At 46.0% G+C, this 144,179-nt stretch overlaps 2 protein-coding genes across 2 annotated transcripts; one reads left to right on the forward strand and one right to left on the reverse strand.

The window, feature by feature from the left end:
- Positions 1-3,305: 3,305 nt before the first annotated feature.
- LOC137432020 (THAP domain-containing protein 2-like) lies at positions 3,306-5,514 on the forward strand. Its single transcript, XM_078782778.1, has 3 exons — positions 3,306-3,565; positions 4,142-4,337; positions 5,196-5,514. The coding sequence occupies exons 1-3, from the start codon at positions 3,498-3,500 to the stop codon at positions 5,508-5,510; spliced, it is 579 nt and encodes a 192-aa protein (XP_078638904.1). The 5' UTR covers positions 3,306-3,497; the 3' UTR covers positions 5,511-5,514.
- Positions 5,515-36,349: 30,835 nt separating this feature from the next.
- TPH1 (tryptophan hydroxylase 1) lies at positions 36,350-110,452 on the reverse strand. The gene is made up of 8 exons (XM_078782954.1): positions 110,420-110,452; positions 110,253-110,320; positions 105,304-105,500; positions 104,092-104,227; positions 97,988-98,114; positions 91,244-91,339; positions 50,373-50,506; positions 36,350-36,660 (listed from the first exon to the last, which is right to left on the reverse strand). The coding sequence occupies exons 1-8, from the start codon at positions 110,450-110,452 to the stop codon at positions 36,486-36,488; spliced, it is 966 nt and encodes a 321-aa protein (XP_078639080.1). The 3' UTR covers positions 36,350-36,485.
- Positions 110,453-144,179: the final 33,727 nt, after the last annotated feature.

A 144,179-nucleotide genomic window follows, 5' to 3' on the forward strand; every position in this document is an offset into this window, starting at 1 on the left:
GAGCCGGCGAAGCCAAAGCCTCTTGCCACTATTTTACCCATCACTATCACTATGGCATCAGTAGGTTAGGTAGTTGGTAGTAGGTAGGTGTAGTACTGTAGTAGGTACCTACCTGGTAAGACTTGGTAAAAGAGAAGAGCAGACAGTCCTCCCCAATACCTACATACAATAAATGTCACAAGAAGCTTAAGGAAGTAACTATACGATGTGCTAGCTTAGGGCCTATTTTAAGAAATTTTAACTGGGCTTAATATACGATTTCACAGTATGTGTGTAGTCTTCTAACTTCAGTCGCTGTCAGGGCTGGTTCTCTCCGGGCACTGCGGCTTCCCCCACCAGAATAAGTTAGCTTGCAGTAAGATCAGTGCCGACAGATCAGACGATAGCGCCGTTTCAACGGCAATGTGTGACTGTCGTTAATCAAGCCGTGTCGATGGCGCTGATTGGCTGACCTAAGCTGATCGCTGATTGGTCAGCTCACAAAATTTCGCAAATTCAGACCTAAAATGACACCATTTGCATTCTGGATGAGATTAAAATTGATAAAATTTACTTCTTGATTAATTCGGTGAATTCCGTCTCAACTTCGGATATTTCCGGCCGTGAAAAACTATACCCTACGGCCGCGAGATTTAAAAAAATTAATTCTTCGTCAATTTTAGAATATTTGATGCCGTTTTCACCCTCCGAAACGCGTAATAAGCTTTTTTGAAATACTTTTTCAAATGCTCGAATCTCATTGGTTCCGGTGTTTGGTGACGATTTTCGTTGAAGATAACGAGGTTGGTCTTAAAGTATTTTAATTACAAATTAGAGGTGCATAAGATTGTGAATCAAAAAAAGACGGGTGAAACAAACACCTATTGAACTTTTTCGCAATTTATTTATGCAAACTTCTGCATCCGGAAGATGGCGGCCTCCATTGAGTGATTTGGTTTTTGAAATATTTTTTCAAATGCTCGAACCTCATTGGTTCCGGTGTTTGGTGACGATTTTCGTTGAAGATAACCAGGCCCGTGCGGGCCGAGGTTGGTCTTAAAGTATTTTAATTACAAATGAGAGGTGCATAATATTGTGAATCAAACAAAGACGGGTGAAACAACCTCCTATTGAACTTTTTTCAATTTGTTATGCATACTTCCGCATCCGCAAGATGGCGGCCTCCATTAAGCGATTTAGTGCGTCAAAGCTTCGAAATTCTCAAGCCAAAGGACGCAGCATAATCTGGTTTTTCAACATAATACTGTACGTACGCGTTCATTGAGAACACCGGCTTCGCCGGCTATTAAAGATTTCACGATTTTATTTCCTCTCGCTTATACACTACTAGTACCCGACTGCAAAGCCGCAATGAGCCGGCGAAGCCAAAGCCCCTTGCCACGATTTTACCCATCACTATGGCATCAGTAGGTTAGGTAGTAGGTAGGTGTAGTAGGTACCGTACCTAGTTCAAAATCACACCATTTGCATTATGGATGAGATTAAAATTTATAAAATTTCCTTCTTGATTAATTCGGTGAATTCCGTCTCAACTTCGGATATTTCCGGCCGTGAAAAACTATCCCCTACGGCCGCGAGATTTCTAAAAAATAATTCTTCGTCAATTTTAGAATATTTGACGCCGTTTTCAGCGTCCGAAACGCGGTAATAAGCTTTTTTGAAATATTTTTTCAAATACTCGAATCTCATTGGTTCCGGTAATTGGTGACGATTTTCGTTGAAGATAACCAGGGCCCGTGTGGGCCCGGGAACGAGGTTGGTCTTAAAGTATTTTAATTACAAATTAGAGGTGCATAAGATTGTGAATCAAAAACAGACGGGTGAAACAAACTCCTATTGAACGTTTTTCAATTTGTTATGCATACTTCTGCATCTGCAAGATGGCGGCCTCCATTGAGCGATTTGGTGCGTCAAAGCTTCGAAATTCTCAAGGGATCCAGCAAAATCGGGCTTTTCAACATAATACGTACGTGTTCATTCACAACACCGGCTTCGCCGGCTACTAGTACCCGACTGCAAAGCCGCAATGAGCCGGCGAAGCCAAAGCCTCTTGCCACTATTTTACCCATCACTATGGCATCAGTAGGTTAGGTACTTGGTAGTAGGTAGGTGTAGTAGGTACCGTCGGTGTAGTAGGTGTAGTCGGTACCATTTGCATTCTGGATGAGATTAAAATTGATAAAATTTACTTCTTGATTAATTCGGTGAATTCCGTCTCAACTTCGGATATTTCCGGCCGTGAAAAACTATCCCCTACGGCCGCGAGATTTCTAAAAAATAATTCTTCGTCAATTTTAGAATATTTTCACCCTCCGAAACGCGTAATAAGCTTTTTAAAAATACTTTTCAAATGCTCGAATCTCATTGGTTCCGGTGTTTGGTGACGATTTTCGTTGAAGATAACGAGGTTGGTCTTAACGTATTTTAATTACAAATTAGAGGTGCATTCGATTGTGAATCAAACAACGATGGGTGAAACAAACTCCTATTGAACTTTTTCGCAATTGTTTTATGCAAACTTCCGCATCCGGTTGATGGCGGCCTCCATTGCGTGATTTGGTTTTAGAAATATTTTTTCAAATGCTCGAATCTCATTGGTTCCGGTGTTTGGTGACGCTTTTCGTTGAAGATAACCAGGCCCGTGCGGGCCGAGGTTGGTCTTAAAGTATTTTAATTATAAATTAGAGGTGCATAAGATTGTGAATCAAACAACGATGGGTGAAAGAAACTCCTATTGAACGTTTTTCAATTTGTTATGCATACTTCCGCATCCGCTAGATGGCAAGATGGCGCAAGCTGGCGGCGCAAGATGGCATCCGCAAGATGGCGGCCTCCATTGCGCTTCGGAATTCTCAAGCCAAGGGATACAGCATAATCTGGTTTTCGACATAATACGTACGCGTTTATTGACAACACCGGCTTCGCCGGCTATGAAAACGCATCTTCTTTGGACGGTGTATAAACGCTCCAAACGAAACAGGCATTACCTGGTTTATTTTGCTTGAGTTGTAATCAAAATGCACCTGTGTTTCTTCAAACAGTAATTTATGATAAAAGACGTGTTGCTTCAGTCTTAAAATGCACATCAGAGGCCTATGGAACCCAGGACTCTTCCTCATTTTTAAACTTGATTGTATCGAAAACTTTTCACTTTACAAAGTAAAAATAGAATAAAACCAAACGTTATTAATAAATATTGTATTCCATAGTTAGTTTATATACATTTTTGAAGTACTATATTGTTTAATTCCATGGTTGGAAAAGAGTTGACTCGCTTTAAACAAACTCTGTATATACCACGGAGGTATATAATAAACCTGGAGAGCCAATGACGGCTGTCGGCTGAAGCTAGCGGAAGTTGCTTGGCGGCCATATTGGGAAGCCGATTGTGTCTGCGTCCGTGTTTGATCTCACAATCAGCTGATCTCACAATTTCTGATTCATTTTGGATGCTTACCGACTGTAAGGAGTCTTATTTGTGAACGCGCTGTTTCAAAATGCCACAGTGTGTTGCATTTGACTGCACAAATACCTCAGGGAAGGCCTCCACATGCACATTTCACAAGTAAGTGACAAACCACGATCGCGGGTGTTCTGCTTTTTCAGTTTTTGGCGTGGTCACGGTGGTGGGGCTAGGTAATTAAGTTTCAATGAAGTTTCAATGAAGTTTGAACACTGTTTGAATTTGATGATGTTAGACCATGCGCAGGGTGTGCAATACGACACAGATCTCAAATATAACTGTATTGTGTATTCACTAGGGCTATGTGAGTATGTCAGACTGATGTCTGATTGACTCATTCATTGATTCAGATTGAAGTATCGAGATTGACTCGTCAGCTCGTGATCATTGTCAAGTGATTTAATTTGTGATGAGCTTAACTTAATTGTCCAGTCTACTACTGTCAGGGTTTCCATGCCCTCCTGTGTCACTCGTGAGCAGAAAGAGCAAATGGGGGTTACTTGTGGAAGGTACGAAAGTCCGACACATGGCAAACATTAGCAGATGAAGTTGTATTTAACTATACATATGAAACTCAAAATATTATTTTGATATGGAGTCGTTTTGACTCGGATGTTTTGACTGCCCTCTGAGGTTTTGACAACCACATTTTGTGAGCACAATGTATTTTGTTTCAAGGTTTCCAAAGGATAAGGACTTGTGCTCTCGATGGACATCTGCCCTGAGAAGGGAGTCCTTCTACCCCACCCCAGGCACCACAGTTCTGTGCAGTGATCACTTCAATGAGAGTGACTTCGACAGGACTGGTCAAACCGTCCGACTGAAGCCGAAGTCCGTCCCCAGCTGTTTCAACTTCCCAGCACATTTAAAGAAGGTAAACTATGCTATGTTGGTATTCCACCTATGTTAGGTTGGTATTCCCCATACAGTGGTGCCCACTTAAAGTCATACCGCTTATTGGAATATCCCGTCTATAGTCCTAGAATAGTGAAATCCAAAACCAGTTCCTATATAAACTGTAGTGAATCTTCCCATGTAATGTCATAGAATAATGTCATATCCCACTTAATTTCATAGTCAAATTGCTCACAATTGATTCCAAGCATAGTTATTTCCCAATTATTATCATACCTTCCTGTGGCCTCGCTCATTAACTCTGCCATCTGGCTAGGCGGCAGTCATGCATGGCTGATTATCACACCTACAAGTCACAAGACACTGAATTCATTCTCTGCATACATTGATCCCACAGAAAACATCGTTTCCATTCTCAGGGCCGCCGCCATTTTGAATCCTGCCCATTGGAATATCCCGGATATTGCCATAATTTCATCCTGCACAGGGGGTATGATAATAAGCGGGCTCCACTGTATTATGTTGGTATTCCACCTATGTTATGATAGTAACCCATCACATGCCATGTCTGCTGCTTCATATGCAGCTCCTAAGACATAGTTTTATGGAGAACAACTCAGTTGCTTTTTAAAAGATTTAGAGCTGAGCCGAATCCCATTTTGTACACTTTCTTGGCATTTCCCCCCCGAAGCTTTGTTGTAATAATATTTAACAAAATGTTTAGTCTTTGAAACAATGTTACAATACGTCCAATGCAGTCACATCAATTTCTAATTAGAACCCCAATCTAATGAACGAAGCTTCTAAGCATTCGGCTCAGCCCTAAAAACAACTTAATGAGTATTAATGGTTCACCTTTTCTTTTCTTTCCAAATAGGTTACAGTTTTGAGGAAAGCGCCAGTGGCCAGGTCTGTCATCCAAGAAGATACACCAGAACCTCAAGCCACTACTCAAGATCCTGAACCTGAGGCGGGACCCTCATTTCAGACCACAGATCACTCCTACTCCGTCACAAGTCCACTGGTATTGAAGCACAAGCTCGATGAAGCAGTCCACAAGCTGGACAACTTTCGAAAAAAAATTAAAAGTGAGTCAGCAACACAACAGAAGGTTAGCCAGAAAAGTGGAGTCCCTGAATACCATCGTGGAAGACCTGAGGGAGAATGGGATGGTCATCGACAATTGTATTGAAATGCTCAGCACAACATTCTCTGGTGTGTCAAAAGTGATTGTGATCAGAATGCTGAAGAACAAAGGCAGCGGCACTTCATTTATTCACTTTCATGAGTTCACCAACACTTCATGTAAATATTTAAACTGTAAAAGATGTGTTGCATGAGATGTCTATATCTCCGCTCCATTATTCATGTAACAATTACCATGTCCTGCTGAACGTTCCATTGCAACATGTAAGTCTTGTATGTTATGAATAGCAAAAACTTCCGAAACCCAAGAATTGTGTGGGTTAACTACATGACAGCGTTTCATGTCATTTATGTGACTGACTCACTGTTGATGTGTTGCTGACCCATGTCAGTGTAGAATAAACTCTGGTTATCATTATATCTGCGTGGTTTCTAACATCTCGGTAATAGAAACATACACATCTTAGTTACAATATAATGACTGAATTAAGTAACATCATATAACATGACAACACATCAGATCTTTATATTGAGGAATATTATTGAACAAGCCAAAGAATGTCAAACGACGATGTACCTCAATTTTATAGATTTCTAGAAAGCTTTCGACTCCTTGCCCAGAGAATGTCTGGGTCATAATGAAGAAATACAGCATACCTGGAAAATTAGTGAACCTTGTAAAAGCCCTTTACCAAGACTTTCAATGTGCGGTCGTCGACCAAGGTGAAACAACAGAATGGTTCAAGGTGAAGACAGGAGTTAAACAGGGGTGTAACATGTCAGGATTCTTATTCCTACTAGTGGGTGATTGGGTCATGAGAAGAATGATAAAGAACACCGAGCGGTAATTTTGGGCACTTTTTTTTCAAACAAGCTCTAAACCATTGGATTCCCCAGGAAAAATGCGTCTAGAATCAACTTCAAACTTAATGAACACCATTTCCTTAAAGAACGGGATTCTGAGCCCGAATATCAGTTCAAATATTAGTATTGAAGGAACTGCGCTCCAACGCGAGTCGAAAGAATTGACGCGACCAAAGACGGAATTCGTCCGAGTTGCTTTATTGAAACAAAACAGCTCAGGTATTCTGAAAAGCCCGTTTATCGGGCAGCAATATATATACACATTTATGTCGGGAAGTTTGCCCGGCAAAAGCTATACCGGGCATGCCCGGGTGTCAAGGGCGAGCCTTGGAAAGGCGAGTCTGGACCTGCCCGGGCGTGTTTGGCTGCGGCCTGGCAAGTCGAGGCTGGGCGTGCCCGGGCGCTCTGGACGAGCCCTGGAAAGGCGATAGCGGGCATGCCCGGACGCTCTGGGCGAGCCCTGGAAAGGCGATAGCGGGCATGCCCGGACGCTCTGGGCGAGCCCTGGAAAGGCGAGAGCGGGCATGCCCGGGAAAGACGAGACCGGGCGTGCCCGGGAGGTTCGGGCGTGCCCGGGAACAGTGAGTCCGGGCATGCCCGGGAGAGGCGCGTCTGGCCGTGTTCTGGCCGGTGCAAGGCGATTGTGTGCATCCAGCGGTAACCGCTACAGTATTCTATATTAATTAAATAGTCGGCGGTCCTAAAATTCGCTCCAGCTGCATCATCAGTGCGCCACGCCTTTGCTTTGACAGGCTTTGTTTACAAAACGATCGGCTTCCCAATATGGCCGCCAGACTATTTCCGGTGGCTTCACGGCGGCTAATGCTGCGAGGTGGCCAATTGGCTCTCCAGGTTTATTATATACCTCCGTGGTATATACACCACAGGAATATGTAAATTGTAACTGTTGTTTAAGCAAATATTATTATTATGACTTCCTTTGGTGGCTGGGCGCTGTATTAGCATTTTGGCACTTCCGCCTTCTTCCCGCCATACCGTTTTGTCCGCGACGAACGAAAGAATTGTTCGGCTCCATTTTTGATGTTTTCTCTTTAATACCCGACCCTTGGATAGAGGTAAGTTGAATCTCAATTTATTGTTGAACCTCTTGAAGTAACTTTAGGCAAATTATTGTATTGTGTGGATGCAAATGTATCATAGTAGGTTTTGTGTAAATCATATAGCAAGTTCGTTGTGCCGCAATGATTAACGGCATGTATTGAATGGCTGTATTTTTCCTTTTCAGTTTTTGCGTGAATTAAAGACACGTTTTTTGAAACCAAGGGCAAGACAAGTCTCATGACCTCTGAGGATTATAGACATAAAATGTGATAACCGCCACAGTAAAAACTCTCCTTGGGATTTGCCATGACTGAGAGGAGCACCTTTGGATCGAAGAGTCGAACTTGAAGAGAACTCAAGCTTACAGAGAAAGGTATGGATTTACTATGAGAAAAAGGCATTGTGTCCATGAACGACTCCATAAAGAACTTTGTCAAAAGATGCCACGGATCATGTGTGTGTGATAGAATCTGGTGGAACTGCCCACCTGGTACACGAAGAGTATAGAGACTGGGTTTTGCAGTATGCTGAGTTTCGGAACGCCGAAGAAGAACTTTTTGGCCTCCTTGATGAAGAAGAGCAATCTCAGCAAACCCAGACCTTTAGCAAGAAAGCCAAGAATCTTAAAGCTTTCAAGGCCACTGTGGAATAATTCTTCACTAAACTGTTGCAGCCCAAGGCCGCAGATGATCTTCAGCTTGGTGACACTGCCTCAGTAGTAAGCAAGATATCTCATAAGTCCAATGCTTCAAGAGCCAGTTCACGCTCTCTACGCTCCAATGCTGAACTTTTACGCCTTGAAGAAGAACAGAAAAGAGCTGAACTCGGTGCTCGCTCTGCTGCTGTCAACCGCATGCATGAACTGGAACTTGACAAAAGAAGACTGATTGAACAGATGGAACTGTCACGTCTCGAGCTTAAAACACAGACGGAACTGCTTAATCTGCAAACTGAGATGGAAGTGAGTAGAGCTAGGATCAATGTGTTGGATCAGTTTTTTACGACAGCAGCACTCAACTGAAGCAGACAGGATTTGATGTTGTTATTGACCGACCCCATGCCACTGATGGGTCTTTATTAGAGTCGAACAATGACGCTTCGACGAATCCTGCCATGAAGACTGCCTCACTGTTAACTATTGCGACTTCCCAAAGGGCAGCTGATAAATGTGAAGCACTGAATACCTCCACTCTGTGTGCTCCAATTGGTGAGAACTCGAATTCATTTTGGTACCAGCCCAATGCTGCATGTTCAGCCCCCTTACTCGGTGTACCCACTCAACCTTTGCCTAGTTCACCGGTTCCCGGTGACACGGCTCAACCTGCTGATCCCAGTGCTCGACCAAATGACTTGTTCAGTGCCATATCTTCTCTAGCTGATGTACTAGCACACAGACAAGAGGAACTACCTAAGAAGGAACCAGAAGTTTTCAAGGACAGTGTGTTTGATTATCCAGTGTGGATAAATTCCTTCATCGTGCTCGTTGAAAAACGCTATCCTTTAGCCTCTGACAGATTCTACTACTTGGGCCGATATACCACTGGTGAGGCTCATCAGTGCATCAAAGGCCTACTTGCTCTCAATACTACAGATGCCTACACCAAAGCAAAGAGACTGTTAGCTGAGCGAAATGGCAACAAGTTTATGGTCGCCAACACCTATCGTGAGAAGATAGATAAATGGCCGATAGTCAAGCAAAGAGATGGCAAAGCACTTTGCAACTTGTCTGACTTCCTCTTCCATTGTGAGACAGCCATGGCCACTCTCAGCCAGTTAAATGTACTTGATGACCCAGCTGAGCACAAGACGATTCTTGTGAAACTCCCAGAGCACATCCAAGAAAAGTGGCTTCGTGCCATCGATCGATGGACACGTGGTCTCGAAAGTACTGATGCTGAGCTTAATACTGACACTCAGTATGTTCACTACCCTCCCTTTTCCGAGCTGTGCAAGTTTATAGGTTGAGAGGCACGCATTGCCTGCAGCCCCTTCAACCTAAATCATGATGACAGCAAAAAGGAGAACATTAAACCCACCATTCATCACAAGTTTGGTCGTGCTCGGAGTTTCGCTTCAAAGACAAATGAGGTTTTATTAAACCCATGTCTCGCAAAGGCAGCGATAAGCCCAGCTTTACAGATTCCGTGCCGAAATGCGTTCTGTGCCAGAGTCACCACAGCCTTGAATCATGTCTCAGTTTCAAGGCCATGAATCTCAGCAATAGACTGAACTATCTCAAGAAAAGAGGCCTGTGTTTTGGATGTATGAGATGGGGTCACAGACGATGTGAATGCAAACATAAGAAGCAGTGCTCCACCTGTGGATGCTCTCACCCGACACTGCTCCATGACGATTCACGGTCAACACCCGAGAAAGAAACAAAGGACATCCGTGATGACAAGTAGACCAAAGTCCAGATCACCACTGCACATCGTATCCAGACTTGCGATGTTGCTCAGAACTGTTTTCATCCTCTCATTGTCCCTGTTTTGCTTCACCATCAAGACAATCCGTAGAACAATGTGATTGTGTATGCCCTACTGAACGAACATGCTGATTCTTGCTTTGTTTCAGACTCTGTTCTGGACAAGCTCGAAGTGGATGGAGAAGCAGTTAAACTAAATTTGTCTGCAATACTGGGCAAAGGTACAGTGTCATCCAAGAAAATACATGGTCTTGTCGTCAAGGGATTGAATGAGAACAAAGAGATACCATTGCCAGGTACCTACTCGAGATAGTCGATTAATGCAAATCATAGCCAGATTCCGAGGTCAGGTACAGTGAGACAGTGGTCGCACTTGAAAGAAGTTGCAAACTTGCTCCCTCCCTATCTAAAGGACACAGAAATTGGACTTCGAATTGGTTGTAACTGTTCACGTGCTATCAGACCCAGAGATGTGGTGCACGGTAATGAAGAAGACCCCCATGCAGTAAGCACTGCACTAGAATAGGGTGTCGTTGGAATGATGCATCGTGAAGATACAAGTGACAACAACCATGCCAGTGGATTTGCAACCTTATCACATGAGAGACATTGTCATTTTGCCTTTCATACCCAAGTGAAGGAGCTAACTCCCATCCAGGTCAGCAAGATGTTTGAGTTGGACTTTAGTGAAAGGGCCACGGATGAGAATGTGTCTGTCGAAGATAGAAGATTTCTCCAAAAAATGCAGGAAGGAATCCACTCAAAGGACGATGGCCATTTTTAAATGCCACTACCTCTCAATCAGATAAGATCCAACTTCCAAACAATAAACTGATGGCAGTGAGACGACTTAACAAGTTGAAGGCAAAAATGATCAGATGCCCTGGATACCGGGATGACTACACTGTCGCCATGAAGGACATGATTGACAAGGGCTATGCTGAGAGGGTCCCTGAGAGTGAGCTTGCTCTCGACAATGGATGTGTGTGGTACATACGACACCATGGTGTATATCACCCAAAGAAGCTTGGGAGGATAAGGATCTCTGGCCATAATTAACGGCTGACATCGGTTGACAAGATCGGCTGACAAGCAAGTTCGCTGTGCCGCCATAATTAACGGCATGTACTGAATGGCTGTATTTTTCCTTTTCAGTTTTTACGTGAATTAAAGACACGCTTTTTGAAACTAAGACAAGTCTCGTGACCTCTGAGGATTATAGCCATAAAGTGTGGTAACCGCCACATAAATATATCTACCATATAAAACTCTCTGTGTGTGTGTGTGTGTGTGTGTGTGTGTGTGTGTGTGTGTGTGTGTGTGTGTGTGTGTGTGTGTGTGTCCCCATGTGTGTGTGTGTGTGTGTGTGTGTCTGCCCCCTTCATAAGGCTAGGTTTTGAAGGCTTTGAGTCATGCTTTAGGAGGGATTTGAGTGGGGGAGTTTAATATCTATGCCCCAAGTACACCTGTAGCTCGGCGAGATTTTTTTAATGACCTTGGGACACACCTAACGTCCCTCGACAGCCAAAACGCCCTAAAAGACCAAGACAATCATGTTTGTATTGGTGGAGATTTTAACTGCACCCTCCAACCCCAACTAGACAGGAACAGTGCAGAGCCCCATCCTGCCTCCACAATCCCTCTCACCAAATTTTAAAAACAAATGAATTTGACAGATATATGGCGGGTACAGCACCCATCAATCAGGCAATACACATGGTGTCGATGCATTCAGGGTAATATTGTACTTGCTCGCTTGGACAAGTTGTATATTAATCCTCCACTTGAACGCCTCGTTCTGTCATCCCAAATGTGCCCATCAGGATTCTCGGACCACAGCGCAACATTTCTCAAAATTTCTGCCCCCTGCCCGAAACACAAGAGTGCTTTTTGGAAATTTAATAACAACTTACTTGATGATAGTGCCTTTAAGGACAATTTTCCGGAAATTTGGAATATTCTGGTTGCCTCCCAAGGGAATTTCTCAAACCTCAGACAATGGTGGGATAATGCCAAAACGCACTCAGACTTTTCTGTCAGGTAATCATGCGTATGGTGTTCAAGACAAAAAAGAAAAACCCCCAACCTTACTTGAAGACAAAATCCTGCAATTACAGGAACAGCTCCATGGAACCACAAGTGTGATCTACCAGGAAATGAGGCAGAAAATTCATGGAAAAACGGCCTTGCTGAATTCCATATCTGAAAGGCGAGCACAAAATGCTTTTTTATGCCTGAAGATGAGATGTATACACGCACGACCTTGATGCCCCAACCAAATTCTTATTCAGCATAAAAAGGGGGGCCTCTTCTTCAGTGATTAAACGCTTGCTGCATGATGGGGAACCCCTTTATGAAGATGGCACATTGGCACAATCAGGGAATGTGCCTGGAATCATTTTAAGCAATGGTTTTTGCGACATGACATTACCAAGAAGCAATATCTGAACTTATTTCTAACCTTCCAACATTGGCGGAGGATCAGAAGTAGCAGTTGGAGGCTCCTCTTAATTTACCCGAGCTCACCGCTGCCTTGAAGGCCTTGGAACCCGATAAAGCCCCTGGACTTGATCGGCTGACAAGCAAATTTTTCCAGTATTTTTGGGACGCCATTGGACCTCACCTACTATAGGTCTTAAATGAATGTTTAGAGGACGGACAACTGCCATGGAGTTGCCGGAGAGCAGTCACCACTTTAGTTCCTAAGAAAGGAGACACTCAACTGTTATTATGGATTGTAAAATTTTAGCCAAAGCATTGTCTAATCGAATGAAACCTTTTATGAATGTACTATTAGGAGAACATCAATCCTTTTGTATTCCTGGACGTACTATTTTTAATAATGTCTTTCTTATCCGTGATACCATTCGGTTTTGTAACAATTTTAACAAGAATGTTGGTCTGTTTTTTATTGACTAAGGAAAAGCCTTTGATTGTATTGACCGCATGTACCTTTTTAGAGTTTTGGAGAATTTTGGTTTTGGACCTATTTTTATCTTAAATATTAAGCTTTTGTATTGTAATATATCCAGTGTTCTTAAAATTAATCAAGTACTGTGTAGCCCCATTGCTGTGCAACGGCGAGTACGGCAAGGTTGCCCGCTATCTGGACTTTTATACTCTCTTGCCATCGAACCTCTTCTGCTCCATTTACGCACGCACATTTCTGGCTTCACTGGATCAATTCTTACCACACCGCAAAAAGTCTTGAATTTTTGTATTTTTGATGTTTGTTTGTATGATGTTTGTATGTTTGTAAAAAAAATAATGCTGATGTCACTACGGTGGCTCAGGCATTAAAGACATATTGTCAGGCTTGTTCAGGCCAGGTGAACTGGAAGAAGAGTGAAGCCCTTTGGGTAGGACCTGGAGCTTGCCCGCCAATTGTCCTGCCAGGAAGAGTGAACTGGCAGCAAAATGGCATCAAATACCTCGGTATTTTCTGAGGAGACAACACCTTTGAGCAGCAGAACTGGTTCGGATTACCGGACAAGGTAATGGCGAAACTGCCCCGTTGGAAAGGACTTCTTTCTCAACTTTCCTACTGCGGAAGAACTCTTGTTATCAACAATCTCGTCGCCTCTATGCTACGGCATCAAATGATATGCCTACAACCGCCTGGGAACCTTCTTATCACACTCCAAAAGAGCATTGTTTTTTTTCTGGATGTGACATGTGCAAGGATGCGACAAGATGCGACAAGATTTCTGGATGTGACAAGCTCTTGTAAGTGCAAGGTGAAAACTAGAGTACCGATTTTTTTAAATGAACAACAATTTAAGATTGTTCAAAGAAAAATGGGTTTGTCATGATGTCATATGTAAACTTGATGATGATTTGTGAACAATTTCTCCTTGAGACCGTTTTCAGATTTTGTGTTTTTTCTCTGTGACTGTACATAACTGCTCCTTTTCACTTTTGTAATAAAAGGAAGAAACAGTCAGTCTTTCTCTCTCTGTCTCTGTCTCTGTCTCTCTCTCTCTATCTATCTCTCTCCTTTTTTTTTTGTATACAAGATCGAGGTTCGTGAAAGAGCTTACATTAATCAAAAAAAAAAGTCAAACCGACACATAAGACACAAAAAAAGGGGAGCGGTAGACAAGATGGGGAGAGAGGGGGAAGGACACAAACACAACATTTGAGAGCAGGGACGTCGAGAGAAATGTGCGAGGGAGAGGGCTTGGGGGGAGGTGGCAGAGGTATAAAACATATGGACACTGCAAGGACTTCCAGGAAAGACGTTGGAATTTCAAAAAAGTGTATCTGGGGTGAATTAGCGGGGGCAGAAAAGATCAAGGTTTTGGATAGGGGAAGATAAGAGATGATGGTCATTAGCTGTTTTAAAGACCTGGAGGAAGGAGTGGGATTGAAGGGACTGGGATTGAAGGGAGTGGGGGAGTTTGTTGCAGAGGTGGGAGAAAAGGGGAATGAAAGAGTGAAGGTGAGCAGAGAGCCTAGATTTTGGCAGTTTAACCATAAGAGGGTTGCTGGCAGAGCTTGTGCAACCTGTAGGAATATTTGGGGGACAGAGCACAGAGAGAGCTGGGGGAGCAAGGCCGGAGAGGAGTCGGTAGAAGAAAGAAAGACCACCAACCTGCCTGCGGTGAGTGAGTGAAAGGCCCTCGGAGTTAGCTTCATCGCAGGAGATTCCAATGATTCTCAAAACTTTGGTTTCAACAGCGTGAAGCCGAGCTAGGGGTGAGGCAGGAGCACCAGCCGAGAGGGGGGAACAGTATTCCATTGAGCTGCAGAAGAAAGCCTTGTATATGCTGAGGAGCTCTGGTGTGCCAAGGAAGGAATTCGCACGACGGAGGAAGCCCAGTCGGCGACTGGCTTTGGAGGCCAGCTTGGAAATGTGGTTTTGCCAAGAAAGATCATGGCAGATAGTGAGACACAAAAGCTTGACCGACAGAACTTCTTGGAGAGGATTGTTGAGAAAGTAGATGGGAGGATTTTCCAGTCGGTCTTTTCGGAGAGACATAGTAAGAATGTGAGATTTGTCAGGATTGAAAGACATGTTCCACTTGTTTGACCAGTTTGTTATATGGTCCAGGTCTGCAGAGAGTGAGGAGGCTGCAGATTGCTGATCTGAGGGATTAGGAATGGAGCGGCAGAGAATGGAGTCATCAGCAAAGAGCTAGAGAGGATTTTCCAGAGAGTTGGAGAGATCATTGATGAAGATCAGAAATAGCACATGGCCCAGAACACTACCTTGGGGAAGTCCAGCCAGAACAGGGAGGGGAGATGAGAGAAATCCATTCAGGGCCACATGTTGACTGCGACCAGAGAGGAAGTCTGCAAGCCATGCGTGGAGATTTCCATGGATACCAAAATAGGAGAGTTTGGTGAGCAGAGCTGGGTGCCAGACCGTATCGAAGGCACGTGATATGTCAAGGGAGATAGCTCTGATTTCCTGTTTAGCATTGAGGACCTCCATCCATTGTTGAGACAGTCGAAGCAACATGTTCAGTGTAGAATGACCTGGTCTAAATCCAAATTGATGATCAGAGATCAAGCCATTGGAGAAGAGGAACGATTTGATATCCGAAGCAATGATGGATTTCATGACTTTGCTGATAATTGGGAGCAGGCTGATTGGTCTGCAGTTGCAAGGATCTGTTTTTGCACCTTTTTGTGCAAAGCGGTAATGTTTGCTGATTTCCAAGATGCTGGCAGATGACCTCGAGCAATAGGGTGAAAAGAACAGACAGAGGGTGAGAAAGAGCGGTAGCGCAGGATTTTAGGACCCGTGGGCTGATGCTGTCTGGTCCAGGAGCAGAATCAGAGTCGAGGTTTGACAAAAACTTCTCCACCTTGTCAGGAGAGAAGGACACAGAGTCCAGGAGCAGTTGGGTTCGATTGGGTAAGGTGGTAACAGAGAGAGATGGGTTTGGGACACAAGGTTTTGAGGCAAACACAGAGTTGAGGCATTCGGCTTTGTCACGTGCATTGTCAACTGTGTAGCCTTTTGAGGTAAGGGAGAGGATGGAGGGGGAACAAACAAAAGAAACGGAATTGTCCAGACGTCACCAGGATTTGGAGGAAGTAGACAGGTTTGAGAGTTCATTCTTGAGTGTGGAGAGATAGTGCTTCCTGGCACTCCTGATGGTAGACACACACTTGCTCCGAGCTTGTTGGAAGGAACTGAGATTGCCTTCAGTTGAATTAGCCTTCCAAGAGGCAAAGGCAAGTTGTTTCAGGGCAACTGCCTCACCACAAGATTCAGTGTACCATGGACGGGAGGAAGGGTAAGACAACTGAAGACGAGATGGGATAAATCTGTGCATGAGAGAGAGCAGTTTGCTTTGGAAGAATTCCCAGGAAGAGTTGATGTCAGAGGCAGGAGAGATGGGAGACCAGTCCAGATGATTGATGGCTGCTTGAAGACCGTGCCAGTCGGCCTGAGTGAAATGCCAGACTCGTCGACGCTGAGGGGGCTCTCTGAGAATGGCCAGAGAGATGTCCACTTTAACAAGCACATGATCAGAAGAACCGATTGGAGCAGAAGAAGAGCAGCAGACATTAGCAGGGAAGTTTGTCATAACCAAGACTAGAAGAGAAGATACTCCCTTGACTGAAATCCGGGTCGGGAAATTGACAGATTGTGTCAATCCCAGTGAGTCACAGAAGTCCTTTGATGAGTTTCCATGACTGGTGAGAGAGGAACCCACACCCAGCCCACACCCACACCCACACCTAACACCTACACCCACACCACACACAACCCACACCCACACCTAACAACTCTGTACCCACCGTACCCAGTCGTACCCAGCTGCTCCTGGACTCTGTGTCCTTTCCTCCTGACAAGGTGGAAAAGTTTCTGTCAACCCTCGACTCTGATTCTGCAACTGGACCTGACGGCATCAGCCCACGGGTCCTAAAATCCTGTTCTTCCGCTCTTTCACTCCCTCTCTCTCTTCTCTTCACCCTCTCTTTTGCTCAAGGTCATCTGCCATCTGCTTGGAAATCTGCCAACATCACCGCTTTGCACAAAAAAGGTGCAAAAACAGATCCCAGCAACAACAGACCAATCAGCCTTCTCCCAATTATCAGCAAAGTCATGGATTCCATCATTGCTTCAGATATGAAATCTTTCCTCTTCTCCAATGGCTTGATCTCTGATCATCAATTTGGTTTCAGACCTGGTCACTCTACTCTGGACATGCTGCTTCTGCTTTCTCAACAATGGATGGAGGTCCTCAATGCCAAACAGGAAATTAGAGCTGTCTCCCTTGACATATCACGTGCCTTCGATACGGTCTGGCACCCCGCTCTGCTCACCAAACGCTCCTATTTTGGTATCCATGGAAATCTCCACGCATGGCTGGCGGACTACCTCTCTAGTCGGTCAACGTGTGGCCCTGAATGGGTTTCTCTCCTCTCCTCTTTCTGTTCAGGCTGGAGTTCCCCAAGGCAGTGTTCTGGGACCTGTGCTTTTTCTGGTCTTCATCAATTATCTCTCTGACTCTCTTGAAAATCCTCTCTATCTCTTTGCTGATGACTCTACTCTCTGTCGCTCCATTCTTCATCCCTCAGGTCGGCAGTCTGCAGCCTCCTCACTCTCTGCAGACCTGGACAAAATCACAGACTGGGCATACAAGTGGAACATGTCTTTCAATCCTGACAAATCTCACACTCTTACGATGTCTCTCCGAAAAGACCGACTGGACAACCCTCCCATCCACTTTCTGAATAATCCTCTCCAAGAAGTTCTGTCACTCAAGCTTTTGGGTCTCACTATCTGCCATGATCTTTCCTGGGAAAACCACATTTCAAATCTGGCCTCCAAAGCCAGTCGCCGACTGGGCATCCTCCGTCGTGCGAAGTCCTTCCTTGGCACACCTGAGCTCCTCACCACATACAAGGCTTTCATCCGCAGCTCAATGGAATACTGCTCTCCCCTCTGGGCTGGTGCACCTGCCGCACACCTAGCTCGTCTTCACGCTGTTGAAACCAAAGCATTCAGAATCATTGGAATCTCCCGCGATGAAGCTAACTCCAAGGGCCTCTCACTCACTCACCGCAGGCAGGTTGGTGGTCTTTCCGTCTTCTACCGACTCTTCTCTGGCCTTGCCCCCCTCAGCTCTCTCTGGGCTCTGTCCAGCAAATATTCCTACAGGTCGCACAAGATCTGCCTGCAACCCTCTTATGGTTAAACTGCCAAAATCAAGACTCTCTGCTCACCTTCACTCCTTCATTCCTCTTTTCTCCCACCTCTGGAACAAACTCCCTTACTCTCTTCAATCCCACTCCACCCTCCAGGTCTTTAAAACAGCTGTTCACCACCATCTCTCATCTTCCCCCATCCAAAACATTGATCTTTTCTTTCCCCGCTAATTTCACCCCAATTCCACTTTTTTGAAATACCAACTTCTGTCCTGGAAGTTCTTGGTGTCCTTGTGTTTGATACTTCTGCCACCCCCTCCCCCCAAGCCCTCTCCCTCCCACACATCTCCCTGCTCTTAAATGTTGTGTGCCCTCAAGTGTTTGTGTGCTTCCCCTTCTCTTGTCTTCCGCTCCCTCTTTTTATATATTTTGTTTGTCTGGTTGATTTGTTTGTGAAATAAATGTCAGCTCTTTCACGAGCCTCGATTCAGTATACAAAAACCCAGCAGGCATAATGACAGTTGAAGTCGCCACATATGAGGAAGAGAGTTGGGATGAGCGGATAGAAGTTGGTCCATGTTGTCAGACAGGGAGATGTAAATGGAGTTATCACTGTTTGGAGTATGGTACAGAACACTTTTTTTTTTTTGTGTACAGAGTCGAGGCTCGTGAAAGAGCTAACAATCCTGAAACAAACAAATCAAACAAACAAGCAAACAAAGTATATAAAAAGGGGAGTGGTCGACAAGATGGGGAGAGAAGGGGAGGAAGCACACAAACACAACATTTAAGAGCAGGGACATCGGGAGATGTTTTTGGAGGGAGAGGGCCTGGGGGGAGGCAGGAGAGGTATAAAACGCAAGGACACCAAGGACTTCCAGGAAAGAAGTCAAAAGTCACCTCAAAAAAGTGGATTTGGGGTGAAATTAGCGGGGGTAGAAAAGATCAAGGTTTTGGATTGGGGAAGATAAGAGATGGTGGTGAACAGCCGTTTTAAAGACCTGGAGGGAGGAGTCGGATTGAAGAGAGTGAGGGAGTTTGTTCCAGAGGCGGGAGAAAAGAGGAATGAAGGAGTGAAGGTGAGCATGGAGTCTTGATTTTGGCAGTTTAACCATAAGAGGGTTGCAGGCAGATCTTCTGCGACCTGCAGGAATATTTGGGGGACAGAGCCTAGAGAGAGCTGGGGGAGCAAGGCCGGAGAGGAGTCAGTAGAAGACGGAAAGACCACCAACCTGCCTGCGGTGATTAAGTGAAAGGCCCTCGGAGATAGCGTCATCGCGGGAGATTCCAATGATTCTGAACGCTTTGGTTTCAACAGCGTGAAGTCGAGCTAGGTGTGAGGCAGGAGCACCAGCCCAGAGGGGAGAGCAGTACTCCATTGAGCTGCGGATGAAAGCCTTGTATGTGGTGAGGAGCTCAGGTGTGCCAAGGAAGGACTTCGCACGACGGAGGATGCCCAGTCGGCGACTGGCTTTGGAGGCCAGCTTGGAAATGTGGTTTTCCCAGGAAAGATCGTGGCAGATAGTGAGGCCCAAAAGCTTGAGTGACAGAACTTCTTGGAGAGGATTATTCAGAAAGTAGATGGGAGGGTTGTCCAGTCGGTCTTTTCGGAGAGACATCGTAAGTGTGAGATTTGTCAGGATTGAAAGACATGTTCCACTTGTTTGTCCAGTCTGTGATTTTGTCCAGGTCTGCAGAGAGTGAGGAGGCTGCAGACTGCCGATCTGAGGGATGAGGAATGGAGCAGCAGAGTGGAGTCATCAGCAAAGCGATAGAGAGGATTTTCAAGAGAGTCAGAGAGATCATTGATGAAGACCCGAAAAAGCACAGGGCCCAGAACATGTGAACATATGAACAAAAGGTGGGAGCAGAGAGGAAGCCGTAGCGAGAGGTACTCCTGGGGGTGAGGTGGAGAGAGGGCAGTATAGGAGAGTGAGGAAGAGAGTTTTTGATAAAGATAGCAACCCCACCACCAGGACGAGGCTCAGGTCTATCATGCCGGAGGAGCGAGTAACCAGGAAGAGATATTAAGGAATCAGAGACATCTTGAAGGAGGAAAGTTTCTGTTAAGCAGATCAAGTCTGGATTGTCAGAAGCAACCTGTATGGCAAGATCAGTCAGGTTTGAGCGAAGGCCCTGGATGTTTGAGGTCCACACCGTTAATGAAGAGAGATGGGGAGCATCGGGTGCAGGACAGGGGAGGGTAGGGGTCGGGTAAGATGAAGTATGAAAGGGGGAGGTAGGGAGAGCAGTTGATTGTGTGTCAGAGATTACAGAAGAGTTACAAGAAAGGGAAGGATGAGGAGGATGAAAGGTTTGATGGTGATGGGATGAGGCACAGTGAGCGGTTGTTTGAGGGGGGGGGGGGGCAGAGGAAATATAAGGTTTGGGTAGGTGGAGGTATGAGATGGAAGGAAGACGAAGTAGGGTGGAGGCAGCTTTGAGGTGGAGGGTGGAGGAGGGAGAATTGGAGAGGAATGGTATGGGGGGAGATTTGAAGGGGAGGGGTGAGGGGGGAGTTTAGGAGGGGAGGGGCCAAGGGGGCGTTTAGGAGTGGAGGGGCAAGGGGGGAGTTTAGGAGTGGAGGGGAAAGGGGGGGATTTGGAGGGGAGGGGCAAGGGGGGAGTTTAGAAGGTGGATGATTAATGAAAGACGAACATTGATAACAAATTGGGTTTATTGTGATTTTCAAGTTAGCGATCCGATTAAGAATGATGGAGGAGGGATGGAATGAATGTGAATTTAGAACATGTAGTGAGGGAGACGTATAAGAGATTGAATTTGAAGTGGAGTGAGGATTGATTTGAATTTGATATTTTTTTGAAGTGGAGTGAGTTGGAGATGAAATTGAAAAAAGCCTTTTAAATAGGAATAAAAACAGCGTGTTGTAATATACCACTGAATAAAACACTGCAGGGGAAAGTGTAAACATAGTTATATAATATTTAAACAGAACCGTGAAGAACAATCTTATATTCACAAAATACCAACGGGGAGAGGGCCGAGAGGGACAACCACGAGTCACGTGAACAGGGCAAAAGGTGGATGGCAAGGAGATAATGGGGGCGGGGTGACAGCGCACGTGGACAGAAGCACCCGAAACAGCACACGTGGAGAAAAGGAAATAAATGTTTTGGGTTTGTTTGTTTTTTTTGGTTTTTTCTTTGGGGGGGGTGGGGGTGCGGATTTAAAACGTTAGACAAAGAGTAGATGTTCGGGGGAGAAGGGAAAAATCTAAGAACCAAGCAAAACACGAAGTAGGGAACTTAAGTTAACAACCACCGATGGGGGTAGCCTCAGGGTACAAGGCCGCACACGCGGAACAAAAATAACACGATTAATTAATTATGAGTTACAGGAAATTCAAACCAAAACTAACTATAAACAAACAATAACGCACAGAGGATAAAATAACGAGTTGAAATTTGACAAACACACAAATGGAAAAATAACTTCACTTTGGGGGCCCGGAGAGAACCAAACCTCAAAGTAGGGAAGCTTCAACAACTAGGATAAATGACAACTCGGATATATGAATATATGACAAGAAAGAGCAGAGATTGCAGACCCTTGCCAGGATTTGTTTTTCAGTGATTTTGAGGCTGTTGTGTCAAAACAATTATGGAGCTTATACCATGTGATCTATGACATCATAAGTATCATTTTAAAAATTGTACAGGTGATGGTGCACCTGTGGTGAAAGTTTCCTGTCATTCGGACCAACGAATGCAGGGAAAATCATATTTGTTCTGGGCAGACAGACAGACAAACGGACTGAAATGTGATACACTCTCTTCTGACAGAAGTAACAAGCAGATAGCGAGGTACATGTCACTTCCAGGTGGGGCCCCCAGGAAGCGGCATTGTGTTTCCTGCTCGCAAAATGAAGAATCACTCTGAATTGAGGAAAATTGGTGTTCTGTTGGATTTTTGGTGTTTTTGAACAACACAATATTGTTCACTCTTTGGAGATTTTGATTTTTTTCATTCTCTTTCAGGCTCATTCTCAAACATACACATACACGTACACTTTCTCATGGACATAAACAAAAGACTTTTGACTCAAGACTACGACAGAGTATTTGGTTGGGACAAATATTATTTTAAAACTATATATACTGTATATAATTTTTCTACTTATATTGAGATATATGATTGGAAGAATGTGGATGTGAAGAGGTGAAGACATAGGGACAGAGATACGGTGTGGTTTGAATTGGTAAATTGTGACAGAAAGCCACTTGAGATGTTGGAGTTTGTCTTGAAGGAGGAGGAAGATGCTTGAGTATGATAAGGGAAACTCTGGAGATCCTGGAGGTCCTGGTGAGCCTGGTCTTCCTGGTGTGAGTGGCGGAACCAGGGCTTCAGGTTCAGAGAGAAAGCCCGGGCCTCTAGATCCAACTGGTGAAGACGGTCGATCTGGACCTCATGGTCCATAAGGTTCTCATGGCCCACCTGGCCTCATTGGCCCTCTACTCTGGAGCCAAGGGCCCAGCAGCATTTATGGCAGTAAAGGAAGCGGATTGTACGTGTAGCCCAGTTGTCCTGAGGTTATGCATCTGAATGATTAGAAATTCCAGGTTTTATATCTGGTGGAGATCTCATGTGGAAGTATAATCGCTTAGTAGATGAAGGGTACTGCATGTAAACAGCAACTTCTATGGCCATAAAGGCCAAACAAATTGGGGAAAAAACTGTAATTGCATACGGAAGTTGCAGATGAGTATGTTGGTAAATAATAATGGGAATTTATTGATCCTTTTATTTGGAAAATATTTCCAAAGGTCTATTAAAATGTTAGTGTGACAGTTGTCAGGTGTGAGAAAAACCCCGTTGGATGAATATAAAGATCTGTATATATATTTTTTGCAAAGCTTAAGAAATTGTAGAATCTGTGAATACAAACAGTAGTCAGGTTCACGATGTCAATAAATTATATTTCGTTCAAAATCAGGGTAGATTAGCAAACCTATACATTTTTGGAAAGGTTATAGCATAAGGAAACTAAAAATCAATGTTTACATTTGGAGAGATACCTGTATGGCGGCCATTTTGGATTTTCAAAATGGCCACTGTAAAATACATATTTTGTTCTATTTCTGCCTCTAATTACCCTAAAAACTTTTTAAAATATACTAAACCTATATTTTCAGGGACAAGGAATCCAATGGAAGTATCAAATTAGTGCTATGGGGAATGGTAAGACACGAATCAAAGGTTTTGAATTGCAAAATACTGTCTTTATATTCGCGATAAGTTGCATAATCAAATACATGTTATCATTTTGTACAGGCAGTTAATAACATCAAAATGTGTCACAATAATTCATATCACCAAACATACACAGACAGTCAGCAAAATCATATATACACATGCGGTCAGTATAACTTCACATCTACACAGGCAGTCAATGACAAAATATACACAGGCAGTCAATGGCATCAAACATACACGATTACAGAATATGCCATTTAGAGTTCGTCATCACTGTCCTGTGTGTCGTATCCGACAATATAGTCCGCATCGTTTTCACAGTCCGTTCCACACAAGCAACCCAGTAGGCACACAGACATTGGATCCACGTTGAATGAACGTCAAGATTCGACGTGGACCCGAGGTTGAAAACGAGTTGGATTTGGAAATTGGATCAACGTCATTTTTCCAACGTCGAAACAACGTCGAATAAACGTTGATACAATGTCACACTTTCAACGTCGATGTAGGGTCGAACAACCAACATTGAAACAATGTCATTTATTCGATGCCAATGGTGAAACCACGTTGAATGACTGTCGGGTTTTGATGTAGGTATTAATGTTGAGTCTCAGGTTGGGTTTTGGTTGTCCGACGTCGCGACCTCATTCCAACCGTTATTCGACGTTGAAACAACGTCGTTTGCCCGCTGGGAAAGGTCGGTCAAATTGATTGGCAAATCGAATTGGTCGAATGGTCGATCGAAGCGATTGGTCGAATGGTCGAATTGGTCGAATGGAATTGGTCGATTGGTCGAATTGGTCGAATCGAATTGGTCGGAATTGGCAAATGTAAACGTTGATTTTCAGATTTTCCATGTAATGTTTCCAAAAATGTATAGGTTTGCTAATCTACCATGATTTTGAACGAAAAAACATAGTGAACCTGACTACAGGTACGATTGTAAATAAAATATTTAAGAGTTAAGGGATAAGGCAGCAAAACTGCATGAATGTACAAATGTTTGCAAGGTTGAAAGGAAATGTATTTGGAGGAGTAGCAGCTAAGATACTCAAATACCTATTTGTTGGATTGGTAATTATATTGGCAATAGTTTTGGTGGTGGCTTGCTTGAAAGTTTTGGTGACGGTGTGTCTGAACAAAATAACTAACCATGAAATGGTGCTGAGAGAGGAACCAAAGGTGAACTCAAATGAGGAAGACCTTTATGGTGACTTGGACAAAGAGATAAAAAGACTGAATCCAGTCATGATACAGATGAGCAGAGTAGATTTAGAGTAATGCCATAAAAATAATGTTAGGTATTGTGTCGGTCTTATAAGGCTGGTGAACCAATATCACCAAAAGTTTGAAACCATGAAAATTGATGTGGTGTAATGCACCATTTTTGAAGATCAAATATTAGTAGTAGAAACTATTGAACTAATTCCTCAAGTTGATACATTTCCTAATTCTCAAAAACTAATTCCTCAAAAAAAAAAGTGAGGAATCTATGATAATGAATACATTATGCACAGTTTGTTTGGGATTAGGTATTCCTGTTTGTGATTTTAGCCATACTTACCTATTACTAATGAACTTATTCCTCTGTGAATTGCATTACAAAGACTGCATGATTAATTTTTTTTCAGACTATGCTAACCTGGAAGCAAATTTAAATGCTATTCCTAGTCTTGTTTTGAAATACATGTCTGATACATTTTGGAAATACATTTTGGATCTTATATCCATGTGAAATATATGAATAAATATAATCTGTTGAATGTTTTAAGGATAACAGCAAACGGTTGAATAAGCTGTTATAAGAGAAACAGGATCAGTAAGAGCATGGTAATTATATATCAAGGTGTACCCTACCTGATCCAGAGTGTGTCGAGAGCAGATTCAGATATGGCTGAATGAAGAAAAACCAGCTAACAGCTAAGAGATGGAGTGATAACTGCTTTGGGAAGAGCTACGAACAGCAAATTTGACCACTAAAGATGAGGTTACCTGTGGCATACACCCCCCTTCGAGGAATGGCAAAGGCACCTTTCTCTGTAAGATTGGAAAAGGATATTCACCGTCACCAAGGAAATTAATGTGACCATTTGCCTGGATCACATTGTGATGCGGGGACGAAAGACGATCACTTGCTTCTGTTCAGTGCTTGGAACATCCATCACGTCACCAATTTATGGATGACAACATGTTATCTGCCAATTCTACTGGATGCTGTGACTTGATTTCATTGCTCCATTAACTGCCAGGGAACCAGTGTGGAGTTGTAAGTGGATGGCCGTGCCTTTTTCTCTAACACTGGGCCTCCATGACTCCGCTGGCTGTTCCTGGCGTGGGCCACGGACAACGTGAACACTATGGTCCTAACGTCGCTATGGATGCACCTGTCATCTCTGGTCCACATCTCGTCGGTCGACCAACATCACATCAACACTTGCCCACTCGCGATGAGTGAGGAGGCAGGTCAACTACGACTAGACGAAGGCCTTGTTCAAGATCTACTACGGCTTATGGCAAGGGTGGCAAGGATGCTACATGCAGAGCAGGGTGAGTTCATGATCTTGCCTATTTATCATGATAGCGGAAACCCTACGCGAAATAGTGTAGGTGCTATGAAGACACCAGAAGAAGATGTTTCATACTTTATTTTCAAACACACAAGTGATCAGTCTCTTTTTCAAACAGAAGTTCAGCATTCACTCAGCAGCAAACGTATTCTGGAATCATAATTGCCAAATATTGCAGATGTTTAACATTTAATTATGCGGACAGTATTACTTAGATAATGGTGAAATTAATAAAGGAAATAACAGTGATAATGTTTATGGTGAACTGAAAATTGTTGTGCATTTGCAAGAGGTGAAGCTTGTTTGCAGAAATACTTATGATGCAAATGCAATGAACTGAACTATCAACAACAGAGAGATTCAATGAACGAGGGAACACTTTTTTTGCAACCAGATTCTTCCAGGAGGACGGTGTATGCCTTAGGTAGGTAATGGGAAAGTGGATATCCAAAATTGGTAAATTTATGACCCTTTTAATTGTCCCATGAGAACGACAAAAAAGGAGGATTGTGTAAGTCCTTTTTCACGGACTTCTTTATTATTGAAAGATTAATAATGTCCCTGTGAGTGAGTTTTTATTCACAGCTAAAATTGTAATCTGTGCTTGGAGCTTTTTCCAATGCAGAGTACTAACAGAAACATGTATATTGTTTTGTAGAATTAACAATGTTGCATAATCTGTAAAAATGATAAATTAAGCTACATTGAAATATGTTCGAGATGTTAAAAGCTAGAAAGACCTGATGATGGATGACAAAGGGAGATGCAGCTCACTCTGGCAAGTACTCTGGGAGAAGCTGTGGAAAATGCAGGGTTGGCGCTCTGGAATTACTGGAAACCTTTCTAGAGAGATAAGTTCCTTGCCTCCCACCTCTTCTCCTCGCTGAGACCTGAAGATAAGAATGACTCCCAGCCTGGATATACAAACATATGCCTTTTGGCGTCGGGCTGGCAGCAATTTCAATGACCTTTTAATTACTATACTGCCCTTGCACGGATTTCAGAGAGCTACAGAAAGTATAAAGGGAGCTGTACCATTGAATAGGGCAAGAAACTCATTCGATGTCTTTTGTGCTGTATATTCAATGAAGTATTTTGTTAAAATGAATTGAGTTTGTTCCAGCAAGTTTGATTAAATCGTTCACAAGAAAGTGATAGTCTCTGTCTCTCCGTTATCTTAATAGAGTAGAGATTTGACCTTCAACAGGAACTATTCCATGAGTTTGGAATGTGAAAAAGGAGACAATAACCACAGTGTCGTGTGTGTGTGTGTGTGTGTGTGTGTGTGTGTGTGTGTGTGTGTGTGTGTTTTACATTATCAGGACTTATTCCATGAGTTTGGAGTGTGAAAAAGGAGACAATAATTACAGCGTCATGTTTGTGTGTGTGTGTTTTACATTATCAGGACTTTTTCCATGAGTTTGGAGTGTGAAAAAGGAGACAATAACCACAGTGTCATGTTTGTTTGTGTGTGTGTGTGTGTGTGTGTGTGTGTGTTTTACATTATCAGGACTTATTCCATGAGTTTGGAGTGTGAAAAAGGAGACAATAATTACAGTGTCATATGCCACAGTGTCTATTCTGTCCTGTAATTTTACACTATGGAATTCAGGAAGTTTTCCATTTGCTGCTGAATCTGGGATCATTGAGCCACTTATGGAAACCAACTTGCAGTCTTGCTTCGTAAATGAAAAAACTTTACTGTGTTTGATTGATCCAGAGGCTCACATAAGTGTTTATTGACAGGTCCTCAAGCCCAGCCATGACATCAAAGACTCATATTCCAAACTACACACTTTTTCTCACACATCCTCATCTCAATCCCATCAGATTTTATTCCCAAATCCTGTTTAACCAACAACAGTTCACATTCCTTGGCTTGCATTCTTAAAGCTTTCACCAATGTGTCTCACATTTGATTTAGGGAATTAATCAATAATACATACCATACCTTACGAGTTACCAGCTAATGGGTATCTTAGAATGCAACACATTTACATGTAATACTCAAATACTCAACACAAAAGGCTTGTGCAAGAATCAGTTTGCCATTTTTATCTGCGACATGTTGCAGGTCTACAAAGCTTTGTGTTGCTGTTGCTGTTGTTGTTGCGGTTCTTGTTGGGGTCGATCTTTGAAATGTGCTTTACATGCGCGTTTCCCAATCGTGCTGTTTATATTTTAATATCGCATGACATGTGCGTTTCCCAATCATGCTGTTTATATTTTAATAACGCTTTAAACGTGTTTCCCAATCATGCTATTCATATTTTAATAGTGCTTTACATGCGAGTTTCCCAATCAGCTGTTTATGTTTTAATAGCGCTTTACATGCGCGTTTCCCAATCGTGCTGGTTATATTTTAATAGCGCTTTAAACGTGTGTTTCCCAATCGTGCTATTCATATTTTAATAGCTGATGAAATGTGTGTTTCCCAATTGTGCTATTCCTATTTAAATAGCGCTTTAAATTCATGTTTCCCAATCGGCCCTTTTAAGGGTTTTATCGCAGATTGTGACCACAGTGCGGTCATTCTTGTTGAATAATGTTCGCAATATTTTTGAAATTATCTTTTGTTGTAAGACTTTTGAAAATGCAATCTATCTAGTACAAGGAGAGCATTACGGAGGGCTGTATAGTGTATATAGTGTTGGAGAGAGGTTGTGTATGAGGCCGAATTAAAAATGAAAATTTCCTTGAAGGAATGTTCACAAACTTCAAATAAAAAATGATGTCGATCTTTTTTATAAATAGTTCAAGAGGTGTGTGTGTGTGTGTGTGTGTGTGTATATATTATATGTGTGTAAAGATATGGCCAAAGGTATGTGGACACCCGAACATCACACCCGTATGTGTTTGTCGAACATCTCATTCCAAAATCATGGGCATCAATATAGACTTCGACCCACCCCCACCCCCCTCCCATTGCTGCTATAACAGCCTCCACTCTTCTGGGAAGGCTTTCCACTCGATGTTGGAACTTTTCTGCAAGCATTTGCTTCCATTCAGCCACAAGACCATTAGTGAAGTCGGGCACTGATGTTGTGTGATTAGGCCTGACTCGCAGTCAGCGTTCCAATTCATCACAAAGGTGTTCGATGGGGTTGAGGTCAGGGCTCTGTGCAGGCCAGTCAAGTTCTTCCACACCGATCTCGACAAACCATTTCTCTATGGACCTCACTTTGTTCACGGGGGCATTGTCATGCTGAAACAGGAAAGGTCCTGACCCAAACTGTTGCCACAAAGTTGAAAGCACACAATCGTCTCGAATGTCATTCTATGCTGTAGCGTGAATATTTCCCTTCACTGCAACTAAGGGGCCAAGCCCAAACCATGAAAAATATACCCAGACCATTATTCCTCCTCCACCAAAGTTTACAGTTGGCACTATGCATTCCGGCAAGTGGCGTTCTCCTGGAATCTGCCAAACCCAGATTCGTCCATTGGACTGCCAGATGGTGAAGCGTGATTCATCCCTCCAGAGAACGCGTTTCCACTGCTCCAGAGTCCAATGGCGGTGAGCTTTACACCACTCCAGCCGATGCTGGGCATTGCCATGGTGATCTTAGGCTTGTGCGTGGCTGCTCCGCCATGGAAACCCATTTCATGAAGCTCCCAATGAACAGTTGTTGTGCTGACGTTGCTTCCACAGGCCGTTTGGAACTCATTAGTGAGTGTTGCAACCGAGGGCATATGATTATTACGCACTACGTGCTTCAGCACTCGGCGGTCCCATTCTGTGAGCTTGTGTGGCCTACCATTTCGCAGCTGAGCTGTTGTTACTCCTAGACTTTTCCACTTAGACTTCACAATAACCGCACTTACAGTTGACCAGGGCAGCTCTAGCAAGGCAGAAATTTGACGAACTTACTTGTTGGAAAGGTGGCATCCTATGACGGTGCCACCTGTAGGCAATGGGTGTGGCTGAAACAGCCGAATCCCCTAATTAGAAGAAGTGTCCGCATATTTTTGGCCATGTGGTGTATATCCGCTGCTGGAAAAGTACATTTGGAGACATCACTGTATGGGTACTGTTTACATTGTGTAACTATATGGTGTTCATTGAATACTTACCCTGCACAGTCAACTTGGTGCGAGCGAACTCTTCTGTTTTTGAAAGGTTTTTTTCTTTGATCCAATATGGCTGCCAGACCAGGTGAGCGATTGCATCCTAAATTTACATTTTCTAATAGTCTAATATAATTGTTGCGTAGATCCATGCTCAATAAATTTCAAACTGATCAGACTAAACGTTGTCCCTGTTGAATTATGATGTCATAATTATGGCACCAATGACATCATCATTAACAACACCTATTCCCCATATGTTCTTTACAATGAGCCATGTTTCAATTTTTCCATAGAGCGGTTTTGGAGATAGAGGTGAAACGTTTTTCGTTTTTTCCAAGATGGCGCCTGTACCATGTGACCTTTGATGTCATAATTATCAGTAAAATATTCTAAAGGAGGAGGCGCTCCTATGGGGAAAATTTCCTGTCCATCAGACCAACAGTTGCAGAGAAAGAAAATTCATACTGATTGGATGAAACTTTATAGTTGTATAATTATGACGTCATAACGAAGGTACCGATAACATCATCATTAACGTATCTTATTCACCATGGGGTGTACTTGACAATGAGCCATGTTTCAATTTTTTTCCATTGAGCGGTTTGGGAGATATAGAGGTGCAACCTTTTTCCAATATGGCTTCCACATCACGTGACCTATGACGTCATGATTATCACTAAAATTATACAGGTGGAGGCATTCCCATGGTGAAAATTTCGTAACAATCAGACCAACGGTTGCCGAGAAAATGGATTTTTAAAATGCAAACACGTACGCACCTGATCACCTAACCCTGCTTTTCGCTTTACGAGCGCAAGGTAATAACGCCCAACTGTAATTAGTGGTAAAAAGCGAATGTGGAATTGACCTGGGACTCATCATGATGATCATCAGCCTTTTGATCTAATGCTCAGATGGGAACAACAAACAGATTTTTCATTTGAGAGAAAGCATACTAATGACAGCAACACGTTTTGATTAAGAGCAACCACGACAATTCCCTGCAGAGCAACGGACGGTCAAATGAATACAACAAATCAAGTGGGAGAATAAGCGGAAAATAGGAAGAGTGAGAAAGTGGGAGAATAAGCGGAAAATAGGAAGAGTGAGAAAGTGGGAGAATAAGGGGAAAAGAGGAAGAGTGAGAAAGTGGGAGAATAAGCGGAAGAGAGGAAGAGTGAGAAAGTGGGAGAATAAGCGGAAAAGAGGAAGAGTGAGAAAGTGGGAGAATAAGGGGAAAAGAGGAAGAGTGAGAAAGTGGGAGAATAAGGGGAAAATAGGAAGAGTGAGAAAGTTGGAGAATAAAGGGAAAAGAGGAAGAGTGAGAAAGTGGGAGAATAAGGGGAAAAGAGGAAGAGTGAGAAAGTGGGAGAATAAGCGGAAAATAGGAAGAGTGAGAAAGTGGGAGAATAAGCGGAAAATAGGAAGAGTGAGAAAGTGGGAGAATAAGGGGAAAATAGGAAGAGTGAGAAAGTGGGAGAATAAGGGGAAAAGAGGCAGAGTGAGAAAGTGGGAGAATAAGGGGAAAATAGGAAAATAGGAAGAGTGAGAAAGTGGGAGAATAAGTGGAAAATAGGAAGAGTGAGAAAGTGGGAGAATAAGGGGAAAAGAGGAAGAGTGAGAAAGTGGGAGAATAAGGGGAAAAGAGGAAGAGTGAGAAAGTGGGAGAATAAGCGGAAAATAGGAAGAGTGAGAAAGTGGGAGAATAAGCGGAAAATAGGAAGAGTGAGAAAGTGGGAGAATAAGGGGAAAATAGGAAGAGTGAGAAAGTGGGAGAATAAGCGGAAAAGAGGAAGAGTGAGAAAGTGGGAGAATAAGCGGAAAATAGGAAGAGTGAGAAAGTGGGAGAATAAAGGGAAAAGAGGAAGAGTAAGAAAGTGGGAGAATAAGGGGAAAAGAGAAAGAGTGAGAAAGTGGGAGAATAAGCGGAAAATAGGAAGAGTGAGAAAGTGCGAGAATAAGCGGAAAAGAGGAAGAGTGAGAAAGTGGGAGAATAAGGGGAAAATAGGAAGAGTGAGAAAGTGGGAGAATAAAGGGAAAAGAGGAAGAGGGAGAATAAGCGGGAAATAGGAAGAGTGAGAAAGTGGGAGAATAAGCGGAAAAGAGGAAGAGTGAGAAAGTGGGAGAATAGGGGGAAAAGAGGAAGAGTGAGAAAGTGGGAGAATAAAGGGAAAAGAGGAAGAGTGAGAAAGTGGGAGAATAAGGGGAAAAGAGGAAGAGTGAGAAAGTGGGAGAATAAGTGGAAAAGAGGAAGAGTGAGAAAGAGGGAGAATAAGGGGAAAAGAGGAAGAGTGAGAAAGTGGGAGAATAAGGGGAAAAGAGGAAGAGTGAGAAAGTGGGAGAATAAGGGGAAAATAGGAAGAGTGAGAAAGTGGGAGAATAAGGGGAAAAGTGGAAGAGTGAGAAAGTGGGAGAATAAGGGGAAAAGAGGAAGAGTGAGAAAGTGGGAGAATAAGGGGAAAAGAGGAAGAGTGAGAAAGTGGGAGAATAAAGGGAAAAGAGGAAGAGTGAGAAAGTGGGAGAATAAGGGGAAAAGAGGAAGAGTGAGAAAGTGGGAGAATAAGTGGAAAAGAGGAAGAGTGAGAAAGTGGGAGAATAAGGGGAAAAGAGGAAGAGTGAGAAAGTGGGAGAATAAGGGGAAAATAGGAAGAGTGAGAAAGTGGGAGAATAAGGGGAAAAGAGGCAGAGGGAGAATAAGGGGAAAAGAGGAAGAGTGAGAAAGTGGGAGAATAAGCGGAAAATAGGAAGAGTGAGAAAGTGGGAGAATAAGGGGAAAAGAGGAGGAGTGAGAAAGAGGGAGAATAAGTGGAAAAGAGGAAGAGTGAGAAAGTGGGAGAATAAGGGGAAAATAGGAAGAGTGAGAAAGTGGGAGAATAAGTGGAAAAGAGGAAGAGTGAGAAAGTGGGAGAATAAGGGGAAAAGAGGAAGAGTGAGAAAGTGGGAGAATAAGCGGAAAATAGGAAAAGGGAGAAAGTGGAAGAATAAGGGGAAAAGAGGAAGAGGGAGAAAGTGGGAGAATAAGCGGAAAAGAGGAAGAGTGAGAAAGTGGGAGAATAAGCGGGAAAGAGGAAGAGGGAGAATAAGGGGAAAAGAGGAAGAGGGAGAATAAGCGGAAAATAGGAAGAGTGAGAAAGTGGGAGAATAAGCGGAAAAGATGAAGAGTGAGAAATTGGGAGAATAAGGGGAAAAGAGGAAGAGTGAGAAAGTGGGAGAATAAAGGGAAAAGAGGAAGAGTGAGAAAGTGGGAGAATAAGGGGAAAAGAGGAAGAGTGAGAAAGTGGGAGAATAAGTGGAAAAGAGGAAGAGTGAGAAAGTGGGAGAATAAGGGGAAAAGAGGAAGAGTGAGAAAGTGGGAGAATAAGGGGAAAATAGGAAGAGTTAGAAAGTGGGAGAATAAGGGGAAAAGAGGAAGAGGGAGAATAAGGGGCAAAGAGGAAGAGTGAGAAAGTGGGAGAATAAGGGGAAAATAGGAAAAGGGAGAAAGTGGGAGAATAAGCGGAAAATAGGAAGAGTGAGAAAGAGGGAGAATAAGCGGAAAAGAGGAAGAGTGAGAAAGTGGGAGAATAAGGGGAAAAGAGGAAGAGTGAGAAAGTGGGAGAATAAGTGGAAAATAGGAAAAGGGAGAAAGTGGGAGAATAAGGGGAAAAGAGGAAGAGGGAGAATAAGCGGAAAATAGGAAGAGGGGGAATAAGGGGAAAAGAGGAAGAGTGAGAAAGTGGGAGAATAAGCGGAAAAGAGGAAGAGTGAGAATAAGGGGGAAAGAGGAAGAATGAGAAAGTGGGAGAATAAGCGGAAAAGAGGAAGAGTGAGAAAGTGGGAGAATAAGCGGAAAAGAGGAAGAGTGAGAAATTTGGAGAATAAGTGGAAAATAGGAAGAGTGAGAAAGTGGGAGAATAAGCGGAAAAGAGGAAGAGTGAAAAAGTGGGAGAATAAGGGGAAAAGAGGAAGAGTGAGAAAGTGGGAGAATAAGCGGAAAATAGGAAGAGTGAGAAAGTGGGAGAATAAGTGGAAAAGAGGAAGAGTGAGAAAGTGGGAGAATAAGGGGAAAAGAGGAAGAGTGAGAAAGTGGGAGAATAAGGGGAAAATAGGAAGAGTGAGGAAGTGGGAGAATAAGGGGAAAAGAGGAAGAGTGAGAAAGTGGGAGAATAAGGGGAAAAGAGGAAGAGTGAGAAAGTGGGAGAATAAGGGGAAAAGAGGAAGAGTGAGAAAGTGGGAGAATAAAGGGAAAAGAGGAAGAGTGAGAAAGTGGGAGAATAAGGGGAAAAGAGGAAGAGTGAGAAAGTGGGAGAATAAGTGGAAAAGAAGAAGAGTGAGAAAGTGGGAGAATAAGGGGAAAGAGGAAGAGTGAGAAAGTGGGAGAATAAGGGGAAAATAGGAAGAGTGAGAAAGTGGGAGAATAAGGGGAAAAGAGGAAGAGGGAGAATAAGGGGAAAAGAGGAAGAGTGAGAAAGTGGGAGAATAAGCGGAAAATAGGAAGAGTGAGAAAGAGGGAGAATAAGCAGAAAAGAGGAAGAGTGAGAAAGTGGGAGAATAAGGGGAAAATAGGAAGAGTGAGAAAGTGGGAGAATAAGGGGAAAAGAGGAAGAGTGAGAAAGTGGGAGAATAAGCGGAAAATAGGAAAAGGGAGAAAGTGGGAGAATAAGGGGAAAAGAGGAAGAGGGAGAAAGTGGGAGAATAAGTGGAAAAGAGGAAGAGTGAGAAAGTGGGAGAATAGGCGGGAAAGGGGAAGAGGGAGAATAAGGGGAAAAGAGGAAGAGGGAGAATAAGCGGAAAATAGGAAGAGTGAGAAAGTGGGAGAATAAGCGGAAAAGAGGAAGAGTGAGAAAGTGGGAGAATAAGGGGAAAAGAGGAAGAGTGAGAAAGTGGGAGAATAAAGGGAAAAGAGGAAGAGTGAGAAAGTGGGAGAATAAGGGGAAAAGAGGAAGAGTTAGAAAGTGGGAGAATAAGTGGAAAAGAGGAAGAGTGAGAAAGTGGGAGAATAAGGGGAAAAGAGGAAGAGTGAGAAAGTGGGAGAATAAGCGGAAAAGAGGAAGAGTGAGAAAGTGGGAGAATAAAGGGAAAAGAGGAAGAGTGAGAAAGTGGGAGAATAAGGGGAAAATAGGAAGAGTGAGAAAGTGGGAGAATAAGGGGAAAAGAGGAAGAGTGAGAAAGTGGGAGAATAAGGGGAAAAGAGGAAGAGTGAGAAAGTGGGAGAATAAAGGGAAAAGAGGAAGAGTGAGAAAGTGGGAGAATAAAGGGAAAAGAGGAAGAGTGAGAAAGTGGGAGAATAAAGGGAAAAGAGGAAGAGTGAGAAAGTGGGAGAATAAGGGGAAAAGAGGAAGAGTGAGAAAGTGGGAGAATAAAGGGAAAAGAGGAAGAGTGAGAAAGTGGGAGAATAAGGGGAAAATAGGAAGAGTGAGAAAGTGGGAGAATAAGGGGAAAAGAGGAAGAGTGAGAAAGTGGGAGAATAAGGGGAAAAGAGGAAGAGTGAGAAAGTGGGAGAATAAGGGGAAAAGAGGAAGCGTGAGAAAGTGGGAGAATAAGGGGAAAAGAGGAAGAGTGAGAAAGTGAATACAACAAAGTCAAATGGGAGAATAAGGGGAAAAGAGGAAGAGTGAGAAAGTGGGAGAATAAGGGGAAAAGAGGAAGAGTAAGAAAGTGGGAGAATAAGGGGAAAAGAGGAAGAGTGAGAAAGTGGGAGAATAAAGGGAAAAGAGGAAGAGGGAGAAAGTGAATACAACAAAGTCAAATGGGAGAATAAGGGGAAAAGAGGAAGAGTGAGAAAGTGGGAGAATAAAGGGAAAAGAGGAAGAGTGAGAAAGTGGGAGAATAAGGGGAAAAGAGGAAGAGTGAGAAAGTGGGAGAATAAGGGTAAAAGAGGAAGAGTGAGAAAGTGAATACAACAAAGTCAAATGGGAGAATAAGGGGAAAAGAGGAAGAGTGAGAAAGTGGGAGAATAAGGGGAAAAGAGGAAGAGTGAGAAAGTGAATACAACAAAGTCAAATGGGAGAATAAGGGGAAAAGAGGAAGAGTGAGAAAGTGGGAGAATAAGGGGAAAAGAGGAAGCATGAGAAAGTGGGAGAATAAGGGGAAAAGAGGAAGAGTGAGAAAGTGGGAGAATAAGGGTAAAAGAGGAAGAGTGAGAAAGTGAATACAACAAAGTCAAATGGGAGAATAAGGGGAAAAGAGGAAGAGTGAGAAAGTGGGAGAATAAGGGGAAAAGAGGAAGAGTGAGAAAGTGGGAGAATAAAGGGAAAAGAGGAAGAGTGAGAAAGTTGGAGAATAAGGGGAAAAGAGGAAGAGTGAGAAAGTGGGAGAATAAGGGTAAAAGAGGAAGAGTGAGAAAGTGGGAGAATAAAGGGAAAAGAGGAAGAGTGAGAAAGTGAATACAACAAAGTCAAATGGGAGAATAAGGGGAAAAGAGGAAGAGTGAGAAAGTGGGAGAATAAAGGGAAAAGAGGAAGAGTGAGAAAGTGGGAGAATAAGGGGAAAAGAGGAAGAGTGAGAAAGTGGGAGAATAAGGGTAAAAGAGGAAGAGTGAGAAAGTGAATACAACAAAGTCAAATGGGAGAATAAGGGGAAAAGAGGAAGAGTGAGAAAGTGAATACAACAAAGTCAAATGGGAGAATAAGGGGAAAAGAGGAAGAGTGAGAAAGTGGGAGAATAAAGGGAAAAGAGGAAGAGTGAGAAAGTGGGAGAATAAGGGGAAAAGAGGAAGAGTGATAAAGTGTTAGGGGCGGGGCTTTGCACTGAGCTGATGAAGAGCTTTGCTTACAACAGTAAGCTCACCACGAAGGTCCGACACCAAGTTGGAGACACTCTGGACATCTGAGAGGACGTCGATCGCCTGGGTGTAAGGATTGTAGCGCAAAACGAATGGTCGCCTGATGGTCTTTGCGAACTCCCTGCGAAACAAGATGGCGGTGTTAGAGAGAGGATGAGATAAAGTTGTCATAGAAAATGTGTACAATGTACAGGTAAATTGTCATTTTTCATCGTTTATTACTCTTACACTGTACAGGTAAACTGTCATAGCTTATTACTTTTACACTACAGTAATAAACTGTCATAGTTTATTACTTTTACACGACAGTAATAAACTGTCATAGTTTATTACTTTTACAGTGTACAGGTAAACTGTCATAGTTTATTACTTTTACACTACAGTAATAAACTGTCATAGTTTATTCCTTTTACAGTGTACAGGTAAACTGTCATAGTTTATTACTTTTACAGTGTACAGGTAAACTGTCATAGTTTATTACTTTTACAGTGTACAGGTAAACTGTCATAGTTTATTACTTTTACAGTGTACAGGTAAACTGTCATAGTTTATTACTTTTACAGTGTACAGGTAAACTGTCATAGTTTATTGCTCTTACACTGTACAGGTAAACTGTCATAGTTTATTGCTTTTACACTGTACAGGTAAACTGTCATAGTTTATTACTTTTACACTGTACAGGTAAACTGTCATAGTTTATTACGTTTACAGTGTACAGGTAAACTGTCATAGTTTATAACTTTTACACTGTACAGGTAAACTGTCATAGTTTATTACGTTTACACTGTACAGGTAAACTGTCATAGTTTATTGCTTTTACACTGTACAGGTAAACTGTCATAGTTTATTGCTCTTACACTGTACAGGTAAACTGTCATAGTTTAGTCCTCTTACACTTTTCAAACGTGCCTTGCCTTGGAAACACAATCTACTTTCAAGGAATAATTAAAGCATAAAATCAAAATCTGGTTTCGGATTTGAGGATTGGATCTTGCTCACCAAACAGATAATGAAATCTGGAGTGATTTTTTTTTTTAACATTTGAAGTCTCCTAAATTGAAGTCTACATTGAAGTTTCCTAAATAGAGGAATTCTGCTTGAGGGTGTTGGGATGTCATGGCCTCATGGCTGGAATTAAGATAGTCAAAGGAAGCTGTGAAGTTTGTAGAATTGGGAAAAAGTGAAACAGAGAAAAATAGTGATGGTCGGGAGACAAATCTTCAGCCAGATGACGTCAACGTTTGGAGATTCGAGGTCCACAAGGTGTACAGCAGGTGTGTTGATGTTGGAGTAGACACACACTCCTCCTTTATCGCGGAATCGTGAGTGAAGGTTGTAGTTTGAAATGTTAAAGGAGTTAAGAAGAACGTCGTGTGATAATTGGGTCTCTGAGAGAAGCAATATATTAGGAGAGTAACTTGCTGGATGATGTTCAACTGAGAAAAGATTCGAAGAAAGACCACGAATGTTGGTGAAGTGAATGGAAAAAGAGTCACGTTCATTCAACAGGCCAGGGTCTTGGGAGGGACCGATACTACTACTACCTGAGCCAGCCCCCCCTTGGCCCCCATTTTCGTTGGTAGCAGAGACAGGCAAGTCACCGGAGATTCTTCGCACCCCATAATGCCGGGAACTAGGGACCATTAACTTTTTAGACATTTTCATATTTAGTTGGGAAATGAGAGGAAAGAGAAGTAAAGAGAGAATGTAAAGGTGAGGAGTGAAAATGAGTAAGAAAAGTGTTTGATGAAAAGTGTGTGATGTTTGTTTGTAATAAAGACATTAGAACTAGGCCGGTAGCTGTAGCTTGAGTGAGACAGAAAGTAAGACCAGCAATCCTGACATGGAGTGTGAGAGATGGTTCCGGGCACCACATTAATGCACCTAAATCCGAACGGTAGTACTAACCTGAGTGGTTGCTGCCTTCAACCTACTACCTAAAAAACAGGTCCAACCGGATTGGTGTTTTTTGGGAGACACCATCTCCTTACTGGATGGCCGCTGGCTCCCCAAGGGAGCTCATCCGCTCTTTAACAGGTATTGTTTTTAGTCCTGCAGTGTCACAGTCACCCTCCCCACTGGCGAGACATTGAGGGTAGTCAGTTTAGGCACCGACTACCCTTACAAAAAGTTTATACTACACTGACTAAAGGTATTTTAAACCAATTTCAATGGTTGCTAGAAGACAGCGCAACATGTATAATCATACGAACATAATCATAAGACTTCAAACAAACAAACAAAAAAATACCTATTTCGAGACGCAACCCCCCCCCCCCCCCCCCCCACCTCCCACTCAATATACTTCCTCAGTACCTCAGTACCAATATACCTCCTCGTGTGTGTAGTTTCAGAGAAAAGAGCAAATATGTGCTTTGGGGGGGGGGGGGGGGGTGGACCTGGAGGGCGTCAAACCTGGAGCCACTTTGACCGCCCCCCCCCCCCCCCATGCAGGACCCTCAGACTTCAATTTTCTTAGTGCCATGAACAAGGTTTGCTACATCACAGGTGATGAAGGTTGTGGTGAAGTTTAATCAAAATAGTGTTTGTAGTTTCAGAGGAAAAAGCAAATTCCTATTTTGGGGGGTCAAACCTGGATCCACTTTGACCCCTAGTAGACCCCCATAAACACTGATTCTTTTTTAATGCCGGGAACAAACTTTAGTCACAACATAACAATTACTCAATAAAGTTACACCTAACAATATAATTTGTGGCAAATTTGGTCATAATCCCATCAGCGGTTTCGGAGAAGAAGTTGCTCATGTTTACAGACTGACCGACGGACGACGCACCATCTCATAATCTGCCCGGAACTACGTTCCAGGTGAGCTAAAAAAGGTGGAATGGAGAGGAAAATTTGGTGATCCGCAGGGGTAAACTCGTAATATTGAGGAACAAAAGCCGAGATAGGAAACAGACCATACAGTACTCACACAGGTATGTGTGTGGTCATCATCCAGTACTTAAGGCAGAAGAAAAAGGAAACTCTTCGAAGCTGAAGTAGTTCAGTTAGGGAAGAAGTCCGGGAGAACAAAACACATAATGGTGTTCCTAGCACGAAAGGAAACAAGCATTCTGAGTATTGCGCTGCAATACATGTCCCCTACCAAAGTTCAAAGTGCCATAACTTTGTCAAAAATGATCGAATATGCAAATTTATGCACGGTTGATGCTGGTTTTCAAACTTGATCTGAGGTATGCTGAGAGACATGTGTGTCATGCCTCGCCTCGTTGATAAGCCCGCAAGGTCGCTCCGTGGAGCAGCCTGCACGTATTGCACTGTGTGAATTATATAATTACCAACTCACGGTCTGAGGTACTAGCGATTCAAGAGATATCCATTTAAAAAATATATATTTTCGTTTAATTAACGATATCTGCCAAACCACGTGCCCTATCACAAATTCCAAAAGGACATTTTAGCAGACTGACACGCTGAACAGATCTGTGAAGTTTCCCCTCGATTGGATAAAAATGAGGGAAGAGCTCTGTTTTAAAGGTTCATGCTTAAAAACGTCATAACTCTGAAACCATGTGATGCATGACGTCATGCTCGCTGGCTTTTTTGTTCGTCGTGGGTATGCGATTCCGCCTGCAAAGTTTCGCCTCGATCCGTTCAGCCGTTGCAGAGAAAAAGGGGTTTTCGTGTTTTCACGAAAAACAATATGGCGGCCGAACCACGTGACCTGTGACGTCATAATTACCATTAAAATATTCTACAGACCGAGTCCCTCCTATGGTGAAAATTTGATCTCAATCGGCCCTATTATTGCAGAGAAAATGTTTGTTAAAGGAAATTAAAACTTAAAATGGCACTGAGTTGAGGATGATCAGAATTATCAGAATTCCCAAAGTTCAAAGTGCCATAACTTTGTCAAAAATGATCGAAACGTCGTGAAGTTCGAACTTGATCTGTAACTTATCATGAGGAAACCATGTGCCAAGTCTGAAATCATTAGCATTAAGAGTTTAGAAAGAAAGTCCGGAAAACTGTTCTTTGCGTGACGGACTGATGGACTGACGGACTGACGGACTGACAGACGGACCTATTTTGGGGGGTCAAACCTGGATCCACTTTGACCCCCAGTAGACCCCCATAAACACTGATTCTTTTTGAATGCCGGGAACAAACCGGGAACAAAGCTGGGGGACAGACGGAGGGACGGCGTGCAAACCTATAGTCCCCTCCGGTGTGCACCGGTAGGGGACTAATTAGGCTTTTGATTGTGTAGGAGCAGTTGGTGGGGCAGTCCACCATGAGCAGTGACAGATGGAAACACAAACGGTATAAAAAAAACTCTGCGTCAACGAAAGATAAAATGTTAAGACTTCTTTACACAAATACCGACTCTTTGCCTAACAAGATGGTGCAGTTGGTAGTTATGAGGTAGTTATGATTGAGCATTTTGACGCAGATGTGATCATGATCACAGAGGCTGAACGAAAGGCGAGGCCCACTGGAATCACGAGAACCTCTCTTTCAATTATATACTTTGATATAATAATATTAATATATAATACGCAAGATGTAATCTTTTTAGCGCTTCGAAGTTTTAGCGTCAAAGCAACACTCGGGGTGTTTTAATAGATGTAAAGACAACGTCGGAGGGGATTGACATGGACATTGAATGGAGTTTCACCGAGTCTGTTTGGTGTTGTGTTTTTTTCGCATGGAAGGGAGAGACTTCTCATGTGATGTGTTTACCGCAGTCCATCGAGGAGTTACTTTAATGGGAAACAGTTAAATAAGCTTTACAGAAGCATCGATCATAAATTGGAGCTTCATATAGTTATGACAGGGGACTTCAACTACCTGGTTAGAGATTGGAGCTCCTGGCATGTGAATGCTTCACCTGATCACCTGGTACCAGGATGTCATTGAAGCACCACAAGAAGCTTTTTATTTGAGCATCTAACATTGCCCACTCGACATCGTCAAGACCAGGAATCCAATGTATTCGACCACTTCATCAACTAGATGGTATTCGTAGAATACTTACCCTGCGCAGTCAACTTGGTGTGAGCCAACTCTTCTGCTTTTGAACGTTGTTTTTTTTGATCCAATATGGCTGCCAGACCACGTGAGCGATGACATCATCAATTTATATTCTGTAAATAATTGTTGCATAGATCATGCTCAATAAATTTCAAACGGATCAGACTAAGCATTGTCCCTGTCGAATAATGACGTCATAATTATGGCACCAATGACGTCATCGTTAACAACACCTATTCCCCATGTGGAGTTCTTTACAATGAGCCTTGTTTAATTTTTTTTCATAGAGCGGTTTTCGAGAAATAAAGGTGCAACGTTTTTAGATTTTTCCAAGATGGCGCCTGTACCACCTGACCTATGACGTCATAGTTATCATTAAAATATTTTACAGGTGGAGGTGCTCCTATGGTGAAAGTTTTATGTCAATCAGACCAAGAATTGCGGAGAATTTTTTTTTAATACTGATAGAATCAAGCATTGTACTTATCGAATTATGACATAATAATAAAACTACCGATGACATCATCATCAACATACCATATTCACCATGGTGAGTACTTGACAATGAGACATGTTTCCATTTTTTCCATTGAGCGGTTTAGAAGATATAGCGGTGTATCGTTTTTCCAAGATGGCGCCTGTACCACGTGACCTATGACGTCATAATATTCACTAAAATATTCTATCGGAGGAATTTCATGTCAGTCGGACCAAAGGTTGCCGAGAAAATGAATTTTTAAAATTCAGACACGTACGCAACCGAATGCCTAATCCTGCTGTTCGTTTCGTGAGCGCAAGGTAAAAATGGAGTGGGAGATGAGAGGGAAGCATAACAACAGTAGAGAACAGGGACGTCGGGAGATCTTTGGAAGGGAGAGGGTTGGGGGTGGGGGGGGGGGGGGGGATACACGGGATAAACAAAGAGACACTACTCGGACTTTCAGTAAAGAAAACAGGGAATTTGAATGAGGTGGGTTTGAGGTATATTAATGGGGGCAGAAAAGATCAAGGTTTTGGATGGGGGAAGATAAGAGATGGTGGTCATTAGCTGTTTTGAACACGTGGAGGGAGGAGAGGGATTGAAGAGAGTGAGGGAGTTTGTTCCAGAGGCGGGAGAAAAGGGGAATGAAGGAGTGAAGGTGAGCACAGAGTCTTGATTTTGGCAGTTTAACCATGAGAGGGTTGATGGCAGATCTTTTGCGACCTGCAGCAATATTTGGGGGACAGAGCACAGATAGAGCTGGGGGAGCAAGGCCAGAGAGGAGTCGGTAGAAGACAGAAAGACCACCAACCTGCCTGCGGTGAGTAAGTGAAGCCCTTGGAGTTAGCTTCATCGTAGGAGATTCCAATGATTCTGAATGCTTTGGTTTCAACAGCGTGAAGCCGAGCTAGGTGTGAGGCAGGAGCACCAGCCCAGAGGGGAGAGCAGTACTCCATTGAGCTGCGGATGAAAGCCTTGTATGTGGTGAGGAGCTCAGGTGTGCCGAGGAAGGACTTCGCACGACGGAGGATGCCCAGTCGGCGACTGGCTTTGAAGTCCAGCTTGGAAATGTGGTTTTCCCAGGAAAGATCGTGGCAGATCGTGAGACCCAAGAGATTTAGTGACAGAACTTATTGGAGAGGATTATTCAGAAAGTGGATGGGAGGGTTGTCCAGTCGGTCTTTTCGGAGAGACATCGTAAGAGTGTGAGATTTGTCAGCAGGGCTGGATTTAAGGGAGGACAAACGGGACATTTGTCCAGAACCCAAACTCCAGAGGGAGCCAAAAAACAAACAATACATTAATTTATTTCTTTCTTTCTTTAGAAAGCTAGTATTACTATTATTTATTTCCTTGTTGTCTCAAAGTTAGCAGAGATGAGATACAGGATTTCAAGATCTAATATAAATAACCAAACGTTTAATTAAAAACCCAAACGGTAATACCGGACAAGCAATGAGTGACATAGCAGTTACCACACGAATCACATGACCTTTTACGGGAGGATCGGTATTATCACGTCAAAATGACGCAATCACGCAACCACAAATGACGTGTAATTGGTTTTTACAGGAGGCTGAATGAAAGGGAGGCACAAAGTACACACACCCCCCCCCCCCCCCCCTTATATAAGGGATCGTTTCTCTGTTTGCAGCTTTTACATGGGGACTGAAAATACGTTTCTCGGCTTCTACTGGACAAAATCGGCTGTAAATTTCAGAAGTAAATGTTTTATACGTCGAGCTAATATGTTCCAAATTTCACCAACATCTGTTTCCGCATTCTTGAGTTTTAATTAGAAAACCCTCAAAGTCACGTTGGTGTCTGTCCGTCCGTTCATCAATCCATCCGTCCGTCCACCAAAAATGTGTTGGCGCTCATATATCAAGGGCTATACATTGAAACGAGCTGAAACTTGAAATATACATCGGTCAATAGGTCGAGTTAATGGCTTTGGAAACAAATTCCACCTAAGTGCTATAGTTTTTGCTTAAAATTAAATATATATATATATATATATATATTATATATATATATATATATATATATATATATATATATATATATAGATATACACATAAATAAACATATAAAAATATATACATACTTTATAACTCTTCAAAATTTTATTACCCAAATCTTACGTGCTGGCTTAATAGCTTAATGGATAAGGCATCAGACTCCCACGCTGTGGAGTGTAGTTTTAAGTCCCATCTGGGTTGAATAATTTTTTTTCTTCTTACTTTTTGAAGTCTTTCATTTCATCTTGAATATAATCAAAAGGAGGCACAAAGTACCCCTCCCTTTATATGGGTTCGTTTCTCTGTATGTAACTTTAACATAGGGACTGAAAATTCGTTTGTCGGCTTCCACTGGTATAATATATATACATATATATATATATATATATATATATATATATATATATATATATATATATATATATATATATATATTATATTATATACATATATACACACTTTATACCTCTTTAAAATATTTAAACTAGAACAATGCGACTGTCGCCAATATGCCTCCGCAAAGTCCCACAATGGGTAGATGACCTCGTTCACTGTCCTAAAAATAAAAAAGTTTCATCGAAATCCCTTCAGCTGTTTTCAATATCACATTTTCACCAGAGATGACAGGTTTCTCATCAATCGGTGAAGCAGTTTCAGAGAAGGGAATTTTTTTAAATATTGCCTTTCAAGCTAATATGGCTGCCATACCACAAGACATATGACCTTTAAAAATGTGCACTCTGCATATGTATGGGTAGTGGATCACGTTTGTGAAGTTTCGTGTTGATTGGATAAGGTTCGTTTTTCTATCCAAGATGGCTGCCAAACCATGTGACCTATGATGTCATAAATTTAATATTTCAATACAAATTGGTCAAAGATCATGTCCATGCAATTTCAGATTTTAAGTATAAAGAATTAGATTTAAAATGTTTTGCCTGGAATACCACTTCACCTAGGATGTCATCATTGTCATGCTTTTGTTCCCAATTGGGAGTACTTGACAATATACCAAGTTTCAATTTCTTCCATTCAGCGGTTTCCGATAAATATATTTTTAATTATTTGCGTTTAATCCAAGATGGCTGCCCTACCAGGTGACCTATGACATCACAATTATCAAAGAAACATTCTACATGGGTGTCACCCCTACCCTGAATGTTTCGTCTCAATCAAACATATGGTTGCTGAGAAAAACGAGGTTTAGCCTGTACTGACGGAGGGATGGACGGACGTACAGACGTACGACCCGAAAACATCATGCCTCCGGCCACCTTCCGGGGTGGAGGCATAAAAAAATTATAGCATGCTGGCTCAATGGCCTAATGGATAAAGCATCGAGCTCCAAAAGTTGGGGATAGTAGGTTCGAATCCCACCTGGGTTGAATTATTTTCCCCTTACTTTTTCAAGTCTTTTGTATCGTCTTGAATAAAGTCTTGTATGATGAACAAATGCATTTTGTTGATATTTTAAATGTATGTTTGTATTTTAAATTTTAAATGTTGTGAAAAATGTCAGGGGCATAGAAAAGGCCCTTTTATATAAGGGTATGTGCCCTGTGGCAAAGTATAGAAAAGAAGGGACATTCCATAGCTTATAGAAAATGCCGAACAATAGAAAATAAGGGACATTCAAAAATCTCGTGTGCATGCTGGACTACCCTTGTGTTCTTAGGAGTAACCAAGTAATGCTTTAGAAAAGTTTAAATAAAGGGGTGCCCTACATCTGGCAAATAAAATACATTTACTTCTTCATGCAGGTGCATGAATCAAATTGGCACCTCTTGATATACGACAAAAATAAATATACGACAAAAATAAATATACGACAAAATAAATATACGACAAAATTAATATACGACAAAATAAATATACGACATAATAAATATATGACAAAATAACTATATATGACAAAATTAATATACGACGAAATAAATATACAAAAAAATTAATACATGACGAAATAAATATACGACGAAATAAATATCAGATGAAATAAATATACGACGAAATAAATATACGACGAAATAAATTTACGATGAAATAAATATTCGAGGAAATTAATCTACGATGAAGACCCAGTGATGCTTCGGCTAACATCACCTTCCGGTCTCCATTGTAGCAACGTTCCGTAAGATGGAAAGTGGTTGTTTTAAACGCAAGAAACAACAAGAAAAGCAAGTAAGTGAAAAAAGTTTGCTTTGTAAAATACCCAAATCGACTCATTTCGGGTTTACATTATTGCACGATGATGCAGCAGCGACTGCGGTGGATCGAACCATTTTACCCGTCATAGTACGGCGGATAAGCTCTCATATTATAACAATTGTGCATTTTATGAGAAAAGCATGAAATTTCTAACATAGTTAGTGCATACCATAAGGTTTATTTTCAGATGTGGAGGGAAGTCAGATTTGACCTCTCAGAACCGAAATGGCCACCAGTCCACCGGGTCGAATGTTCAAACGTGCTTAATTTTGGAACCAAATAGTGTAGAAAAACATTATAGGTGTCATTTCCAACTAAATTGGGGATGCTCATTCATTTGTTGATACTTTTGAGATCACCAGAACTCAAGGACATGCATTTAGGTCAAGGTCAAGGTCAAATTACGTTAAATATCTATTTTTATGATACTACAGTTGGAACTGCTATTGGAAAAAGTTCATTTGAACTTTTAAAACTTAATTCTTTCAGGTACAGGGATGGGTACAGAACACCCAAAGACCAGAAATGATGAAAAAAAGTGTTTACACTGCAAGGAATGATGCAAAAACCTCTGAAAAAATAACTGTAGTCAACCAAGTATGTCCACAAAAGCTTACAATAAGTCAAGTGCAATGATGAAAATTGGTAATGATCAAAATCTAATAGTCTCTAGAACAGAAGCACAGTGCACTGCACTTGAGTGCAGCTTTGGCACACTTGCAGCGTCCAGTGCACCCTTTCTTGCAGCCACAGTGGATCAATTCATGGCACGATTTTGATGCTTCAGGGAGAGTGGTCCAAAGAGGCTGCCCCCAGTTGTCTCCTTTGTCCAGCCGCAGTCAGGTGGGTCTGGCATCTCTGGATCCATGACCAATGCCTGGTTACAACACTTGGCCTGGTAGCAAGTGCGCTTGATGTGCTGCTTGAGTGCTTCCTGGGTTTGAGGAATGTTCGCTAGAGTTCTACATTTCTGTGTTTCCTGGCATCATTCACTTCCGTGCTCTCACTGGTTCTATCGTACACCAGCACCACAAATCGCTCCAGCAGTAACATTGTGACTTCACTGACCTCACTTGGCATGCCTAGGAGTTCATTGAAAGCATCATTCACCTCTGGGAAAGACTTCCAAGTTTCCCATGCTGTCTTCTTTCCTCTGCCAGCGAATGCAGATACAGTATCACACCCGGTGAAAGCGTCAAAGACTGGGAGAGTCAGACACTGTGTTGGATTGCATGTGGCAACCATTTCGTGAACAGCTATGTACCGAAAGCTTGACCCGACATCAAAGGCAACCAACAGCTCATCAGGAGCTGTCTTGCTGAATGAAGCCACAGCCAGTACCACCACATCAGTATCAACGGTACGTATGGTCACCTTCTTACACCCCCTTTGCACAGCATCTGTCACATGCAGAAGTAGACGAGTGTCAGCTTCCACTTGCAAACATGGGGCAAGATGGGCCAAGCATGACTTCCAAATGAATGGGCATCCCCAATTTAGTTGGAACAACAACAACAACAGGCATTTTAAGGCCATTTTCCCTGCAAGAGCAGGGGTTAGCCATTATAGGTTGGAAATGACACCTATAATGTTTTTCTACACTATTTGGTTCAAAAATTAAGTGCGTTTGAACATTAGACTCAGTGGACTGGTGGCCATTTTGGATTTGACCTCTTACGGTCCTCAGAGGTCAAATCTGACTTCCCTCCACATCTGAAAATAAACCTTATGGTATGCACTATGTTAGAAATTTCAGTCTTTTCTCATAAATGCACAATTGTTGTTGTTATCCGCTGTACTATCAGTGCTGACGATGGTGTTGCTAATGAACGAGGCTTGGACGAAAAAAATATACTTGACTCGCCTGAAAGACAACATTCTCGTCCCACTCAAAGCTCTGATACTGCTGTTATTACCTTCAGTAATGATCCAGCTAAATGGAAAGACGACGAGTGACTTCGAGTGTACTGGACAAAGCGGGAACTCGCTGATTGCCAGAGTCGCTGTGAGAGATATGTGGCTTCGGAGAGAACATGTGAACAGGGTCCAACTCGACATATTCCAAAAAGCACTTACAAACGAACGCTGCAGAATGGGGAAATCATTGATGGTGAGTAGTTGATCGTGAGTCTCCCCACTACGTTACGAGGTTGATGGTGGAGGTGGGGCTCTACTACTCTAATGTTCCGGGCCCAGTTAAACATATATCAGGCACTGCTAGTCAGGATTGAAAGACAAGTTCCACGAGTTTGACAATCTTTTAATTTGTAAAAATAAATTGACGCTGCTGCCTGTCGATCTGAGGGATGAGAGCTGGAGCGGCATAGGGTGGAGTCATCAGCAAAAAGATAGAGAGGATTTTCCAGACAGTTGGAGAGATCATTGATGAAGATTAGAAAGAGCACAGGGCCCAGAACACTGCCTTGAGGAACTCCAGCCTGAGCAGGAAGGGGAGATGAGAGAAGTCCATTCATAGCTACATGTTGAGACAGGAGAGGAAGTCCGCAAGTCATGCATGGAGGTTGCCATGGACACATAAGAGGAGAGTTTGGTGAGCAGAGCGGAGTGCCAGACCCTATAGAAGGTGCAAGATATGTCAAGGGAGACAGCTCTGATTTCATGTTTGGCATTGAGGACCTCCATCCATTGTTGAGACAGCAGAAGCAGCATTTCCAGAGTAGAATGACCTGGTCTGAATCGAAATTGATGATCGAAGATCAAGCCATTGGGGAATACGAAGGATTTAATATCAAAAGCGATGATGGATTCAATGATTCTTCTGCTCCAATCGGTTCATCTGATCATTTCCTTGTTAAAGTGGACATCTCTGTGACGGTTCTCAGAGACCCTCCTCAACATCGACAAGTCTGGTATTTCACGCAGGATGACTGGCATGATCCTCAAGCAGGCATCAATCATCTGGACTGGTCTCCCATGTCGACTGTCTCTGACATCAATTCTTCCTGGGAATTCTTCCTAAGCAAACTTCTCTCTCTCATGCACAGATTTATCCCATCTCGTCTTCAGTTGTCATACCCTTCCTCCCGTCCATGGTACACTGAAGGTTGTGGTGAGGCAGTTGCCATGAAAGAACTTCCCTTTGCCTCTTGGAAAGCAAATCCAACTGCAAGCAAGTTAAAATTTCTAAAAACAAAATCCACTTTGACATTATGGGATATTTATTACGTGTAGATCAGTGCCAAAAAATTCCCAATTAAATCAATTTTAAATTCAGGCTGTATGTAACAACAAAATGTGAAAAAGTCAAGGGCTGTGAATACTTTCTGGAGGCACTGTAAGTAATTAGTAAGCAAAAAAGTTGGCATTTTTTGGACTAAGCTGAATATCTCATTCTGATAACCTTTCTGATGCCGTTCAGACAACAATAGTGCAAACAAGAACTCCAGTTAACTGCACTAACGTGATTGTAAGAGTCATTTTCACATTTATTCAAGTAAAACAAGCCTTCCTAAGGCACTTTAAATACTATTTGACAAAACCTGTTCAAAAAAGATTTTTACATATCTTGGTTGTGGAAAGACCACATCTATTACCTCTTCCTTAACCGAGCAAGTCAGGAAACCATTATGCTGTAAGTCTTTCACGAACCGACTGCTTAGGCAAGATGTTCAACTGGCGGTGAATTTGGGAGGAACTTAGAATTTGTTCAGGGTGCCAATGATAACTAATCTACTCCTCGCAAAAGACACCATTGGATCTTTAACATCCACCAATGACCAGGATTGGCAAACAGATCATCTGGTTTAACGTCCTCTTCTGACGGACGTTGCACACATTGATGCACAAGTCCTACATTCAAAACACCAGGGTGACCGTTTATATCTTGATCGTGACAATTTATATTTTGGTCGAGGTTCGAAACCAGGAAAGCAACTCAAAGGTATGTACACCTTTAGGCTATCCTGCCAGCCCTGAAAAACAGATAGACAGAATAGGGAAATAAAGGGTGGGAAATGATGCAGTTATTCTGCGCTCGTACAAATGCGGAATACAGAGAATTATAGGGGAAAAGACTTTCAAGAAAGGGATGAAGAGTTATTCATGGAAGGAGCAAACATCTTCATTACATGGCACATTAACTCAAATTATATAAACTGTCTGACCTCATCTTTTCTTTGGCATCCTCAAAACTTTCTGCTACAAAGTAGCTTTCCTGGAACGTGGTGACAAGACATTCTTGCTTGCAGACAACCATCGGATCAAATGGCTTTATCCTGGAATTTTCAGAGAGGACATGCTGTTTGGTGAGGGGAAGACAGATAACAAACTCAGTTATCATTTCCTGCTTTTAATGAAACGGGAAAATGCAAACATAACATGTGCAGTTCCTGCAGTGGCTATAAGCTTGTGCGTAGGCTCGGGGCAAAATGGCCACCTTGATGCATATCCGTCAGCACAAGCAGGATGCTGGAAGCTAGTTGCTTTGCCTCGTTTCTCAAATCCAAGTTGAAAAATCAGGCGGCCATGATACTGCACATTTTGAGCTAACTTAAATTAATTGGCATTTCGACATTTATTTTTCATGCCCTTTCCCAAAGTAGAATGGGTAGAAGTACATCACAAAACTGGCTCCGCACCTGTCTCCCCTGTAAGGTATCTCGACAAACTACGATCGATTGTAGCACGTTTATCGACGTGCTACAACACACGTTTATTGACTCTGCCGATACAAGCCCGATTAACTGCAGCGCCATCCGAGCTGAGGGCGTAGGGATATAACGCGGTCACGGTGTATGGATACAACGGTGAATATTTGCAGCTTCATACATGACATCCTCCCCTTTAAGTCCAAAATTACCAAGAGCAATACGTGCTAGATTTCCAGAATTGAAATTTCAAAAGCAACATTTCCAAAACATGTGAAAATGTGTGTGCAAACGATTATGAGAATAATGAAAATACGTGAAAATAGAACATGTGTCACCGTGAAAATAGAACATGTGGCACGGTGAGAATAGAGCGTGTGTCAACGTGAAAATAGAACATGTGTCAACGTGAAAATAGAACATGTTCAAAGATTCAACCGGTCGGGTGCTTTTCTTTCATGCATTGAGCGTCGCGGTGTACCAGTGGATACAGAGTCCGAGGTGATCCCTTTGGGTGGTGGTGTACCAGTGGATACAGAGTCCGAGGTGATCCCTTTGGGTGGCGGTGTACCAGTGGATACAGAGTCCGAGGTGATCCCTTTGGGTCGCGGTGTACCAGTGGATACAGAGTCCGAGGTGATCCCTTTGGGTGGCGGTGTACCAGTGGATACAGAGTCCGAGGTGATTCCTTTGGTCTCCACGAAGGGTGTAGCGTTCACAGATGTTTTCGGGGCATCCGAGCCGGCTGGAGCGGCCACGACGATCTCCGGTAGTGGCGGGTCGAACTGTTGTCCTGACTGTGACGATGCTGCAGGCTCTATCGACTCACAGTGACGGTAGGTTATGTGGTCCTGATGTCGACGAATTTCGCGGCCATCCTGCAGGCGAATCACGCAGGACAGTGGACCTGGCTTCTCGATGATGTCGCCCGGTAGCCACGTCGCACCTGCACCAAAATTGGGGGCAAACACTGGATCTCCAATGTTGATACAGCGACTGTTGGACGACTTATCGTGCACCAACTTTTGATTAAGCTGGCTCTGATAAACATTTGATGATATGTCTGGTTTGAGATTGTCAAGTGTCGACCTCAAGTGTCGTTTCATCAATAACTCAGACGGAGCTGCACCGGTTGTTGATTGTGACGTGATGTGGTATTTGAACAGGAGATGAGAAAGCTTTGTTTCCAGGGTTCCCTCCTGAAGTTTCTGCAATCCAGATTTGCTGATTCCCACGGATCGTTCGGCCAAGCCATTTGAAGCCTGGTGATGTGGGCTGACAAACTTATGTTTGATGCCGTTCCGACGTGTGAACTCGGCAAACTCGGGACTAGAAAAACACGAACCATTATTACTCACGATCATCCTGGGCAGACCATGAGTGGCGAAACAGCGTCTGAGTCTTTAGATGACAATGGCTGACGTAGTACCATGCGTCACATAGGCATCAATCCATTTTGTGTGCGTGTCTGTAATTATTAGAATCATGCTGCCGTTAATAGGCCCGGCATAATCGAGATGTAGGCGATGCCACGGTTCGCTGGGCCATTCCCAGGGATGCAGTGGCGCTTTCGCAGGTGTATTCTGGGTGCTCTGGCAGGGGTAACAATGTCGAACATGATGTTCGATATCAGCATCAAGATTCGCCCACCACACATAGTTTCTAGCGAGTGACTTCATCTTCACAATCCCGGGATGACAGTCATGGATTTCATCCATGACCCTGGAACGCAGATTTTCCGGGATCACGCCACGACATCCCCAAGGTAGGCAACTATTTTCCACGCTGAGTTCGTTTTTACGTGCTTTAAAAGCCGCAAAAGCTGGGTCACCCTCAGGTAGCAAATGCCATCCAAGCTGTACAGCCTGGACAGTTCTGGACAGAACGGAGTCTCATCGAGTATGAGTGCGGATCTGGCCGGAATCGACTGCACAATCTTCCAGATGATCCATCAGTGCGATAATGGATCCTGGTGTAGGTGAATCATCAACGGATTCTGGAAGGGGTAACCGACTCATGGCATCTGCATTTGTGATAGACGAACCAGGCTTATAACATATGGTGCAGGCATAAGCAGCGAGAAACAGGGACCATCGGATGATCCTGGGCGGTAGTGTGTCAGATGTCGCCTTAGTTGGACCAAACAGCCTGATCAGCGGCTTGTGATCAGTACGAATCGTGAAATGATGTCCAAGAAGGCACTGGCGAAATTTGCTGATGCCGAAAACGATTCCCAATCCTTCCTTGTCAAGTTGGGAATAGTTCTTCTCTGCCGGGGACAACGTTCTGGATGCAAATGCAACAGGTCTTTCCGTACCATCAGGCATCACGTGTGATAATACACTCCACTCCATACCGACAGGCATCGCATGTCAGCACAAGATCCTTCTCTGGATCAAAATGAATGAGAACATTGGACAATTTGAGCAGATCCTTAGAGGTCTGGAATGCTGATTGTTCAGTAGACCCCCAGCTCCAGGAGCCTCCTTTCCTCAAAAGCCGATAAAGGGGGCCCAAAACGTCGGTTACATTCGGGATGTAACGACCATAGAACTGAAGCAAACCGAGGTATGACTTCAATTCGGTAACGTCTCGTGAAGCAGGAGCATCCTTGATAGCTCGGACTTTCTCATCTGTCGGGTGTAGACCCTCGGCATCAATCGTATGACCCAGGTACGTGACTGAAGGCACCATAAACTTGCACTTGTCTCAATGCAAACGTAGGCCGGAGTCCGAAATCTTCTTCAGAACTCTATCCAGGTTTTGTAGATGGTCCGCATCCGTACGACCAGTAACCAGAATATCATGCTGGTAACAAACAACGTTGCATTCGGTGGCAAACAAACTGTCCATGACACGCTGATAAATTCCAGGTGCAGATTTCATTCCAAAACTGAGTCGGTGGTACCTGTACAACCCACGATGCATGTTGATGGTAAGATACTGTTTCGAATTCTTGTCCAAGCGGAGCTGTAGATAGGCAGATTTGAGATCGAGTTTCGTAAAAGTCTTGCCTCGCGTGAGACGAGCATAGAGGTCTTCGATCCTCGGGATTGGATATTTATCCAATGAAGAACACTATCTTGTTCACGGTCATTTTATAATCTCCACATATGCGGATGAACTGGTCCGATTTTATGACCGGAATAATGGGCGCCGCCCATTCGGCATATTGGATTTGCTCGATGATGCCCAGATTTTCAAGATGATCCAGTTCCTTGTCAATCCGCTCCCGCAGGGCGAAAAGGACTGGGGCGAGCTCTGCAAAATATAGGATTGGCATCCCGGTCAACACTGAGTTTAGCCGTATGTCCTTTCAAGGTTCCAAGCTCATCCTTGAAGACATCTGGGTACGTATCCAGAACATTTTTGAGTGTGTATGCTGTGGTAGGAGAAACGTTGGCTGCCCAGAGTTGATGAATGCTTTTCCACTTCAGTCGAATTATGCTCAACCAGTTCCTGCCGAGTAAGGAAGGGCCCTTTCCAGGAATGACGATCAGTGGTAGGTGAAACTCACGGCTATCGTAGCCCACCGTGACGTCACATGTACCGCAGGGAACAATCTTCTCACCTGTAAAAGTGGAGAGTCCATAGGTAGTAGGTTTCAGATGGGGTCAGTCAGCATCATTCCACAGGTTTGTGAAAACAGCATGGCTGATGAGCGAGACGGCCGCACCAGTGTCGACCTCCATTTGCAATGGTCGATTGTTGACGACAACAGTGGCAAGAAGAGGGTCCCACTTATGATGAGAATCAATACGAAGCAGGTCATATGATTCTGAGTTGTCGGAAACAGAGCTCATCTGGTAAAGCTCAGGGTCCTCCAAACCGATAAACTGATTAATCTTCTTGTCAGCAGCTTTATCTTTTCCCGATTTGCGAGTGATGCAAGCTGGAGCAATCTGGCCAGTTTTCAAACAGAAATGGCAGGTCGCATCTTTGAACCGACACGTCTCCGGAGGGTGCTTTCCGTTGCACCGAAAACATTTGTTGTGTGTTTGAGACTGCACTGGCTTCTGACGAGGAGCCTTGTTCCAATGTTTTGGCTGATCATGATCCAACCGATTCAGAACAGGGCTGGTACCAGACGAGCGAGTGGCACTGATGCTGGTAGCGTTGCGTTCAGCACTTTCCATGGAAATGGCGGTGTCTCTGGCATTTTGGAACGTCAGTCTTCTCTCAGCAAGCAGGCGTCTATGAGTGTGGTCATCTGACATGCCAACCACCAGCAAATCACGGAGCATGTCATCAATCGTGTCCCCAAACTCACACAGATGTGACAGTTTTTTGAGGTGTGCAATGAAGTCTGCGATCGACTGACCTTGCTGCTGTCTGCACATGTAAAAATTAAACCGACACAGGATGACTGAAGGAGATGGATTACAATGTTCCTTCAAAGCGGCCTTGAGCTCTGCATACGTGAGCTCCTGGATTGTCCGAGGCCGAATCAGGTTTTTAACGAGTGTGAACATGTCACCCCCACAAACGGACAGGAAGACGGCCTTCATCCGGGCTTCCATCACCATGCCGTTCACCTCGAAGTAGAAATACAACCGCTCAGAATATGTGTCAAAATCTCCCTCATGAGGGTCGAATTCATCGATATGGCCGAAAGAAGTCATGGTCTAGATGTTTATCCTCGTCGCCATGTAAGGTATCTCGACAAACTACGATCGATTGTAGCACACGTTTATTGACTCTGCCGATACAGGCCCGATTAACTGCAGCGCCATCTGAGCTGGGGCATAGAGATACAATGTGGTCACGGTGTAGGGATACAACGGTGAATATTTGCAGCTTCATACATGACATCCCCCTCCTCGCTCTCCCCCCCCCCCCCTCCTCGCGTTCTCTATCTCTCTCTATTTCTCTATCTCTCTCTCTCTGTCTGTCTCTCTCGCCCCCTGCTGGCTGTCGGTGTGTTTGGGCGTGGCAAGATGCGGCTGTGCATGTGTGGTGAGGTACGAGCTGCTCTGCTGTTCTATTCTTTTGTCCCTTTCCGCATCGTATTTCACCTTTTTCCTTCCCCCTGTTCGTTTATCTTCACATCCTTACTCTGCATTTGTGCCCCAACCCCTCCCCTTTGATCAGACCCAACACTTTGGGGCTTCGGCCTTCCCCCCCTCTCCCAACCCTCCCCTCCCCCTTCCCCCACCCCCTCTGCTTCCCTTTTCCCTCCTCGGTTTCTTATTTTCTTATCTCGTTTTTATTTCTATTCGCTCCTTCCTCTCCTTTGTTTTCCTTCCTTTTCTGAGAGAGAGAGAAAGAGAGCCCGCAGCTGTTTGTGGATAACTTTCACACCAATCGGCGGCCCACCCCGTCCTCCAGCTGATCGTTTCTTTCCACCAGCTGTGTTTGTTTTCGCCTTTGAAAATCTGTCTCGGCTCGTAATTAATTAATCACTGTTCGAAAGCGATATTCACCCTCATCCCATCCCCTCCCAGGAGCGGATCCAGGAATTTCAAGACAGGGAGAGGGGGGGGGGGGGGTGCATGAAACTATAGCGCTGGGGGGGGGGTGCATGAAACTATAGCGCTGGGGGGGGGGGGGAGATCAGGGGTGTCTGGGGGCCTCCCCCAGGAATTTTTTAAAAATTGATTGTCAGAATCGGCATTTCGTGCATTCTTGGAAGTTTCTGCAGCTCCTTGTGTTCTTCCCTGGTCCAACAGTTCAACAGATTCGCGATGACTAATGGTGAGATAGAGGAACTGGTGAAACGACTTGCCCAGAGCTGTTCCTTCTGCTATAAATTGATGAATTCTGTAGGTGTGTGTGTGTGTGTGTGTGTGTGTGTGTGTGTGTCTGTGTGTTTGTCTGTGTCTGTGTCTGTGTCTGTGTGTCTTTGTGTCTGTGGTGTGCATGCATGCGGCATGTTTTCTGTGTAGTTCTACTGGAGCTTTCTGATATGGAATTTCTGATTTGTGTAGTTCTCGCGAAATGATTGTTATGATCTCCTGAGTTAATTCGGCTCATTAACTACAAATAATCCAGAAGAATTCCCATGTTTCCAAACGCACGCCATGTTGAGGTGTATAGAGCAGCTTAATAGGTCCTTCCATGGCATGCCATTCTCATTACTAAATAAATAACAAAAACAATAATATTTTACAAAGCATTTATTCCAACTCAAGCACTATAGCAGGCAGGTATGCTGCAAGGCCATGAAAGCCGAAGAAAATTTGGTCCATTTGGACCAACGGGCTCACTCGTAGTTGTAAAAGACCTGTGCACTCCCATAGTGTGAAATGATGGCGATGACAGACTGTGTGCTGGTCAAAGCCCGGCACCGCCATGCGCCGAGGTTGTGAAGCTCAAGGCAGGGGGTTCTCCCCACAAAGCCCAGCACCGCCATGCGCCAAGGTTGTGAAGCTCAATGCAGGGGGTTCTCCCCACAAAAGAGATCAGATTGGACAGCGGAATGTGAATTATTTTATTAATCGTAAATTATGCTATTTTGGAATAGACGGCACTTGTGTTTCTGAATGAAAATGTCACACACATCATGTGGGGATATGGTGAAGTCATGGTGTATGTTCGTGAGGGCCAGAAATGCCATCCGACTTTCTCCCATGGAATTTCTTAGGTAGGTCTTCAGACGACGCAGGCAAGAAAATGAGCGTTTGGCCTCATAGGAGCCTACAGGGAGGGTGCATCCAATATGGAGTATGACTTTGATGGATTGAAATTCGTCTCCATCTACTGCGCAGAAACAATCCATGAATGTGCTTGGAAGTGTGTTGTTGGGCTTCCTTCTCCAAAACATCTGCCAGTCTCTAAGCTCATTTATCAGTCCTGCGGGATGTTCCTTGTCGTTTTTCCAACACAATAGCTTCTGATGTAGGGCTGGAATGTCGCAGGTATCGGCGATTATTGCAGATGGCATTAGCAGAAACAGATCACTACCTTCCCGATTTTCAGCACAGAATCGGGTGTCCATTTCCTGGCTGAGGTGCAGGGTTGGCTAACAGGGTTGGCGGCAGGAAGGGCATCCGACCATAAAACATTGCTTCAAAAAGGGGACCACGGTGCCCGAAAAAGGCCAACCACTGCTCTGCGGGGAAAAATGGCCTCTAAAGGTGGTTCATTGAATTTTTATATAACCATCAGCGGATGTTAATCGTTAATGTTTATGCCCCAAGTGACAGCACAGCCAGGATGGCTTTCTTCACTGAATCCTTTACCTTCCTTAATCATCTTGCCCCTGATACCCGTTTGTGCTTAGGTGGTGATTTTAATTGTACTGTCCTGTGGCTGGCTCAGTTAATACCGAGAGTACGCCACGGATGGCTAAATCAAGCTTAACGAGGCGTTTCCAATTCAATGGCGGATCATACACGAGCACGGGGGTTGGGGGAAAATGCCACAGCTTACCTGATGGTCCGACGATGTCTTCACCCTGAAAATTAATAAATCAACCAAAATGGATGTAAAATGTACAAACAGAAATATTTATTAAACGGTACCCCGATAACAAAGAACGCGACAGAGGAACTAAAACCTAGGTTGGGATCCCACTCGCAGACTTCAGACACAAGACAAAGGAATAGTTAATAAAATTAACGTTTTGTTGTGTTCGTGTGTGATGCGTCTTAGCTCGATCAGTAGTCTTCAGACGTCAAGGATGGTCCTGCTCCATGCGGTCATCCGACGCGGCTCCGGTGTCGGCGCCAAGCAGGCCTCAATGCACACTTGTCTGTCATGCTTCAGCGGTAAGCCTCGTTCGCACGTGAACGCCAGGGAGGAGAATCGACGGCGCTCCAACATCCGTCGTCAAGCAGGTAATTTTCGGATCACAATTGAAGAAGTCCAAACGGGAATGAAAGGCAAACAGGGAAGAGGTCCAAGCAGGAACGAAGCCAAAATGAGAAGAGCCAATGCAAACGGAGAGTCCAGAGCAAGAGGGCCAAGTGAAGAGATAAAAATGCCGGCAAGCGAGAGGTTTTACTGCGCGGCGTCTGACGTCAGCTCTCTTCCTCAGCCAATCAGTGCCTCCTTTCCTTGTGACCTTTCGCGCCTTTTCACGTCACCGGCGCTTCTCCTCCAACCAGTGCGTAGCTTCTTACCCGTCTTTTCGCGCCCTCCTCACCGATTGGCCGAGTGCCTTTGGTATCATGTCATCGTGTGGCACGTCCTTCATCTTCCCTACCCTCCAACTCGCCCCCCCCCCCCCCCCTGTCAATCAAGAGTCATTCTGGGCGTGCCTCTCAGCCTGCCTGGTCGATGTCTGCTTGCCATGGTGCCGTAGTGTGTGATCGCTTCCTGTCTGCTCTTCCGGTCAGTTTTATCGTCTTGTGGCGGAGGGGGGATTTCATTTGTGTGTGCACTAATGGATCTATCTACTACATAAGATGTGTTGCCATAAGGGACAATGGATACATCACAGAGGTTTGACATCCCAGGGAGTTAGCCTAATCCCTATTCTACCTATCACCCGATCATCCTCGTATGATCACAGGTAAACTCTTAATTTGACATTCAGGCTACAGAACATATTACATCGAGATTCCCTATCCCGACAGATGAAGCACCGACCTATGCAGATCTACCTGGATCTATATATCCCCTACCCAGCCGACATTACAGTACATTAGACCCAGCCAAAAATCAGAACAGCCTAAACCCCATCCAGCTAGTGCTCGGCCTCTGTCTGCACTTATGTTCTCGAAATGATCTTGGTGATGTTTGGCGACGACAGCATGGGAACACTCAGCAATTTACTTGGTGTTGTCACCTGTTTAATCAACTTGTCACTTGCAAGGCTTGAGAAATTTTATATCAGCCTCTCCTTTTTAAACCTTGTTAGTTTTAGTGATATTACTCCTTCTGGGATTTCAGACCATTTTTAAATAAAAATGCGTCTTTCTTTCCCTATCCCTCAGAGACATACTTCTCATTGGTCTTTTAATATTCCTCTTTTAAATGATTCCTTTTTTAAACTATCTTTGAAGAATTTCTGGCTTCGGATTCTAGAATCATAGAATGATTTCACCAATCTCTCCCTATGGTGGGATCATGTAAAAGCACAAACCCGAGTCTTCTGCCAGCAATATAGGAATAATTTCACAAATGTAAAGCAAGTCAGGATATGCATTTTAAAGAAAGACAAGTCAGGAGACGACGATGGTTCATGAGCAAGAGGTATTCAATGACAAAGGACGGACTGTAACCAAAACAGGCCCGGACAGGCCAGGCCCGGAAATGTCAAAACGAAGGTTACTGGCCTTGAAATGAGATAGAAAAATAATGTATAATCAGTTATGAGGTTAGTTAGCTACACAATACCGAAAATTCGGTGAAAATTGGAATGAAAATAAATAAATAAATAAATTTTAAAAATGAAAAAAAAAAGGAAAAATCGAGCTCCGTGGGGCTAGATACATGACATTGGCCTAACCAAATATCGAAACCCCTGTCAGATTCCACCAAACCCCTCGGAGAAGATGTAGCTTGAACTCTACCCCCTAAAAAGACATTTTTCTGTCGTGGCTCCGCCCACAATTGGCGCAATTCGCCCACTCTAGGCAGGACACAACTAGCTCATGATATCAACCTCCCACCCAAGTTTCATCAAGATCAGATGATATCATCGGGTAGTTATGCTGCGGACAGACAGACACACAGGCACACACACAGACAGACGCACACACATGACGAATATAGTGGTCACTTGATAACTCATGAACCAAAATTCTTGACATGCAAGAAAACACGACTAACATTGATGAGCACGATGGACGATGCCATCGGCTTCACGAGAAATAAGCCCGACTGAATGTTTTAACTAAAGATGATGCTCTCGGAGTACTAACACGACTCCGAGTAAAAAGGTCTAACCACCTCAGAAACTTGTTGTTGTAGCGGCTACCGCTGGGTTTACACAATCGCCTTGCACCTACCAAGGACGCGGAGCGATCACCATGCCGGGCTCGTCCAGGACGCCCGGGCAGGCCCACGCTCAACTTGCCAGGCCTCGGCCGGGACGCCCGGGCATGCCCGGGCATGCCCGCCCTCGACTTGCCAGGCCGCCCGGCCACGCCCCCTCTCGCCTTTCCCGGGCAAACGCTCCGGGAAAATGTGTGTATATATATTGCTGCCCGATAAACGGGCTTGGCAGAGTACCCGAGTTGTTTTGTGACAATAAAGAAACTCGGACGAATTCCAGCTTTTTGTCGCGTCCATTCTTCCGATTACGTGGGAGCACAGCTCCTTCATTAGTGACCTACCGACATGGACTCGGCAGTTGCCCTTAAACTGCCTACCTTCTGGGAGGCTCACGTGGCGGTTTGGTTCGCCCAGGCGGACTCCCTGTTCGCCCTGCGAGGCATCACGGCCGACGACACCCGCTTCCACCATGTGGTAGCAGCGCTCGGTTCAGCCACCGCGGCCCGCGCCCTGAGCCTCCTCGAAAGCCCGCCAGCCGCTGACAAATACGGCGCGATTAAAAAGCTCCTCCTCGACGCTTTCGCCCTCCCATCGGTGGAACGCGCCCGGCGCCTGCTCGACCTGCCCGAGCTCGGCGACACGCGCCCGTCCGAGCGAATGGACGACATGCTTTCGCTGCTCAACTCATGCGACCCCTCTACGAAGCCCTCCGGGGCAAGCCGGCCAAGCACGACATCGTCTGGTCCGCAGCAATGGACGCGGCCTTCCAAAGCTCAAAGCGGGCCCTCGCCGACGCAACACTGCTCGCTCACCCGGTGCTCAACGCTCCCATCGCCCTCACCACAGATGCCTCCGACTACGCGGTGGGCGCCGTACATGAGCAATGGGTGAACGGGGTTTGGCAGCCACTCGCTTTTTTCAGCCGGCAGCTCCGGCCGAACGAGCTCAAATATAGCACGTTTGACCGTGAGCTCCTCGGTCTACACCTGGCCGTTCGCCATTTCCGCCATCTCCTGGAGGGCCGACCCTTCACGGCGTTCGTCGACCACAAGCCGTTGGTTTACGCAATGGCCAAGGTCACGGAGCCGTGGTCGGCCCGCCAACAGCGCCACCTCTCCGCCGTGTAGGAGTTTACCACGGACATCCGGCACGTCGCCGGCAAAAACAACGCCGTGGCCGACTGTCTTTCTCGGGCCAGCGCGAACGCGGTCCACCTCGGTGTGGACTTCGCGCTTATGGCGGCGGACCAAACCACCGACACCACGGTGCAAGCCCTCCGGGCGGCGGACACGGGCCTCCGCCTGGCCGACATCCCCTTTGCGGACACTGTCCTGCTTTGCGACGTCTCCCAAGGCCAGCCTCGCCCCATCGTGCCCGTTACCTGCCAACACCGCATCTTCGCCTCCCTCCACGGCCTTTCCCACCCGGGCCGGAAAGCTTCCCAGAAGCTGGTGTCGGCGCGATTCGTCTGGCACGGCCTTCGACGGGATGTCCGCGATTGGACCAGCACCTGCACAGCCTGCCAACAGGCCAAGGTCCACCGACACACCCAGGCCCCGCTGGCACCTTTCACCGTGCCCGAACGACGTTTCGACCACGTCAACGTGGATCTGGTGGGCCCCCTCCCCCCATCACGGGGGTTCACACACCTGCTCACCATGGTGGCCAGGACCACCAGGTGGCTGGAGGCCGTTCCCCTCGTCTCCACCACCACCGCCGACGTGGCGCAGGCTTTCATCGCCACCTGGGTCGCCCGCTTCGGCGCACCGGCGGACATCTCGTCGGACCGCGGACCGCAGTTCACCTCCGAGCTGTGGGGCGCGGTCGCCCGCAACCTGGGGGTCAAGCTCCACTGTACTACGGCGTACCACCCCCAAGCCAACGGGTTGTGCGAGCGATTCCACTGCTCCATGAAGGCCGCGCTCATGGCCGGCCTTCAAGACGGCGGTTGGGCCGACCGGCTGCCGTGGGTCCTTTTGGGCCTCCACACGGCCCCCAAGGAGGACCTCCGGGCATCCACCGCCGAGCTTGTCTACGGCCAGGCGCTACGCGTCCCGGGCGAATTCGTGCCCGACGCTACCAGTCCCTGGTCCGCAGCTCACCAGTGCTCGGACCTCCAGGAGGCTGCCCGACCGTTTGCCCCTGTGCCAACATCCCACCACGGTGACCCCCAGTCCTACGTCCCCCCAGCGCTTCGCACAGCGGAGTACGTTTTTGTGCGTCATGACGCACATCGGGGGCCACTCCGGCCGCCGTACGACGGGCCCTTCCGGGTCCTGCGACGGGACGACAAGTCGTTCGTCATCGACATCGGCGGCAGGTCGGACCGGATTGCGGTGGACCGCCTCAAGCCGGCGCACGTGGACATCGACCAACCGCCACGGTTGGCCCTTCCGCCGCGGCAAGGCCGCCCCCCATCCACGGTGCCCCCCACTCGACCGCCCACCACCACACCGGACCCCCCCCCAACGACCCGCCAGGGGTCGCTTCGGCCGGGTCATCAGGACCCCCCTCAAATTGACCCTGCCGGTGCAAGTCGATTCTGGGGGGACGTGTGTAGCGGCTACCGCTGGGTTTACACAATCACCTTGCACCTACCAAGGACGCGGAGCGATCACCATGCCGGGCTCGTCCAGGACGCCCGGGCATGCCCGGGCACGCCCGGCCACGCCCGCTCTCGACTTGCCAGGCCGCGGCCAGGACGCCCGGCCACGCCCCCTCTCGCCTTTCCCGGGCAAACGCTCCGGGATAATGTGTGTATATATATTGCTGCCCGATAAACGGGCTTGGCAGAGTACCCGAGTTGTTTTGTGACAATAAAGAAACTCGGACGAATTCCAGCTTTTTGTCGCGTCCATTCTTCCGATTACGTGGGAGCACAGCTCCTTCATTGTAAAGATTTTTTTAGCTTTGAAAAAGCTGCAAAGTCGAATAGATTGTTGCTAAGCCTACGCTCAAGTGATGGGCAGGTTATTGAAGAGAATGTTCAGTTGAAGTGTTTTATCTTTGAAGAATGTTTTTACTGAAAAGAAAAGTAATGAACAAGAAATGTTTGATTTTACCCAAAATCTACCACAATTAGAAGAATCACAGCAGCGCTCTCGAGAACAAGATTTTACAGTAGATGAACTTTTAATAGTTCTTAATAGAGAGCTTCGTAAGCGAACCTCTATGGTAATTGTATGTATATGTAAATCCATTCAAAATTTCACTGTCATTCCCCATTCCCTTGGGAACAAAATTTCATGTTGTCATTTCAAATGTCCCTTCCATGATCGCCATCTTGTCCCTTCCATGATCCGTCATCTTGCTCACGTGATCTTGCTTTGGTCTGGCGCGACCGATAAATTATTTTCACCTGGTGATTAAAATCAATAAATTACAATACAGTACTGTACAGAACGGATTTTGAATTCGAAACCGCTCATCATTTACGCCAGCTACACCGGCTTCAGTTTTCCGCCAGGTACACCAATTTCAGTTTTCCGCCACCTACACCGACTTCAGTTTTCCGCCAGCTACACCGCCTTCATTTATAATTTTAAGCCCAAGATCAAACAACCTAGCCTAGATAGGCCTAGGCCTACAGATGTTTGCGATGGCTGCGTACTCGATCGACTGACTATTGTCGACGAAGCTCTCACTCTAAGGCCTACGCAATGCGTATTTTCATATTAGCCTTAATGATCACAAAGCACCTGGCTGTGATGGTTTACCTGTGGAATTTTATAAAGCATTCTGGGACTTGCTCGGTCCGACACGTTTAGATGTTTTTAAGTATAGTTTACAAGAGGGGGTGTTACCTCTAGGTTGTCGTCGTGCAATTGTATGCCTTATCCCGAAGAAAGGAGACTTTCTTTACAAGTCTTTACAAAGACTTGTAAAGTAAAGTCTTTACAAAATTGGCGGCCTATTTCACTGCTTTGTGCGGATTACAAAATCCTTTCCAGTCCTTGTAAACCGCATAAAGCCCCTTCTTGGTTTTTTAATACACTTCAATCAATCTTTTTGTATTTTAAATCGGTCTATTCATGATATTTTTTTAATTCGGGACTTGTGGGATGTCTGTGCTGCACAAAAACAGAATGCTGGCCTGTTTTTACTTGACTAAGAGAAAGTATTTGACACTATTAGCCATGAATATGTTTTTCATACCTTAAAACAGTTTTGTTTTGGGGCAGCCTTTATTAGTCCCCGACCGGTGTACACCGGAGGGGACTATAGGTTTTCACGCCGTCCCTCCATCCATTAGTCATTGCCGGATTAACCATGAGGCAGACAAGGCATGTGCCTTAGGGCCAGCCAAAAATTCGGGCCACAAAAATGGACAAGCAGTTTTCGTCAATTTTTATTATTTTAAACAAATTATTTCGAATTTCTGTCCCTGCCAGGGTAATATATGTATCTCAATTTTCGGTTGCGGATATGGGATATGTTGCGGTTGCGGATTGGGATATGGGATATGGGATATGGGATATGTTGGTTGCGGATATGGGATATGTTGCGGTTCGGTTGCGGATATGTTGCGGATATGGGATTTGCATCCATCCATATCCGCTTGTAAATATTCCCCTATTTCCTCAATACTTCCCAACTCTCCCCAATCCCCCATTCCCTAGTCCCATTTTCTGTAAACAACACTCTGTAGACCCGACCTCCCCCTATTTCCCCCATTAAATGTCGCATCCAGGTCCACCGCATCTCAGGTAGACAACTATAGGACATCTTGCTAGTTATTCTTAGTCTATGTCAGTTAAGGATTCGTTTCCATTAATTCTGACCCTTCGTTGCACCAGAATGTGATTGTATGGCACCGTTAGGAAGTTTAGGACCTCCCAATACCTCCCCGCAGCTCTTCCTCACAGTTCTCTTCAACAACAACAACAACAACAACAACAACGAGCGCAGGGAGTGCGCGTCCTCACTCTGGCTTGGTAGGAGTGGTGGGAGGACACCAGGCCTTCCCAACGAGCCGCCATCGGACATGTGCTCGACGGGGTTACCAAACAGGGGTAGAACATGGCTCCCTGTCGGCTCCTCGTCAAGGGCGGAGCCCAGTAACCCCCGCACCCAATGGAAGCGGCAGACCGGCCCCAGTTGGGGCGGAACCAACCAGCCGAGGGCATGTCACTCCCCGCTGAGCATGCGCAGTGAGAGAGAGGTGACGTCAGATGCGCGCTGAGCTTGGAGCAAGAAAGACCACCTCCGAGCGCTGTGAGACCTCCCTGCATCTTTGAACCATGCTTTATCCTGTCCCCGAGCCAAGGTGCACCTTGTGCCAGCGACCTACCTGTCCATTCCTGCCATCAATCCCCGTGTGAGTCTACCTTGTCCGTTTGTCCGTGGTCTGTCTGGGAATAGATCAGACTGTATTTAAGTGCCCATCTCTTCTGTGTCTTTACCTCACTCTGCCTTGTAATCTACCCCTTTTCTCCACCACTGTAATTATACCCTCCTCCGGAGGTCTTGAGAACTGTACCCCCCTTGCGTCGTTTCATCTTTCCCAGTCGTCGTGTCCTTTCTATCATTGATTTGGCATAGCACGATTTGGCCAACGTCTGGGTGAATCGGGTGAGTCGGGAAGAAACGGGGAACAACTGTTCGGCTGCGGTTACCTCCACTCGGTAAATAACATCCAATCCGCGGACCGTAACAATATGTATCTCAATTTTCGCAAATATTTTCAAGGTGCGCTACATCACTATAGTGTTTAATGTGGTTTGTATTTTATAATAAAAGGTTTTAAAACTTATACATCTGATGTTCTATTTGCAGATTCAATCCATCGTTATGTCAGGACGCAAAGGTGGCTGGGAGCAAGCTCAGTTCCGTCAGTTCATTTGCTGGTATAAAGACCAACTGCCCTCAAGTTCCCCCTCAACAGGGTGTGCACAGGCACAGCATATGTTTGAGCTGCTGCACACCACTGGAGTTCATGCAGCCTTTCCAAACACTGCAGTGGCTCTCCGAATATACTTAGCACTGATGGCCACCAATTGCTCAGGAGAACGCTCATTTTCGCAGCTAAAGAGAATCAAAGATGTGAAGCGTTCTACCATGCATCAACAGTGTCTTGGTGCGTTGGCCCTTTTGTGCATTGAAAGTGATTTGCTCCGAGAACTGGACTTCAGTTCCGTAATTGAAGAGTTTGCAGTTGTAAACGCGCGCAAGGTTACAATCTAAGGTAAACTGTAAAGCAAAGTGCCAAATCTGTGCGTGTTTTGTCATGCATATATTCATACACTGCAAATTGTATAGACTAAACTACTTTGAAAGTAGTTTTTTTCACATTAAATATTTGTCTTTTTTTGTATTAAATATTTTGTTCATGAATCAGTTCATCTTTTGTCTGGGGTCCATTTCCATGAGCCCGAGATCTAATTTAAATTGTTCAGGCCATTCTCTAAAATTTCAAAATGTGCCTTAGGGCCAGCCGAGGCTTAATCCGGCACTGCCGTTAGTCCATCAGTCTGTCAGTCCGTCAGTCTGTCAGTCCGTCAGTCCGTCCGTCAGTCCGTCCGTCAGTCCGTCCGTCAGTCCGTCCGTCAGTCCGTCCGTCAGTCAGTCCGTCAGTCCGTCACGCAAAGAACAGTTTTCCGGACTTTTTTTCTAAACGCTTAATGCTAATGATTTCAGACTTGGCACATGGTTTCCTCATGATAAGTTACAGGTCAAGTTCGAAATTCACGACGTTTCGATTATTTTTGACAAAGTTATGGCACTTTGAACTTTGGTAATTCTGATAATTCTGATGATCCTTAACTCAGTGCCATTTTAAGTTTTAATTTCCTTTAAAAACCAATTTCTCTGCAATAATAGGACCGATTGAGATAAAAATTTCACCATATGATGGACTCGGTCTGTAGAATATTGTAATGGTAATTAGGACGTCACGGGTCACGTGGTTCGGCCGCCATATTGTTTTTCGTGAAAACACAAAAACCCCTTTTTCTCTGCAACGGCTGAACAGATCGAGGCCAAACTTTGCAGGCAGAATCGCATACTCATGACGAACAAAAAGGTCAGCGAGCATGACGTCATGCCTCACATGGTTTCAGAGTTATGACGTTTTTAAGCATGAACCTTTAAAACCGAGCTCCTCCCTCATTTATGATCCAATCGAGGGGAAACTTCACAGATCTGTTCAGCACTAAAATGTCCTTTTGGAATTTGCGTTAGGGCACGTGGTTTGGCAGATATCGTTAATTAAACGAAAATATTTTTTTAAAATGGATATCTCTTGTTTATTCTCGAGTTCTCCTCAAGCCGCACTGCGCGTCCTCAGCCTCGTCTCACGAATGTCAACAGCGCGACACAGCACGCTTTCGGGAGGGGTGGAGCCAAGCCGAGCAACATATATATATATATACACATCGATCATTGATCGTGAACCGAAAAATATAATAAATTCCTGATGGTTTCAGAGTTATGACTTATGACGATTTTAAGCATGAACCTTTAAAACCGAGCCCCTCCCTCATTTTTGATCCAATCGAGGGGAAACTTCACAAATCTATTCAGCATGTCAGTCTACTAAAATGTCCTTTTGGAATTTGCGATAGGGCACGTGGTTTGGCAGATATCGTTAATTAAAGGAAAAAAAAAAAAATGGATATCTCTTGAATCGCTAGTACCTCAGACCGTGAGTTGGTAATTATATAATTCACACAGTGCAATACATGCAGGCTACTCCACGGAGCGACCTTGCGGGCTTACCAACGAGGCGAGGCATGACACACATGTGTCTCAGCATACCTCAGATCAAGTTTGAAAACCAGCATCCACCGTGCATAAATTTGCATATTCGATCATTTTTGACAAAGTTATGGCACTTTGAACTTTGGTAGGGGACATGTATTGCAGCGCAATACTCAGAATGCTTGTTTCTCACGTCTCATTGCTGTCCAATCATGTTTTTAGCATCATTAAAGTCAATAACAGTTTATGTGCACCACTAACGGTTGAAAGAGGAGTCCACCAAGGATGTCCTTTATCGGCATTGTCTACTCTCTCTGCATTGAACCTCTACTAATTCGCTTAGTGCCAGCTTACCAGGTTTTCCTGTGATGCTAACTGAGGCCAATTGTCACCGCAGCATAGGCAGATTATGTGTGTGTTGTGGTGCGTAGCAGTGATGATGTCACCATGCTACTAAACAATTTGGAAAAGTTTTCTTCGGCATGCACAACTGCAATAAATTGGAACAAATGTAAAGCTTTATAGATTGGCCATACCCCTGCTGTTGGTTTGCCTTATATTCCCAGAGGCTTGCAGTGGGAGAAGGAAGGCATCCATTATCTAGGTGTGTACATTGGCACCCTAGTCTTCATTGCAAAGAACTGGGCTAATGTAGTTAATAAAATTGATAACAGACTAGAGAAGTGGAGAGGAATAATATCAACATTGTCGTACAGAGGACGTGCCTTAGTAATTAATAATGTAGTGGATTCTTTGTGGCACAAAATGATTGCTTTGCACCCTCCTGAAGCACTGTTGCTGACACTCTAGAAACACCTGCTTGATTTCTTCTGGGGCGGAAAGCAGTGGGTCAAGCCTGAAGCCCTTTACCTTCCATTGGCAGAAGGTGGCCATGGTCTCATTGACATTGTCAGCCGACTAATGGCTTTTCGAGTCACCACTGTTCACCGTTTCCTTTTTCTCACTTCGCTGCAATGGCGGCTCACTGCCAACTACCTCTTGAAAATGGCTGGCATGCTTGATTTCAACAAAGAACTTTTTCTCATGGACCTGCAACATGTTGACATCTCCCAATTGCCTCTGTTCTACCAAGACCTGCTGCAAGGCTGGCAGCCTCTCGTGGTCCACCGAGATATGGCTCATTACAACACTAACAACTTCCTCGACGATCCTATCTTTTACAATGCATTTTTTCCCAACATACCTCGATCACGTGCTTATGTGCAATGTTTCACAAGTTCTGGCGTACATGTCATATGAGACCTGCGGGATAACCGGAATGAAACATGGCACTCAGCAGGACATATTGCAACCGCTGTTGGAATGCGCTCTGTAAGAGCTGTCTCTCAGCTTATTCAAGAAGTGTTGCACACCTTCAGAGGACTGGGTCTCCATTTTGATGCCAGCAACAATGACCCTGCAATACATGTTCTCTCCGTTCATCAGGTGCAAATATCATCAGCTGCATTAACAGAATCTGTGTGCCTGTCTTCCTCTCCACTTCCAAGTGCTGAAAAAAAGTGCCTGTACCACCTCTGTGTTGTCATTCGGAATCCTTACGTATGCAAGGATAGGTTTGGATCCCGATAGATAGGGATGCTACCGCCGGGGTCTCTCCCTTGTCCACAATGGGTCACAATGTATGCCCCGCCGATTATAAAACGGACTGGTGATATCTCTTGGAGAATTGTACATATGATTTTACCCACCAATGTTTTATTGCACCATTTTAGTGTTTTAAATCCTGTTTCATGGCCCTTTTATATGGCCTCTGAAGATTTACATCATGCTTATGTTGACTGTGCAAGGCTGACCCCACTTTTTATTTTGTTGTCAGAATTGTCCCGGTGTGTACCCCAGTTTAGAATAGGTACACCGTATCCCTGCGTGTCGTAAGAGGCGACTAAAAAGGGTTGGCGTCAGGAAGGGCATCCGGCCAGAAAAACATTGCCTCAAAAAGTGAACCATGACAATTACAACGACATATAGGCAGGATACAGCTCGAAGTACCCCGTGGGGGACCCCACTCCCTCTCGTCAAAACTCAAGGTGGGGAACCCGATCGAAGCAAGGGTGGAAATCATTCCATTTATGACGACGAAACGTCTGATGCACGAAGTGGAGATCGGTTTCTGAGGTTTGGGACATGGAATGTAGGGATAATGACAGGGAGATCAGGAGAAGTGGTGGAAGTATTGGTCAGAAGAAGAGTGGACATATGTTGTGTGCAGGAGACGAGATGGACGGGAAGTGGTGTGAGAATGGTGAAGGGTAGGCAGGGACAGAAAGACAAGTTTGTGTGGCAAGGGTGCCCAGAAGGTATGAATGGTGTTGGTGTCCTGTTTTCTAAGGAGTTTGTAGACAGTGTGGTGAGTGTGACTAGAGTGAGTGATAGGTTGATGATAGTGAAAATGATGATTGGAAAGCTCTTGGTGAACGTCATCTCGGGATATGCTCCGCAGTTTTTTTTTTTTTTTTTTTTTTTGTATACAAGATCGAGGCTCGTGAAAGAGCGAACATTAATCACACAGAAAGACAAACCGACACATAAAACATATAACATCGGGAGCGGTAGACAAGATGGGGAGAGAGGGGGAAGGACACAAACACAACATTTGAGAGCAGGGACCGAGAGACATGGAGACATCGAGAGATCTGAGAGAGGGCGAGGGCTTTGGGGGGGGGGGGGGCATGGGAAGGGGGAGGTGGGAGAGTTATAAAACATATGGACACTGCCAGGACTTCCAGGAAAGAAGTTGGAATTTCAAACAAGGTGGATCTGGGGTGAATTAGCGGGGGTAGAAAAGATCAAGGTTTTGGATGGGGGAAGATAAGAGATGGTGGTGAACAGCTGTTTTAAAGACCTGGAGCGAGGAGTGGGATTGAAGGGAGTGAGGGAGTTTGTTCCAGAGGCGGGAGAAAAGAGGAATGAAAGAGTGAAGGTGAGCAGAGAGCCGAGATTTCGGCAGTTTAACCATCAGAGGGTTGCTGGCAGATCTTGTGCGACCTGTAGGAATATTTGGGGGACAGAGCACAGAGAGAGCTGGGGGTGCAAGGCCGGAGAGGAGTCGGGAGAAGACAGAAAGACCACCTACCTGCCTGCAGTGAGTGAGTGAAAGGCCCTCAGAGATAGCTTCATCGCGGGAGATTCCAATAATTCTGAAAGCTTTGGTTTCAACAGCGTGAAGCCGAGCTAGGTGTGAGGCAGGAGAACCGGCCCATAGGGGAGAACAGTATTCCATTGAGCTGCGGATGAAAGCCTTGTATGTGGTGAGGAGCTCAGGTGTGCCGAGGAAGGACTTCGCACGACGGAGGATGCCCAGTCGGCGACTGGCTTTGGAGGCCAGCTTGGAAATGTGGTTTTCCCAAGAAAGATCATGGCAGATAGTGAGACCCAAAATCTTGAGCGACAGAACTTCTTGGAGAGGATTGTTGAGAAAGTAGATGGGAGGGTTGTCCAGTCGATCTTTTCGGAGAGACATAGTAAGAGTGTGAGATTTGTCAGGATTGAAAGACATGTTCCACTTGTTTGACCAGTCTGTGATTTTGTCCAGGTCTTCAGAGAGTGAGGAGGCAGCAGACTGCCGATCAGAGGGAAGAGGAATGGAGCGGCAGAGAGTGGACTCATCAGCAAAGAGATAGAGAGGATTTTCGAGAGAGTCGGAGAGATCATTGATGAAGACCAGAAAAAGCACGGGGACCAGAACACTGCCTTGGGGAACTCCAGCCTGAACAGGAAGAGGAGATGAGAGAAACCCATTCAGGGCCACACGTTGACGACGACTAGAGAGGAAGTCCGCCAGCCATGCGTGGAGATTTGCATGGATACCAAAGGAGGAGAGTTTGGTGAGCAGAGCGGGGTGCCAGACCGTGTCGAAGGCACGTGATATGTCGAGGGAGACAGCTCTAATTTCCTGTTTGGCATTGAGGACCTCCATCCATTGTTGAGACAGCAGAAGCAGCATGTCCAGAGTAGAGTGACCTGGTCTGAAACCAAATTGATGATCAGAGATCAAGCCATTGGAGAAGAGGAAAGATTTCATATCCGAAGCAATGATGGATTCCATGACTTTGCTGATAATTGGGAGAAGGCTGATTGGTCTGTAGTTGCTAGGATCTGTTTTTGCACCTTTTTGTGCAAAGCGGTGATGTTGGCTGATTTCCAAGCAGATGGCAGTTGACCTTGAGCAAAAGAGAGGGTGAAGAGAACAGAGAGAGGGTGAGATAGAGCAGCAGAGCAGGATTTTAGGACCCGTGGGCTGATGCCGTCGGGTCTAGTTGCAGAATCAGAGTCGAGGGTTGACAGAAACTTTTCCACCTTGTCAGGAGGAAAGGACACGGAGTCCAGGAGCAGCAGGGTACGACTGGGTATGGTGGGTACAGAGAGGGATGGGTTTGGGACACAAGATTTAGAGGCAAACACAGAGTTGAGGCATTCAGCTTTTTCACGTGCGGAGTCGGCTGTGTAGCTGTTTGAGGTAAGGGAGGGGATGGAGGGGGAACAAACACCAGAAACTGATTTGACCAGACGCCACCAGGATTTGGAAGAGGGAGACAGATAAGAGAGTTCGGTCTTGAGGACGGAGAGATATTGTTTCCTGGCTCTCCTGAGGGTGGACACACACTTGTTTCGGGCTTTGTGAAAGGAAATGAGATTTCCTTCCGTTGGATTTGCTTTCCAGGAGACGAAGGCAAGTTGTTTCTGGGCAACAGCCTCACCACAAGATTCCGTGTACCATGGACGGGAGGAAGGGTATGACAACTGAAGACGAGATGGGATAAATCTGTGCATGAGAGAGAGCAATTTACTTTGGAAGAATTCCCAGGATGAGTTGATGTCAGAGGTGGTAGAGATGGGAGACCAGTCCAGATGATTGATGGCTGCTTGAAGACCGTGCCAGTTGGCCTGAGTGAAATGCCAGACTTGTCGACGCTGAGCAGGCTCCCTGAGGATGGTCAGAGAGATGTCCACTTTAACAAGGACATGATCAGATGATCCGATCGGAGCAGAAGAAGAGCAGCAGACATTTTCAGGGAAGTTAGTCATAACCAAGTCCAGAAGAGAAGATGTTCCGTTGACTGAGATCCGGGTCGGGAAATTGACAGATTGTGTCAGTCCCAGTGAGTCGCAGAAGTCCTTTGCTGAGGAGCCATGGCTGGTGAGAGAGGTACCCACACCCAGCCAACTGGCATGATGACAGTTGAAATCACCACATATGAGGAAGAGAGAGTTGGGATGAGTAGATAGAAGTTGGTCCATATCATCAGACAGCGAGATGTAGATGGAGTCATCACTGTTTGGTGGACGGTACAACACACATATGAACAAGAGGTGGGAGCGAAGGGGAAGCCGTAGCCAGAGGTATTCCTGGGGGTGAGGTGGAGAGAGTGCAGTGCAGGGCGAGTGAGGAAGAGAGTTTTTGATAAAGATAGCAACCCCGCCTCCAGGACGAGGCTCAGGTCTATCATACCGGAGGAGGGAGTAGCCCGGGAGAGATACTATGGAATCAGAGACATCATAAAGGAGGAAAGTTTCTGTTAAGCAGATCACGTCTGGTTTGACAGAAGCAACCTGTATGGAGAGATCAGTTAAGTTTGAACGAAGGCCCCGGATGTTTGAGGTCCATACCGTTAATGAAGAGGAAGGGGGAGCATCAGATACAGAACAGGGGGGAGGAGGGGTAGGGTAAGATGTGGAAGAGGTGGAAGAGGTAGGGAGAGCTGTTGAAGGTGTGTCAGAGATTTCAGAATAGCTCGGAGAAAGGGAAGGATGGGGCGGACAAAAGGTTTGATGGTGATTGGGTGAGCCACAATGAGGTGTTATTTGAGGAGGGGGAAGAGCGACGCAGAAGGTTGGGGGAGATGGAGGTGAGAGTTTGAAGGGGGAAGAAGCGGGGAGGACGCTTTGAGGAGGGGGAGTGAGAGGGGGGAAATTGAGAAGCAATGAGGGTGGGGAGATTTGAAGGGGAGGGGTGAGGGGGGAGTTTAGGAGGGAAGGGACAAGGGGAGGGATTTGAAAGGGATGGGATATGGGGGAGATTTGGAGGGGAGGGGTGAGGCAGGAGTCTAGGAGGGGAGGGGGGAGGGGGCGTCTTGGCGGGGAGGGGTGAGGGGGTAGTTTAGGAGGGAGGGGGCAAGGGGGGAGATTTGAAAGGGATGGGTGATGGGGAAGATTTGGAGGGGAGGGGTGATGGGGAAGATTTGGAGGGGAGGGGTTATGGGGAAGATTTGGAGGGGAGGGGTGAGATTGGATTTTTGAAAGTGTACGATTTATGGGAAACGAACATTTATTGCAAAATGAGTTTCTTGTGACCTTCGAGTTAAAAATACGTTTAAGGACGCTGGATGGAGGATGGAGTGCAGGAGAGTTTAGGGAATGTAGAAAAAAGGCACTATAGGAGATGGATATTTTTTTTGGGATGAATTGATTTGGTGAGCAAGTCGAAAGCAGCCTTTTAAAGAAGAAGAAGAAAAAGGTGTTATAAAATATGACGGAATACATAACTTGAGGGGAAAGTGTAAACATTGAAGGTTAATGAGTGAAAACTATCTGGGGAAATGGGGGAGAAACACGTGGTCGAAGAACGAACGAACGAATAAGAATGAATAAACGAATGAGAACAGAGAAGGAAATGTTTTTTTTTTTTTTTTTTTTTTTGAGTTGAGATTTACACAAGGAAGTAGGCTATGGGTGAATAGCCTGGGAATACAGAGAACGAAAATTATTGGATCACAAACGACGGACCACTGAGAGAAAAACAAAGCCTCAAGGTTGTACAGTGCACACTGTACAAGGCCTCAAGACACGACACGAATTAACACGATTTTCAATACAGGTATGAAAGATTTGCACCGAAAAAATCTTCGTCGGGACACAATATACGTACAACACCATAAATAAATACAGTTTTAACGAAAATACAAATGGGAACAATCACTTAACTTCGATTTCAAATCGTTCGCGACGCGGCAAAGGCCTTGCTCGCGACACGGCAAACAGACGATCAATTTATGAAAGATAAACACCGAGAAACAACCAAAGTTGCACACAATAACTTCACACCGAAAGATAAATACAGTTTCGACAAAATACAATTGTGAACAGACTTAACTTCGAAAAACGTGGAGACCGTGTGGAGCTTCAAAAATCCCTCCCACCGTCTCCGAGATCTCGCGAGATCCAACAAGGTTGGTCGGAGCGATGAAGAGAAGGACAAGTTCTGGTGTGCAATAGAGAAGCTGATGGAAAATCTGAAAGATGAGGAAGTTGTTGTGGTAGGAGGAGACCTAAATGGACATGTGGGAAGGAGTATGGACGGTTTTGAGGGAGTTCATGGGGGTTACGGACATGGTGTGAGAAATGGAGAAGGTGAAAGGATTTTGGAGTTTGCTGATGGAGCTGATTTGTTGATTTGTAATACTCAGTTCCAGAAAGAGGATAATAAGCTTGTTACATACACGTCAGGTGGGTCGACGACAACCGTTGACTACCTGATGGTGCGTAGGCAAGATAGGGGGCACCTCCGGGACACAAAGGTGATCCCGGGGGAGGAGGCTGTTTCAAAGCACCACTTGGTTGTCTGCGACATAAGGGTGAAAGGTGCGAGGAGAGCTAGGCGGGTGAAGTACGAACCGAGAATGAAGGTGTGGAGGTTGAAAGAGGTGATAGTAAGGGAGGCATTAAAAGAGAGGCTGAGTAGGGTAGAGGATGATGTGGTTGAGCTTGAAAGTGGTTGGATGTCAATGAAAGATAGTTGGTGAGGTATTTGGGAGCCGTTGGTGAGGTATTTGGTTGGACAAAAGGACCACCGAGGCACTCGGAAACAAGGTGGTGGGATGAGGAAGTTGGAAAGAAGATTAACAAGAAGAGGAAGAAGTTCAAGGAGTGGCAGAAGGCGAAGGTTACGGGGGCAGAAAAAGCAGAGCATGAAAGTTATAAGGCAGCCAAGAAGGCTGCAAAGAAAGAGGTAGCAAAGGCGCAGGAGGCATGTAGGAAAATGTTCGGAGAACGCTTGGATTCGGAAGAGGGTCAGAGAGCGGTATTCAGGATTGAAAAGCAGATAGCAAAAGAGAGGTGTGATGTGATGGGGGTGTGTTGCTTGAAGGATGAAGTGGGACAAATCATTGTGGACCCAGATGGAATTAAAGGAAGATGGAAAAGATATATGAAAATGCTGTTGAATACAGAGAATGAATGGGATGGCAACATAAAGAGTAACCCAGTTTTAGGACCAGCAGAGAAGATAACTGAGAAGGAAATTGAGGAAGCGATAAAAGCAATGAAGAGTAGAAAAGCGGGAGGGCCGACGGGAGTTGTGGGAGATATCTTGAAGGCAGCAGGAAGTTGGGGTGTGAAGAGAATGACAGAGATCTGTAATCTGGCGGTGAAAGAAGGCCGCATTCCAGTGGATTGGGAACTGAGTACCCTCATCCCTCTATACAAGGGGAAAGGTGACTGTAAAGTATCTCGACAAACTGCGATCAATTGTCGTACGCGTTTATTCACTCTGCCGATCAAGGCCCGATTCACAGCAGCGCCATCCGAGCTCTGGCGTAGGGATACAACCCGGTCCCGGTGTAGGGATACAATGGTGAACATTTGCACTGCATACATGACATCCTCCCCTTTAAGTCCAAAATTACCAAGAGCAATACGTGCTAGATTTCCAGAATTGACATTTCAAAAGCAACATTTCCAAACCATGTGAAAATATGTGTGCAAACGGTTATGAGAATAATGAAAATACGTGAAAATAGAACATGTGTCAACGTGAAAAAAAAACATCTTCAAAGATTCAACCGGTCGGGTGCTTTTCTCTCACGCATTGAGCGTCGCGGTGTACCAGTGGATACAGAGTCCGAGGTGATTCCTTTGGGTCGCGGTGTACCAGTGGATACAGAGTCCGAGGTGATTCCTTTGGTCTCCACGAAGGGTGTAGCGTTTGCAGAGGTTTTCGGGGCATCCGAGCCGGCTGGAGCGGCCACGACGATCTCCGGCAGTGGCGGGTCGAACTGTTGTCCTGACTGTGACGATGCTACAGGCTCCATCGACTCACAGTGACGGTAGGTTATGTGGTCCTGATGTCGACGAATTTCGCGGCCGTCCTGCAGGCGAATCACACTGGACAGTGGACCTGGCTTCTCGATGATGTCTCCCGGTAGCCACGTCGCACCTGCACCAAAATTTCGGGCAAACACTGGATCTCCAATGTTGATACATCGACTGTTGGACGTCTTATCGTGCACCAACTTTTGATTAAGCTGGCTCTGATAAACATTTGATGATATGTCTGGTTTGAGATTGTCAAGTGTCGATCTCAAGTGTCGTTTCATCAATAACTCAGACGGAGCTGCACCGGTTGTTGATTGTGGCGTGATGCGGTATTTGAACAGGAGACGAGACAGCTTTGTTTCCAGGGTTCCCTCCTGAAGTTTCTGCAATCCGGATTTGATGATTCCCACGGATCGTTCGGCCAAGCCATTTGAAGCCTGGTGATGTGGGCTGACAAACTTATGTTTGATGCCGTTCCGACGTGTGAACTTGGCAAACTCGGTACTGGAAAAACACGAACCGTTATCACTCACGATCATCCTGGGCAGACCATGAGTGGAGAAACAGCGTCTGAGTCTTTCGATGACAATGGCTGACGTAGTACCACGCGTCACATAGGCATCAATCCATTTTGTGTGCGCGTCCGTAATTATTAGAATCATGCTGCCGTTAATAGGCCCGGCATAATCGAGATGTAGGCGATGCCACGGTTCGCTGGGCCATTCCCAGGGATGCAGTGGCGCTTTCGCAGGTGTATTCCGGGTGCTCTGGCAGGGGTAACAATGTCGAACATGATGTTCGATATCAGCATCAAGATTCGGCCACCACACATAGTTTCTGGCGAGTGACTTCATCTTCACAATCCCGGGGTGACAGTCATGGATTTCATCCATGACCCTGGAACGCAGATTTTTCGGGATCACGACACGACATCCCCAGATTAGGCAACCATTTTCCACGCTGAGTTCGTTTTTACGTGCTTTAAAAGCCGCAAAATCTGGGTCACCCTCAGGTAGCAAATGCCATCCAAGCTGTACAGCCTGGACAGTTCTGGACAGAACGGGGTCTCGTCGAGTATGAGTGCGGATCTGGCCGGAATCGACAGCACAATCTTCCAGATGATCCATCAGTGCGATAATGGATCCTGGTGTAGGCGAATCATCAACGGATTCTGGAAGGGGTAACCGACTCATGGCATCTGCATTTGTGATAGACGAACCGGGCTTATAACATATGGTGTAGTCATAAGCAGTGAGAAACAGGGACCAGTGGATGATCCTGGGCGGTAGTGTGTCAGATGTCGCCTTAGTTGGACCAAACAGACTGATCAGCGGCTTGTGATCAGTGCGAATCGTGAAATGATGTCCAAGAAGGTACTGGCGAAATTTGCCGACGCCGAAAACGATTCCCAATCCTTCCTTGTCAAGTTGGGAATAGTTTTTCTCTGCCGGGGACAACGTTCTGGATGCAAATGCAACCGGTCTTTCCGTACCATCAGGCATCACGTGCGATAATACACTCCCCACTCCATACCGACAGGCATCGCATGTCAGCACAAGATCCTTCTCTGGATCAAAATGAACGAGAACATTGGACGATTTGAGCAGATCCTTAGAGGTCTGGAATGCTGATTGTTCAGTAGACCCCCAGCTCCAGGAGCCTCCTTTCCTCAAAAGCCGATAAAGGGGGCCCAAAACGTCGGTCACATTCGGGATGTAACGACCATAGAACTGAAGCAAACCGAGGTATGACTTCAATTCGGTCACATCTCGTGGAGAAGGAGCATCCTTGATAGCTCGGACTTTCTCATCTGTCGGGTGTAGACCCTCGGCATCAATCGTATGACCCAGGTACGTGACTGATGGCACCATAAACTTGCACTTGTCTCGACGCAAACGTAGGCCGGAGTCCGAAATCTTCTTCAGAACTCTCTCCAGGTTCTGTAGATGTTCCGCGTCCGTACGACCAGTCACCAGAATATCATCCTGGTAACAAACGACGTTGCGTTCGGCGGCAAACAAACTGTCCATGACACGCTGATAAATTCCAGGTGCAGATTTCACTCCAAAACTAAGTCGGTGGTACCTATACAACCCACGATGCGTGTTGATGGTAAGATACTGTTTCGAATTCTCGTCCAAGCAGAGCTGTAGATAGGCGGATTTGAGATCGAGTTTCGTAAAAGTCTTGCCTCCCGTGAGACGAGCATAGAGGTCTTCGATCCTCGGGATTGGATATTTATCCAATGAAGAACACCTGTTCACGGTCATTTTATAATCTCCACATATGCGGATGGACTGGTCCGATTTTATGACCGGAACGATGGGCGCCGCCCATTCGGCATACTGGATTTGCTCGATGATCCCCAGATTTTCAAGATGATCCAGTTCCTTGTCAATCCGCTCACGCAGGGTGAAAGGGACTGGGCGAGCCCTGCAAAATATAGGATTGGCATCCCGGTCAACCCTGAGTTTAGCCGTATGTCCTTTCAAGGTTCCAAGCTCATCCTTGAAGACATCCGGGTACGTATCCAGCACATTTTTGAGTGTGTATGCTGCGGTAGGAGAAACGTTGGCTGCCCGGAGTTGATGAATGCTTTCCCACTTCAGTCGAATTATGCTCAACCAGCTCCTGCCGAGTAAGGAAGGGCCCTTTCCAGGAATGACGATCAGGGGTAGGTGAAACTCACGGTTATCGTAGCCCACCATGACATCACATGTACCGCAGGGAACAATCTTCTCACCTGTATAGGTGGAGAGTCCATAGGTAGTAGGTTTCAGATGGGGTCGGTCAGCATCACTCCACAGGTTTGTGAAAACAGCATGGCTGATGAGCGAGACGGCCGCACCAGTGTCGACCTCCATTTGCAATGGTCGATTGTTGACGACAACATTGGCAAGAAGAGGGTCCCGCCTATGGTGAGAATCAATATGAAGCAGGTCATACGATTCTGAGTTGTCGGAAACAGTGCTCACCTGGTCAAGCTCGGGTTCCTCCGAACCGATAAACTGATGAATCTTGTCAGCAGCTTTTCCTTTTCCCGATTTGCGAGTGATGCAAGCTGGAGCAATATGGCCAGTTTTCGAACAGAAATGGCAGGTGGCATCTTTGAACCGACACGTCTCCGGAGGGTGCTTTCCGTTGCACCGAAAACAGTTGTTGTGGGTTTGAGACTGCACTGGCTTCTGACGAGGAGCCTTGTTCCAACGTTGTGGCTGAACATGATCCAACCGATTCACAGCAGGGCTGGTACCAGATGAGCGAGTGGCACCGATGCTTGTAGCGTTGCGTTCAGCACTTTCCATGGAAATGGCGGTGTCTCTGGCATTTTGGAACGTCAGTCTTCTCTCAGCAAGCAGGCGTCTACGAGTGCGGTCATCGGACATGCCAACCACCAGCAAATCACGAAGCATGTCATCGATCGTGTCCCCAAACTCACACAGATGTGACAGTTTTTTGAGGTGTGCAATGAAGTCTGCGATCGACTGACCTTGCTGCTGTCTGCACATGTAAAAATTAAACCGACACAGGATGACTGAAGGAGATGGGTTGCAATGTTCCTTCAAAGCGGCCTTGAGCTCTGCATACGTGAGCTCCTGGATTGTCCGAGGCCGAATCAGGTTTTTAACGAGTGTGAACGTCTCACCTCCGCAAACGGACAGGAAGACGGCCTTCATCCGGCCTTCGGTCGCAATGCCGTTCGCCTCGAAATAGAAAGACAACCGCTCAGAATACGTGTCAAAATCCCCCCCATGAGGGTCGAATTCATCGATATGGCCGAAAGATGTCATGGTCTAGATGTTTACCTTCGTCGCCATGTAAAGTATCTCGACAAACTGCGATCAATTGTCGTACGCGTTTATTCACTCTGCCGATCAAGGCCCGATTCACAGCAGCGCCATCCGAGCTCTGGCGTAGGGATACAACCCGGTCCCGGTGTAGGGATACAATGGTGAACATTTGCACTGCATACATGACAGTGACCCTCTGGAGTGTGGCTCATACCGAGTGATAAAGTTATTGGGGCATGGAATGAAGGTATTGGAAAGGGTGTTGGAGAGGAGGATAAGGAAGAAAGTGAAGATCGACGAAATGCAGTTTGGATTTATGCCAGGAAGAGGAATGACAGACGCGGTTTTTATTGTAAGGCAGTTGCAGGACAAGTACATGGAGAAGAGGAAGAAGTTGTTTCTTTGGTTTGTTGATCTGGAGAAAGCATTCGATAGGGTTCCACGCGATGTAGTGACATGGGCATTGAGGAAGTTAGGAGTGAAGGAATGGTTGATCAAAGTAGTGATGACAATGTACAAAAGAGCGCACATAGCTGTAAGGACGAAGGACGGGAACAGTGGTGAGTTTGAGGTGAAGGTGGGAGTGCATCAGTGGTTGGTACTAAGTCCACTACTATTTGTAGCTGTGATGGAGGTGCTGGCTCAGAACGTAAAGGAGGGTTTACCGTGGGAGTTGTTGTATGCAGATGATCTGGTGTTGATTGTGGAAAGTATGGATGGACTGAAGGAAAAGATGAACAAGTGGAAGGAATGTCTGGAGACAAAAGGTCTGAAGGTGAATATCGGAAAGACGAAGGTGATGGCAAGTGGTAAAGCATGTGGTGAGGTCGAAAGAACTGGGAAGTGGCTGTGTGCTGTGTGCAGGAAGGGTGTCAGAGTGAACTCCATTCAATATGCAATGTGTGCCGAGTGGGTTAATCAAAAATGTAGTGGTCTGAGAGGGTCATTTACCAGTGTGGCAGCTACATTCAAGTGTAAGGTGTGCACAGAGGGAGCTGCAGATGGAGGAAATGTTGAGTTGGATGTTGGAGACGGCATGAAGCTGGAAGGTGTGAAAACATTTTGCTACCTCGGAGACATGCTGAATGGAGAAGGTGGATCAGACACGGGAACGTTTGCTGGAGTGAGATGTGCATGAAAGAAGTTTCGGGAACTGAGTGGCATGCTGATGAGGAGGAGAGTGTCGCTGAAGCTGAAGGGAAAGGTGTATGCTGCATGTGTGAGAAGTGTTATGATTTATGGGAGCGAGACATGGGTAATGAACGTAGAGCAGCAACGAAGGCTGGAAAGGGTGGAAATGCGAATGGTTCGGTGGATGTGCGGAGTATCGTTGAGAGAGAGGAAGACAAATGATGAATTGTGAAAGATGATGGGAATATAGCCTGTGATTGATGCTGTGAAGAGGCACAGGTTGAGATGGTTTGGTCATGTGTTGAGGAAGTATGAAAGTGACTGGTTGAGAAGAGTGATGGAAATGAATGTAGAAGGAAGTAGAGGACGGGGAAGACCGAGAAAGACTTGGCTAAAGATGGTGGAAGAAGAAATGCAGGCAAGGGGGTTAACAAGGAGAGATGCAGAAAATATGGCAAAATGGAGAAGATTGTCATGGGGACCGCAAGGCTAACCCCCGCTCTCGCATGGAAAATGGCCTTACAATGCATGTTGTTGTTGTTGTTGTTGTTGTTGTTGTTGTCAGAATTGTGCTGCCATATGAATATTTATTTTTCTTTCCGTATGTTTATTTTTGGTTTGCCATTGAATCCTAAAAATGCTGCCGTATCTGTGCTCACCAATTTTTTAATAGCTGAAGGGAAGCTAGCAATTTATAAAACAAGGAAAGCTAATCTTCTTGCCAACCCTGATGCTGGCTCCAATGTTTTAACAGTTTTTAAGGCCCTTGCCATGGCCAGGCTGCGTGCAGAGTTTTATTCCTACCAAAACTTAAATCATTTAGATCTTTTTAAGCAAAAATGGTGTTACAAGAACGTACTGTGTAGTCTATTATGATCTCACCTTTTGATTTAATGGTGCACTTGTACTATTTTTGTCCCCCGTCGCACGGAATTAAACACGGAACACCTGAAGAAGCAGGCAGGAGCGAAAGGAGGACTATGGTTTTCCCCTCCGTCCGTGTGTCCGTCCGTCCGTCCGTCCGTGCGTGCATGTGTGCGTGCGTGCGTGCGGGCGTGTGTGCATGTGTGCATGCGTAAGCAAAGGACCGCATTCGAATTTGGTGTGTGGGTGCAACCCACGTCAAAATCCAAGATGGCCGCCACCATTTATGTCTGATGCCATGTATGTCTGAACCTTGTGAGCGAAATATCTTGAAAAATAAGCGAAGTACCAACTTCTAATCTGGTGTGTGGGTGTATCTAGGCACAAGGAAGTACGTCATTGAAAATTGGGTCGCCACGTCAAAATCCAAGATGGCCGCCACCATATATATGTCTGAACCTTGTGAGCGAAATATCTTGAAAAATAAACGAACTACTCACTTCTAATCTGGTGTGTGGGTGTATCTACGCACAAGGAAGAACGCCATTGAAAATTGATTCGCCACATCAAAACCCAAGCTGGCCGCCGCCATGTATGTCTGAACATTGTGAGCGGAATATCTTGAAAAATAAGCGAAGTACCAACTTCTAATCTGGTGTGTGGGTGTAACTACGCATAAGGAAGAACGCTATTGAAAATTGGGTCGCGACGTCAAAATCCAAGATGGCCGCCTCCATGTATGTCTGAACCTTGGGAAGGGGATTACTCTGACTCCACGAATTAACATTCCCAACGCGGAGGATACCGGTAATCCACAAACTAACATTCCCAACGAGGAGGAGGTAAACGTTAATGCACATCTTATTATTCCCAATGAGGGTGAAACCAGCAGCTCAACCTCCATTGTTAGTTCTCCTCTGCAAAGCGTTGCTATGGATACTGAGTCTAAATTTATGACGAATAAACGAAGAGTCGGATACTTTTGCAGAAAATTATCTGCCATGATCTTTCTTGGGAAAATCACATTTCCAAGCTGGCCTCCAAAGCCAGTCGCCGACTGGGCATCCTCCGTCGTGCGAAGTCCTTCCTCGGCACACCTGAGCTCCTCACCACATACAAGGCTTTCATCCGCAGCTCAATGGAATACTGTTCTCCCCTATGGGCCGGTGCTCCTGCCTCACACCTAGCTCGGCTTCACGCTGTTGAAACCAAAGCTTTCAGAATTATTGGAATCTCCCGCGATGAAGCTATCTCCGAGGGCATTTCACTCACTCACCGCAGGCAGGTAGGTGGTCTTTCTGTCTTCTACCGACTCCTCTCCGGCCTTGCACCCCCAGCTCTCTCTGTGCTCTGTCCCCCAAATATTCCTACAGGTCGCACAAGATCTGCCAGCAACCCTCTGATGGTTAAACTGCCGAAATCTCGGCTCTCTGCTCACCTTCACTCTTTCATTCCTCTTTTCTCCCGCCTCTGGAACAAACTCCCTCACTCCCTTCAATCCCACTCCTCCCTCCAGGTCTTTAAAACAGCTGTTCACCACCATCTCTTATCTTCCCCCATCCAAAACCTTGATCTTTTCTACCCCCGCTAATTCACCCCAGATTCACCTTGTTTGAAATTCCAACTTCTTTCCTGGAAGTCCTGGCCGTGTCCATATGTTTTATACCTCTCCCACCCCCCACCCCCTTCCCATGCCCCCCCCCAAAGCCCTCGCCCTCTCTCAGATCTCTCGATGTCTCCATGTCTCTCGGTCCCTGCTCTCAAATGTTGTGTTTGTGTCCTTCCCCCTCTCTCTCCATCTTGTCTACCGCTCCCGATGTTATATGTTTTTGTGTCGGTATGTCTTTCTGTGTGATTAATGTTCGCTCTTTCACGAGCCTCGATCTTGTATACAACAAAAAGAAAAAAAAGAAAAAAAAAAGAGCACCTGATGAGTCGTTAACACCAGGTGCTGTTAAAAAGGTTGTGCTCGATGTGCACACCTTCCGTGCAGAAACTCTTCAGGATACTGCTGAAATCTCAGTGCAAAACGTGGACCAATTAAATAAAACGGAACACCTGAAGAAGTGTAACGGGATTCAAACGGTACAACAAAGTGCTTCCATTTCCCGCACGGACGAGGGTGATGAGGTAAATATGGCTGACAGTGAGTCAGTGAATGGTATATCATCGATCCGACCACATGAAGGTGATCAAACTATGGTCCAACATAATTATGCCCATTTAGCAAATGAGGGTGTAAACGCAAATCCACAGGAGTGTGGAAACAATGATTTAACAACATTTGAGGAAAGTCGTAGTCAGGCTGCCGATGTTTCCCAAACCCAACACTCTGGGGACCCCCCAGACGCTGGCATACTTGTTCATAAAACAGGAATGGCTGAGGGTATTGACCAGGCCCCTTTGGGGCAATGTCTGACTTATCGGAATCAGAAGAGGATGTGGATGTGACGGTTCTATCACAATCAATGGTACAGACAGTGCATTCAGAAAGTATTCAGACCCCTTCACTTTTTTCACATTTTGTTATGTTGCAGCCTTTTGCTGAAATCGTTTAAATTCATTTTTCCCCTCATCAATCTACACTCAATACCCCATAATGGCAAAGAGAAAACAGGATTTTAGAAAATTTTGCAAATTTATTAAAAAGAAAAAACGGAAATATCACATTTACATAAGTATTCATACCCTTTGCTATGACACTAGAAATTTAGCTCGGGTGCCTCCCATTTCTCTTCATCATCTTTGAGATGTTTCTACACCTTGATTGGAGTCCACCTGTGGTAAATTCAATTGATTGGACATGATTTGGAAAGGCACACACCTGTCTATATAAGGTCTCACAGCTGACAATGCATATCAGAGCAAAAACCAAGCCATGAGGTCGAAGGAACTGCCTGCAGAGCTCAGAGACAGGATTGTGTCGAGGCACAGATCTGGGGAAGTCTACAAAAAAAATCTCTGCTGCATTGAAGGTTCCCAAGAGCACAGTGGCCTCCATAATTCTTAAATGGAAGAAGTTTGGAACAACCAGGAGTCTTCCTCGAGCTGGCCCCCCGGCCAAACTGAGCAATCGGGGGAGAAGGGCCTTGGTAAGAGAGGTGACCAAGAACCCAATGGTCACTCTGACTGAGCTCCAGAGATCCTGTGTGGAGATGGGAGAAACTTCCAGAAGGACAACCAAAACTGCAACACTCCACCTATCTGGGCTTTATGGCAGAGTGGCCAAACGGAAGCCCCTCCTCAGTGAAAGACACATGAAAGCCCACTTGGAGATTGCAAAAAAGCACCTAAAGGACTCTCAGACTGTGAGAAACAAGATTCTGCAAAAGCTTTAGCAAAAGAAAGGGTGAATAGAACAGAGAGAGGGTGTGAAAGAGCGGCAGAGCAGGCTTTTAGGACCAGTAGGCTGATGCCGTCTGGTCCATTTGCAGAATCAGAGTCGAGGTTTGACAGAAACTTCTCCACCTTGTCAGGAGAGAAGGACACAGAGTCCAGGAGCAGCTGCATATGACTGTGTAAGGTGTGTACAGAGAGAGATGGGTTTGGGACACAATATTTTGAAACAAACACTCAGTTGAGTTATTCAGTTTTTTCATGTGCGGTGTCACCTGTGCAGCATTTTGAGGTAAAGGAGGAGATGGAAGGGGACAAACACCAGAAACAGATTTGACCAGATGCCACCAGGATTTGGAGGAGGGAGACTGGACACACAAGATCTTCCATTTGGAGGAGGGAGAATAGAGGGTTCAGTCTTGAGAGGAGAGAGATATTGTTTCCTGGCTCTTCTGAGAGTAGACACACACTTGTTCCGAACTTTGTGGAAGGAAATGAGATTGCCCTCAGTTGGATTTTCCCCTCCATGAGACGAAGGCAAATTGTTTCAGGGCAACTGCCTCACCACAAGATTCAGTGTACCATGGACGGGAGGAAGGGTACGACAACTGAAGATGAGATGGACTCTATCTGTGCATGAGAGAGAGCAGTTTTCATTGGAAGAATTCCCAGGAAGAGTTGATGTCAGAGGCCGTAGAGACGACAGACCAGTCCAGATGATTGATGGCTGTTTGAAGAACATGCCAGTTGGCCTGAGTGAAATGCCAGACACATCAACGCTGAGGAGTCTTTCTGATAATGGCCAGAGAGATGTCCACTTCAAGAAGCAAATGATCAGAAAAACCGATTGGAGCAGAAGAAGAACAGCAGACATTTGCAGGGAAGTTAGTCATAACCAAGTCAAGCAGAGAAGATGTACGATTGATACGAGTCGACAAAAGGATTTGGTTATGTAATTTGATTCAAACAAATAGAAGAAAGTACAGATACATTCAAAGTACACCGCTCCAATTGCAAATAAATAAATATCCTCCAGGGCCCAGCATTTCCGGGAGCCTAGGGCTCCCGGCGATGCTGCCGTGCAGCACATAGAGAGTATTGGGAGGGAGAGATGTACAATAATTAATTGATTAATTGTGTAATTAAAATTAAACAATTGATTTGCCTTTGGCACCCTGCTCTCCTCACCAAACTCTCCTCTAATGGTATCTATGAAATCTCCACGCATGGCTTGTGGACTTCCTCTCCAGTCAAAGTCAAAGTGTGGCTCTAAATTCAATTCTCTCATCTCCCCTTCTTGTCCCGGCTGGAGTTCCACAAGGAAGTGTTCTGGGCCCTGTGCTTTTTCTGGTCTTCATCAATGATCTCTCCGACTCTCTGGAAAATCCTCTTTATCTCTTTGCTGATGACTCCACTCTCTGCCGCTCCATTCCTCATCCCTCAGATCGGCAGTCTGCAGCCTCCGCACTCTCTGCAGACCTGGACAAAATCACAGACTGGTCAAACAAGTGGAACATGTCTTTCAATCCTGACAAATCTCACACTCTTATGATGTCTCTCCGAAAAGACCGTCTGGGCAACCCTCCCATCTACTTTCTCAACCATCCTCTCCAAGAATTTCTGTCACCCAAGCTCTTGGGTCTCACAATCTGCCATGATCTTTACTGGGAAAAACAACTTTTCCAAGCTGGCCTCCAAAGCCAGTCGCCGACTGGGCATCCTCCGGCATGCGAGGTCCTTCCTTGGCACACCTGAGCTCCTCACCACATACAAGGCTTTCATCCGCAGCTCAATGGAATACTGTTCTCCCCTCTGGGCTAGTGCTCCTGCATCACACCTAGCTCGGCTTCACGCTGTTGAAACCAAAGCTTTCAGAATCATTGAAATCTCCCGTGATGAAGCTGATTGTGAGGGCCTTACACTTACTCACCTCAGGCAGGTAGGTGGTCTTTCTGTCTTCTACCGACTCCTCTCTGGCCAAGACCCCCCCCCCCCCAATCCTGTCTGTACTCTGTCCCCCAAATACTCCTACAGGTCACACAAGATCTGCCAGCAACCCTCTTCTGGTGAAACTGCCAAAATCAAGACTCTCTGCTCACCTTCACTCTTTCATTCCTCTTTTTCCCACCTCTGGAACAAACTCCCTCAATCTCTTCAATCCCACTCATCCCTCCAGATCTTTAAAACAGCTGTTCACCACCACCTCTTATCTTCCCCCATCCAAATCCTTGATCTGTTCTACCCCTGTTAATTCACCCACGATCCACTTTTCTGAAATACCGACTTCTTTCCTGGAAATCCCAGCTGTGTCCATGTGTTTTTTACCTTTCCCACCATCCACCCTCCTTCCTACGCCTCCTTCTCCCAAGCCCACTCCCTCACACAGATCTCCTGATGTCCCTGCTCTCAAATGTTGTACTCGTGTGCTTCCCCCTCTCTCACCATCTTGTCTTCCACTCCCTTTATTTTGTCTTTTGTGTCCGTTTTTTTTTTTTTGTCATTAATGTTAGCTCTTACATGAGCCTTGATCTTGTATAAAAAAAATCCTTTATGGCCACATCACTTGGTCACTATCATGTCCAAATATTAGCTTCCTAGCTCAAAAGGTGCTTGAGATATTGCCCAGATATAAAAGAAAATAAATAAATGTTTAATAATGAAAATAAATAAATAATAATCATAAAATAATAAAATAATTAACCAATCAGCTAATGGAATACCTAAACCACCACCGTTTTATCCGAATCTGTAACTGAAAAATTAATTAATTAATTAATTAATTGAATAATGAAATAATTAATCGATTAATTGATTGATCAATAAATCAAAAATAGCCTTTACAGCCAAATCACTTGGTCATTGTCGTGTCCAAATATCAGCTTCCAAGCTCAAAAGGTGCCTGAGATATTGCCCAGATGAGAAAGGAAATAAATAAGTACTGAATTAATCGATAATAATGAAATAACTAGTCAATTAATTGATTAATCAAAAAACAAAAATACAGTTTTTGCCAAAGTACTTGCTCACTATTGTGCCCAAATTTCAGCTTCCTAGATCAAAGGATGGCTGAGATATCGCCCGGACAAACAAACAAGAAAACAAACAAGAAAACAAACAAGAAAACAAACAAGAAAACAAGAAAACAAACAAGAAAACAAGAAAGCAAACAAACAAGAAAACAAGAAAACAAACAAGAAAACAATTAAGCAAACAAGCAACCAGAGTGATAACTGAGTACTCCCTTTCAGCGTGCGTCATTGCCGTGCCCCCTTTGGGGCCCGGCAATGACGTTATGCAGCGCCTGGAGATAGCATAGGAAAGGAGCGGTGTACAATAAATAAGTTCTTAACCCTTTGAGTACGGATGACGTCCAGTGCCGCAACCCGCGAAAACGTTTTGTGTATGGATGATGATATTACACGTCATCGACTATACCTATAAATAGATCGTCAGTACGTGGTTGCATTCCCGTACCAAAATGCCAAATCAATCCCATACCGGGGGTATTTTTATCAAAAAAAAAATTCCCTACTCAAAGGGTTAATTAATCGATAATAATGAAGTAATTGATCTATTTTTTAATTTATCAAAAATTAAAAATACCGTTTTTGTCAAGGCACTTGCTCACTATTGTGCCGAAATTTCAGCTTCCTAGCTCAAAGGATAGCTGAGATATCACACGGACAAACAAACAAGAAAACAAACAAGAAAACCAACAAGAAAACAAGAAAACAAACAAGAAAACAAGAAAGCAAACAAACAACCAGTGTGAAAACTGAGTACTCCCTTTTAGCGCGTGTCATCGCTGGGCCCTCTTCGTTACCCGGCAATGACGTCATGCGGCGCTTGGAGGTGGCATAGGAAAGGAGCGGTGTACAAGAAAGAGCAATCAGAGATTGCAGACCCTCCCAGGACGTGTTTTTAGTGATTTTGAAGGCTTTTGTGTTGAAACAAATGACCGATGATGTCATCTTTTTTTTTTTCTCCACCAATTTATTCCGAGATGGCGCTCAACAAATTTCATCTGATCGGATGAAATTTTGTACTTGTCGAATTATGGCGTCATAATGGAGGCACCTATGACATCATTATTAACATGTGTTTTTCCCCATGGAGAGTTCTTTACAATGAGATATGTCTCAATCGTTTCTATGCAGCACTTTCAGAGATATTGGGTGCAAAGTTTTTCGGTTTTTCGAAGATGGCGGCCGAACTACGTGACCGATGTCGTCATAATTATCATTAAAAAAACTTCTGCAGGTGGAGGTGCACTTGTGCTGAAAATTTCCTGTCAATCGGACCGACGGTTGCAGAGAAAATCATATTTATTCTGTGCGGGCAAACAAACAGACAGACAGACAGACGGACGAACAGACAGACAGACGAACGGACTCAAATGCAATACCCTCTCCTCTGGCGAGGGTAACAAGAAAGAAACCGTATTGAAAACCGAGTACTCCCTTTCAGTAGGCGTCATCGCCAGGCCCCTTCCTGCCTGGCAATGACGTCATGCAGTACCTGCAGATAAAATAGGAAAAGTGTGCGGTGTATAAAAAGAAAAATCATAGGATAAGGAAGAAGGTTTTGTAACTTTCATTTTAAAATGAAAATGTACGAAGGAATATCATTACGCACCTGCAGTTCACCGATGGACGAGAGCAGGCCGGCACCATATACCCTGAACTGTCCTTCTTGCTTACAAAGTCCAAATTCCACAGTAAAGAAATAACACTAAAAGGGAGGAAAGCATACATCGGTGGAGATGATAGTTGGAAATGACCACAATTTTGAAACGAGCCAAATCCATCTCCAAAAATCGGGCATTCAAGCTCATTTGACAAGCGACTCTTTAAACTACAGAATCACTCACTCGGCACAACTCCTTATATCCGAAAGGTATTATGGTACAGAGACAGCAACAACCAGGTAAGAGTATTGATAGACTCCACAGTGCTTCTCAACCTTTACCAACGTCATTCACCCTCGTCAAGTGGTTCCAAAAAAACTCATTTACTCCTTTCGTAAGTAATGGATTCAATCACAACGATTTGAAAATGAAATAGGAGGAAATACTCTGACGGTTGGATGACAAATGATGATTAAAGTGGAACCTTTATTTTCATACTAATGAACAAGATGTCATGCCAGAACAAGATACAAGTCAACCAAATCGGCCTACACACACAGTCATCATCGATTTCATGTCCACACTTGGATCGACACATTTAGACAATGAGAAGCAAGGCAATCCTCTGATCTGCTCCACAGAATCCTGCATCCTTTCCTCACAAATCTCCTTCATCTACATTCTACAACTAATCCTGATGTCTTCTCTGCTCCTACATTTTGGTCCACGATGGCATGATAGCATGAAGTGATGGACGTTTCGAGGGTCCTCAGCATCTGAGGATCGAGGTCCAGGAGAGCATTCCACTTCTTCGTTTTGATCTCGTCTAATGCTGAGAATTCCTTCTCTGAAAGTTTGTGGTGGCCATGCGAACAAGGATAGACATGGCTTTCTCTACCAGGCCCGGTATTCAGGAAATTGAATCAGAGATACCCAAAAGTCCCCGTAGTAGTCAAATGTAGTAAAGGAAGATTTCTGCACGAAATCCATGTGCAAATCAAGAAATGACTCCGTGAGGTGTCCTAGTTGAGCCTTTTCATGTGCTCGGACACAAGGCGATTCACGATCCGCATCGTTTCCTTCAGAGATTTAGCCTCATGTTCGGTAAAGTACAGTCTCAGATTTTCCCCCCGCAGCTCGAGATGAAGGAGACCGATGTCCTCCATCTTCTCTTCCAAAGTAGGAGCTCTTTCCTCCCACTCACCCTGCTTCAGGAAGTTGTCAAGTGGGACGAATTCAGCAAAGTTCTTCTCTACAACGTGACCTTTCCACAAATCAATTTTCAGTTTGATGCCTTCAGTCTTCCCTGTAATTTGAAAGATGTCCACACCTTTTTCCCTGGATCAACAGGTTCAAATTGTTCACGTGTTCAAATATGGAGGACAAGTAATTCAGTCTGGCAAGCTAATAGTCATCCTGAAACTTCGAAGCCTTCTCTCTGTCTTCTTACAAGAAGTGTGCACAATCATTATTGAACCGTCTCATCGATGTTTAACCATTAACGGGATAAGGCTTTGCCTGAAAATCGCAGTTTGGATGCTTTGCAGGCATGGTGTTGCATTATTGGGTACACCATTCTTTGTGAGGGCACATTAAACTGGCTACAAGCACTTGCTTTGACAGGGAAACCAAGGAAACGATGTGGATCGTGAATCGCTTTGTGTCCAAGCAAATGAAAAGGCTCAACTAGGGCAACTCACGGAGTCATTTATTGATTTATACACGGATTTCTTGCAGGAATCTTCCTTCATTACATTCGACTACTACGGGGACTTTTGGGTATCTCTGATTCAATTTCCTGAATACCTGGCCCTGGTAGAGAAAGCCATGTCTATCCTTGTTCACATGGCCACCACAAACTTTCAGAAAAGGGATTCTCAGAATTAGTCAAGATCAAAACGAAGAGGTGGATTGCTCTCCTGGACCTCAATCCGCTGATGCGGAGAGTCCTGGAAACATCCATCGCTCGATGCTATCATGCCATGGTGGACCAAAATGTAGGAGCAGAGAAGACCTCAGGATTAGTTGTAGAATGTAGATGAAGGAGATTTGTGAGGAAAGGATGCAGGATTCTGTGGAGCAGATCAGAGGATTGCCTTGCTTCTCATTGTCTAAATGTGAGTCGATCCAAGTGTGGACATGAAATCGATGATGACTGTGTGTGTAGGCCGATTTGGTTGACTTGTATCTTGTTCTGGCATGACATCGTGTCCTTTTTTTTTTGGCTCCAGAGTGGAGACTCGTGAAAGAGCGGACACATTAAACACGAAAACATGCACGGACAAGATGGGGAGTGAGAGGGAAGCACACAAGCACAACAGGAGTAGAGAACATGGACATCGGTGGATCTGTGGAAGGGAGAGGGCTGGGGAAGAAGGGGAGGGCCACGAATAGGAATTTGGCTACTACTACAAAGTAGTGTTTGGCCACTACGAGGAATTTCAGGAAAGAAGTTGGAGATTGAAAGAGGTGGATTTGGGGTGAATTCACGCGGTTAGAAAAGATCAAGGTTTTGGAAGGGGGAGGATAAGAGATGGTGGTGAACAGCTGTTTTAAAGACCTGGAGGGAGGAGTGGGATTGAAGAGAGTGTGGGGGTTTGTTCCAGAGGTGGGAAAAAGAGGAACGAAAGAGTGAAGGTGAGCAGCGAGTCTTGATTTTGATAGTTTCACCATAAGAGAGTTGCTGGCAGATCTTGTGCATCCTGAAGGAATATTTCGGGGACAGAGCACAGACAGAGCAAGGAGAGCAAGGGCAAAGAGGAGTCGGCAGAAGACAGAAAGACCACCAACCTGCCTGCGGTGATGGAGAGAAAGGCCCTCACAATCAGCTTCATCGCGGGAGATTCCAATGATTCTAAAAGCTTTGGTTTCTACAGCGTGAAGCCGAGCTAGGTGTGAGGCAGGAGCACCGGCCCAGAGGGGGGTTACAGTATTCCATTGAGCTGCGGATGAAAGCCTTGTATGTGGTGAGGAGCTCAGGTGTGCCAAGGAAGGACTTCGCACGATGGATGATGCCCAGTGGGCGACTGGCTTTGGAGGCCAGCTTGTGAATGTGGTTTTCCCAGAAAATATCATGGCAGATAGTGAGACCCAAAAGCTTGAGTGACAGAACTCCTTCAAGAGGATTTTTGGGAAAGTATATGGGAGGGTTGTCCAGACAGTCTTTTCGGAGAGACATAGTGAGAGTGGGAGATTTGTCAGGATTGAAAGACATGTTCCACTTGCTTGGCCAGTTTGTGATTTTATCCATGTCTGCAGAGAGTGAAGATGATGCTGCCTGCCGATCTGAGGGATGAGATATGGAGAGGCAGAGAGTGGGGTCATCAGCAAAGAGATAGAGTGGATTTTCCAGAGAGTCAAAGAGATCATTGAAGAAGGCCAAAAAAACACAGGGCCCAGAACACAACCTTGGGGAACTCCAGCCTGAACAGGAAGGGGAGATGAGAGAATTCCATTGAGTGCCACACGTTGACTGCAACGATCCACGTCGTTTCCTTCGTTTCCAAACGAGTGCTTGTAGCCAGTTTTATGTGCCCTCACAAGGTCGAGGCAGTCGGCAAGCCATCCGTGGAGGTTTCTTTGGATACCATAAGAGGAGAGTTAGGTGAGCAGAACGGGATGCCAGACCATATCAAAGGCATGAGATATGTCAAGGGAGACAGCTCTCATTTCCTGTTTGGCATCGAGGACCTCCATCCATTGTTGAGACAGCAAAAGCGGCATGTCCAGAGTAGAGTGACCTGGTCTGAATCCAAATTGATGATCAGAGATCAAGCCATTGGAGAAGAGGAAGGATTTGATACCTGAAGCGATGATGGATTCCATGACCTTGCTGATGATTTGGAGCAGGCTGATTGCTATGTCGTTGCAAGGATCTGTTTTTGCACCTTTTTGGGTAAAGCGGAAATGTTGGCTGATTTCCAAGCTGATGGAAGATGACCTTGAGCAAAAGAGAGGGCGAAGAGAATGGAGAGAGGGTGAGATAGAGTGGCAGAGCATGATTTTAGGACCCGTGGCCTGATGCTGTTTGGTCCAGTTGCAGAATCGGAGTCGAGATTTGACGGAAACTTCACCTTCTCAGAAGAGAAGGACACAGGGCACAGGAGCAGCATTACTGGGTAAGGTGGGTACAGATGGGTTTGGGCACAAGATTTTGAGGCAAACACAGAGTTGAGGCATTCGGCTTTTTCACGTGCGGTATCAGCTGTGTAGCCCTTTGAGGTAAGGGGGGGGGGGGGGGGGGATGGAAGGGGAACAAACACCAGAAACAGATTTGACCAGACACCACCAGGATTTGAAGGAGGGAGACAGGTTTGATAGTTCAGTCTTGAGAGTAGAGAGATAGTGCTTCCTGGCTCTCCTGAGGGTAGACACACACTTGTTCCAGGCTTTGTGAAAGGAACGGAGATTGCCTTCAGTTTGTTTTGCCTTCCAGGAGGCGAAGGCAAGTTGTTTCAGGGCAACTACCTCACCTCAAGATTCAGTGTACCATGGACGGGAGGGAAGGGTGTGACAACTGCAGAAGAGATGGGATAACTCTGTGCATGAGAGAGAGAGAGCAGTTTACTTTGGAAGAATTCCCAGAATGAGTTGATGTCAGAGGCAGTAGAGATGGGAGACCAGTCCAGATGATTGATGACTGCTTGAAGACCATGCCAGTTGGCCTGAGTGAAATGCCAGACTCGTCGAAGCTGAGGAGGCTCTCTGAGAATGGCCAGAGAGATATCCACTTTAACAAGGAAATGGTCAGATGAACTGATTGGAGCAGAAGAGGAGCAGCAGACACTTGCATGGAAGTTTGTCAAAACCAAGTCGAGAAGAGAAGATACAACATTGACTGAGATCCGGGTCGGGAAATTGACAGATTGTGTAATTCCCAGTGAGTCGCAGAAGTCCTTTCCTGAGGTGCCTTGGCTGGTGAGAGAGGTACCCACACCCAGCCAGCTGGTATGATGGCAGTTGAAGTCACCACATATGAGGAGAGAGAGTTTGGATGAGTAGGTAGAAGTTGGTCCATGTTGTCAGACAGCGAGATGTAAATGGAGTAATCACTGTTTGGTGGACGGTACTTTACACAAATGAACAAAAGGTGGGAGCGGAGAGGAAGCTGTAGCCAGAGGTACTCCTGTGGGTGGGGTGGAGAGAGGGCAGTGCATAGAGAGTGAGGAAGAGAGTTTTTGATAAAGATAGCAACCCCACCACCTAGACGAGGCTTAGGTCTATCACACCAGAGGAGGGAGTAACCAGGAAGAGATATTAAGGAATCAGAGACATCTTGAAGGAGGAAAGTTTCTGTTAAGCAGATCAAGTCTGGTTTGTCTGAAGCAACCTGTATGGAGAGATCATTCAGGTTTGAGCGAAGGCCCTGGATGTTTGAGGTCCATGCCGTTAAGGAAGAGGGAGGGGGAGCATCGGATGCAGGACAAGGGAGCGGAGGGGTATGGAAAGATGAGGGAGGAGAGGGGAGGTAGGGAGAGCTGTAGACCCTGTGTCAGAGATTGCAGGAGAGTTTGGAGAAGGGGAAGGATGAGGAGGACAAAAGGTTTGATGGTGATGGGATGAGGCACAGTGAGGTGTTGTTTGAGGGATGGCAGAGTGAAATAGAAGGTTAGAGGATGTGGAGGGATTAGTTGGAAGGGAGAGGAAGTGGGGAGGAGGGAACTTTGATGATGAAGGGTGAGAGGGGAGAATTGAAGAAAAATGGTGAGGGGGGGTTTTGAAGGGGAGGAGTGAGGGGGAGATTTGAGGTGGAGGGGTGAGGGGGGGAAATTTGAGGAGGAGTGATGAAGGGGGAGATTTGAGGGGGAGGATTGAGGAGGGAAATTTGAGGGGGAGTGGTGAGGAGGAATATTTGAGGGAGAGGGGTGATGGGAGAAATTTGAGAGGGAGGGGTGATGGGGAAGATTAGAAGGGGAGGGATGAATAGGGAGTTTTGAAGGGGAGTGTTAAGTTGGGAGTTTTGAAGGAGAGGGGTGAGGGGGATTTGATGGGGAGGGGTGAGGAGGGAGATTTGAAAAGTTTTGAATGATTAAAGAAAATCGAACATTTATTCCAGAATGGGTTTCTTGAGATATTCAAATCAGAAATCCGTTTGAGAACATTTGAGGAGGGGTGGAATGAAAGTGAGTTAAGAGAATGAAGAAAGGAAGAATTGTACGAGATTGAAAAATTTTTTGTGATGGAAAGATTTAATGAGCAAAGTGATTACAGCCTTTTGAACAGGAAGAAAAAAGCGAGTTAAGTATACAAATGAATACAGTTCAACACATGGACACAGGCAGGGGAGGGGAAGAGAAAATTGAATTATTATTATAATTTTTATTTTTTTTGTATTTAAGACATCAAACAAAGGGTAAGAGGTTAGGGGGGAAAGGAGGGGGTGAAAAAAATCCAGAAAGAGATCGAACGTGAATAACAAAAGATCATAAGAGGCGACTGGGCAGGCCCCGAGGCTAACCAGGCCCCAAACACGACCAAACTGACCGACTAATACACAATTGCGCACGACATACAAAACACGATCGAACCAGAAACACAGCAGACACGTACACAGCAAAACAAAACACATAACTTTGAGAAAAAAAACAACTTAACGTCGATCGACGTGGCCAAGCTCTGACGACACATAACCTCACCCGGGGAACCGGAAGCGGAAGTCTTGAGAAGGTTGAGAGACGTTGGTAAAGGTTGAGACGCAATGGTCTGGGTTGATGTAGGAATAAAACAAGAAGTCATTTTTACTCATTACGTACCGTGGCAAGATTCTTTACATCTTCATCGGAAGCTCCAAGAGAAGCAAGTCCGAGCTCTTGGCTGAATTGCGCAAAGCTTGGCTCCGCAAGCAGTGGCACATGGCCCAAAAGCTCGTGGCATGTGTCTCTGCAAACCCAGATCAAGGGACAAGAATTCGTGGCACACACAGTCCTTCCAAGAAAATGGACACGTAATGAAAATGAAACAAATGGTCAATCGGTTCAATTTCAACTGTGCCACACATACACTTCCTGAAGTAAGGTTCAATCATGGACAAGAGTTTTAGACTTGGCTATGAAGTTAAAAGTTAAACACAGGACAAAGCAAAACTTTTGATTTTTTTTCTTTGTAAAGAGTCGGGTCAACAAGGGGTGGTAGGAGAGGCGGGATGGGGATAATGTGTGAAAATGGGGAGAGTATGGGGAATTGGAAATGGAAGGATAGTTTATTGGAAAAAAGTGAATGCTAGGGTAAAGGTAAGGGTATGGTGTGTGTGTGTGGGAGGAGGTGGAGGAGGGAGTGAGGAGTGGGTCTAATTTCCACAATTGTTCAAGTGTAGGGCCCAATTGACGACGTTTTAGAGTTAGACACGTGTAGAATCGCTAATCGTGTGATGATCACCTGCTTAAGGTTAGTCACGAATCGCTGAAGAGTGATTATCTAATGCGTGATCAAAACCTAATCGCAAGTACTGAACAAGTCAGGAGACGACGATGGTTCACGAGCGAGCGGTATTCAATGACAAAGGACGGACTATAACCGAAACAGGCCCAGACAGGCCAGGCCCAAAAATGTCAAAACGAAGATTACCGACCTTGAAATGAGATAGAAAATAATGTATAGTCAGTTATGAGGTAAGTTAGCTCCACAATACCGAAAATTCGGTTCAATTCTGACAACTTTGAAAATTTGACCTTTGTGACCTTCAAAGGTCAAAGGTCGAAGAATCAGAAATTTGTTGGAAAACTTGTATTTCATGATGTATGTGATAATATAAGATCATGTACGACAATTCACCCTATCAGGAAGCGAACAATGTAATAAAACCATCAAAAATCGACTTTTCTAAATTTCGTGACCTTGTGACCTTGACCTTGGGGCGAAAATGAAAAATCGAGCTTCGTGGGACTGGACACGTGACATTGGCCTAACCAAATACCGAAACCGCTGTCAGATTCCACCAAACCCCTCGGAGAAGATGTAGCTTGAAATCTATTATCCCTTAAAAAGACATCTTTTTCGGGCGTGGCTCCGCCCACAATAGGCGCAATACGCCCACTCCAGGCAGGACACAACTATATCATAATATCAACCTCCCACCCAAGTTTCATCAAGATCGGATGATATCATCGGGTAGTTATGCTGCGGACAGTCACACAGACAGACAGACAGACAGACAGACAGACAGACAGACAGACGCAGACACATGACGAATATAGTGGTCACTTGATAACTCGTGAACCAATAACTCGTGAACCAAAAAGAAACCAACTTTTACACATCGGTGAGGACATGTTTAAGGGTGCATTTACGGCCTTGAAGCAAGCATTTCCTGGCTTTTCATTGGTAGTTTACATGGGACGTTTGCATGGCACGCCCAAAGTGTTGCAAGGCTTTTCATTTGTAGTTTACATGGACGTTTGCATGACATGCCCAAAGTGTTGCAAGGCTTTTCATTTGTAGTTTACATGGACGTTTGCATGACATGCCCAAAGTGTTGCAAGGCTTTTCATTTGTAGTTTACATGGACGTTTGCATGACATGCCCAAAGTGTTGCAAGGCTTTTCATTTGTAGTTTACATGGACGTTTGCATGACACGCCCAAAGTGTTGCAAGGCTTTTCATTTGTAGTTTACATGGACGTTTGCATGACATGCCCAGAGTGTTGCAAGGCTTTTCATTTGTAGTTTACATGGACGTTTGCATGACACGCCCAAAGTGTTGCAAGGCTTTTCATTTGTAGTTTACATGGACGTTTGCATGACATGCCCAAAGTGTTGCAAGGCTTTTCATTTGTAGTTTACATGGACGTTTGCATGACACACCCAAAGTGTTGCAAGGCTTTTCATTTGTAGTTTACATGGACGTTTGCATGACATGCCCAGAGTGTTGCAAGGCTTTTCATTTGTAGTTTACATGGACGTTTGCATGACATGCCCAGAGTGTTGCAAGGCTTTTCATTTGTAGTTTACATGGACGTTTGCATGACATGCCCAAAGTGTTGCAAGGCTTTTCAATGGTAGTTTACATTGGGACGTTTGCATGACACGCCCAAAGTGTTGCAAGGCTTTTCATTTGTAGTTTACATGGACGTTTGCATGACATGCCCAAAGTGTTGCAAGGCTTTTCAGTTGTGGTTTACATGGACGTTTGCATGACATGCCCAAAGTGTTGCAAGGCTTTTCAATGGTGGTTTACATGGGACGTTTGCATGACACGCCCAAAGTGTTGCAAGGCTTTTCATTTGTAGTTTACATGGACGTTTGCATGACATGCCCAGAGTGTTGCAAGGCTTTTCATTTGTAGTTTACATGGACGTTTGCATGACATGCCCAAAGTGTTGCAAGGCTTTTCATTTGTAGTTTACATGGACGTTTGCATGACATGCCCAAAGTGTTGCAAGGCTTTTCATTGGTAGTTTACATGGGACGTTTGCATGACATGCCCAAAGTGTTGCAAGGCTTTTCATTTGTAGTTTACATGGACGTTTGCATGACATGCCCAAAGTGTTGCAAGGCTTTTCATTTGTAGTTTACATGGGACGTTTGCATGACACGCCCATAGGGTTGCATGGCTTTTCATTGGTAGTTTACATGGGACGTTTGCTTGACACGCCCATAGAGAGCGGGTGCTTCTCCGAAGAAAATGCACCAATTAGTTTTTTTGGGGGGGTTTTTTTTATACAAGAATGAGGCTCGTGTAAGAGCTAACATTAATCACACAAAAAAAATGGACACATAAAACAAAATAAAGGGAGCAGGAGACAAGATGTGGAGAGAGACGGAAGCACACAAATGCAACAGTAGAGAACAGGGACATCGGGAGATCTGTGGGAGGGAAAGGGCTTGGGGGGAGGAGGCATGGGAAGGGGGGGGGGGGAGGTATAAAACACATGGACACTGCTAGGACTTCCAGGAAAGAAGTCGGAATTTCAAAAAAGTGGATCTGAGATAAATTAACGGGGGTAGAAAAGATCAAGGTTTTGGATGGGGGAAGATAAGAGATGGTGGCGAACTGCTGCTTTAAAGACCTGGAGGGAGGAGTGGGATTGAAGTGAGTGAGTTTGTTCCAGAGGCGGGAGAAAAGAGGAATGAAAGAGTGAAGGTGAGCAGAGGGTCTTGATTTTGGCAGTTTAACCATGAGGGTTGCGTGACCTTGTGTGACCTGTTGGAATATTTGGGGGACAGAATATAGACAGAGATGGGGGAGCTAGGCTGGAGAGGAGTCGGTAGAAGACAGAAAGACCACCTACCTGCCTGCGGTGAGTGAGTGAAAGGCCCTCGGAGATAGCTTCGTAGCGGGAGATTCCAATGATTCTGAACGCTTTGGTTTCAACAGCGTGAATCCAAGCTAGGTGTGAGGCCGGAGCACCAGCCCAGATGGGAGAACAGTATTCCATTGAGCTGCGGATGAAAGCCTTGTATGTGGTGAGGAGCTCAGGTGTGCCAAGGAAGGACTGCACACGACGGAGGATGCGATGCGCAGTCGGCGACTGGCTTTGAAGACCAGCTTGGAAATGTGGTTTTCCCAAGAAAGATCCTGGTAGATCGTGAGACCCAAAAGCTTGAGTCACAGAACTTATTGGAGAGGATTGTTGAGAAAGTAGATGGGAGGGTTGTCCAGTCAGTCATTTCGGAGAGACATAGTGAGAGTGTAAGATTTGTCAGGATTGAAAGACATGTTCCACTTGTTTGACCAGTCTGTGATTTTGTCCAGGTCTGCAGAGAGCGAGGAGGCTGCAGACTGCCGATCTGAGGGATGAGGTATGGAGCGACAGAGAGGGAGACAGCTCTAATTTCCTGTTTAAAATTGAGGACCTCCATCCATTGTTGAGACAGCAGAAGCAGCATGTCCAGAGTAGAGTGACCTGGTCTGAATCCAAATTGATGATCAGCGATCAAGCCATTGGAGAAGAGGAAAGATTTGATATCCGAAGCAATGATGGATTCCATGACTTTGCTGATAATTGGGAGCAGGCTGATTGGTCTGTCATTGCAAGGATATGTTTTTGCACCTTTTTTGTGTAAAGCGGTAATGTTGGCTGATTTTCAAGCTGATGGTAGATGACCTTGAGCAAAAGAGAGGAAGAGAACAGAGAGAGTGTGTGAAAGAGCGGCAGAGCAGGCTTTTAGGACCAGTAGGCTGATGCCGTCTGGTCCATTTGCAGAATCAGAGTTGAGGTTTGACAGAAACTTCTCCACCTTGTCAGGATAGAAGGACACAGAGTCCAGGAGCAGCTGGGTATGACTGGGTACGGTGGGTACAGAGAGGGATGGGGTTGGGACATAAGATTTTGAGGCAAACACAGAGTTGAGGCAATCCGCTTTTTCACGTGCAGATTTCAGCTGTGTAGCCATTTGATGTAAGGGAGGGGATGGAGGGGGAACAAACACCAGAAATAGATTTGACCAAATGCCACCAGGATCTGGAGGATGGAGACAGATTTGAGAGTTCAGTCTTGAGAGTGGAGAGATATTGTTTACTGGCTCTCCTGAGGGTAGACACACACTTGTTCCGAGCTTTGTGAAAGGAAATGAGATTGCCTTCCTGATGGTGATTGGATGAGGCACAGTTTGGTGTTGTTTGAGGGGGGGGGGGGCAGAGCGAAGAAGACGGTTGTAGGAGATGGAGGTAAGAGTTGGAAGGGAGAGGAAGCAGGGAGGACGCTTTCAGGAGGAGGGGTGAGAGGGGAGAATTGGAGAAAAAAGGAGGGTGGGGAGATTTGAAGGGGAGGGGGGAGTTTTGAGGGGGAGGGGTGAGGGGAATTTAGGAGGGGAGGGTGAGGGGGGAGTTTGGGAGGGGAGGGGTGAGGGGGGAGTTCAGGAGGGGAGGGGTGAGGGGAGATTCGGAAGGGATGGGTGAAGGGAGTTCAGGAGGGGAGGGGAGGGGTGAGGAGGAGTTTAGGAGGGGAGGGGTGAGGAGGAGTTTAGGAGGGGAGGTGTGAGGGGTGGTTTAAGAGGGGAGGGGCAAGGGGGTAGATTTGAAAGGGAGGAGTGATGCGGGAGTTTAGGAGGGGAACGGTGAGGGGGGAATTTAGGAGGGGAAGGATGAGTTTGCATTTTAGAAAGTGTTGGACGATTAATGGGAAACAAACATTTATTGCAAAATGAGTTCGTGTGATTTTCGAGTCAGAGATCAATTTGAAAACGTTGGAGGAGGGGTGGAATGCAGGTGAGTTTAGGGAATGTAGAAAGGAAGAATTGTGAGAGGTTGAATTTTTATTTGAGATGAAGAGATTTGGTAAGCAACTCGAAAACAACATTTTAAAGAAGAAGAAGAAACGTGTGTTGTCATATACAACAGAATAAAACACTTCAGGGGAAAGTTTAAACATTTTTATACTAAACCGTGAAAATTATCTGGGGAAATTCCCTACATGAGGGCATGAAGGATTCCTAAGGGGGATTAAGGGTACCAGCACAGGTTCATAGCAGGAACAGTAGGATAGGAGATTAACAACCAGTAGAGCAGAGAACGAAGGAACAGGGAGGTGTATAAGCAATTGTGTTAGTACAGGAGGAGAGGCCTATTTTTTACATTCTTCGTTGATATTATTTTGAAGGTGAGGTGAAAGTGGATTAGAGGAAGGAGAAAGTTGAAGGAGTCTGGTGAAAACTAGAATTGAAAGGTTTTGGCTGGAGAGGATCAAATTATGAAGGAAGGAAAGAGAAAGAAACAGGTGGAGTGAAACACGTGGTCTCGATCGGTGGAGACAAAGTTACCAGTCGTGATTACAATTTCAGAAAGTTTGCCATAATTTGGTGGATGCCGCCATATCATGCCTTTGAGATGCCTGATTGGATCAAAAAGCATGTGGGTAACAATGAACCGAATCATGGAATTCTATGGAAGGTTGTAATATATTGTAAAACCTGCGACTCACGGTTCGGGAGTGTACAGTGGATCTGAGGAATGTCGTACATACTGCGTGCAATGGAATACACGAAACGCCAGACCTGCTAGGAAGTCTCGTGGAGACAAGTACCCAGCTACTGGGCGTATTGAAAATCCCGTTCGTTCTGTGAGCACAAATGGTGTCCACGCATCAAGTACCGGAAGAGAATATGAACACGTTCACAATATTCCATGAGATTAAATATATCAATGGAACAATGTAAACGTGATCCGAAACAGCTCGTGGGAGAAAATAAGTGGAGGTCTAAATGGCCGAATATGTTATCAGAATGGCACAAGCTGGAGAAAGAGGGACAAGGGGACTGGGAGGGGGAAGTCATTCTACCATTCATGGACAAAAGCGGAAACCCTCGAATTTTCAGAAGTTGAGCATATATGGCTGATCTGAGATGTTATTGGGCCTGGATAGGATCTGCAAATTGAGTTTTTATCGGATGCCCCCCAAGCCCTCACCAGTCTGAATGAATGAATGAATGGAAGGAAATAACGAGTGAGCAGTGTTGAGTAATGAACTAGAAGAGCACTCAGTAGAGAGAAAACCTCCACCTGGTTGGCCATATCAGTCAATGGTAAAGAATCACTGAAATTTTTTTTTCTTCTCATATCCGAATCCATATTCAGATCTTCACCAAAATCGTATCGAATAGTCTTTGTCAGACACGCAACCAGTCCACCAAATTTCGTCCAAATCCGTCCACAACTTTTTGAGATATCCTGCTATTTATCGTTTTTGGGCCTATCTCCCAATGGTGAAGAATCACTTAAAAAATTAAATAATTATCGTATCTGGATCCTGATCCGGATATTCACCAAAATCGAAGGGAATTGTCCTTGGCACAAACCCAACCTGTCCACCAAATTTCGTTCGAATCCATCCACAAGTTTTTGAAATATCGTACGATATATTGTTGTTGCCCGATCTCTCAATGGCGAAGAATCACTAAAAAAATTAAATAAATCTCATATCCAAATATACATTCAGATCTTCACCAAAATCGAATAGAATCGTCGTTGTCAGACACACAACCGGTCCACCAAGTGTCGTCCAAATCCGACCACAACTTTTTGAGATATTTTGTTCACAAACAGACAAACGGACAGACACGGGTGATAACATAACCTGCATGCACCTTTGGTGGAGGAGGTAATTAAATAATAATGACATGAATATAGCAAATACCTTTTAGAAAATGTGACACAACCTCCAGCTGAGGAATGCTTTCTTCTTGATACCCACAATGCTTCACCAGCAGTGGAAGGTTCTTCAGGTACTCACGACAAGCATGCGTCGGGTAAAGTTTGTTCAATTCTCGGTACACCGTTCCCCAGGTACGAATTTCCTCCGTCGTGTACTCGATACGTGGAATGGGTTGTCCCCTGGAGGGACAGAGCAAAGCAGCTCAAGCATCATTCATGGGCAGCAGAAGAAACGTGAACAAAAGAGAAAACGAAACTGTTCAAATCCACTCGGATCACAATGTTTCCCAAGCAAGGTGATTCGTCAAGGTGTGTGCCGTCCCTCGGATGCACGTGAAAATAGGTGTCTCGTTCCTGGATGTTCGAGATGCGCACGGTGTCCTTCGCGAAGAGCAGGCGACTTATCACCGGCACTCTGAACAAATTACAAATACCTGCCATAAATAGTACTAACGGCAAAGCACCCATTACAACACCTGTCAACCAACTGCTCGGACAGCACCTTTGGCTCTCTAACAGAGATTGGTACGTTACAATATGCTACTTTTCCCGCCCTCAAAGTCACAGCCATGTTGGAGCATCTTCGCTATTATCGTCTCCAAACAGTCGCCTCTCAAACCCGCACAGCTTCACACATCTTGGGAACGTCTTCATCTTCTTCACCTCATCTTGAGGTACAAGGTTTTCCATACCGACCTCATAATTAGGTACAAGACAAGCTGAACTTTGCAGAATGTACCAGTTCAGGGGTCCATCCCAGGATTTCAAGAAGGAGGAGGTGAAGACGGAGGGGGCACGACGCTATAGCGCCGAAGGGGGGGGGGGGGGGGGGGAGGTGGGTGGAGGGAGGGTTGAAGGTGGGTGGAGGGAGGGTTGAAGGTGGATGAAAGTGGGTGAACGTGGGTGAGGGGGGTCTGGGGGTCTGGGGATCTGGGGGGTCCGTCGGTCTGGGGTTCCTCCCCCAGGAAGTTTTTTTTAAATTGAACCCCAGAACCGTCATTTCGTGCGTTCTTGGAAGTTCGTGCGTTCAGTTCCTTGTTTTCCTCCCTGGTCCAACAGTTCAGCAGATTCCCGATGACTAATGGGGTCAAACACACGAACTGGTGAAGCGACTTGTTCAGCTGTTCCTTCTGCTATAAATTGATGAATTTTGTGTGTGTGCGTGTGCGTGTGTGTGCGTGTGTGTGCGTCTGTGTGTGTGCGTTTGTGTGTGGGTGTGTGCGTTTGTGTGTGGGTGTGTGCGTGTGTGTGTGGATGTGTGCGTGTGTGTGTGGGTGTGTGCGTGTGTGTGGGGGGGGGGGGGGGGGGGGAGTGTGTGTGTATTTGTGTGTGTGTGTGTGTGTGTGTGTGTGTGTGTGTGTGTGCGTGCATGTGCGTGTGTGTGCGTGTGCATGTGTGTGCGGGGGGGGGATGGGGGAGGGGGTGTATTTTTTTTTTTTTTTTGTATACAAGATCGAGGCTCGTGAAAGAGCTAACATTAATCACACAAAAAGACAAACCGACACACAAAACACAAAAAACAAGGGGAGCGGCAGCCAAGATGGGGAGAGAGGGGGAAGGACACAAACACAACATTTGAGAGCAGGGACATCGGGAGGACTTGGGGGGAGGTGGGAGAGGAATAAAACATATGAACACTGCAAGGACTCTGGGGTGAATTACCGGGGGTAGAAAAGATCAAGGTTTTGGATGGGGGAAGATAAGAGATGGTGGTGAACAGCTGTTTTAAAGACCTGGAGGGAGGAGTGGGATTGAAGGGAGTGGGGGAGTTTGTTCCAGAGGGGGGAGAAAAGAGGAATGAAGGAGTGAAGGTGAGCAGAGAGCCTAGACTTTGGTAGTTTAACCATAAGAGGGTTGCAGGCAGATCTTGTGCGACCTGAAGGAATATTGGGGGGACAGAGCACAGAGAGAGCTGGGGGAGCAAGGCCGGAGAGGAGTCGGTAGAAGACAGAAAGACCACCAAGCTGCCTGCGGTGAGTGAGTGAAAGGCCCTCGGCGTAGACTACATCGCAGGAGATTCCAATGATTCTGAAAGCTTTGGCCTCAACAGCGTCAAGCCGAGCAAGGTGTGGCAGGAGCACCAGCCCAGAGGGGGGAACAGTATTCCATTGAGCTGCGTATGAAAGCCTTGTATGTGGTGAGGAGCTCAGGTGTGCCAAGGAAGGACTTCGCACGACGGAGGATGCCCAGTCGGCGACTGGCTTTCGAGGCCAGCTTGGAAATGTGGTTTTCCCAGGAAAGATCATGGCAGATAGTGAGACCCAAAAGCTTGAGTGATAGAACTTCTTGGAGAGGATTATTCAGAAAGTAGATGGGAGGGTTGTCCAGTCGGTCTTTTCGGAGAGACATCGTAAGAGAGTGAGATTTGTCAGGATTGAAAGACATGTTCCACTTGATTGCCCAGTCTGTGATTTTGTCCAGGTCTGCAGAGAGTGAGGAGGCTGCAGACTGCCGATCTGAGGGATGAGGAATGGAGCGGCAGGAGCGGCAGAGAGTGGAGTCATCAGCAAAGAGATAGAGAGGATTTTCCAGAGAGTCGGAGAGGTCATTGATGAAGACCAGAAATAGCACAGGGCCCAGAACACTACCTTGGGGAACTCCAGCCAGAACAGGAGGGAAGATGAGAGATCTTCAACAACATTTGTGTGTGTGTGTGTGTGTGTGTGTGTGTGTGTGTGTGTGTGTGTGTGTGTCTGCGTGTGTGTGCATGTGTATGTGTGTGTGCGTGTGCACGTGTGGGGGGTGGGGGTGTGTGTATGTGTGTGTGTACTTGGGGGGGGGGGGGTGCGTGTATGTGTGTGTGTGTGTGTGTGTGTGTGCGGCATGTTTATTGTGTCGTTCTACTGTAGCTTTCTGATATGGAATTTCTGATTTGTGTCCTTTTACCAAAATGATTGTTATGATCTCTTGAGTTAATTAGGCTAATTAACTACAACTAAGGCCACATAAAAATAAAAAGTTGTTGTGCGTCCTTTTTTCTCAAAAGTTCGGGTAGGGAGGGAGGTTTTTATTTTTATTTTTTATATTTTTTTCCTACTTCCCATTGAGTTTTGTTGACATGGAAAAATATGAAATAAAGACTCCTTTCTCCTCAAAATGATTTTATTTCTTCATTCATCGGGTTCCATCCTGTGATCCGTGGCCGTGACTGCAGCCAACGCAAATTTGAGAAATGAGCCAAGAGTCTTTGTCACATCAGAAACTTTGCAGGTTGGTGAAACTTTCGTCATGTCAGTTTTACTGGGGCCGGCGAATACTTTGACAAAAGTACCGCGTGTATCGTCAGGCAATGGCTCCCTATCCCCATCATACTTGCCGTCTGAGAACTCTGCATAGAAGTCCGAGATTGTAACATCCAACTCGATATCGCACGCAAACCAGTCCTTCACCGTCTTGGAAGAGCCCTCACGGGCTATCGATGCGATCACAATGGGCATTTCAAGCCGATTCTAGCACGAATCGATACAGATTTCAGCGGGAAAAATCTCACACAATGGCCGCCATGAATGGCCAACGTAAAATGGGTGAAGTTGCCCGAGGCACTCGCGACGCTCTGCGCAGCACGCACTGCGCAGCATGCGGTGCAGAACGGCGGCAAATTTGAATGTGAAAAGATCGTTTTTTATGATTTTTTTTCAAAATTAAAAATTAAAAAAGTTTCGGGTCGGGTGTGTTTCGTAGGGTCGGGTGTGTTTCGTAGGGTCGGGTGTGTTTCGTAGGGTCGGGTGTGTTTCGTAGGGTCGGGTGTGTTTCGTAGGGTCGGGTGTGTTTCGTAGGGTCGGGTGTGTTTCGTAGGGTCGGGTGTGTTTCGTAGGGTCGGGTGTGTTTCGTAGGGTCGGGTGTGTTTCGTAGGGTCGGGTGTGTTTCGTAGGGTCGGGTGTGTTTCGTAGGGTCGGGTGTGTTTCGTAGGGTCGGGTGTGTTTCGTAGGGTCGGGTGTGTTTCGTAGGGTCGGGTGTGTTCCGTAGGGTCGGGTGTGTTCCGTAGGGTCGGGTGTGTTCCGTAGGGTCGGGTGTGTTTCGTAGGGTCGGGTGTGTTTCGTAGGGTCGGGTGTGTTCCGTAGGGTCGGGTGTGTTTCGTAGGGTCGGGTGTGTTTCGTAGGGTCGGGTGTGTTTCGTAGGGTCGGGTGTGTTTCGTAGGGTCGGGTGTGTTCCGTAGGGTCGGGTGTGTTTTGTAGGGTCGGGTGTGTTTCGTAGGGTCGGGTGTGTTTCGTACGGTCGGGTGTGTTTCGTAGGGTCGGGTGTGTTTCGTAGGGTCGGGTGTGTTTCGTAGGGTCGGGTGTGTTTCGTAGGGTCGGGTGTGTTTCGTAGGGTCGGGTGTGTTTCGTAGGGTCGGGTGTGTTTCGTAGGGTCGGGTGTGTTTCGTAGGGTCGGGTGTGTTTCGTAGGGTCGGGTGTGTTTCGTAGGGTCGGGCGGGGACGATCAACAACTCTTTCTTTTTATCTGGCCTAATCTGGAAGAATTCCCGTGACGAAACTTATGTGACGAAAGCATGGTTTCTTCCCGTGACGAAACGTATGTGACGAAAGCATGGTTTCTTCCCGTCACATTTGGAGGGTTTTATAATAAAGCGAGCCGGTGATGGGATTGTGATCAAACGGGGTAAAAATGAGATGTTGTGACGAAAGTTTGTTCATGGCATAAAAAATCTAGGTCTATGGGGGTCTACTGGGGGTCAATCTGGGTCCAGGTTTGACCTCCTCCCCCTCAGCCCTCTATCACTTCTGCCCCCCCCCCCCCTCCACCTCCCCAAAATAGGTATTTGTTGTTTGTTTGTTTAAAGTCTTATGATTATGTTAGTGTGATTCTAGATGCTGCCCAGTCTCCTCTCTCGAATGATCCTGAACATGTGAATCATAAAACAAACACAAATTGCCATGACATGCAAACATAGCTCCAGCATACCACAACTTACCCTGAAAGGAAAGGCCTTACCATCGATAGGACAAGCCAATGTCTGCAAAGTACTTCCGGCGCTCCCGATAAACGTTGTCCTTGAATCCCTGTGGTATAAATTGCTCATGGTCAATTCCCAACGAATACTCCATGAAACACAAGCCACGATGTCCGTTGTCGAAAGGAACCGTGGTCAATTTCCTCACCGGATGGTCGGCATCGAGTTCTGTTCCATACATGAGGACCCGCTTTGCTGAGTAATCGAGATCAGAGATCTTCTTTGGAAACCAAGGTACGTTATCCTGAGCTGGAGGAACCATCAGCATTAATAAAGGAATAAAAATCAACACAACCTGGCAGTGAAAAAAGTACTTAATGATGCAAACGGATGAAAATGTTTAAAGAGCAATTAAATAAAAGAAACAACAATGGTTAAAACAACAGCAAACCACAATAATTGAGGCTGTGGAGGCCCAAACTCGGAACATCAACGGCAAATCCTGTTAAGGACCTCCAGGGTCTGCTCCTCCCTTGTTTGGTCCAGGGTCTGCTCCTCCCTTGTTTGGTCCAGGGCCTGCTCCTCCCTTGTTTGGTCCAGGGTCTGCTCCTCCTTTGTTTATTCCGGGGTCTGGGTCTGCTCCTCCCTTGTTTGGTCCAGGGTCTGCTCCTCCGTTGTTTGGTCCAGGGTCTGCTCCTTCGTTGTTTAGTCCAGGGTCTGCCCCTCCCTCCTCCCTTTAGAAATAAAGCAACTCCAGTACACGAACTACCTCTCGGATGATGAAACCTTCACTCGGTTACCACATAACTGTGATACGCTCTTCATCGAGGATGACAATGCTCTCTTACACGCACTCACGGTTCTTCCTCCGACTTTCAAGATCATCAGATTGAAATTTCTGGATCAAATGAGCAACAAACGCCGTGTGATTTTCTCAACAGATATGTATTTTGTAAACATTCTTAAGAGTCATGAAAGGCTTCGTTGTGGCTGCTGTGACAAGTTGCTTCTGGAGCCATAAATACTCGGAAAAATAAAATGAATTCGTCCTTATCCCACACCCAACCTGTCGACCAAGTTTTGTCCAAATTCGTCCCCAACTTTTTGAGATATCGTGCTATACTGCATATCGTTGCATATCGCATATCGTGCTATACTGCATATCGTTGCATATCGCATATCGTGCTATACTGCTCCTCCCCCATCCAAAACCTTGATCTTTTCTACCCCCGCTAATTTCGGTCCCCTTGTGTTTTATACCTCTCCCCCCCCCCCCCCCCCCCCCAAGCCCTCTCCCTCTCACACTTCTCCCTGCTCTCAAATGTTGTGGTTGTGTGCTTCCCCTTCTCTCCCCATCTTGTATTCCGCTCCCACTTTTTGTATATTTTGTTTGTCTGGTTGACTTGTTTGTGAAATAAATGTTAGCTCTTTCACGAGCCACGATTCAGTATACAAAAAAAATTCAAAAAAATAATAATAATCGTTTTTAGCCCTATCTCTATAGTGAAGAATCACTTTACTAAAAACTTCGAGTGTCAGGATCTTCACTAAAGTTGAATCATTTTGTCCTTGTGTCACACCCAACCTGTCCAACAAATTTCATTCAAATCTGTCCACAACATTTTGAGATGTCCTGTTCACAAACAGACAGACAGACAGGGGTGAAAACATAACATCGTCCACCTTCTGTGGCAGAGGTAATTAGTGAAATACAACGTAATGGTAAAAATATTGTTGCGGTTTTGAGAACCCCTCACTTTGTAAATACTTGTAAATAATATTCCATCATTTAAAAGGTTAAAGGTCGCACCCATAGGTAGTTCATATGCAACACGTAGGACACCATAGGAACTTTAGTTATTTCCTTATTATGTGTCAGATAAGGCTGTGTTCCCAAAAGTTGAATCTGCGTTGCATTAATCAAATAAGATAGGCCCCATTCGCTTCCTTTCCAATCTCTCTCTCCCAATTCTATTACGCGTCTCTGCTTGCCAGCAGCGTTCGCTGCATTGAGCCTTCGCCAATGCCTTAGCGCTCACCCCAAACGCCATTGAACATGCGATTTCCGGCCGAGGAAAAAGGGGGAAGGACACGAGAACGAGGTGTGGCCCTGTCAACGAGCCGTCAAGGGCGGAGCCGGTGAGCCCTCGCCAACCAATCAGGGCTGAGGTGAGCTCGCTGGCGGGCATGGTTTCAAAGTGCGCGCATTGATCTCAAAGCGCATTATATAAGCGCAAGCGCCAAGCCCTTTTACGGACTGCGCCACGGACTGCTTATTGTAATGGATTGCACAGGGGACCATCGATTGTAACAGACTTCATGTGGGGGACTTCATTCGGCGGCCTCCTTTTGCAAGGAGTTGAAGGACTGCATGCAAGAAGAACTGCGTGAGGGTGCCCCTTTGATACGAACTGCCTTGTTGAGACGAACATTAATAGAGAGAGAGAGAGCGTTGGCGCGCTATACGGTTATCCCGTGCATAGCATCCCAGCCCCCCCCCCTATATATCTGTAAGGTCCGCTCATGGTCAACGACACGCGGCGCGCTGCCGGCCTGCATCCATCACCACCACGGCACGAGTCGGGACCGGATGCGGAGCCTGACCATCTGCCTGGACCTTCCTCCCCTACCACTACAATTCCGTGTGAGTGTATCTGTTTGTCCTGGGGTTATAAGGTAAGACCGTATAGATAAGACTGCCCTGTGTCCTTTTGTTTCTTCTTCCTCCTGTATATTCCTTTCGTTTCCTCTTTGGTTTGTTAATAAATGTACCTTGTTCTTTCTTGGTTTTTCACTAATCCGATCGCCTCCGTCCTTTCTTTCAATGGAGTACCTGTGGCACGATTTGGAAACCGCTCACGATTGGGTTAGTCTTTGTTAATGGCTCAGGCCGCGGATTGCTAACCGCTCGGCAATTTCCATCTTATCCGTGGTTCGAGCGGGAGTTATTTCCCTGCTTTGGTCGGGTTAGTAAGTAGGTATTTGGGACTTCATTAACCAATCACCCTAGCTAATTCCGACCTGAAGGAGCGTCATAGCTTCCAGGATTGGGGGACGGCCAGCTTAAAAAACAAGGGGATTAACCCCCCCCCCCCCTTGATAAGGGGAGAGCCGACCCCCGAATCCGCAACAATATTATTAATGAGATATTTATATAAATACATTATTTATTTATTTGTATATTATATACAAGGCCTTCAGAAAGTATTCACACCCCTTGAATATTTCACGTTTTGTTGAAATTTTTACAAAATAATTAAAAATGAAATACAAAAAAAATCTAATTTCCATAAGTATTCAACCCTCTCACGATAGAGAAAGGGCTATAAACGAGTCAATACTTCATAGAAGCACCTTTGGTAGCGATTACAACTTTGAATCTTCTTTGGTATGTCTGTATCAGCTTTGCATAACTGGATTTGGTGAGTTTCTCCCATTCTTCTTTGCAGATCTGCTCAAGCTCCGTCAAGTTGGGTGGGGAGCATCGGTGAACAGCAATCTTCAAGTTTTTCCCACAGATTTATCAATGGGCTTCAAGTCTGGGATTCCTTTGTAATGACGCTAAACTTTGTAACTAAAACAAGCCAGTTCCCTCGTAACAACGCGTGGTGAGGCGAGCGAAGCGAGCAGAGCCAAGCTAACATATATATATATATATATATATATATATATATATATATGTATGTATATACATATATATATACATATATCTATATATATATATATATATATATATATATATATATATATATATATATATATATATATATATATATATATATATGTATATGTATATACAGTCATGTGAAAAAGTAAGTACACCCCATGTAAAGTTTTGACTTTTTCAACATATTTCAACATACAGCTATTTGATCTTCATTTCAACAATATTGATAGATAAAGGTGATATAATATAACAAATATCATGAAACATTTACATTTTGTAGTCCATTGTATAATTTAAATAAACATAAATGCAAATTTCGCATGTGGAAAAAGTAAGTACACCCTTCGCTCTAATAGGTGGTATTGCCCCTTTTGGCAGAAACAACCTCAAGTAGGCGTTTCTTCTAACTGCCTACCAGTCTCTGACATCGACTGGGAGAAATTTTTGCCCACTCCTCCATGCAGAATTATTTCAGCTGTGCGATGTTTGAGGGGTTTCTTGCATGCACAGCTCGTTTCAAATCCCCCCACAACATCTCGATGGGATTTAGATACGCGCTTTGACTTGGCCATTCCAGAACCCTCCATTTCTTTCTTTTCAGCCATTCCTTGGTGGATTTACTGATATGTTTAGGGTCATTGTCATGTTGCAAGGTCCACCTTCGGTTGAGCTTCAACTTTCCAACAGATGGCCTCACATTATCCTCAAGCACCCTCTGGTACAATGAAGAATTCATAGTGGATTCTATGATGGTGAGCTGACCAGGCCCTGATGCAGCAAAGCTGCCCCAAACCATAATTTTTCCACCACCATGCTTTACAGTTGGTATCAGGTTCTTGTGGTCAAATGCTGTCTTTGGTTTTCACCAAACATGTCTTCTGGTACTGTGGCCAAATAGCTCCACCTTTGACTCATATGTCCAGAGCACATTGTTCCAGAAGTGCTGGTCTTTGCCTAGGTGTTCATTGGCAAACTTTAGTCTTGCCCTGATGTTCTTTCTGGACAGCAAAGGTTTCCTCCCGGCACACCTCCCATGTAGATCAAATTTGTGCAGCCTCTTTCTAATGGTAGACTCGTGCACCTTGACATCAGCAGTGGCAAGAGCTTCCTGTAGGTCCCGTGATGACATTCTGTGGTTCATAGAGACTTCCTGCAGCATCTTGCAGTCTGCTCGCGGGCTGAACTTGCTGGGGCACCCTGGCCTGAACAAGTTGGCAGTTGGTTGGAATCTTCTCCACTTCTAGATGATCTTCCGGACAGTCGAATGATTGATTTCAAATTGTTTGGAGATCTTTTTAAATCCCTTCCCAGACTCGTAGGCATCTATAACCTTCTTTCTGAAGGCCTCAGAGAGCTCTTTTAATCTAGGCATGGTGACGCCGCACACTTCAACAACAAAGAGCAAACCAAACTAAATGTCTGAGGTTTAAATAAGACAGGTTCCTCCAAGATCCTCTCTAACGATGTTCTAATCATTTGCACTTGAGCTGGTGCACCTGATTCTAATTTTAGGTATTTGAAGTAGTGATAAATGTAGTGGTGTACTTACTTTTTCCACATGCGAAATTTGCATTTATGTTTATTTAAATTATATAATGGACTACAAAATGTAAATGTTTCATCATATATGTTATATTATATCACCTTTATCTATCAATATTGTTGAAATGAAGATCAAATAGCTGTATGTTAAAATATGTTGAAAAAGTCAAAACTTTACATGGGGTGTACTTACTTTTTCACGTGACTGTATATATATATATGTATATATATATGTATATATATATATATATATATATATATATATATATATATATATATATATATATACTAGCAGAAGTACCCGGCATTACCGGGCGGGGGAGGGGGAAGGGGAGGGGAGGGGAACGGGGGGGGAGCGAGCCCCTTGGTAAAGCGAGCGATTTTTTTTTTTCATAGCGTCATAGCGTCATAGCGTTCATAGCGTTTCATAGCGTCATAGCGATTTTTTTTTTCATAGCGTCATAGCGTCATATCGTTCATAGCGTTCATAGCTTCATAGCGTTTCATAGCGTCATAGCGTCATATCGTTCATAGCGTCATCGCGTTCATAGCGTTTCATAGCGTCATAGTGATTTTTTTTTTCATAGTATCATAGCGTCATATCGTACATAGCTTCATAGCATTTCAAAGCGTCATAGCGTCATAGCGTCATCGCGTTATCGCGATTTTTTTTTTCATAGCGTCATAGCGTCATATCGTTCATAGCGTCATAGCGTTCATAGCATCATAGCGTCATCACGTGATCGCTCTGAGCGAATCAGCGCCCACCTGCTCTGATTCCATTGATTCCGTGCGCTGAAATGCGCTGAGGTAAATATGAATAAAAAATATGGATCGTCAAATATTTTGAGTTCGGCCATGTTCGTCCCAGGCTCAATGGCCATGTCTGTGCCAAATATCAAGCACGTAAGCCTCTCCGTTTAGGAGTCTATCGGTAACATTACACACACACACACACACACACACACACACACACACACACACACACACTGTGTTTTATATATATATATATATATATATATATATATATATATATATATATATATATATATATGTATATATATATATATATATATATATATATATATATATATATATATATATATATATATATATATATATGTATATATATATATGTATATATATATATGTATATATATGTATATATATATATATATATATATATGTATATATATATATATGTATATATATATATGTATATATATATATATATATATATATATATATATGTATATATATATATATATATATAGATAGATATTGTTACATGCTCCTCCCCAAACCCCGGCCTTGGTGTACCTCCGAGCCTCGAAAGGAGTCACGGCAGAAAGATGTGCTATTATGTGTGTGTCTCAATGACCAATGGTGGAACCACACCAAGCAATTGATACAAAACCAATTATTGTATTCAAACTCACACAATAATAACACTTAACGCAAGTACAAGGAAACTCTCACTTGCACATCATAAACTATACAAATCCTATGATGGTACCACTAATATTTCCTTAATCAATAACGCACAGTACTCCAACATGAGTGAACTGAAAGATTCCCCAAAGTCACGGTGTCACGACACAAGGCCAAAGTCGATCGCCGCTCGGGCGATCACACAAAAAGGTCATACTGAGACCTGAACCCAGGTCGGTCGACAGTCAAAGCTGCAGAAGAGCCGCTTGGTGAGAGGTCTGGCCGAAGTCGGTCTGGTAATGGTTCACCCTAAAGGTGAATGGAAACTCACCCCTTCCATTTACCCGACAATGAAGCTGACAAGAACAATCAGCGGTTCCCACACTGAGGTCGCTCCGGGAAAACCCACGACACACACGTGGAACCGGGTGAAGGGCTGGTGCGAGGTCAAATGGCAGACCGGCCGATAATGGAGGCGTCAGCTTGCTCTCCAACGATGATTCGCTCTCGGAATCAAAACCCATCACGCAGGTTCATTTGCCACAGCAATAACGACTCTGTCACGGGAATCGCTTTCCCGGGGAAACCAACATTCGCTCGTGACCAATGTCCACAAGGTCCGCTCACCACCACGAAGCAGATAAGCCTTTCTTCTTCGATCTCTCTCGATCCTATCGCCCACCTCTTCTTCTTCTTCTTCCGGTTTCTTCTTCACCGATTTCGTTTTTCTTCTGAAACACTATTTTTTACCTTTGAAGACAGTTAACTCCATTTCACACCGAAACCGTAGTCAACCTACCAATCAACCTATGGCTGATCAACTCACGTGAGCAACAAAAACTAATATTCCCCAGAAGAAAGCAACAAAACTTCCAAACAACCTGCAGGAATTGTCAAAGTTAGTTCACTCTGGATGAAGCATCGGCAACGACATTGTCCCTGCCCTTTACATGCCCAATTTCCAAGTTGAACTCCTGCAAAGACAAACTCCATCTCATCAACCTCTGATTTTTATTTTTCATTTTTTGAATGAAGGTTAAGGGGTTGTGATCAGTGAAGACTTTTAACTCTGGATTTTCTTGCACCCCGACTACAGGCACGACAGGTGAGACAGCAATAACGACTCTGTCACGGGAATCCCTTTCCCGGGGAAACCAAACCAAAAAATTCTTCAAGTAGATGAAAACCACAAAGACGGAAGTGACGAATCCGCAACAATAAATAAATATATATATATATATATATAATTGCGGTTTTGTGTTTTTATAATAAAGGTTAATTCCCCTCCTAGTTTAGTTACACTACAACATGTAGCCTCGTTTAAGCTCAGTTATTTCTTCGTAAATGTAAGCGTAGACCTTTCCTGTGTTTAGTTTTGCGTTGAGTAGGATAATGAAAATTAGGTCCTTTACGATGCCTCCATGCTTTTGGTTTTGGCGCGAAATACCACGAGGCCGGCCTGAACAATTCGCTCAAGGCCAAAGGAAGGCGGAGGAGGAGCCGACGGTAAGCGTGAGCCGCCAATCAGGGCTCGAGGGGAGAGACTTACCACTGCGGAAAAAGGCGGGGTTTGGAACATTCGAGTCGGGCTAGGACGGGACGATATAACCCTGTGCCCAGAGCCCCTGCCTCAGTTCAGTTATGAGAGTGGCGCAGCCCATGAGTTATGAGTCGGGGTCCTCAGTTCAGTTATGAGAAGGGATGCGCTGAGTTCAGTTCAGTTATGAGAGTGGCGCAGCCCATGAGATATGAGTGGAGTTGAGCTGGAGTCAGATCCCTGAGGAGGGCAGGCGAGTTGCGCAGCCCAAGAGACGAGTTACGAATTGGAGTTGTGAGACCGGAGCGCTCAGTTGTATTAATCGCGCTGTGAAAGACAGCCGTGCCAGGCCACAGACGCGCATATTTTCCCGTCTGCCTGCCTTTACCGAGATACGCACCGCGAGGATTTTCCTGTCTGCCTGCCTGCCTTCGCCGGGATACGTGCTGTGACCGCCAGAGGGCCACGCCGGGCGAGCTGTTCCTGGAGCGACCAAAGCCGGCGCGTTCGGCGCGTGAACATTCTTCCTTCATCTCCCTGTGTGTGTAAGTGGGCCCATTGTCTGGGGAAAAGGTTACGACTGCTTAAGACTGCCCTGTGTCTCTTCTTCTTCTAAACCATTGTACATAGTGTTATAAATCTGTTCTTCCTTTGACTCGACCGTTTCGTCCCTTCCATCATTGACTTAGCATGGTACAAATTAAATTGCTCTGATCGGGTTCCATAAGCAAGGTAACAGCATGGGTCACGAGGTACGCCATCTGCTCGGGTGTACTCCATTACGCGTGGTTCGTGCGAGACTCGATCCCCGCTTCCGCTGCGGCGTGGGTACTTAAGGTACGTGCAAAATTGTCCCGAGACCCTTTTCCACGTATGCCCGGAAGTGGCGACTCAGTCTCGCGGTTCGAAGACCCAAGGAGATAAAGGGGCTTAATCTCCCCTTTGTAAGGGAACGGGCTTCGCAAAACCGCAACAATTTGGTGTCTGGGAGTGGGATATTTGGACCTGGAGTGCGCTTCACGCACTCGAAATTACGAGCGAATGAAATTTAGTTGTTAAATCCAAATTATATTCGTACCATGGCTGGCCAAGGCGGTCGAATGCCGGTGGGGGTAGATGATGAGGAGGAATGGATGACCCAGGACCAGGAGAGACAGTTGGTAGTGGAGGAAGCCGAAGAGGGGGCGGTAGCTGGCGAAGAAAATGGCGGCGCCTCACACGTGGCGGTGAGAGCCGAGCCCGTGGTGCCAGCGGGTTTGGACCTGTACTTACTCGTAAATCAACTACGAGCATCCATGGAAATGCTGGGTGGCCAAATGGGGGAAATGAAAAATGAATTGGAACACAAGATGGACGCCCAAAGTGACAAATTCACCTGGGAATTGGAAGAAACAGGGGAGGACATTGGACGCATGTTGAGCGGGAAGGTCGTGGTGGCGCACGACGAGGTGAAGCAGGGTGAGGAACGCGTGAGGAGCGAGCCTGAGCAAAGGACAGCCAAGTTGACCGGGGATATGGAAATCGCGACGCGGGGTGTAGAAGAGCCGACGGTTGCCGAATTGGACAAAGAAACTTCATGGGCGCCAACGATTGTCGAGGTAGAAAAAGAGATAATTGGAATTAAAGAAATGATTGGGGCCGAAGAGACGGTAGAAACGGGGAACAAATCGCGGGAGAAAGTAATGGAATCCACACAAAGTCTGCATTTGCACCGTGATTCCGGGCTTGCTAATGAAATGGAAAGTTTGCAGGTGCAGCCGGAGAAGGAGGTCCCCAAGGTGAGTGGAAAAAATGGCGTGAACGTGTTTGGCGCGAACGGGTTTTTGGCGTGCTTGGGACAGAGACGAGCCCCGGGCATTCGCGGAAGGTCCATTGTGCAGTGTACGAGAGGGTGTGTTACGAAGTATGAGAGAGAGTGTGCGCTGAAGCGTGAGCGAGAAAAGTGGGCACCAGGGTGTGCGGTGATTGAGTGTTTTATGGAGTGTGTAACGGGAGAGTGTGTTACAGAGTGTGTGCAGGAGTGCACACCAGAGCATGTTGCAGAGTGTGGGCAGGAGTGCACACCCGAGGGTTTATGGAGTGTGTAACGGGAGAGTGCACACCCGAGAGTGTAGAAAGAGAGTGTGCTATGACCGAGTGTGTTACAGAGTGTGAGGGAGAATGCACACCGGACTGTATGCAGGAAGAGTATGCAACGGAGTGTGTGGAAGGTACGAGTGTGCCTGGGTGGTGTGCACCTGAGTGTGTTAGAGAAGGGTGTGCACAGGAGAGTGCGATAACGGGATGTGTGAGAGGCGTGTGTGTGTGCCTGGGTGTGCAATAGCGGAGAGTGTGGGAGGTGCGGGGACGCCTGGGTGTGCGAGTGCGGAGTGCGTCATGAGTAGTGAGGACGCGGCTCAAGCATTGACACCGACCGGGGTAGCGTTTAGTGGGACGGATAGCAGATGTGCAGTGGTGAGTGGTGTGCAGCAGGGACTGGCGGGGATCGGTGCCGCGGCGGTCCCACAGGACCGGTGTGCATGATTTGTGCCGCCCCCACACTGTTTGTGCCGGCCCCCGCACTGTATGGTTGGTGCCGTGCCGTGGCAGCAAAGGCATTCGGCGAGGTTCAAGGGGAGGTAGGGGTTTTCGAAGTCGCGCACCTTGGCGGGTGCGGTGCTCCGACCGTGGCCGGTTGGGTCATCATGCATGGGACCACGAGGCCCCGCACAGAGATGGAGCTCTGAACCTCGGCCCATCCATGCCTCCCCCTTTGGATCGAAAATACCGGATGGAAACCACATACAGGAGACAAACCACCCGCATGGATCGCTCGGCCCTTCGAGGCCGAGCCATGACAGCGTATTTCCAAACGAAGAGGCTCGTAGCGCAATGGACTCCGAGAGTAGTTGACCCCACGTGGGAGAATGGTAGTAACACCATTCCTCACATGACCAGGGCCCATGAGCATTAGTTTAGGGGGATGGCAGTGATAGGCACATGGGGGTGAGAGCAATGGTTACCTCCATGGGGCAACGAAGCTAGCCGAGGGAGGGCTAGGATAATGTTAGGGAATTAGAAGACAGTAGAGACAAGATTTAAGCAGTGACACCTGGACTGTAGAGGAGACGTAGGTAGCTTAGGTGTATGATAAAGAAAAGGGAGTGCATAGTTTAAAGGGACGACGGGGAAGCATGAGTTTTCGGGGAAGTAGTCAGCTAGATGATGCTGTGTGTGTGAGGAATTGTGTTGAAGACAAAAGAAATTGCGGTTGAGGTGTGTGAGCACAAAAGGTGTGTGAGATAAAAGGTGTGCGAATTTGGTGTGTGAGAAAAAATGTGCGTGAGATAAATGGTGTGTGAATAAGTGGTGTGGAATGCTTGGTGTGGAATAAAAGGTGTGGAATGCATGATGAGAAGGAGTGAATGGGGGGAGGTGGAACCCATTCACGGACGCCCGGGAAGCGCGTCTGTCGTTCCTCTTCCTGGCATTAATCCAAATTGCATTTCGTCGATCCTCACTTTCTTCCTTATCCTCCTCTCCAACACCCTTTCCAATACCTTCATTCCATGCTCCAATAACTTTATCGCTCGGTACGAGCCACACTCCAGAGGGTCATCTTTCCCTTTGTATAGAGGGACGAGGGTACTCAGTTCCCAATCCACTGGAATGCGGCCTTCTTTCACCACCAGATTACAGATCTCTGTCATTCTCTTCACACACCAACTTCCTGCTGCCTTCAACATATTTCCCACAACTCCCGTCGGTCCTCCCGCTTTTCCACTCTTCATTGCTTTTATCGCTTCCTCAACTTCCTTCTCAGTTATCTTCTCTGCCGGTCCTAAAACTGGGGTACTCTCTATGTTGCCATCCCATTCATTCTCTGTATTCAACAGCATTTCCATATATCTTTTCCATCTTCCTTTAATTCCATCTGGGTCGACAACGATTTGTCCCACTTCATCCTTCAAGCAACTCACCCCCATCACATCACACCTCTCTTTCGCTATGTGCTTTGCAATCCTGAATACTGCTTTCTGACCCTCTTCCGAATCCAAGCGTTCTCCGAACATTTTCCTACATGCCTCCTGCGCCTTTGCTCCCTCTTTCTTTGCAGCCTTCCTGGCTGCCTTATAACTATCATGCCCTGCTGTTTCTGCTCCCGTACCCTTCGCCTTCTGCCACTCCTTGAACTTCTTCCTCTTCTCGTCAATCCTCTTTCCAACTTCATCATCCCACCACCATGTTTCCGAGTGCCTCGGTGGTCCTTTTGTCCATCCACATACCTCACCAACGGCTCCCAACAGACTAGCTTTCATTGACATCCAACCACTTTCAAGCTCAACCACATCAGCCTCTACCCTACTCAGCCTCTCTTTTAATGCCTCCCTTACTGTCACCTCTTTCAACCTCCACACCTTCATTCTCGGTTGGTACTTCACCCGCCGAGCTCTCCTCGCACCTTTCACCCTTATGTCGCAGACAACCAAGTGGTGCTGTGAAACAGCCTCCTCCCCCGGGATCACCTTTGTGTCCCGGAGGTGCCCCCTATCTCGCCTACGCACCATCAGGTAGTCAACGGTTGTCGTCGACCCACCTGACGTGTATGTAACAAGCTTATCATCCTCTTTCTGGAACGGAGTATTACAAATCAACAAATCAGCTCCATCAGCAAACTCCAAAATCCTTTCACCTTCTCCATTTCTCACACCATATCCGTAACCCCCATGAACTCCCTCAAAACCATCCATACTCCTTCCCACATGTCCATTCAGGTCTCCTCCCACCACAACAACCTCCTCATCTTTCACGTTTTCCATCAGCTTCTCTATCGCACACCAGAACGTGTCCTTCTCTTCATCGCTTCGACCAACCTGTGGAGCATATCCCGAGATGACGTTCACCAAGAGCTTTCCAATCATCATTTTCACCATCATCAACCTATCACTCACTCTAGTCACACTCACCACACTGTCTAAAAACTCCTCAGAAAACAGGACACCAACACCATTCACGCCCTCCGGGCACCCTTGCCACACAAACTTGTATTTCTGTCCCTGCCTGCCCTTCACCATTCTCACACCACTTCCCTTCCATCTCGTCTCTTGCACATAACATATGTCCACTCTTCTTCTGACCAATACTTCCACCACTTCTCCTGATCTCCCTGTCATTGTCCCTACATTCCATGTCCCAAACCTCAGAAACCGATCTCCACTTCGGGCTGCACCCTGCCCATATGTAGTTGTAATTGTCATGGTTCTCTTTTTGAGGCAATGTTTTTATGGCCGGATGCCCCTCCTGACGCCAACCCTCTTAGTCGTCTCTTACGACACGCAGGGATACGGTGTACCTATTCTGACCGGGGTACACACTGGGAAACGTTAAAAACATGGAAATTCTGGGGGGGGGGGGGGGGGGGGGAGGCGGCGTCAGCATCACGGCTGCGGTTTAAACATATTCCAACAATATCCAAACAGAATCATGAAAACCATGAAAAACAATCTGGGAAAAGTCTCCAAGCGAGAACATGGATTTGAGAAAGAAGAAGCAGAGGCGGAAGAAAAACGAGATACAGGGGGCGGGGCACAAGTCGAGACGAGGAGGAGAGCGAACAAGCACGTGTCCGGGAGGAGAAAAAGAATCAATATAGAATTCTTTGTCTATCCGTTTGCCCTGTTTTTAAAAACGCCGGACAAAGGGTAAGATGCCTGCGAGAGGCAGGGGGGAGAAAAGAAAATCAAGGAAACAAGCAAATACTATGAAGGAAAGAACTTACACTCACAAAACACCGACGGGGGGAAGGGAGCCCGGAAAGACCAGGCCGTGCACGACGCGCGAATAAAAAACGACCAATCACGCACAAATCCGCAACAACCACAAAACGAAAACTAAACAGAAACACACAACAACACACACACAACAAAACAACCAGCGGAAACCCGACAAAGACACGAATGGGAAAACACTCAAACTTCGATGCCGTGGAGAGCTCGAAGCAAGCCTCGTCGCCCGAGGGACCGGAAGTCTCATGTCTCAGTCTCATATATATATATATATATATATATATATATTATAAACAGGAATCAAATTCCTGCGAGGGGCTAAGTGTGAAAAAAAATAAAATAAATAAATATATATATATATATATATATATATATATATATATATATATATATATATATATATATATATATACTTTTTTAAATAACACACAATATTCTCTAAAAATAATTTGAAATTGACAAAAGTATATTTGGTCTCCACAATTCTTTCTTTCACTGTTAATATTACAGAACCTTTGTTTTTGATTCAGAACCTAATATCCTTTTCATTCAAAAAATAAAACGAAATGGCATTGACAAAATTATTGACACCCTTGATTTAATATTTGGTATCACAGACTTTGGACAAAATAATTGCCGTCAAGCACTTCCTATAGCCATGAATGAGCTTCCTACACCTCTCTACTGGCAGTTTGGCCCACTCTTCTTGTGAAAACTGCTCGAGTTCTCCCAGATTTTAAGGCTGCCTCCTCCCATCTGCTGTTTTTAGATCTCACTATAGGTGTTCAATGGGATTTCGATCTGGACTCATTGCTGGTCACTTCAGAACAGTCCAGCGTTTTGTCTTGAACCATTCCTGGGTGATTTTTGAAGTGTGTTTGGGGTCATTGCCCTGCTCCAAGACCCATGACCTTCATTGGAGACCGAGCTTTCTGGCACTGGTTTGAACATTGTGCTCCAAAATTCCTTTGTAATCTCCTGATTTCATGATGCCATGCACACATTCAAGGCACCCAGTGCCAGAGGCAGCACAGCAACCCCAAAACATCACTGAACCTCCTCCATGTTTAACTGTAGGGAAGGTGTTCTTTTATTTGAAGGCTTCATTTTGTTTTCTGTAAACATAGAGATAATGTGCTTTCAAAAAACTCTAATTTGGTCTCGTCTGTCCACAGGACATTCTCCCAGAAGGATTTTGGCTTGTTGAGGTGTGTTTTGGTAAACTCCTGTCGGGATTTCTCAGCAGTGCGGTCCTCCTGGGTCTCCTACCAAAGAACCCTCTTTCATTTTGTTGGCGACGGATGGTGCGAGTTTAAACTGTCGTACCTTATGTCTGAAGGTCAGCTTGAATCTATTTTGCAGTTGATCGAGGTGCTTCTCCACCATTCAAACAATCCTTTGCTGCAATGTTCGATCAAGTCTTCTTTTGTGGCCACATCCAGGGTGGTTGGCTCCAGTGCCATGGGCCTTCAACTTCCTAATAACATTGCGTACGTTGGACACAGGAACATCAAGGTCTCTGGAGATGAACCTTTAGCCTTGAGATTGTCCATGATTGGCTACAATCTAGTGTCTGACCTCCTCAGACAATTATCTGGTTTTCTTACTTTTCTCCATGCTCATTGTGAAACACACAGTGACACAAAACAGCAGAATGACTCCTTTTCTACATTCACACTGGTTGAATGAATGATTTTTATATTGCAGGCATCTGCAACTCACAGCAGGTGAGTTCAATTTAAAAGTAAAGGAGAATCACCTGCTTGAAATCGAATTCTTTCTAACAACTTCTAAAATGTGGCAATAATAATGTACGGGCCATTTTAGGAATTCTGTGTAGAATAAGCTACGATTTAGTAATTTTTTCAGATTTCTTTGTTTTGTTCCACTGAAAACCAAAGAAATACAAATGTGGACACCAAAATATTTATTAATTTCAAAAATATTCTGAAAGAAATGATGCATTATATGAAAAAAGGGCAAGGGTGCCAATATTTTTGGCCACGACTACATATACATATACATATATATATATATATATATGGTGTTACGGTTTTGAAAGTGTACATATAACATCATTAAAGGTTAAAGGTTTGCCCCCATAGTTATTCCACAAGCAACACGTAGGCCCCTGAGAACATTAGTTATGTCATAGTATGTGTGAGGATAAGGCCATTTCCACTAGTGATACCTGCGTTGTGTAAAGAAATAATAAGCTTGGGTCCCGTTCATTTTGCGGCCACCCTCCAATCTCCATCATGGGCAGCATCCATCCCGCGCCCCGATTCGGCTAATCCACCTCGTTTGCCAGCAGCGTTCGCTGCCCTTGGTTTCGCTCGAAACCAGTCAAATGCCACGAGGTAGGCCTGGAAAGAGGAAGGAGCGTGAGGACGAGGTGTGGCCACATCAAGCAGCATGTCAGAAGGCGGTGACGGTAAGGGCAACAACCAACCAGGGCTCGGTGGGCATGGCTTGAAAAGGCGCATCTAGCAAGTGCTGGAAGGTTCGCTGAAAAGGCTATATAAGCGCATGCACAAAGCCCTTGGACAGGACTTGTTGGGAGAGCACATGGTATAAGGACTCGTTGGGAGAGGGCTTGGTGAGAGGACTGTCAAGGACTGGCATGATTCGCGCATGTATAAGGACTTGTTGGGAGAGGACTCGTGCGAAAGAATCATTGTAGAAGAACTCGTTGGGAGAGCGCATTGTATAAAGACTTGCAGAGGATACCCGCTTTGTATGAGGACGGTACTGAAAGGACTTCTGCGAGAGAGGCGCTTTGCCATTGAGCTGTATTGGGAGCACATATAGCGCCGGCTCTTCTATTACGTACGCGCCCGTGGTCGCCAGTAACCGCCCAGCAAGCCTACATTTCGCCCCGCATTTAACCCCGTAATTGTCCGATCTGCACCAACGACCCGCAGGGAGCTTCTGCCGCCCTGACCATCTTCTCCGCGGTGCGAGTCGGGGATCGGAGTGAACTGCCTGGACGCCATCATCCCTGGACCATCAACCTGACCATCTACATCCCCGTGTGAGTGTGTCTGAGTGTGAAACGGGCCCGTGTCCTGGGCTAAGTTAAGACTGTAATAAGCTGCACTGTGTGTTCTTCTTCTCCTTACTGTACAAATTGTGAATAAACCAATCTGTTCTTCCTGTCTTTCCTGATTCGACCGTATCAGTGTTTTCCTCCATTGGGTAAGCGTGGCATGATTCGGAACCACTCAGATTGGGTTTAGTCCTTGTTAACGGCTCGGATCACGGTTCGCTATCGCTCGGCGTTTCCCCCTACAACCGTGATTCAAGCAGGGTTTATTTCCTTGCTTTCTGGGCAGCGTTGGTAATTAGGTATTAGCGATTAGTCCTACGACCCTACTCAACGCTGTCCGGAAGTGACGTCATAGCCCCGGATCCCGTGGGCTAGTAAAAGACGAGGGGACTAATCCCCCCTTGGTAAGGGGAAAGGCCGAGGAGGACATCCGCAACAATATATATATATATATATATATATATACACAAAGAATTAAGTTAAGCACCCCACCCGTTTTTTTACAACCTCGCACATTACAAGTTTGTTGTCGTCAAAACAGTGTAATATACCCATGATATTGCTATATTTTCTGGAGAAGTGATATTATGGTCACATAAAAACATAACAATCATGCCGTTTTCAATATTTTATTACCTTCGCAAAAGCGGAAGGTTATGTTTTGATCGCTGTGTATTTATTTGTATGTCTGTGTGTGTGTGTGTGTGTATGTTATTCGCATAACTCAAAAAGTATTCAACCGAATTGCATGAAATTTGGTGGGATGATTGGTTATTATACGGGACACATTTGATTAGATTTTGGGAGCAATCGGGTCAAAGGTCAAGGTCAAGGTCACGAAAAGGTCAAAATCGTATTTTAGTACAGTACAGAACAGTAGCTGCGGCGAAGGTATGCGCTCTACCGAGTGCCCGTTCTAGTTCTGAATAATTTAAGGTGAAATTTTTTGGGAATTTTAGGCATATTTGCACCTCAATTTAAGTATGGAGCTATAGGTCCATCACGGACAGTGTGGATGACGTTTATGTTTTCTAATGTACAGTCATTGTTCTGAGAAGACCTCTAGCGATCTTTGCGTCAATAACGTGTGTAGGACCCACGTGATCGGATCACTGACTCAACCCTACGTCTCATAGACCCTGTGTATCTGCATTTCATCAATGGATAATTGCTAATGTCATACCAATCATTATTTGATCTCACATACCTTAGAATATATGCCAATGTATACATATACACAAAGAATATATATTAGGGGGTGCTTACCTTAATTCGTTGTGTAGGGGTGCTTAACTTAATTCTTTGTGTATATATATATATATACATTTTTATGTATATATATTGTTGTGGATATGAGAATGTTTTTTTATTTTATTGTTGTGGTAAAATGTTGTTGTAAAAGGTTGTTGTAAAATATCACCCCTCCTCCCTCCGTTTGTGGTTGTATAAAGGTCAAAGGGCGTTCCCGTAGTTAGTCCATAAAACATACATGCAGGACACGATATATCTTTTTTGACAGTTATATCCTTATTATGTGTATTAGCGTAAGGCTGTGTCTTCCATTAATTGAAATACTCCATTGCACCAGTGAAAGAGAATAGATCCCCTTTCCTTCCCATCCCCAAAATCTCCATTTCATATGACATCCCCTCTCGTCATTGCCGAGCCTCGATTGCCCATATTACCTCCCCTCCAATAACCGCCATTGACCACGAGGCTCGAGTCGGGGAAGAAAGGCGTGTCTCCACCTCGTCAGAGGGGAGGAGGGGCGTGCCCGCCCGTCGTCATCCAGGGTGGAGCCCGAGGGTCGCGCGACCAACCAGGGCCGAGGTGAGCACCCCGATGGGCGTGTCCAAAACGCCGGCGGCGTAATCGCTGGAGGCGCTATAAAAGGCGCAAACGGAAGTGAGGAGTGAGTTGGTCGGAGATGCACTTTGAGTTGGTCACAAGGAGTTGGTCACAAGGAGTTGGTCTGAGTTGGTCTGAGTCGGTTGCCTGAGGAGGGTCAGTGGTTGCGTTGGTAAGGAGTCGGTGGTCAGTTGGTTGCGGTGAGGAGTCGGTGGTGAGGAGTGAGAGAAACAAGAAAGAGTTGAGGGTTTGGACCAGACGAGTGGGACAAGGCCTGGCAAAGCACGCGACGTAAACAGCAGCCAAAACAGCAGCGTGGGGCCTGGCCTGAACGGCGGCTGCTAAACGCGCCGGTTGTGCTGCGGGACCCCCTTGGACCTCCCTCTCCCTCCAGCCATCCACATCCTGCCATTCCTGCAATTCCCCGCGTGAGTCAGTGTCTTTTGTTTGTTCTGTCCTGGGTTAATTAAGTCTGTAGGTAAGCTAAAATTTGCACTGTGTCACCTGCGTCTTATGTGTTGTAAATAAACGTGACTGCTTGCTTTTTGCTTGTGTGTAAATAATAATAAACCCAGTCACTCTTCTGTCCGTCTTCTCGTTTTATTCCTTTTCCTCTTTGCATTCAGTCGTTTTAGTCTTTTCCAGATTGGACAGCTACGGTGCGATACGGCCAAAGTTCGGGTGGAATCGGGTAAGTTTGTTAGGTCGCGGTCACCAACCGCTCGCTCTACAACATCTAACCGCGATCTGTAACAATTGGTGTCTGGGAGTGGGATTCGGAGCCCGAACCAAAAAAAAAAAAAAAAAACAAACATCAAGAAAAAATTTGGTCAAAAATTTGGAGCGGCCGAAATTTGTTTTGTTTTACAAAACCTGAACTTTGAAATCGCGCCATGGCTGGTCAAGGCGACGGGATGCCGGTGGGAGAGATAGAGGGTTTAGGAGTAACCCAGGATCAAATGGAGGGGAGCAATGAGGAGGCGTTTGAGGGAGTATCAGGTGCACAAAATGGCGCTCTCGCGCACGTGGTTACAGCGGCACCAAATTTAGCCACGCCCATGGTCGCGGTAGTCGAACCCGAGATGCCAATGGATTTGAACCTGTTTATGAAACAGATGATGGCCTTTATGGTAAAAACAGACGATAATTTCAAAGGGATGGAAAACAGGATAGGGGGCCAAATGGGGGTAATGGGGAACCGGATGGATGCTCAGGGTGAGCGATTGGAGGGCCAAATGGGGGTAATGAGGGACGGAGCGAGGGCTGATAGTGAGCGATTGGGGGGCGAAATGGGGGGCAAAATGGGAGAAATGGGGGAACGGCTAGAAGCTAAATTTGAGGGGTTAGACAATGGGTTAGAGGGGGTGAAAAATGGGTTAATGGGGTTAGAAAATAGGATGGAAGACAAATTGCGGGAAATAGGGGAGCAATCCGCCCGGGAAATCGAACAGATGGGGAACCAGATGGAGGAGATACGACGAGGTGTAAGTGAGGAGGTCTCTGGGCTACGCGAGGAGGTAAAGCGAGGTGAGAAGCGTATGGAGAAAGAAGTGAGGAATAATACGGCTAGGTTACAGGGGGGAATAGAGGATCTGACGAAGGGAGTAGAACAGCTGACAGTCGGACAAAGGGAACTAGCGGACCAAGTGGAAAAGAACACTGCAATAATTGGGGGGTTAAAAGCGACACAAAAGGACATAATAAATGAATTAATAGCGACACAGAAGCAATGTCAGATGGTACGTGAGGAACTGACAATGAGGGTGGACGAGGTGACAGAGATAATGGAGACAAAGGACCGGCAGGTGAGGAAGCACATAGAGACGGTCACGGTAGCCTTAGAGGACGAACTTGAGGAGACGCACCGAGAAATAAAAGAGGTTAAACAAAAATTAGAGGAAGTGGAAGAAGAGGTGAGTGAAATTAAGAAGGGACGGACAGAAACTAAAAGAGAAATCCAGGAGGAGGTAATGGAATTGGTACAAGGTCGGTGCTCAACTCATAATGTGATGCTCACTAACCAAATAAAGAGTTTGCAGGTGGCAAAGGAGGTGCGGAGACGAGGTACGGAGGTGAGTGGCAATGTATATGATGTGAGGAAAGCTTCAGTCGGCTTGGGGATTGGTTTGGATCCGGGTGTTCGTGAGAGGCCGTTGGTGAAGTGTGCGACAGGTCAGGTGTGCGAAAAAAGAGGTGTGCGAGAATGTCCGACCATGGGGTGTGTGAGGAAAAAGTGCACGCCGAGGAGTGAGTGTGCCGTCAGGAGTGAGTCGGTCGTAGCGCGTGTGCGAGGGAGCACATGGAAGCGCGGTGTGGTGAGTGTTACGGAGGAAGTAACGAAAAAGTGTGCGCAAGAGAATGCGCGAGAAAGGTGTGTAACGGGCGGGTGCATGGGGAAAGCGCATGCTGTCAAGAGTAAGGGAGAATGCACGCCTGTGGTGAGTGTTACAGAGGATGTAACGGGAGAGTGTGCGCGAGAAAGGTGTGTAACGGACGGGTGCATGGGGAAAGCGCATGCTGTCGAGAGTAAGGGTGAGTGCGCTGTCAAGAATGGAGGTGAGAGTAGTGAGAGTGACACGGAGCGTGAGTTGGTTGTGACAGGTGAGCGAGGATGTACACCTGGAATGGAAGGATGCACACCTGGAATGGTAGAGCGTGAGTGGGAATGCACGCTGGAATTGGTAGTGAGGCACGTGGTTGGGTGTGCGGGTGAGAGCACACCTGTGATTGTCACAAAGGAGGTGACCGAGAAAGGGGCGCGAAGAGGTGTGTTGGTGAGGTGTGCGAGCGACGAATGTGTGCCAAGATGTTCGGTGGTCAGGTGTGTGACCAAGTCGGTGAGTGGGATGAGTGTACCTGGGTGTGTAAGGAAAGGTATGAGGAGCATGGAAACGGCTGCATGTATGAGCAAGAAAGGGGTAGTGTATGCGTGTAAGAATCCAGGTGAAGCATCGACGGTAACCAGGTTAGAGGTTAGAACGACTTATAGCCGAATCGGGCCCTCGGTGCGCGTCGGGCAGCTTCGCGTGCCGCGAGGACCAACGGGGATCTGAACCACGGCGGTTTCGAAAGAACCGCCGTACGCGATCCACGCTGTGCCTCGCTTGGAACGGCCGCGTCCGGGCTCCACTAGGCGGAGCGGGCAGCCCGATAGGACGGGTCGTCATGGCGACCACTTTCTGTTGAGACGTGCCGGCAGGTCGAGATCGGGACATTGGATGGCTCCGCGCCGAGGTGGTGCGTGGGATCTCGGCCCGGGTAAGCCCCCGCCCCTGCACCGAATGCGGGACGCGTCCAGCCGCCGGCACAAAAGAGTCCGCGTTCATTGCTCGGCTGTACGAAGCCGGGCTGTAGACGTGAATTGGCGCACCGAGAGGATGTAATAAGTAGACGGGTGATGAGGATAGTGTTTTGGCCCCGAAATTAGAAAAAAAGCAAAATTTGATGATGGTATGGGTAGAATTGCCAGTAAATGGAAAATTTTTGAATTGGTTGGAATTTGGACGAGCAAAATTTATAGTGAGAGACCGCCGATGTGGTGGGATGGCAAATCCACCATCCCTCACAGGTGGGGCAAATGCGCAATAGTTTATGGGGTGTATGGCAGTGAAAACTAGCCCGGGTGGGTTAGGATATTGATAGGGATCTAGCGAAGATGACATTAGGTGACGTTAAGGTTAGTTAGTGACTGATACCTGTAGTGGGGACGCTGGTAGATTAGTGTGGATGATAATGACGTGGGAGCGCAATAGTTTAAAGGGACGACTGGGAAGCGCAAGTTTCAGAGGGGAGTAGTTAGCTGAGATGATGCCGTGTGTTTGAAGATTGAACAGGTGTGATTGAACAGGTGTGATTGCACAGGTGTGCAACTGAACAGGTGTGATTGAACAGGTGTGATTGCACAGGTGTGCAACTGAACAGGTGTGTGGAGCAGTGTATGAGGGAGTAGTGGTGATTGCGTGTTGTGTTGACCAAATGGTCCAGGAAGAGGAGGAGGGTGCAGGTGGCACCAGGTAGGATTGCACAGGTGTGCAACGACAGGTGAATGAAAGACAGGTGTATGGAATAAATGGTATGGAGTATTGGAATGGATGGTCGTGGAGTGAGTATGGTGGAAATTGTGGAGTGGAGTGGATGGTGCGAAGGTGTGAATGGGGGAAGAGTGGACCCCCATCACGGATACCCGGGGCGGGTAGTGTAAGTGTTAGGTAGAGGGTACAGGTAAATTGTGGTTGGATATTGGCATCTGTGGTGCGAGGTGAAAGAATGGTATTTGGATGGGTGCATTGGTGTTGTGGAAATGGCTGGGCGTGTAGCCTGTTAGTGTGTGTAGTTGGTTGGGCACTCCACCACTGTGAGGATGTCAGCCAGATGAGGCCGCAGGTGGGCTCTGGGAGCCGGTAGTTGTGGATGGGGCCCGAGGATCCGGAGGACGGACCCGGGTAGCCCAGTGCCAGAGGGCACCAGGGGGTGACAGAGCCAGGAGAGGGCCTGCCCCAGTTAGTTAGGTTAGGGTGAGGAGCTAGGTAAGCTCGGGTGGCAACTACAGTGGTGGAGGTGTGCAGGTGGGTAGACCTGCTGGGAGAGTTACACGTCGCAGCCCAGAAATTGTGCGAGGGCACCGGGAGATGAATCGGGGGAGTGATACCCCAAATTGAGAAGCACCACAGTTTGGTCAATGGGAATTGGTTATTAGAACCCATAGTGTAAGTTAGCCAATGGATTGGCAGGGAAAGACCCCGGGTAGTGTAAAGTGTGTTAAAGTCATTTAGAAAATAGTTAGGATGAAGGATCTCCTCGCACCATCTGCATCCACTCACCTGAGGTGACAGGTACTCCGCACCATGCCATGTTTAATTATTTTTGATGCAAATGTTTTGGATTGTGAGACGCATCATGACGTGGGTGTGACATTGTGCTTTGATGTTCCATCTCTGCCTCCTTATGAGGATTGATGATGAATTTGGTGATGGCAAATTTTGAAGTAGAGGGATTGTGGAGACGAATTTGGTATAGGGGAAATATGGGGAAGACGTGACAGTCGTGACGAATTTGTAAATGTGTAGATTTTTGTACATATGGGGTAAGGGCAAGGGTAGGGTAGGTGACAGGGGGGTGACGTACGGTAGGGACGAGCTTTCTCACTTCGCCCTCCGTACGCATTTCGCCTTGCATTGCCTTATTGATGTGTACCCTTGTGACCTTACCCCTCGCGCAATTGTCTTTCCCCTTTTGTCTCCCACATGACCTGTGCGCCATTGGGTGCCGAGGGGAGCGTGCGTGGGTCGGCCATTGTGCGCCCGAAATTCCCAGAACCAGCTGTCTGCATCGATGCACCACATTATGGACCACATGTCTGTGGCCGAGCACCACCTATGGACCCCATGGGTTGGGGCATGGCCCCTCTGCTGGAACCGGCCATGAGGGCCTGAAATCTTGCTGGCGGACCTTGGCCACAGGGCACCGATGCCCCACAGGTGAACCACATTAGTCGGCCCTGTGGGCTATAAATAAAAGCAAATAAAAAAGGACACATTGGGCACACTTTATTGAAAATAGGCCGCCAGTAAGCAAAGCAAAAGAATGACAACATCTGGAAGAACAAATATAATAACCAGCAGAGGGAGCCGAAGAGCAAGAGATCACCTGCAGGGTTAGGGGTTGTTGAATTTATTTTTGTTGAACACTCTGGAACAATGGTGACTGCACCGATTGGTGCTTGGGTGCTTGTATTGGTGCGTTTTTGGGTGCGTTCATGGTGCGTCGATGCAGAGCAGACTGTCTCCCCCCCAGAAAGAACAATCACAGGTCCTGGGTTAGTTTTGTAAATAAAAATAGCGTCATTGTAAATAATGCTTCCCACCGTCAGTGTATAGTTTGAAGACCATTCCGCAATTCGGTTAACTGTGGGCGTAAGTCTGTTAGGCAGGGTGCAATGGAGCAGCGGGACACATTTATTTATGTTTTAAAACTGTCGCACTCAGGGTCAGGTTAAAAGTAGAGGGAACTACACCTACGTGCCACACTAAGGTAAAAGTTATAGGCCCGGGACGTGCCTAAGGGGAGGAGGGTGCAGTGTTGTGGATATGAGAATGTTTTTTTATTTTATTGTTGTGGTAAAATGTTGTTGTAAAAGGTTGTTGTAAAATATCACCCCTCCTCCCTCCATTTGTGGTTGTATAAAGGTCAAAGGGCGTTCCCGTAGTTAGTCCATAAAACATACATGCAGGACACGATATATCTTTTTTGACAGTTATATCCTTATTATGTGTATTAGCGTAAGGCTGTGTCTTCCATTAATTGAAATACTCCATTGCACCAGTGAAAGAGAATAGATCCCCTTTCCTTCCCATCCCCAAAATCTCCATTTCATATTACATCCCCTCTCGTCATTGCCGAGCCTCGATTGCCCATATTACCTCCCCTCCAATAACCGCCATTGACCACGAGGCTCGAGTCGGGGAAGAAAGGCGTGTCTCCACCTCGTCAGAGGGGAGGAGGGGCGTGCCCGCCCGTCGTCATCCAGGGCGGAGCCCGAGGGTCGCGCGACCAACCAGGGCCGAGGTGAGCACCCCGATGGGCGTGTCCAAAACGCCGGCGGCGTAATCGCTGGAGGCGCTATAAAAGGCGCAAACGGAAGTGAGGAGTGAGTTGGTCGGAGATGCACTTTGAGTTGGTCACAAGGAGTTGGTCACAAGGAGTTGGTCTGAGTTGGTCTGAGTCGGTTGCCTGAGGAGGGTCAGTGGTTGCGTTGGTAAGGAGTCGGTGGTCAGTTGGTTGCGATGAGGAGTCGGTGGTGAGGAGTGAGAGAAACAAGAAAGAGTTGAGGGTTTGGACCAGACGAGTGGGACAAGGCCTGGCAAAGCACGCGACGTAAACAGCAGCCAAAACAGCAGCGTGGGGCCTGGCCTGAACGGCGGCTGCTAAACGCGCCGGTTGTGCTGCGGGACCCCCTTGGACCTCCCTCTCCCTCCAGCCATCCACATCCTGCCATTCCTGCAATTCCCCGCGTGAGTCAGTGTCTTTTGTTTGTTCTGTCCTGGGTTAATTAAGTCTGTAGGTAAGCTAAAATTTGCACTGTGTCATCTGCGTCTTATGTGTTGTAAATAAACGTGACTGCTTGCTTTTTGCTTGTGTGTAAATAATAATAAACCCAGTCACTCTTCTGTCCGTCTTCTCGTTTTATTCCTTTTCCTCTTTGCATTCGGTCGTTTTAGTCTTTTCCAGATTGGGCAGCTACGGTGCGATACGGCCAAAGTTCGGGTGGAATCGGGTAAGTTTGTTAGGTCGCGGTCACCAACCGCTCGGTCTACAACATCTAACCGCGATCTGTAACAATATATATATATATATCTATATATATATATATATATATATATATATATATATATATATATATATATATATGCATATATATATATATATGCATATATATATGCATATATGTAGGGAGCTGTAATGCCCCTCCCCCTTTGTATATCCTTGCTGCTTTACCAATTACCAAGTATAACCAATTATATGTTTTGTTTTGACTTGCTACTGTACTCTTTTATGATACTGAGTTCTTTCTACTGCATTGAGGATGTGTAATATCCTAATAAGGAGTCCTCTGCCTGTGTGCTCTGGCCTGCGTGGGCACAATCTCTAGTTCCCCTTTCCAGGCCTTGGAGGCAACTCTTATCTCTCTTTGCCTTTTTCCTGTTTTGCCATTATCTTGCAAGTTGACAGTTTTACGAGTGTCCACTCCCCTTTGTACTTTCCCAAGCCAGCTGCTATACAGAAAGTTGTAAACATGTTGTCACATAATGCTGACCATCTCCTTATCAGAAGCTAACCCATGACTGGCCTTGGATGAACTTCCTTTAATTAACTGAACAACAGGATGGGACTATGGTGGGGGACCCAATGAGCCCATTCTGTCTCTGTGTCTTGTGAGCTAACTCCACCCCTGACTTTCCTTTATATAAAGCAATGTTAATTGAATTATTTCAGAGCATCTTGTTGTACTGTTGGTCATTCCTTGTGAGTTTCAATGCAACTTTGCTGTCCTCAAGCTTGAGTACTCGAGTTCCAATAAATATATCCGTTGCTCCTTTCTTCTGAGTTCTTCTGAGTCCCAAGTCCTAAGTCCCAATCCGACAACTGGTGGCAGCGGTGGGATCAGTCTGGGCAGTCCGGGACGCGGTCCCAGGCAAGGGAGTGGTGAGAGACCAGCTGGCAATTGATCCGGGTCAGGTGAGCTGTGGTTTTCTTTTGTTTTTTCCTTTTTAGCCCGGGGGTCAGTCCAAATTGTAACCCACTCTCTCTTGCTCGGTCGCCGTACGTTCCGTTCCCTGCTCATACCTGTTCCACGAACCTAAATTTAATTACGGACCGCTTGGGTCCTGGAGCAACTGATTGTTTATGGACTCGTTAGGGTAACGTTACGTAAGGAGAAGTGCCCCACGTTGGGCGCCTGAGGTTAAGGGGTAATAGATCTCTGGGTTGTGAGGGTAAGGATAAGGGCGGCGTCCCGATCCGAGGCCTACCCGGGAGACGTTGGGATTTTAAGTAAGATCAGAACTATTATACGGGCGTAGGACGCCAGGAAAGTGCAGTAAGGGTAGGATAGACGGCTGTGTAGGCGGGCGAGCCTCTCAGGAGAGTAGGTAGCGCGGCCGTACCACGCGAGGCGGGCGAACCTCACGAGTACAAGACTGCGAGCCTCTCAGAGTTAGGTAGACGGCTGTCAACGCGAGGCGGGCGATCCTCACGAGTACAAGGCTACGTCGGTAAACTAAATTTTCCTAGGATGGGTAACAGTATGGGTAATAAGACAGTAAAGGCAGGTGAACCGCTTAGACATACCCCAGCATTTTTTATGTTTAAGAGGTATGGCTATGCTGCTGTGAGACCAGGGAAGTCATGGGTTGCATTGACGAAGGATTTAGGAGAACCGTGGCCCGAAGGAGGGTCTTTTGCGCTGGAAAAATTGGACGTATTGTATGAGACATTAGAAAAGTTCGAACAGGCCACGAAACACTTTCCGCCTGACTATTGGAAAGTCTTTGGCTGGTGGAAGGAAGAAGCGATGAAGCGACACGCAAAGTCGAAACAGGCCAGCTTGGCCGGTGAGGTAACAAAACTCAAGGGTCTGAGGAAACAGGCGAATAAAGAGCAGGATGAAGCGCTTAAGGAAATAGAGAGGCAGGCCAACGCGCGACTGATGCCGCTCGTTGAAAACCCAGACCCCGCGAGAGGGGAGGCAGTGACCAATCTACCCTCCCCAGCCCCAGTCCTAAGCTCTGTCCCGGGGTTTCAGGCACCACCTATCCTTTCTGCGCCCCCGCTACCACCTCCCTATAACCCCGCTACCATCGCGCCCCAGATACCCCAGAACCACCCGAGCCAGGGAAGGCCGTTTGCACAACTCGGGGCTAACGGAATAGATGACGGGACCGACATCGCAGGGTTCCCGCCACCGATAGGACCGGATGGGTTATACCCCTCACTGGTAGGTTGTAAGGGGAAAAGGACCTCACAAACTACCCCATCGGAATGTCAGGAAATAGAGGAAAGGAAAACATTGTGCCCTGTACAAGTTATCGGGGTTGACGCAGCAGGTCATGGGGTTCGGGAAAGAGTACCATGGAAAGAATCCTCTTTAACTGTAATGCGGGCAAGGATTCAACATTTGCTTATTGAGGATCCACGGCAGATAGTGCCGACCATGTCGAATTGGGTTTTGGATGGCGAGTGCGACTATCGAGACATAACCCATATGGGAGTGTCCGTGCTCCCACCCAAGGTATGGGAAAGGGCTAGACAAAGAGCACACTGGCCGGTGGCAGACCCAAGGGCTGGTGCAAACCCCCTGTTAACACAAGCGCAATGGGATGCTCAAAAGGTCCTGCTGCTAGATTCTATTGAGCAGGCGCTGTTGCCAGCAGGAGGTCCGGATTGGGGAAAGATCGGGGCCATAAAACAAAAGGCAGGAGAACCAATTGGAGAGTACCGAGAAAGGTTGGAAAAGGCCATTGCGCGCTGGGGAGGACTGGGTCCGATGCAGCTGGGAGGGCTACCCCAACCATTGGTAAATCAATATCTAATCGAGGGGCTTCGGCCGGTGTTAAAGAAACAGGTACAGACCGTCCTCTTCGGCTGGAAGGGAATGACAACCAACGAATTATGCGACAAACTGGAACAATGCCCGGGCTCCTCCCTAGAGGAGAAGAAGGATATTAAGGAGGAAATATTGCAAATGTTTGTCCAAGAGAAACGGGCTCAATTTAATCAGAATAAAAAGGGGGATCAGAGTCAGAACTACATACACGAACAGTGCCAGAAGTGGGGACCTGTTCGAGGTCCAGAGGAACATAGGAGGAGTTGTTATCCTCTTTTCTATAAGGGCCAATTCCCCAACGGAGAGTGGATCCACAACGAAAATGAGAACTGCGACGGTTGTACTGAGGAAGATTTTGGACTAATTAATATGAACGAGGTGAAACAACAATGGACAATACCACCCCCTCTTCCTCCTCCTCCTCAAAACCCTCAAACTTGGACTGTGCAAGGGCCCCCTCCCCAAAATTGGTATCCACCAAGACCCCTTCTCCAAAACCCCGGACCACCCCCCAATAGTGGGATGCAGAACGGACCAAGGGGGAACTGGGCCCCGCCTCGGGGTCCGCCGCAGTGGCAACCAGTGAACCAGTCACATTGGGGGCCGCCAGAACGCCGGCAGGGCGGAAGGGGCGCTGTAGAGGGACGACCTATGCCCTCCGCACCACCGGTTCCGCAGGAACCGTGCCATTATTGCAAGCAGATGGGACACTGGATACGTGATTGCCCAAAGGCTCGTAAGGGGTTTCAGCCCCAATACAATAGAGGGGCCTATTGACGGGACGCTGGCGAGTCGCCCAAGGAGTGTCCTCTCTTGACCATGACACCGGCAGAGGAACCAACCATGATGTTGGACGTGGAGGGAAGACAATTAGAATTTCTCGTAGATACGGGCGCGACTCGCAGCACAATTAACAAGGGGCAATTGCCCTCTTTGCGCCCTACGGCCAGGAACGTTCAAATACTGGGTGTTTCGGGTTTACCCCAAGCGCTTCCTATTTCGGAGGAAGTGCGAGTAACATGCGGCCCGCTGGAGGCTAAACATGCTTTTTTGATGACCACTACCGCCCCGACGAATTTGCTGGGACGGGATTTATTGTGCCGTTTGGGCTGTCAGATCTCATGTACCGAGGAGGGAGTTTTCGTAGACGTCGCGGAATCTAAACGCGACTTGGTAATGACGGCATTGTCTCGGCCCGGCCCCACCGTGTATTGGTGGCGCATGGATGAAGGGGCTCTGGCTACCTGGACGCATATCATAGATAATGTGTGTTTGGACAACGCAGTTCTGCGAGATTGGCTACAACTGCACGAAATTTCGATAAAAACCTTAAAGGATAGTCCACCCCATTGCACTGCGTACTATGATGCAACGGGCGACGACGAGAATTATCGAGAAAAGGTTAAGGAAAAGCTGGGCGAGCGCACGCCTCTACACTTGTCACGGATGTGGATCGGCCGCGAGGGAATAGGAATCGAGGCAGTCCTAACCTCGAGTCAGCGTGCATTGACCCGATACCCCGAAGGAGCGGCCGCCCATGTTACCCTCACTACTGCCAAGGGGTGGCCGCCGGAAAGTGTAGGTTGGATGGTAGGGAGGTTACGTGAAGTTCCCCTACAAGGTTATCGGAGTAAGAAGGGCCGCTGGACTTTGAAACGGCTCCAAAATGGCGAAGGGTTCTCAATTGACTTCAAGACACAACGGAGGGATGGAACGTTCGAAGCAACAGAGTTGCCTCCTAAGGGCACCTATGCCATGAGGGCAGTGCTGACGGACCCGGGTGAGTCAGATTACCTCCTAGCGGAGGTGCCAGACAATTTATGGCCCAAAAGCGACGGTGAGGTTGGACGGATGCGAGACGCCGAACCTCTAGTGATAGCAGTGCAGCCGGGGATGCGCTTGCCAAATGTAAAACAGTATAAGCTACGACCTGAGGCCGACGTAGGCATAGCACCAGTGATTCAATCCCTAGTGGAACAGAAGATTATCGTGGAAACTAACAGCCCATGTAACACACCAATTTTGCCAGTTAAAAAGCCGTCAAAGGACAAATGGAGGTTTGTACAGGATTTAAGGGAGGTGAACAAGGTGATACAGGGCATACACCCACTAGTTCCAAACGGAGAAACCCTCATGATGTCAATTCCACCGGACGCAACATACTTCACGGTCATCGACCTTTGTTCTGCGTTTTTCTCTGTGCCCATCGCGCCTGAGTCACAATACTTATTCGCTTTCACCCATAGGGGGCGCCAGTATACTTGGACAGTACTACCTCAGGGGTTTTCAGATAGCCCCACTCTGTTTTCCCGGGCGCTGCACCGCGACCTGGCGGATGTGGAATTGAAGGGAGGGTCAGTGTTGCTGCAATACGTTGACGATTTGTTGATTTGCTCCCCTTCAAAGGAGGCGTGCGAAATGGATTCTTTGGCCCTATTAAAGGCCTTGGCGGCCAAAGGCCACAAAGTAGGCAGACCAAAACTTCAGTTTGTGCGGCAGGTTGTAACTTACTTGGGACACGCCATTTCGCATGGAAAACGAGAATTGGATGCTGGACGGGTGACCGCTATCATGGAGCTGCCTCGCCCTCGCTGGCAACGACAAATGCTGCGCTTCCTAGGTATGACGGGATATTGCCGCACTTGGATACTTGATTTTGCGCTGCTGGCTAAACCACTGTACGAGGCGACCAAATCAAATGCCCCGGACCTATTGATATGGACGGATGAATTGAGGCGATGTTTTGACGGGCTGAAACAGGCGCTGGTTACGGCACCGTCATTAGGACTCCCGGATTATGCGAAACCATTTACCCTTTACACTCACGCCGTGGGAGGTTTCGCCCAGTCAGTTTTGACACAGACCCATGGGGATACGGAGCGGCCGGTGGCCTACTTTAGTAAAAAGTTAGACCCGGTCGAACAAGGGTTTCCGGTGTGCTTGCAAGCCGTGGCAGCGGCCAGGTACGCAGTAGAAAGAACAGCGGACATTGTTATGGGACACCCAGTAACGCTACGAGTACCGCATTGCGTCACTTCGCTGTTGTTACAGCGAAGCACACAGCATTTGTCTAACACTAGATTAATGCAATACGAATCCACACTGATCACTGCAGCCAACATCACGATCGAACGTTGCACGACGCTCAACCCAGCCTCACTGATGCCCACTCCTGAGGAGGGCGAACCTCATGTGTGCTCCGACGTTGTGCAGCTAGTCTCCACGGTGCGATCGGATTTAAAGGACAATCCCTTAGAATACCCCGACTGTATATATTATGTCGATGGATCAGCTAGGCGCGCATGGGACGGGTCTCTGTTGTCCGGGTACGCCGTGTGCTCGGATAGCGAAACGGTAGAGAGCGGGCGTCTTCCACCTACATTTTCCGCACAGCAGGCGGAGCTGTGCGCCTTGACCAGAGCGTGCAGCTTGGCGGAAGGCCTTGCCGTCAACATTTACACAGATTCGGCCTACGCTCACGGCGTAGTCCACGATAAAGGAGCCATCTGGAAGATGAGAGGTTTTCTCACATCTGCCGGTTCAGTGATAAAGAACGGCGCGCTGGTAGAAGGGCTCCTCCGAAGCATTTTACTTCCCCGCGCTATCGCGGTAATTAAGTGTCGTGGCCACCAAAGGGCGGACACTGACGTTGCCCGGGGCAACGCAAGGGCGGACGAGGCGGCAGGAAAGGCCGCCAACCAACAGATAGAACGCAACATGCCGATGGTGACACGAGCACAGAAGACAGCCGCACAGATTGCTGACATACCGACTGCGGGACCACCCGCCACACCAACTAAGGACGATATCATAAATTTGCAAAATGCTGCACCGACGGCCGAACACGAGGTCTGGCTCAAACGAGGAGCGATACGCCCTGGGCCAGGGGAAATGTGGACCCTTGATGAAAAACCTATAGCACCCCAGGCTTTACTGCCTTGGCTGGCACGCATGGCTCATCAGAATGGTCATGTGTGCCAGAGGGGGGTGATGGGACAGATAGACTACACTTGGGCAGCGCCAGGACTGTCACGGATTGTATCCGAAGTGTGCCGATCGTGTGTGGTCTGCCAGCAACACAATAGAGGGGCGCCGCCGAGACATGCACATGATGGGGGACGGCCCCCGCCAAGTGGGCCGTTCGCAACTATTGAGTTCGATTTTACAGAATTGGAACCAAGCTTGTCGTTTCGCTATGTGTTGGTAATCGTAGATACGTTCACCAAATGGGTCGAAGCATACCCATGCGTCAAATCCGATGCTCCGACAGTAGTGAAGCGCCTCGTGCGGGATTTTATGTGCAGATTTGGCATTCCCCAGATAATTTCGTCAGATCAAGGAGGCCATTTCACGGCGCAGGTGGTTAAGGGCATCCTGAAGGCGTTGGGCGTTAAACAATCCTTCCATTGCGTCTACCACCCACAGTCCTCAGGACTTGTGGAACGAACGAACAAGACTTTAAAGAATAAACTAGCGAAACTTTGCGCAGACACAGGCTTGAGGTGGCCAGAGGCTCTTCCGCTTGCATTGATGAGCATTCGTTCCACCCCGGGTCGCACTACGGGCCTTTCCCCCCACGAAATATTAATGGGACGACCTATGAGCTTGCCCGTTTCAGCACCAACAGACATGTCCACCCTTGCTTTGCCAGTAATGGATGACATGCTTTTGAGATTTTGCATAGGCTTGTCGAATGTGGCACGCAGCATCCATGCTCGAGTACGAGAGGCGCTGCCTGAACCAATAGGCCACGCCATCCACAACTTTCAGGCCGGCGACTGGGTGCTCGTGAAGCACTTCACCCGCAAGGCTGCTTTGGAGCCACGGTGGAAGGGACCATTCCAGGTGTTACTGGTCACACCGACGGCAGTCTTCTGCGAGGGTAAACCTTCGTGGATCCACGCCACCCATTGTAAGTTGTCCTTCCCCGCACCACAAGCCACACAAGACACCGCACCTCACATTGCTGCAGACACCACACCTCACACCGCTGAAGACAATGCACCGTCTAGGGCACCACAGTCTCC

This window comes from Myxine glutinosa, chromosome 8 (genome assembly GCF_964187855.1).
Source record: "Myxine glutinosa chromosome 8, kmMyxGlut1.1, whole genome shotgun sequence".
In the NCBI taxonomy this organism is placed as follows: Eukaryota; Metazoa; Chordata; class Myxini; order Myxiniformes; family Myxinidae; genus Myxine; species Myxine glutinosa.

Bases quoted from the DNA above. Each gene is read 5' to 3' on its own strand.
- LOC137432020 (XM_078782778.1), top strand. From the start codon at position 3,498: ATGCCACAGTGTGTTGCATTTGACTGCACAAATACCTCAGGGAAGGCC. The intron at 3,566-4,141 runs GTAAGTGACAAA...TTTTGTTTCAAG, and splicing joins TCCACATGCACATTTCACAA to GTTTCCAAAGGATAAGGACT. The intron at 4,338-5,195 runs GTAAACTATGCT...CTTTCCAAATAG, and splicing joins TCCCAGCACATTTAAAGAAG to GTTACAGTTTTGAGGAAAGC.
- TPH1 (XM_078782954.1), bottom strand. From the start codon at position 110,452: ATGTATGGAACAGAACTCGATGCCGACCATCCG. The intron at 105,501-110,252 runs GTAAGGCCTTTC...CTGTCCCTCCAG, and splicing joins ATTGGCTTGTCCTATCGATG to GGGACAACCCATTCCACGTA. The intron at 104,228-105,303 runs GTATTTGCTATA...TTGTGCTCACAG, and splicing joins TGTGTCACATTTTCTAAAAG to AACGAACGGGATTTTCAATA.